Source organism: Chroicocephalus ridibundus, chromosome 10, assembly GCF_963924245.1.
Source record: "Chroicocephalus ridibundus chromosome 10, bChrRid1.1, whole genome shotgun sequence".
NCBI lineage: Eukaryota > Metazoa > Chordata > Aves > Charadriiformes > Laridae > Chroicocephalus > Chroicocephalus ridibundus.
Window position 1 is genome coordinate 14,468,643 of NC_086293.1, and position 144,179 is coordinate 14,612,821.

At 43.6% G+C, this 144,179-nt stretch overlaps 2 protein-coding genes across 8 annotated transcripts in view; one reads left to right on the plus strand and one right to left on the minus strand.

Annotated features, from left to right (window-relative positions):
• LOC134521588 (2-epi-5-epi-valiolone synthase-like) overlaps nt 1–1,773 on the plus strand; it is a 7,370-nt gene extending 5,597 nt beyond the window's left edge. The window contains exons 3-5 of the mRNA XM_063348186.1: nt 203–436; nt 1,127–1,379; nt 1,673–1,773. Coding sequence (XP_063204256.1) covers nt 203–436; nt 1,127–1,379; nt 1,673–1,773 — 588 coding nt within the window. The remainder of the gene's footprint in view (nt 1–202; nt 437–1,126; nt 1,380–1,672) is intronic.
• Nucleotides 1,774–8,152: 6,379 nt separating this feature from the next.
• Nucleotides 8,153–118,676, minus strand: MITF (melanocyte inducing transcription factor). Of its 7 annotated transcripts, none has more exons than XM_063347771.1 (10): nt 118,276–118,676; nt 57,504–57,750; nt 29,902–30,129; nt 28,686–28,769; nt 27,223–27,318; nt 21,206–21,323; nt 17,937–17,993; nt 16,867–16,942; nt 15,047–15,194; nt 8,153–12,266 (listed from the first exon to the last, which is right to left on the minus strand). In XM_063347771.1, the coding sequence occupies exons 1-10, from the start codon at nt 118,377–118,379 to the stop codon at nt 11,865–11,867; spliced, it is 1,560 nt and encodes a 519-aa protein (XP_063203841.1). In that variant the 5' UTR covers nt 118,380–118,676; the 3' UTR covers nt 8,153–11,864. The 7 variants fall into 7 exon arrangements, with proteins under 7 accessions (XP_063203841.1, XP_063203840.1, XP_063203845.1 ...); XM_063347770.1 differs by having other exon boundaries at nt 17,937–18,011; XM_063347775.1 differs by lacking the exon at nt 118,276–118,676 and adding an exon at nt 117,759–117,782 and having other exon boundaries at nt 17,937–18,011.
• Between the last annotated feature and the right edge of the window lie 25,503 nt (nt 118,677–144,179).

A 144,179-nucleotide genomic window follows, 5' to 3' on the forward strand; every position in this document is an offset into this window, starting at 1 on the left:
TAACCAGGAACTGTGTCTACAGAAATACTTTTTCAGGTTGCAGAGGTAGAACTTGCCCATATACCAAGTGTGCAGGTATTTCTTTGTTCGCGTATAACATGATATTAATTATAGTCCAGTCTATTGAAGAACTAAAGTTTTCAACTACACGTGCAAAGATCACGTAATTATCTTTGATTACCTCTTCTGCTCTTTGTCCTAGATGGCACTCATGAAACACAAAGGGCTGTTTGACCTGCTCAAGACACATGGGAAACACCTGCTGGACACCAAGTTCCAGTCCTACAGCGGCTCTACCAACCACGGGGACGCTGCACTGCAGACTACCAGGATTGCCATTGAAACCATGTTGGAAGAGCTGGCTCCCAACCTCTGGGAGGATGACCTGGACAGGCTGGTTGATTTTGGTCACCTCATAAGCCCAGAGCTGGAAATGGTGAGTGACAGGCTTTATTTTTCAACATCTATTTAAAAAGAGGGAAAAAAAAAAAATGTTTTCAATCAGCAGCACGAAAACTCAGTGCAAAAGGAGCTGAGCCAAACTCCAGATTTGCACGTTACCTCAGATCATCCAACACACCCAGCCTGGTCCTGCTGGATAAAGAGACCCCTTTCCCTGCCCCATTTCCCCCCCCTACACCTCCACCCGTGTTTCCTATTCAGACCACAGGCCAGTTATTGCTTCTTACCAGGCATTTACCACAGCACAAAGATAACCAGATTTCAGTGAAGCCATTAGGAATCACCAAGGTGAGCTACAACAGTGCAAAGGCACAGAGCCCATAGCCTGCATTACTGGGGAGAATTTGCCACTGAGGAATAAGGAGGGAGGATTAGACCTCATGCAAAATTCAGAGCTCTGCTCTCCATCCCATGGTGCTCTTCATCAGTGATTTGAATGGGAGGAAATTAGATCCTGGATCCCTATGGGAGATTTTACATGCAATTAATCACCTCTAAAAGAGATCATCCTCTGCAATCCATAAATCGCAGGATGCTAACATCCAGCAAATCTCTACTTCTACTGCTGTGAGTCGAATCTTCACAAGCACTTTTAGAGAAAGCCTTCATATTTACTATTTGTCAACCCAAACCTTTTCCCCCACCTGCCTTCGCTCTGTTTCAGAGGGTTTTGCCATTGCTGATGCATGGAGAAGCCGTGAACATCGACATGGCGTTCATGACGTACGTTGCCTACATGCGGGGGCTCATCACGGCTGAGGAGAAGGAGCAGATCATCCAGTGCATGAGGGGGCTGGAGCTGCCGGTCTGGCACGGCGGCTGCAGCTGGCCCCTCATCAAGAGGGCCCTGATGGAGCGCCTGAAACACAGCGGGGGACAGCCCCGGATGCCTCTCCCCACCGGGCTCGGCGTGGCAGGTACTGAGGGGGGAGACACCAGGGACCCCCCCGGAGCAGGCGCTGGGGGATCCCGGCACAATGACGTGCTGAGGGCCCTTAAAGATCACCTAGTTCCAACCCCCCTGCCCTGGGCAGGGACACCTCCCACTAGGCCAGGCTGCTCAAAGCCCCATCCAGACTGGCCTTGAAAGAAAACTCATAAGAAAACAGACTCTCATAAACTGGAGGGGCTAGTCTCCCCCCTAGTGAGTTGGCGTAGGCAAGCAGGAAAAGTTCTGGATGTCCAATTAACTACGAGTCTTATTTCACAGAGATATTCAACGACACGAGTGAGGAGACCCTGGAAAGAGCGTACAAGCTGTGGGTCAGGGACTGCAAGACGGTGCTGGAAGAAGAACCACCTGCCTTCTGAGAGCTGCGAGCGCGAGCTGACGGTCCTGCCCCACATTCGACATCGTAAGTTAGAGGGCAGGACTGAATTTTAAATAAGATAAATAACAGCAGCCCCTGTAAAACCACGTACACCCCAGAGCTGCATGGAACAAGAAAAATATTGGCATCTGACCTGACTTACCTCTTTCAACTGCTCTGTTTGAAAGGGAATTCATTAGACTTGTGTAGTGCTCGAGAAGTGATCACTCAGAAGTGAAACCACCGAGTGCCCATAGCGTAGTTGATAGCAGGCTGTCTCCTTTTGGGGGAAAGCGAGTGGCATTTATTCTTTCTTTCGGTTAATCCAACCCGGGGGCTGCCGTGGCCTTGCACAGCGCTCTCCCACCTTGGCTTGTTGCGGGACCCCTGAAGTCAGTAGGTGTATCTGGCTCACAGACCGTGCAAGAGAAGTGGGGCATCTTCACGGCACCACACAGAATCTCTGTGCTATATAAAAATCTTTGAAAAGGGGTACCTCTTTCACCGGTTTTGGCATTCTGAGTTCTTTGTGTTTTCTCAGCTCATTCAAACTAGCCAAAAAAAGAAAGTTAGCTGCCAGCCTTTGCTCCCAGCGTAAGGGAAGGGCAAACTGTGATTACGGGCACCGTCACGTAGCTGCAGATCAGCAGATATTGCTGCTGTGAAGCACGACAGAAGCCGTAGCGAGACTGCGCGGCGGTCCTGTGTCTTGGGACTCTTAGATACTGAGGACATGCTGGCAAGGCTCCCCTTGCTGCCAAGATGTTCAGTGGTGGTTTTACTGCGTAACCCCTGCAAGCCGCTGGTGTGACAAATACAGCAGGAGCCGCATCAGTGTTGCCTGTGAACAAAGTTGAGCTCCAGGCGGTACCGCAGAACCCCCCGGGCGGCCGCACGGAGGGTCTGCCATGGGCTTCCTCCTACCTTCCCCACCGCGGGGCTTTCCGGGTAGGTAAGGTCAGCTGGGGGAAAACCAAGAGAAACCAAGCGAGTTTATCATCTCAAGCATCCTCAGTGTCACGTCGCAGGCTCCCGGCAGACACAGAGCAGGTTACATATCAGATGCTGACTGGGAAAAATGTAAAGGCAACGTCATCCTTCTCCCTGCAGGTGGAATCAAAGGGATCACAATCAACAAACAGCCTTTGAATTATTTACAGCATTATTATATCATTATTTTTTTCCTTATGTCCTACCAGTTTGTGCTGATCTGCTGGCTTCTGTTTTGCTGAAGTAATAAACGCTATTAAAACTGGAAAACTTTTAAAATAAGGACTCCATTGCTGCACACAGTGCGCGCCTGTGTACATTTGCACGTGCTCGAGAGCCAGAAAGACACCAAAGGAGTGAGGAACAGAGGTGACATAATATATCCCTTTTCCTCTGGAGCTCGGAGAACGCGTGCCTAGAAATACACAAAAGACTTCCCCAGCCCTTCTGCAGAGCCGTGCGTTTCTCCAGCTTCAGGACGGGGTTTCACACAGACGGTGCCCCCCTACCCAGGGACACCTCTCACAGGGCTCCTGCAGCAATCAGCATAAAAGCACACCCTCACGGCCACATCCTCCCATAAAAATCATCCCCTAAAGCCCTGCGTTAAATAAGCCTCTGGCTGAGGATATTGACGAAATTTTGTCCTTTTTCCAGACCACCAAACACAGGTTCATTCAGCCAGTTCCTGACAGCAGCCGCCAAGCGGGGAAAGCATCTCTCCTGCTTGTGGGGAAGCCATCTGCACCATCGGCCTTTGGCTAGAACAGAAAGGGACGGTGCAACACAAGACTAGATGAGGATCTGAACTTTTTAGGAGCGTGAGAGAGCCCCAAGGACAGCAGTGCCAAGAGCCTGCAGGAGGGAAGGGTGGTGGTGTCTCTGCCCCATCTGCTGGCCACCTCTCGGAGATGATCTGGGATGGGAGACCTGCAGCTCTGGTACTCCTCTCCCAGAGGTTAGGGTGATCACCTGGGTACGCTCACAAGTGGTTTAACCTCCTCTCCAGCAGCTGGATGGGCCATTTTTCACCTCAGATAATCTAGAAATGAATGAAGCGCAGGATTATCGGCTGCCCAACAGTCTGCGTCCCTCAGTGGAGGACTCCTACTCCCATCTACCTGTGTGGAGGAGGTACCAGACAGACATCAACTTGCGCTCCTTATATTAAATGTCCAGGGAGAGACCCCCAGGAGCCCAAAGGCTTGTAGCATCCCAGTCCCACGGAAAACCAAGCAGCAGCTCAGCAGGGCCCAGCCAAACTGAACCCAGAAGACTCACAAAACCACACGTACCCACTAAAAGCCCAACACCTCAGGCCGATGTGCCGTTGGTGACAGTGACATGGCTGCGGGTCACCTGCCAGCCGTTCCCACATGATGGCTTTGCCTCTGTCTTCAGGAGCCGGCGTTTGTGTGTGTAACAACATATCAAAGGAGCCGGAGCACAATTAAGACTGAAAAGTGAACACATGATTATTATTTTTTTTACCCTCCCTTCTGCCGTGGGTGACAGAATACAATCAACCCCTGACACGCTTGGTTGCTTAGTAGCAGACAGCCACATTTTTAATTATATACTAAAATATGCTAAAGAACATAAAACGGCTGTGTGACTAATACCTGTATATCAAGAAAGGCACATGACAGCAGCTAAATTGCTTCAGTGTCTGATAGAGTGCCTCTGCCAGGCTTGTCATCCAAAGATCAAGGGAAGGAGGTGGAAAGTATTATTAATAAAACAGCGACTTTTTAAAATACACCTCATTGTTTGCAGTGCTTTTTTTTTTCTTTTATGTCTAGCATGAATTTAATTCTTTTCCATTTATTCAGCTTTGGTTTAATTCCTGCTTTTTCAAATGGAACTATTGTCATTGGACCTAAAAATCTCTGCTTATTTTCTCATTGCTTTCAATGATGTACTGCTCCAAAGAGAAAAGTGGAAAGCCGTACGGGACCCAGCTGGGTTCTCCGTAGCACAAGTTCTTCATGGGTTTGTTTGAACAAAATTACTGTAGTGGTCAGAGAACAAGAAATCGTTTTATTATTTACATGTTCTGAAGTAATTTCTTTTGCAAGAACCTGCTCTAGAAACTGTTTTTCAGCAGGGACAAAAAGAGAATGATTATGAGCTCTGATATTTTTAATAAAGGCTTAACTACGTAGTTGTTACTCATGTCCAGTAAAAAGTGGCATTAAATGTACCCTATGTACAATGAGAGTCAGGTCAGAGGTCTTGAAGACACGGAAAGATTTTGACTGAATGTATTTAAAATTGGCTAAACAAAGAACGCTGAACATAACACCACCCGCCCTGTTCCTCGTACAACAACGTGTGCCCAACGGGGCTGTGCTGGCCTGCCCGGAGCCATCACCCATTACAGGCTGCATTCAGAGAAAACACCTTGTGAATGAGAGTATTAAATCATACCTCACCTTAGAGCAAGCCAAGTTCACCGGCCTGGAGGTAACATGGTGCCACCCAGGGATGCTGCCAAAATCACCACCGTGGCAGGGTCTGTGCCCAGCGATGGAAGCTGCCGTCGTTAAAGCTTCGCAGCCAGCGAGAAAGGATGCAGCTCCACGAGAACATGCTGTTCCCGGCTTTTTTTAATAAACGTCTGTCCTCAAAGGCAAGGAGGAGGCCAGCGGCAGCGGGGAGCTCTGGAGAGGCACAGCAGGAGAGCAGGAGCCCTCGAGCGAGATGGGAGCCCCCCGAGCTGTGTCCCGTCCATCCAGCCCTGCTGGGAACCCAGCGCCCCCCTGCCAGCGCCCGGGCAGCTCCCGCAGGACCAGCACCATGCTGGGATGCCGGCATCGCCCTCCCTCCCAAATCCCTGTGGCTGCCCTACCCACGGCTGCAGCGAGGTGACCCCTGCCAGGCTCTGCCCAGCTCCCAAAGCACCCATCGATGTCCTGCAGCCGCCCCAGACACCCCACGGAACTCCCCTGCCCACAGCAGACGCATCAGGGCATTAAGGATGCCTCCCATAGCTCCTTTGAGACAATATCCACAATATGCAACTGCGTACATCATTTTTATAAATACATTAAGGAGAGCCATCACTATTCAGATGCGTTGCATGCCCTCCTGACTGCAGCAGCCTTCTCATTGCCTCGCACAGCTCTTGGACAGCATTTAATATCAAGGTGCGTTGCAGGAAGGATCGTTTCCCATTAACCGTAGAGCACAGCGGTGCCTCAGCCCGGCAACCCCAGCCCTGGGGAGCTCGGGGATGGGGTGCAAACGGCAGCACAAGGGGCTGGGAGCTGCCTCCCCTCCAGGGAACTGCAAATGAGAGCATCCCTCCACGCTCAGCACTGCCAGACTGCGACAGAAGCCTCCTCGCTCCTTTGCGATCCAGGTGAGGAAGTTGTAAAAAGGAAGAAACTGCAGCTTCAGGCCTCAGTGGAGACATAAGCCTTGACACGCGTCCATCAAGGGTGTTGCTCTCAAAAACTGTAGTTAAAAATGGAGCAGTTTCAGGTAAGGGTGCACTTCAGATCACAGGCAAAGACAACGGCGACGGTCAGAGCGCACACATTTAACCCACGAGCCAGCATCCTAGTAAGCCTTATCGATCTTAATTTTTTCAAGCCGTTCCCCTGCAATTTTAAGCAAGCGCATTTCAAAGGAGCTGGAGAAACGGGGAGTACAACCACCAGTCGGTGCCAGGACCGACCCCAGATGCAACAGCAAAAGGAGCAGCAGCCGCTGAACCCGCGGAGGTGGCTCAATCACCATCTCCTTCCCGGCACCGGGAGCTGCCGAGCTCCCAGGTGCGTCTCCATAGAAGGAAAACAGGATGCGGTGACATGGTGGCAGCATCCTGCCGTGCCACCACACCACGTAGGCAAGCCCCACAGCATCCCACAGCCCGGCCACGGGGATTTCCAGCAAACCAGACCCCACCAGCCAGTGGCAGCCTTATTTTTAACATCCACTTTCTTACCCTGCAGAGAATTTTTCAGGCTTGCCCAAAGGAACTACAAGGCTTCTAAGCAGACCTGCCACCACCTCTTTGGTGACACACATTGATCAACTGCCTACAGCCATTACCCCCATGATGGGTTTTCTTCCTGCTCCTCCCAGGTTCCGCAATCCAGCCAAAACTTGGAGCCGTTCCCACCAACAGCAAGAAATTCACCCCCAAAACCCAACGCTAGCACAACTGACCACCAACAGGAAAACCAAAATACACCTAAAAACTCAAATTAGAAATTATATCCTAGGCTGCTGATAATAGATTTCCTGTTGCAGTACTACAACGCCACATTCTAATACTGTGCTGAATTTCTAAGAAATAGCATCACAAAGCCTGCTGGAAACACTCACCAGCTTCAACTCTGGTAACTTCCACAAAGAGGGAGCAGGGATTTGCTACTGTTGTCCTAGTGGAGCCAGGTAGCTTTGCCCAGCATTCTTATTTGGTTGGTTTTTAAATTGAATGATGCAGGACAGCTAGTAATTTTTAATTGCAACTGAATTAAGTACTTTCTACTCCTAATAGGTACCAAATTTTCAAGACAGGCCAAATTCAAAACTTGTTGTTTGTATTCAGGGTTTAAAACCCATGAGATAACAGGCATTAACCTCCACTGCTGCTGCAGCGACGACCACAGGGATGGGGAGGACTCCATGCTGTGAGCACAGTAAGCGACAGCCTGTGGAAGAACAAGACCAGGAGGGATGAAAGCAACAGAGAGACAAGCAAAAACAACAAAGATGGGAAGACAAAACCAAACCCCAACCGGTTCCCATGCAGCACTGGCTGCAGCTCCCAGCACAGCCCGGGAGCGTGTCGGGAGCGGAGGGTTCAGGAGTGCCTCAGGGGTGGGCAGAGCAAGGACCGGGACCTCTCTGCGCGCAGGTCAGCTGGAGAAGGCAGTGAGGGGCTTCTGTGTAGGACTGCTGGGGGCAGGTGACCTTGCAGGAGTGACAGCAGGGCAAGGAGGTGCAGGTACCCCAAAGGCTCACCTGCCTTGACACAGGGCAGTGGGTGGGAGGCGATGGCAATGCAGCCAGGGGGGGTTGTCAGAGACCCCTTTGAGAAGGAAGGGAGGTGGAAGGGCAAGAGCCCACAGGAAGGGAGAAGGGGAACGACATTTTTCCATGTTCACCTGGTTTGTTCCTCACGCTGGACCATAAGCTTCAGGTCTAATCGCTTTGCAAAACCCAAGCGGGGCCTAATCCGTAGCGCCGTCCCCCCGGTGCTACCGCAATACAAACACAACCAGAGAGCCCTGGTGCCACCAGGGTTGCGGATGGCACCAGGTCAGGAACATGGACACATCCACCACCAAGGCACAGACACAGAGCACTGCTGGGACTTCAAATGCACAGAAAAAACAAGACCCACTTAAACGGAAAACGAGTGGCTTACACAGACGTATGTGAAAAACCAAATGCTTTAATCCATCTATCAAGAACAACAGTTCAAATTATTTCATTGGATACATTAATATTGATCCATAATTTACAGTGCTATGGACCATACACAAATTATTGCTGCAGTCAACAGCAGATGAATATCAACATTACAGTACCAAGCATCATAGCAAGAGGCAGTAATTAATGTCACTTTTTCAAGAAATATAGGTATTTATACTATTATCAACATCAGCTTCCCCCCCAGTGCATTTTATGTCAAACAACATAAATGTAAGTGCATTATTTTGTGCTTTGTGCTTTCCTTAGGTACCTTCTTTTTGCTTTTACAGGTTGCAAGAGTTAAATATTGCTTTATAGGCCAAAAGCAGTAAGGAAGAACTTCATGGTACTCTGCATGATCCTGTTTGTTGCATGGCTTTGGCAAAGTGAGAACCCGTAGGTATCCCGTCCACCTGCTCAGGGAAGCCACTGCCGGCCCAGTGTCACGCAGGAGACCGTCAGACTGGGCAACACCTTCTGTCCATCTCACTCCACCTAGTTCATGCCAAACCCTGCCTCCAATTGCTGTCTCTGTCCTCTGCCATCGATCCCCTGTAAAACATCATGGCCACACGTTCCACGATGGGCAAACAGGCAAAGACATCTCCAGCCCATGCCCGCCTGGGGGTCCGTGTCTCCTAGAGATGTCCCCACTTCAGCGTCAACGTGCCTCCACTCAAAGGGTGGGCAACCTCAGAGGAGAGCTGGAGCCTCAGGAAACACAGGGTGAGGAGCGAGCAGGGCACAGCCGAGTCGTGTGTTACCCTACAGCCACACAACGCACGGGGAACACACAACGCAGCTGCTGGGGCCACAGCGACTTTTATCAAGAAATCCTGCTCTTGATACAACCAACTCACCTCCACACAGCATGTAGCCAAAAAGCAGAAGGCATGTCTGTCAGCGAGTACCAGTGTTTCACATAAGTTTGAAAAATATTTATATACCACAGTCTAGACTTCCAATTTCGGAATGCCCAGCATGGGCATCAACCCAAAAGCTTTATTCGATATATTCAGTGGTTTTCAGTTACTACACTCAAGCGTGCGCACCCTGATTTTGTACAATGCTGCAGAGCTGTCCCATGCTCATGGGGAAGGGCAACGCAACCCCATGTCACAGCTACAAGCACTTTACAGCCCTGATTTTCTTTACCTGTCACCATTACCAAACGGCAGCACCAGAAGCCCGTACCCACCTCCTCGACTCGGAGCTAACTACGGCACAGCTGCCCTGCAGGGAATATCCCTGCCCGGGGACCACCACGGCTGCAGCGCATCCTGCGGGAGTCTCGGGTCCTGCCCTGGGCCAGAGCGTCACTACCCTCGGAAAGACACATTCCCAAAAGCCGTCTGGGGTGTGTTGGGGGAGAGGCATCATTATAATTTAACTCCAGCTCCTCCTTCAAAAAAATAATAATTAAAAAACCAAATAAAAATAAAAACAACTTACAACCCGGTGGTTGCATCAATGCTAACACATAGCTCGCTGCTCAAGCGGGAACAGAGACGGCCAGACGCAGCCAGCAACAGCCACAGAAAGAGTGACATGAAGACAGACCCCGCAGTACGGTGACAGCAAGCCGTGTCCCCGCCGAGCCCCGTGCTCCTTACTGTCAGCGCCGGGAGGAGCGGTGCCAGGCTGGGGACGCTTCAAGAACCCTTCCGTGGGGAAGCGTTTGGGTGAAAGCTCAGCGAGCCACGCCGCAGGCTAGGGGAAGTCCCCACGTTGCCCTCAGCTGTCCCATCGCTACCCAATTCACATTTGATTTCTGAGCACTAACTGCAGCGACCAAAGTTTCCCTATAAAGCCTGCCAAACTGGCACTCAAGTCACTAACCGTCTCACTTCTCCTGTGTAATTTCCAGTGTAGCACAAAGGAGAACGGGAAGCTCTTGGTTTCTATACATAGGCACCACGCTACACTTCATCGTCCTATGAAACATCACCCCGAAGCTCTCTCCTATGCCACACTTCAGTCAGTGCTAGTCGAGGAAGACTACAACTAGAGTTTAAGGCACTTCATTCTGAACGAGACGCGCTCGCCTGCCGCTCGCGAGTCAGCTGTAGGCTGCTTTTGAGAAATCCATTCCATCCGTCCAGCTCGGAACACCACATGTCACCTCCGTGAAACACCTAGGCTTGATATAATACAAGTATAACTACCGTTATTGCATAGGACTACACTTGAGTAGATAATGCACCGAACTACTTTTACAACATTGTTGCGTGTTAAAAATTAATAACATTGTTATCAAGTAACAGTTATTTGCAGATACAGTAATTTACTCTTTTTTTTTGTTTTGTTTTGTTTTTTTTTTTCTTAAGTCAGCCCCAGTGCTGAAATAAAACACAAATTACTATAACGGGTATATTAACTATATAGTTATGTTTCCAAGCATATTACTACTTTTTTCTGTATCACTAAAAATAAATATATAAGTTCAGTTTCTCTACAGAGTTGTTTTATTACCTAATCTAAGTTTGTACTCTACCTTAAATGTGTTTAAAAACATTTTCAAAGTGAGACTGTAATATACAAAATATTCTCAAAATCTCTCTTAAAACACAGAACCCTGCATAAAAGCTTCCTTTCAAGTGTTTACAAAGAACGCAGAAAACTTCCAATGAGTTTTAAAAATGTCAAAAAATTGTTGCAATATTAAGAGGCAAAAATCTTACAAATGAAATACAAATATATTTAAAACAAAAAGTTGAGGATAACTAAAGGAATCCATGCAAATCAAAATATACTGTACAATGCAATTTTAAAAAAAATAAAGCCAATTAGATATGTACAACAGAATGTGCCCAGCTGATAAAATGTATCAATTTATATATTTTTTTTTTGCCCAAAGAGCGTATACCAACTTACAGTGCTCCTGCTTGGCTTACCGTTGGCAAGCCGGCAATGCGTGTTACAAAACGAAATAAAAATCTAAGAGAACAACTCGAACCATGATCAAAAGGAAAACCCAAATCAGCTCAGAGTAAAATTAAACGGCACTCTGAGAAAAGAGAACTCCCATCTCCCTGCAGTTTTCAGCAACAGCATTTTATATCGCAATCAACACAATCAGGATGTCTTAACACTTTTTCTTTGCGGTTTGTGTTCTGAGTGGAGTAGGGCGGGTATTTTTCCCTAAACACTTGTCTTGGAAAGACCAAGGTTTGAGGGACCCTGTATCTTTAAGGCAGCACTATTCAATTAATACAATTACAAATTGGACTCTTTTTCTTTTGTGTGTGTGTGTGTTGTTGTTTCTTTACATTCTTCAACTTTACATCTTGTCTCCAAGTAAATAGGTTGCATTTACAATTCTATGATTCCCCCCTCCCCCCCCCCCAGTAGAAACAGACTCTTCATTTGTAATTCTATTGCTTTGAGTAGATTTGACCAGTTCAAAGTTCTTGGCGAATCCAGTTCACAGATACTGTACATACGCTGTACAATATTTTGGAGGCATTGGTAGTTTTAAAATAGAATATACAAGTTTCTTCACAAAAATTCTAAAAAAAAATCCTATATATATAATATATACACACACGCACACTCACTGGGCTACTGAAGAAGCACAAGGGGAAAAAAAATCAAAAAATTCTACAAAAGGTGTATTATTGAATCTACTGATCAAGAAACAAAGCAGTTTATGAAAGGGGTGCCAAGTGTATGCTAACAAGCATGATCGGTGTCCTCCATGCTCACGCTGCTCCGCCTGCTACTTGTCTTTGACGCTCCCGGAGACACAGAGGAAAGTAGTGGGTCAGTTACTCCGACGGGGGAGAGGGTATCGTCCATCAAGATATCTTCCAGTTTGGATCCCATTTTCGCAGGAACGCTGTAAGTGCCGGTTGGTTCAGTCACATTTCCAAGGTTGTCACTGAAGGTGATGGTACCGTCGGTGAGATCGAGGGTGGTAGTGCAAGACAGGTCTGTGTGGTGCGGCATGATGTCTTGGTTGCAGTTGTCCAGCACAGGCTCTTGTTTGATGACCCTGTTGACCATATCAGGGGAGCAAAGGCCTGTAGATGGAACAAGGGACAGTCCGTGTGCCCGAGCCTGCATCTCAAGTTCCTGTAAAGGAGGACAAGGAACAAATTAAAAAAACCTGAAAGCAGAAATCTGTCATTTTACACTCATGTGAACTGTGACTTACAGTTTCCTTCTGTTGGACACAAACCGTTTCCTCCCTTTCCAATAGCGACAAGTGCTCGCACCTTGTACGCTTCTGCCCTGCAGATTTTCACCTGAACACTAGTCTCCTGAAGAGGTGAGTAACCATCACCACACACAGGTCCTTCACATTCCTTCTCAGAACCTACACCGGAGCCAAAAGCCAGTGCCCTGCAGAACAGACACGTTCCCCTCGGGCTCCTTCTCAAACCAGTGCCACGGCAGGCAAGTTTGGCATCAGGTCAGGTGAGGAAAGCATTTAAAATTTGGAAAAAAGAAAAGTGAAATAGCAGAAGCGTATGCTTAGTACTTTTTAAAAAGTCGTATGTGAAGGCGTAGTTTGTCTATATGACGCTTGTCATTTCCTGCTGACACACTGGAAGGGACTTCTCTCATTCTACAAGTCTGGTAAAGCTGGAAGTAAAGAGGTCAGCCAAAACTAATCAACATTATTCCTGCACAGAAAAATTATAGGCAAGTCATAGGAAGGCTTTAGACTTCGCACACAGCCAGGATTCTTCAAGTCTTCACAAAAAGTTTAAAACCCACCTTCACATTTAATCATATAAGATGCACTTGACTGAAGACAGATAATGGAAGAATTCGCTTAAATGCCCTTTTTCAAATGCAGCAGTAAGAGAGATGTTTTGCTTCTACTTATGCATTATATCAGGCAATCACAATCACTGTTGTGATTGCACTGTTTCTGGATATTCCTATGACTGAGGCTGATTAATAGCCTTTTTTCCATTTTCAAGCTAAGACAACAAGCTTGTAATGGGCACGCTACAGAATCAACAGAGAAGGTGGAAGAAGGAAGTACATCTTCCATCAGCTAACGTGCCAAAATCAGGAGTTCCTTATTCTGTGCTTAATCAGAATCAACACAAAGAGGGAAAATACAGGCTTTAGGTTATTTGCTGACAGATGTATTGCCCATTATTCAAGGGTCTGGTTTTTGTATTTATTTGATTGAAGAAGGAGCTAGAGCAGGCAGATAATGCATAGGAAGATGAAAGATGCTTAAAAAGTGATCTGACTTAGCTTTGAAATACCCCTGCTTGATGTTGCTCTGCAGAAGGGTTGCGCTTATTTATCGTCTCACTCTAGCAAAGGGATTGGTCAACAAACTACAAAAACTGCGCTGAAGTTCATCTCAGTCTGTTCTATTTTAAAGCTGTTTACTGCCACACTTGACTCTCAGGTATTTCTAGCTTCATTATCTACTTTGTGGATTAGCCGTGCTGTGGGTCAGGGGTCTCCTGGCCCAACGGCCAGGCTGGCACGCTACAGCCTGCTCGCAGAGCTCAGCTGTTCGCACTGCAGGTGAGCAGCAACATGAGAGTCTCTGGGACACCACTGTCTCCATGTTATGTGCTCTTCCACCCAACTCTCGATAGGCTTCTTTAATTACCCCTTTATGGAGGGAGGTGGATATCCAGCTACCTTTGCCCACCCGGAGAACAGAACTGACAATAAAAGCTGTGTAGGCTGCGAGGCTAAGGCTGCCTATCCAGCTTGCGGTGAAGGCAAAGGAATTAATTAGAGAAACAGAGTTCTCAACCCTAAATCTCTACGTAATGCAGGCTATTGGGAACCTGGGTGAATCTAACAAGGCAACAACCCATGGAGAAAACATACTCATGCCACGTACTGCTTTTCAGTGTTGAGGAGAACTGATTTACAGTCCTCCAGACTCCAAGGAACAAGGATGATAATTAACCACAGCTCCTTGGACAAAAAAGACAAAAAAAAAAAAAACAACAAAAAAGGCAGCTCAACATCCACAGCTCTTGGCTGTCTTGTTGCAAAAACTCCTGGAGCCCTCACATTACCCTCACATTAGGTGTGCTTCTCTGCAACTGCTCTCAGACAAGCCAGGGCAGCCTCAACATTAAATACAGCTGCCAGTCCCCACGATATCTATGGGGAACTCAGGATACAGTGCTGCAGTGTCTGACACCAGCACCGCCCTCCCCACACATTTTGTCCTGTGAGTGGCGTTTACCCTCCACTGGAAAGCAGATGACAGATTCCTGCAGAGCATCAGGGAGAGGCTGATCGAGAGAAGAAATAAGAGATCAGATGTAAAAGACTGCAATCTGCTGAGCTTCTCTGACAGATAGGGCCTAGATTGGTCCCCACACAACCTAGAAAACCCACAAGCAACACAAAAAGATTTCATTCATTGCCATTCGTCCAAAACCACCTCATAAGAAAAGAAAACAAGTACTAAAGCTACAGGTCAAAAAAACCTCTCCAAACAAGACAGCTAAAGTGAACATATTCCTGAACAGGTGAACTGAATTTCATCACTGTCAGCCGACAGATGATATATGGAGTCCCAATTTCTTCGGTCTGGCACCCAGAAAAACCATATAAACCATGTAAATCTTTTTTATAGTATGGTTTGCAACTTATGTTGGCCACGGTAGAACAAAAATAGACCAGCCATAAGTGCTTTACTAGAGTGTTGGGATTTTATTTTTTTAAACTAACATATCCTGTTTTTTTCTGGAAAAATCTCCGCAGACATCTCAGCATTGGTCACCATTAATTAAAATGGGGGTTCCTTCTAACCCACATTCCTACAAACAAGCTTCATTGTTTGTAAGCTTTACCGTTATTTGCAGTCACACACTGCAACATCAAGAGCATTTGCAGCTTATTTATCAGCAAACCTGTATTCTGAGCAGCAGATGCCTGTTGGCGTGTTCCAACTTCTTCTGTCTGTTCTCAAGCTCCTTTGTGCGTTGCTGTTCTCTTTGCAGCTTACGGATGTAGTCCACTGACGCTTTTAGAATAGTCCCCTTATTCCAGCGCATATCCCTTTGAAATCAACAAAAAAGGAAGAGTTCAGGCTCTCAGGGAGGCTTTATTTCGTAATCATTACCTTCCCATTGGTAGCTATGATTACACCTCATACATACATAACACCTGGCTAATACTTCTTCCAAGTTTATGAATGCAGAAGGCATTTGAAATGCACTAGAGGGGGCCAGAGCACAGCTATTAGGAAGCGCACTGCAGCCAGCCCCATCCAAAGGGTGCAGAGCCCAGGCTGCCCCCACAGCCCCCCGGAGACAAACCCCTGCGCCTTCTACACAGTTTGGGACCGGCACCGAAGACCAAGGGCTCCATTCGTTGCTTTATGGCAAGGCTGCAAAAAACCCAAAACAACAACAAAACAAAAAAACCACAAGACATTTCTCAAACCAGGCTTGCTGTCTGGGAGATGCCCAGTTCCAGTTGGGGAACTAAAAGGACCACATATACGGACCATATATGACCTGGTGCTTCTGTGGGAGAAAGACCTGAAGTGCTTTAGCCCCCAAGAAGCAGCAGGCAATAGTCCTCCTGGTGGCACTGCATCACAGCTGTGTTACTGTCGGAAGAGAAGAGCCCAATACTGCAGCATATTCAGGTGCTTTAAACTTAAACTCTGCCTAAAATACAAATGCCCCATTTCAGCCGAGGGGTGATGGTTCTCCAGGCAGGGGGGATGTGGTTCCCATATTACCTCTCCCACGTTATTCCTCTCACACTTGATTTAGAGACAGAGGCTGCCTGCATCGTCTTCTCCCCCACATCATCTTACTTGGTTTAAATTAAAAAAAAAAAAGTTTACTGCAGACTATCAGACCAAAGATCCACCTGCCCGTAGGTTGATGCTGTGCAATACTGTCTTGCTTGCCTTAGAGGAAAGTAAAGAGCCTCTCTGAAGAGGAGCTAGGAGTTGCTGTTGGGGAGAATGGAAACTCTCCCCAAAAGCATCATGGCACATTGATTCGGATTTAAGCGAGACTTTCAGGTTCCAGAGCAATTGCTCCTTGCTATTGAATCAGTGTTGGGTAAAGTTAAGCTAAGTTCGTAACAGTAAAATTATCTAAAAGAACTCCTGGGAAACTACCACAAACACCGGCAAATTATCAGTGAAGAGATACACAGATACACTCTTTATTTTTCTTTTTTTCTTGGAGGGAAGGGGAATATGATGGCTCACAGAGGAACTGCCCTCTGTTTTCACGCAAAGAGGGATTGGTTCTGTCTTGCTGAGCTATGTCATCTAATGAATTAAAAGAATCACTTAGGAAGACAAGCGGCCAGGAAGCCAGCTAAGGAGCAAGAAGAGACTAAGGTTTCACATCCTGACAGCTCCACCTCTGGTACGGCTGTCATTCCTAGCACTAACCCCAGCCCTGCCAAAGCACAGGATCCTGACAGACGCTTAGCTGCCACACAACAGTACGCTGACTGTTTTGTGACAAAAAAATAATCAAATTAATATAAACTTAAACAAGTTCCAAAAGGGAAAAAAATAAACCCCAAAACAATCTTCAAAAAATAGAATGGAACCTTCAAGCATTTCTACAGTCATGGAGTGCCAAGATCATACAAGAAAAATCAGGATTTATATTTTTTTTAAATTCTTTTTCTCCCTTAATATTTTTTTTTCCTTTTAACACCTCCCTCCCACAGTCTCTGGGCATGTAATACTTACGGGTCATTTGACTTGGGTATCAAAGTGCCTAGTTCTTTTATACGATCATTAATATTAAATCTTCTTCTTCGTTCAACTTTAGGAAAAACAGGACAAATGTTACAAGTAATATTCACACTTAATTACAACATAGAAAGTTTCATCAAAGATTTCTTTAAGGGCCTTGGAAATGTTCAAGTGAAACTTAAAATCCAGTGATTTATTTTGCTCTCCTACCCATGGGACACACTAGGACAGGACTTCTGTCTATACTGTAAAAATGTGGGACTGCTGAAGCGGCAGAGCTAAACACACTCTAAAAACCAGGATGGCTGCGTTAGCATAGGACTCAACCGAGAAGCATCACAGCCAAATTCAGAGACAAAAATTTAGACACTCAAGGGAATCCCAAAGCAGGAAAAGGGACAGAAAGTATAGTCTCTTTTTTAAAGTACTCTTCCAGATGTAGCATTTTGAGGATTCAAAAGTCAAACTTAAATACCAATTTTCCTGCATTAGCTTTTCATGCTATGGAATAGGCTTCTGAATAGCTCAAGGCATGAAACATTTCCTTTTTTCTAGTAGTACAAAGTATAAAAGGACAACTTAAGGATCTTTTAAGTCATAAGATGGTCATTATTTTAAAGTGGTTTTTTTCCAACTTGGAAATATGTATACCCTTCAAAAATGGAATTTTTTTAAAATTGCCACACTGAGGATGTGCCCTGATGTTTAAAGTCACAAACTGATCACATATCTAAGATTTTAGATTAATTAAAAAAAAAAAAACTGTGCAAGGTGGATTTTTCAAAAGCAACTGGATCAAATGTTGTTCCCAGTAATCCTATTGATAACAACCACCTGTTCACTTGACTTATTGAAAACAAATAAGAAGAGTCTAAAATTCAATAGCAGATTTAAGCACACGTTTCACAAGAATTCGAGATATTTGATCTATGGGCATAACATAATGAATTGGTACCATATACTACATGCAGCGTCCCATTCAGATTTAAAGCACCAGTATTCAAACACTTCATGTCTGAAATCATAACTAGGATTCATGCAAAGTGTGAAGAACCCAAACTTACTCAAGTTGTGATTGTCTTTCTTTTGCCTCTCCTTAGCCAACGCTCTCGCTTCTGACTCTGTAGGAAAAATACATGCTGTGCATGTGAATGAAGTCATTAGAATTGAAGTAATTCAAACACAACGTTTCAGTCGGTGAAACATTTGCGCAGGAAGCCTGATGGATATTTGTCAAAGCAATTATTACACCCATTCCAAGGGGTGAGAAGGGCCTGCACAGTCAGCTGTGATTGCCAAAACACAACGCTGGTGTTGAACTTCACCCCTGCACCTGCGGAGCGACTCTTCCCACACTTCCCATCCCGACTTCCGTGAGGGGAACTTTTCCCACAGAGGCCCTGACTCAGCAAGGTATTTGAGGACAACAAGCTGCTGAAATCCAACATACCTTCTCCTACGTTTACATCCAGGCAGCACGCTTACGTACCACAGAAGCTGAACCAGAGGAACAGCATGCTTATTGCATTGCTCCCTGCGCAGGATGTGAAGCAGTCAGGAGTCAGAGGTTCTACTCACTGGAATGAAGGCTACGTCCTTTTGTGGCACGTGCACGCACATCACCACAAGATTCAAGGTATAACTTAAGCCATCTATTAAAAATACTGTATTTTCCAGCTATACTAACTGTTCTCATTATATGAAAAAAAAAAAAAGAGATGGAAAATTCAACCCCTTTATTAGCAATATTGTTACGAGACAATGGTCCTTGCTTCAGGAAAAGCAAAAAGAAGAAGAATGACAACCATGCTGCACATCAAGTTACTTGTCTCCTCAACTCAGAACTGTTCTTAACCCTGGCTCTACACATTTGTTATGGGGCTCCAGCATGCAATAGTTCAGGCAAAAGCATAACTAAATTTGTTATTTTCAGTTCTCATTTATCTTACATTTCTCAAGCAATTTTAGGTTTGTTTTTTTGTTTGTTTGCTCTATCCCTTTTAGTTTTTAAGAAGGATGAGGTCATTAATCCTGCCCTGTTGCATTTAAATCTGAAAAAACAGGAAGCATTATTTAGTTTCGCAGTGAGGACAAGTGAACATGTGATCTATTATCCCAGTCCATTATGGAAACAGATTCCCTCACTCATTCCAACAAGTTTCTTCCCTGTATTCCTTTATTTTTATGGAATATGGATGATGTCCCACCCAATTCAAAATAACAGGTGATAAGGGTTTCCCTTGGAGTACAGGAAGATGACTACTTCACTACTTAGAATACATAGCTACCCCAATATTACATGCACTATAACAAGACATCATCTTCTACGCTAGGCTCCCAAAGGATCCCCCAAAACACTTGAAGGAACGTTGCATGTCTCAATGAAATTTGCCTTATGAAACAGGTATGAGGTTTGTAAGGCTAAAACCGAAGGAAACTGCACTCCTAGGTGAGGAGGATTCCTACTGAACACTTCAGTAACTACAGCTGAGAATTCACAACCATCATCAACATCAGCCGCCTGGATAACAGATTGGACTTTTCTTGGTTCTTCATAATTTTGATATTTATACATTAGGATGGATAAAGGTTTCTGACAAATGCTAGACTTACATATTGCAAGCTATCTCCAGCCTAGTTCCAACCGCAAAATCAGGAAATGGAGAACCAAAAGACTCCTGCCTGTGATAACATGCTGATTTTAAAATCACTGGCTGTCAGAAAGCACCAGCAATAGCGCCTTCTGCACAAAGGCATGGCCAGATCAATGTCAAAGCAGCTGCTTTTAAATCTGAGTTTAATTCCTAAATCTCTCCTAAATCAAATGCAATCTGCTAGCATGTATTCTGAACAGAAAAAGTACTGATTTTAATTGTTTCTGTGTACAGGTGAACGTAGCATACAGACATTTAACTTAGTTCAGGTCTACTTTGATGTACTGAGGACTTCCATAAGACCACTTCTCACTCACTAATTTCCCCTCTCTTTCCACCTTCTTTGCCTGATCTTACACAAGTGTCTGCAGTGAATCCACCAGCCTGGACATCTGACAGGTTGGTTGTTTTGTTTGCAGTCTACAGCCACCTTTAACTTTCTATAACTGGGGCAACGAAATTGTGCGTAATGCAGGATTTTGAGTAGTTCTCATCCCCTCCCACCCTCCTCTTAGCATAGTTCCGTCGCCGTACAAGCTTTTCTTTTTCTAGCAGCCACAAGTCATTGAGCAGTTTTGTGTGTCTTCATTTGGTGCTGCACTCAAATTTTGTGCAGTCATATAAATGCAAATATCCGCCAGCTCAGAGACGTGGCATTTCCTCCTGAGAAGCTGACTCCTGGGCTATTAAAACTGCTCTACTTAAACTAATTCCTGCCCAGAACCTGCTTTGCAACTGAGTCAGCCTGTGAGTTTTCACAACAGAAACCCAGAAAGATGACAGACAAGAAAGAAACTATGCCCCTACCCTAGTGCATACAGTATGACTCCCTGTTGGGCTTAAGAACAGCCATTGCTGGGTATTAAGATGATTTTGTCATCGGTTCTAGAACGGATCGACATTTGTTCCTCCTGCGGTCATAGCTTGCCTTGCATACTGTACCCTACATGTGGTTATATCCTTTCAAGTAAAGCAGAACAGCAAAAATAACGCATGCTTGAGAATAGGAAATTAAGTATTTCTTCCTTCAAACTAGCTTCTGTGCTCATGTGCTTAAGAGAAAGAGGCTTTTAATGTCCCCCTTCCCTCTCCTGGCTTTGAATATTCAGAGCGCTGCTAGAAGAACTGACATGACAAGAAATTTACAGGATACTTCATTTTCATCGCAAATTAAGAGATGCGTATTCTCTCTCTTGTGTCTAATTTTACCTTTTTTAGGATCTAGGTGTCCAGATTTCATATTACAACAGGCTATTTGTCCATTACTGCCGTCCTCTACTAGAGTAAAGCCTCAACATGTAGCATTCCTCAGCACAAATCCCACAGATACTCCAGATGTGAAGCCATTAAAAGTCTAGTGTTGATAGAGCAAATAATAAGCCCAAACTATAAAACAGCTCTGCAAGAGATGCATGGAAGCTTCCTGTGACACAATGTTTTCAATGTGCAGATTTCACTATAACAACTCGGGACTTTATCTTAAATTTGTCACAGTGAACACACACGTGCCCACACACAAACACAACTGCATTGCAGGCTAATAACGTCTGCTAAAAAAACGGTCTGCAAAGCAAAAAGTCACCCGTATATTCTTTCTCATAACAGAAATTATGTCCAATATCACCTGAATTCAAAACAATTATATTATTGCTCCTAGGTGGTATTATAGACATATTTACCTGTGAGCTCCCTTTTTATATTAGGAAGATTGGCTGGACATGAGTTGCTGATGTTTAGTCCTGGAGGAGGCATGCTTTGGTTGCCATAAAGGTCAATCAAATTGCCAGACACAGGCAACTGGAAAAGATAAACAAGGAAAAGGATCATTTGTTTTGCCCCTATGAAAGGCTTGGTACAGAAGAACAGAGGTAGGATCTGCTAAGAAATCTGTGCTCTTTCCCACGTGCAAAGAGAGCGTGCAGTAAGGTCGGCAACAGTCACAGATATGCAGGGGCATGAGGAATAAAACACCTACTTCGGGAAAAATTTGTCTTCTCAAGAATACGCAGAGGAGGTAACATGCTGACAATATTGTTCTATTGTTGCTCCTTATTTTTCTGTGAAACTCTTACGTCTGTACCCCCATCACTTCTCTTACTCAAAATATCGGAAAGAGCCTACAAACACTCCTGTAGGAAGCCCTCGTTTTTCCAGGAATAAGTGAGTGAAAGTACTTAGCAAGTTGTCACATGCTCGAGGAAGAACACTGTATTAATCAATCACATTTCTCATGTGATTTGAAAGCTACCTACACAGAAAACATTTAAGTTTACTTTAACTTACGTAACAAGAACACGCACCAGTAGGAGGAAGATTATTTTGACATTAAGTTTCCTCAGTAGCTTGTTCATTCTGCTGTTCTTATTTAGGCATGTTTAAGCAAGGACATTAATACAGAAATAGGATAGTATTCCAACAAGACTTATCAAAGCCACCCCTTTAAATGGAAAGGTATTTAAAGAAGTTTTTCCTGAGTGGATTATTTTACCCATCTCTTTTGTTTTCCAACTAGGTTTTGAAAAGACAGGTGTAAAGCACTTTGATGTCTTATCTGAGTAGCAATACTTCTTATCATCGCTGCTGCAAAGAAAACCAACCCCTCCAAGACACTGATCCTGCAGAGATTAGAGTATTAACTTCACACCCATGTAAATAAAGCCGTTGAATACAATGGAGTGAGTCACAGCCTGGACTATTAAAACTCCTACTGATGGTCCTTGCCAGACTGAGACCGATGAAAATTTCTCTGCCACCTGGAGCTACCATAAGAAACAAAGTCAACATGCATCCCTTAAAGTACCACCAGCTAGAAGCCATGCTGATACTCGTCCTGAACAGACACTGGCCGACAACAAAAGTTAAGTCCCCTGACTCAATCTTTAAGCGACAGAGGAAAAACGTAACTGAATTCTCACCAAGATCCAGCCTCACCCTCCCCTTAGCTCTTGAACGCAATTAAAAAAAAAAAAACAAAAAGAAAAAAAAAGAAACACCTACAATAAATGTAAGGTCACAGCTGCCCATCACAGACTATGGTCCAAGTTGCAATATTAATGGCATTAATGTCAGAGTGACCGCTCCCTCTCTCACTGCTCTACAAGGCCGACCCTTGTATCTTTTGGCCCCTCAAACGCATCCATGACACAGACACAGCAATAACGTCATACACCCTTCTGACTTGGATGCGCTTTTTCTATTCATGCTCCTAAGCACGGGGAGAGCACAAAGAACTTGTTTGTAGCCCAGGGACTTGAAGTTCAGAACCAGACATGTGAAACCTAATCAGGAATTTTGAGGGCGGGGAGGGGGGGGACGGGGCAGAAATAAAATACATATTTTATTTTTTCCCCAGAAATCTAGAATCTAGCATCTCGAAGCTTGTGTAAAACAGATAGGTTATAATTAAACATGGAGAACAGTCAAGGTCATCAAGCTGCTTTACTTAGTGCAAGATGGACACTGCTTGTTACAACAGGTTTGTGATATTTATTTTTATTTCTCTAAAGTGTCAACACTGTGCCTGATTTCCTGTGCCAGCAATCACCACGAAAGGGAATGTAGCGCAGGCAGCAGCTGCTGATGAGCGTGCTGAAGTCCTGCAGGGATTGCAAGTACCAGAGGGACCAGACCAAGAGCTGTGCAACAACCAAAGCACAAGCACTGCTGATGCGGCATTAGCTAAATAAAGGCGGATGAAGGGAGAAATTTGCACAGCTGAAAAACGTTGCAGGTTTGCATGTACACATGAATGCCTATCAAGGAAATTCACATTAGATAGAGGTAGACACCAACAATCTCAGTTTAAATCAGTGATCCATAAGCAAAGAGACTGATCGGCTTCTTTCTTTGACTACTTTTCTCAGCAAGCTGAACTCCACAGGGCAAAGCTGAAGTTCTAACTGTGTGACTATGTATATGGTCCACGCTCAGTAAGAGCCTCTGAGAGGCCTCTTCTCCAGGATGGCTGCAAGTCACATCTTTGAAACTAACTCCATACAAACCCTTTCATCTGAAAAATATAAAGTGCAACACGTCAGCTCATCTCACATGGCTAAAATACCTGCAGTTAAGCCAAAATTGAGGCACATCCTCTGCTGCCAATTCTACTCCAGGTCCCAGAGGAATCAAAATTAGTTGACTTGTAAGGTAAGGTCAATAGTTATTAGTGCAGAGTTCAGGGAACTGCAGAGGAGAGAGGACTCCTATGCTGGGGGCACTGGTTTGAGATGGACAAGTTGCCAGCGCTGTGAGCACACAGAAGCAGTCACTAGGTTGAAATGGGGCAAAAAACCAACAAAAACAAAACAAAAAAAAAACCCAGACCAAACACAGTGCTTATAGTGGACACAATGCATCAACTCCTGGTATTTATTTCAAATGCTTACTATTGGAATAAACTGGAAAAAATTAAACATTATTTGCAAACGTTTCAGCTCTAATCTACTAAGGCAGTCACAGAATCGTAGAATCGTTACGGTTGGAAGAGACTTTTAAAATCATCAAATCCAACTGTTAACCCAGCACTGCCAAGCTGCCACTAAATCATGTCCCTCAGCACTACATCTACACGTCTTTTAAATACCTCCAGGGATGGCAACTCAACCACTTCCCTGTTCATCCCCTTCCACAAGTACAAAGTAACGGGAAAATGTTCAAAATTCCCACAGCTATTTCATTGGGAAGACGCGAGTCTCAAAACCATGAAAGACATGGAGTTTGATGTCTTTTTTCTGGTGTTAAGGAGGCTCCTTCCCTGCCTTCACCAAACTCTAGGATCTTTCCAACTTAAATGCTTCCCTTAAGGCTTTGTTAGCCACTTCTGGCTAACAAGAAATTTAAATAAAGCATCATTCGACTATCCAATCTTTACTCTCCCAAAAAGTATATGAAGGAAGAGTGGCTTATGCCAGGCTTAGCTTGTTATCTTCATTGAAACAGCATGGTTTAAAAAGCCCTTATTTGTGGGATTTCGTATTTCTAGGCCTTGGTTTCACAAGGTGCACAAATGAATTACTGCTTTTATATAACAGAAATTTTAAACACAGTAATTATTACTGCAGACTCATCACAGTATACGTACAGGGAAGTCTGAGGCTTTCCTTTCTCCTCCACTACTCCAACAAAACAAGCACCCACATTCAGGTCATTCGGACTTTATATAAATCATCGAGACATCAGCTGTGTGATCAACAGGGCTGTTTCTGAGGTATCAGTACACACTGGAGGGATTCTGTTCCCCGGCCCATGCAGCCTACAAGTATTGCGTTGTTCCTTTACCTACAAGCACATGCTCAGTGACAGCCCCTGAAATAAGACTCCCCTCTACTTCTGGAGTTTTAAACCACAGGAAAGTCACATTTAGAAGGGGAGCTGCATGTACTCACAGGGCTTTCCATGTCAGAGTCCTGCTAGAAATTGTTTAATTGGGTGAATTAGTTGTCATCTCAACTTGCCACACAGGAGTACTTTACACAGTACCCAGCAATTCAATTACTAGGTCATACCTACGCATATCGCCAGTACATCTCTCAGCAAACGAGTGACCATTTTGTGAGACCTTTCACCACAGGAGCAAAGCCAGTTAACTTGTGACCCAATACCAAAGTTTACAAACATTTCCAAAAGCAGTTGATTGCAATGAGCCCTTTTCAATTAAGAGGTACTTGGAAGCTTCCCTTAGCTCGCTCTACACAGAAATCTCTGATTTTGCTTATCAATTAAGTACTGTTACCAAATGTAACAAACTGGTCCTTTTGTTCTTTGTTGGTTATGGAACAATAGCAGCCTTTGTCATAGTTTCAGCCCAGCTATTTATAGGTTGTGTCTCTTTAGAGACCATTTCCTCTCTTAATTTCTTCCACCTCTACTTAGCTCAGTCTACAGACATTAATTCCTTATTAGTAAAATGTTGGGTGTTTTAAGAGCTAAATCCTGTTCCAAAAGTAAAGTGTCTGCTACATCAGGCTCATTTTTTCCCCCAAAACCAATTGTTGGGAAAGATGGTTCAATTTCCATCTCTTCAGGATTGGTACTAGGTTAATTCAGAGACTGAAATATGCTTTTTGTCTCCAGCAACTTAAATGTATCAGTAAAGAATTTTTAATTCTGATATTTCAGATCCTTGTTTTACAGACTTCACCACATACAGTCAGCAATTTCTGAAATTTCACAGCAAATGTGGTCCAGGCAGTTTTTACAAGGCTTGTGAGGGGATGCAGACTACCCTAAATATTGATTACATGGACTCCTTGCACCAAAAGAAGGCAGAGTATCATTATGTGCTTGTGTGGAAGCAAAGAGCCACTGCTGGGGTCCCTATGAAACAAGAAAGGAAGAGAAGCACAAAGAAATCCAAATCCCCCCTAATTTAACAGGTCCCAATCCAATGGAACTTCAGAGAAAGGACTCCAGAAGAACCTGAATCCTCAATTTAAAAAAAAAAAAATAAAAAAAATGAGAGCGCAACTATCTTGAAGACTATCTTTTCACAGGTTTTTAATTTTTCCTCCCAAACTCCAGGATAGATGCATTTTGCAGGTCATCTTAGATGAAAGGAAAATTCATTCTTTCCAGTAGGACTCTGCAATTACTTCTCTGTTTGCTCAAAGGGCACTATTTAGCAAGGGATGGTGGTGGGCCGTTTCCTGGGGCATGTACCACGTCTCCGAGAGGGCTGTGGGAATCCGTGGGAGCGCAGGACTAGGTTAACATGAAATCAGACGAGTTCTGTCAGCAAATGTAAACCTATGCTACAAAATTGATGCTATGCGGTAAGCTGTACATTTTGGCACTAGATAAAAAAGAAACAGACGCCAGCCCTGGCAGACATCTACTCAGCCAGATCTAACAGCACTTAAGCCTAAGGCAAAAAATTCACTGGAGCTACCCTCCACAAAAGATCAAAATAAGATTATGCCAGAAGTACGATTACATTAATGCCCGCAGCAATGTGAACCAGCAAACGGAAACAGCAACTCCAAAGTAGCCTGCACCTTCCCTCGTTCACCGACTTTTGCACCTCTGTATTCTTGTCTTTTCTCATGAGCTTCCTACATCCCCTTCCCCTGTTCAGTTTTTAAGCTTCTTTATTCCTTCCCCTTTTGTTTGTTTTGAAGGTTGGTTTTTTAATTATTTTTTTTTCTCCCTCTAAATTTTGTAACATCTTTGCTGTCATCTAGCTAGGGACTTCTCTCCATTTGAAATCAGGTTAAGCTAAAGCTATGGTGTTAGAGCTAACAAACTGGAGTGTCTCTGGACAGGGATGGTAACACATGCTCAGGTGTGGTGCACAATTTCTTACGTGAACATGACAAGACAGAGGAACCTGGGGTGCTGGAGGTTCCTCCTAGGCTTTCTAAAGCCATGTATAATGTCCGTGTCGATTTTTAATATCAATGGGTATAAGCTCACTTCTGTTAGTTCAGTTCACTCCTTACGGACTAACCTGCCTTTGAAATAAGAAAAGTGAAATTGTCCTTTGTATTCCCTCAACCTGACTCCAGCTTGCATTTTTAAAGTCATGTTTTTCATTGCAACTGTATACCTTAAGTTCCTCAAAGAAAAACCAATTACACTCTATGGGACAATACGATAACTACTTAATTGCTTGGAAAAAAAGTCATGCTACAGTTTTGCATTCTCTCAAGGGAAGACAATTAGACTTAACAGGGAAACCAGAAGGAAAGGGTCATTGTACCGTATTCGCCATTTGCAGGGCTGGGTCCATCAAGCCAAGGATTTCTTCATTGTAACTTGACTCCAGACTAATTATGTCATCGATCACATCATCCATCTGCAGCAGAAAAGGTGGACAAAGAAAAAAGAAAACAGTTATCCAAGCCATTAGGATACAGAGGCTCGACAAAGCACTTCAGCCACACGCTGGCTCTCGGCAGCATGGCCCAAGCAGAGGTGCCTGTGCAGTTTTGCCACGCTCCAGATCCAACCCCTCGGCCATGACTCCCGCTATTCAGCCAGGACAGTCATCATGTCATGACAAAGCTTCATGGTCTAACCCACTCCTCCCACCAGCAGCTACCCTGCACCCTCTGCCCACGGACACGCTGCTCCTCCCAGAACAGCAGAGCAAACAGCTCCCTATAGAACAAGCTACACTAAGGCTGTGAGTCTCTCCGCCATGCAGCACTGCCCGCCTACCCGCCACCTCTTTCCTACAGTTTTAGGGTCAAAACCTGCATGCAGACAGCGATGCCCGAGCCCCCGACACCTGCAGGGGAAGGAGGGGGAACAAAGGCTTGCTGCTGGGTGAGAGGCTGCCCACCTTCAACAACAGAAACCATTGGATTCATGTCCCTCATGCACCCTCCTCCCAGGAAACACCACCCAAGACCAGCTCAGAGATGATTTTAGGTGGTACAAGCCATCTTCTGTCTGGGGCTGGGCTGGAAGGTGCCTCCATAAGCTCCTGCAAGGTCAGGAGAAACAGAGCCCTCCAAAACACCCGTGCAGGTGCTTCAAACTGTTCTGCGGGATTGAGTATTTCCTTTTTGCTCACTATAAAAAAGGAGCTTAAATGACAGTCATCTACAAAATCAATGCATAAAGTTGATGGTAGAAATGGTAGCATATGGGGTTTTTGTGTCAGATCAAGAAAGTGTGATCAGAAAGAATTATGTTGACTAAGTGAGGGCAAGAAAGGAACCAACAGTTACAGCACATAGCTGAAGTCTTGCTACTAGAAATAAAAAACCCTTAGCTAAAAAGTAAAATAAAATAAAATAATAATAAAAAGGGATCACTAATGAGGACAAAATACCATGAATGGATTAAAGCCATCTCATATCATTCGTATCATTTTTTTAAATGCAAATCTGATCCACACAGAAATGCAGCCGACATACACGCAATCTTGGGAAAACCTACATTAGAAAAGACTTCCTGAAGTGAGACCTTAGAGCACAGCTGATATGTTCTTCTGCTGCAGCATTACAGTGCTCGAAAAGCATTAGCCCTCTTGGGGTGTTTTAATGCACTTTTGACATCAATGCTAATAAACAATGTTGTTGTTTTCTTTCTTAAATACATCTTATATTCAACTTCTTAAAGATAATGTGGGGCAAGTTTATTTTCAACATTAATTCAAAGAAACATGCTCATTAGAAAGGGGACCTGTGCTCCAACTCCTGTGTCATCCAGTACCTGCATGCATGATGCTCGTGAGTGTGTATTCAGAGCCGGGCACTCACTCTCAACCCTGCTTTGCTCTTCAAATTTATAAAATCCCTGCAGAAATAAAAAGGAAAAAAAGAAGAAAAAAAACAAAAAAAAAAAAAAAGAAAAAGCAAAGCATGGATCTGAGTTCATGGCACAGTCTCAGTCCCAAAAAGAGCATGATTTAAACAGTGTCATGCACACATGTGCCTGATGACACAGCAAAGTGAAGCTGTAAATATCTAGAGGGAAAAAAAAAAAAAGATTTGTGTACAACTGGGACAATAGCATGAAACTGTATGATTTTCATTTCTTTTGAAGTTATGGAGCACAAATAATTTCTCCTGCATGTTCCGTAATAACTGTTTCTCAAAGTTGCATAAAGTGTTCCTCACAGAGTGCATCTGTATTATCTGTCACAAAGGCTTGAGGGAAGAGGATGGGGGGGACATGAGGAGCTCTACAATTGTCTCTCATTTGTCATGTTACAAAAACACTGACATGATTCTTACACTTGTTAACATCTTTCAAATTATCTTCCTTCAGCACCTGAGCAGACATGTAACATCCAACTAGGTTCTTGCCAGCTAAGATTAAGACAAGGTTGTGAAGGACTTCCAGGCATAGGCTAGTGAAGTCTTACATTTGCAGCACTGAGCTCATCACAAAACAGCAATCAGTAATATTTTAGGATATATTTGGTGGGATAATCTGGCCTTCCAGCCAAGCAAGAGACTTGCTCAAATTTTACTGTGGAAGTATCTAAAATATCTCAAAAAGCTTTGTGTTTTTCAGTTATTTTTGCTATGCTCTTTGCTCTTTCTACACTGAATGAGCCATAAATAACATTATTCCAGAAAGCTATGGCTTACAAAACTGCTTTGTATTCTCCAAAGGTCAATTATTCACTGCATGCACCACGCAAGAGGAAGAAAAAAAAAAAAGTCGTTTTCATAAGCATGAACTAGATAAATAGTTCAAAAAAAGAGGAAGAGAGAGGGACAATTTTTTTTTGCCAAAATGTTCTATGCAAATATATATTCATCAGGCAGACACAGAGGCAGTAGTTGCATTTTCAAAGTTAATAGTTCAGGAAACAAGGTAAACACAACATCTTAAGAATGAACAAATACAGTTTAAAACAGAAAGAAAGCAGATGGCAATTCCATTTTAGTGAAGAACATGCACAGTGAGAGCATATTACCTCTTTTTCACAGTTGGAGTTAAGGGTAAGCATAGCCATCGGGCTGTTGGGTGCGCTGCTTCCAGTTCCAGGCGGCATGACATGATCACCGGGCTGGTTTGGACATGGCAAGCTCAGGGCTTGGTTGGCATGTTTGTTTGCTAGAGTGGTAGAGAGGTACTGCTTTACCTGCTGCCGCTGGGCTTGCTGAATATGGTACTTGGTTGGATTCTCAAGGTGAGTCTGCACCTGCATGACACAATTTAAAGAGTGCTTTATTGTTTTACAGCGTCATTACATGTGCTATCAATTTGGGACATAAATACCAGCTAAGCATTTGACTTAAAGTACAAACCTGGGCAGCTCCAAGGAAGTCAAGAGCAGTTCGCTAATTCACATTTAGTGGCAAGAAATCAGTTTATGAGCTAGTGGTTTCTATAACCAACTTATTGATGGTAAACCAAGAAGTTCCACTTATTTTTCTACAACATGAGATTCCCCACTTAAGAGCAATGCTCAGGTTTCCCAGTTTAGACAGACACCCCAGAACCGACAGTTCTGCATTCAGACCTTCAGCTACGCGACATTTAGTTTTCACTAAAATATGGAGAAACAAGTTGCACTGCAGGACTCATTTTACTTGTTAGTAGCTACCAATTAAAAACCAAGTAGTATGATTGCTATCCTTTATCAGATGTCAAGTAATAGAGAGATCAAAAGGTTTGCTGTTGGTTTTTTAGGGTTTGGTTGTGTTTTTTTGTTTGTTTGTTTTAAAGTAGCACATTCGTTAAAAAAAATACACCATTTTTTGCCTACCAATTATTTCTCTCTCAGATATATGGCCTAAATCATATACAAATAAGACAGCCTGTTTATAAACACATTATGCAAATAAGATGCAAGAAAAGAAGTGTTTCAGTTCAGATCAATCACTGTCCTCAGCAACAGTTATTTTTGTATTTAAGACAAGCTTTTCAGTAAGAATTTTTTTTATATACAAAATATGAAAAAACTCATACTGAACTAATCTTGCGCACCCTAAATAAGCAAAAGAAGAAAGGCAATATTTTCCATGCAGAATGTTCACCATATCCTGGAAACTCCTTAACAGCCTTCTTTGATCATTAATGTTTTTATCAGAAGGTAGAAAACAAACCACAATATAATAATACTCTGAGAAGTCTTTTTGTTTTGTAACAACAAAAGTCACTTAAATGGAACTGTTTCAAGCGACCACATATGTCCCCGTGTGCTTTTGTGGAGAAATTAAATAATATGTACTCGATACCTGAGGAAAAGGATTTCTTGTATACCATAAGCCTTCTTAGCAACAGGTTTTAAAATAAGTCTGCAATAACAACTCACCTGATAATGATTATACTCAAGCATTTCCAGCATACTACTTATAAGTTCCGAGAGAAGCGACTGCAATATCCTTTGCTCTATGCTACTCCAGTTTGAGGGATTCACACACAGAAGCACCATAAACAGGCTACCCCAAAACAGCAGAAGAAACTTGAATGCCACTGGTCGGACTTAAAGTAACCTACGCTAATTAGCCACGCATGTAGAGAAACAAACAGTTCACACAGGGGCTCTTCTTGGAAGCTGTGCAAGTTTAGCCCTAAGTATTGGTATTATTTTTTTCTCCTGGCTTTGACGTCATGCTTTTTCATAAACATAAAAGGACCTTTTAAGTGATGGGCTATCAAAGTCAGATTGACAGTTGGCTCAAGGCTAATTCGCTATTCATCTTTCGTTCCAGTCATACTAATAGACAATGGTATTTTTCTTCAGCAGTAAGGTTAAAAGTTTTTAAGTACAGAATAAGAAATAACTGAACAAATGCCCTCGAGCCTAACGCATATCCCCTGGCAGTGGGGTGCACTGGATAAACCCACAGGGCTACGCGGTCCTATCTTCAGCTTCCACGCTCAGCCATCCACTGCCCTGCCCATGCAGCCACCAATCCACCCAGGACATGCAGATACACCAAGGATTTGAAAAAGCTCCACCATGTCCTCAGCCTCCCTGGTGCTTCAGAGCCCATCAGTTCTGTCCCAGCCTATAGCTGGGAGAGGCTTTCCAGCTCAGGAATGGCTGACAATGGGCTAAAGCATGTCCCAAATGCAGGTACCTGCACTTGTACACAGGCACTGTACTGTGCACAGTCCCCACACCTTCCAGAACTTGCTTTTCCTTTCTATCCAACTCCTTAACAAAAGCCTGTAGTCAAGCAGAGGCCATCAAAAGCTGCTCAACTTGCATTACTTGCCAAAGCGTCTGCTGCACAGGGAAGCACACTTCAGATAGCGTTTCTAGAGAGATTAATCTGATTTGTTGCACTAAATCGCAAGACAACACAATACAGAAGTCCGCTGTGATAAGTACAGCACTTGCTTTGTCAGTCCCAAACTGCGTTATCAATTTTCATATCATCAGTGGTAAGAGTTACAGTACCCAGACAAGTCTATTTTCCACTTAAATTTTCATCTTCCGAGTAGATAAAGTTATCAGTAAACGAGTTATCTTTGAATATGTTATTTTAAAAAACAAGCCCTAGTGCCTGACAGAATTTGCACGTTCCTTATCCTCCAGAGCCGTAAGATACCGCGGCGCTTCCCCCTCGACCCTGCCAGGGCGATGGGACGCAGCAAAGCCTCTCCTCGCTGCACCCATCTCCTCTCCACGCTCCCGGGAGAGGGACCAGCAAAATCTCAAGATCCGCATCTCCACTGTGCATCATCAAATAGTACATTATTTATAATATATATATTAATACACTGAACTAACACCACCACATGCCAACCTTTGAAACACACACTAATTCACATTGGATTTTTGTTGGCAAAACACATACTTATTTCACAAGAATATACATTCCCTAAGATTTTGTTGTAGTATTCCACATTAGAATAGTTTGTTATTTTGCTACTCCATAATTTTTTTTTTCTTTTTTTTATTTTTAATGGGCTGCGCTGTCTTCGGTATGCCAGGCAAGGCAAGAGAAAAAAAAAAAGTTATGAACTTTAAACAAAGGAGCTGCGTTCTTTCTCAAACTTTTAAGTTGCAGGTTTCTACTGAATACAGAAGTGTAACTATTCTCTGAGAATCTTCATCTTGCTGAGAAGTGGATCCTTTTTGGTACAGGGCAACCCATTTCAGCTGCAGTTCAGAAGCTATTGTCTCTTCCCACCCTTCCCCCCCTTTTTTTTTTTTTAATTATTTTTGGGGGGGGGGGGGGAGGAGGAGGGAATCTTTCTTCCTCTGCCCACCCTTAAAGTGAATTTAACAGCTAGATACACATTGCTGCATATTTCTGTGCAGCATAACTGCGAAGGCAAATTATAATCTAGTCAATTTAATTCTTGATATGCCACGCAGTCACTTTGGCTCACAGAAAAAGGTGCATCCTTCTGAAAGCATTCTGAACAGTTACCCCGTAGACCACATTTTCACGTAGAGTCAACCCTTGCTACACGTGGGCAATGAGTGACTCAGGAAATTCATCTACTGTCAGGTGTCTGGGCTTCAAATCAGTGGCAGCAGAGAAGACGCTCTACTGCCTTTACAGAAAGAACCTACCAGAAGAACCATAATCACTATACACTAGATATGCACAGTTCTCCAAGGACGTGTCACGTTCTCACACAAATACAATAGTGAACTGAAGAACACAGAGAACTGCCTTTTCTGTCATTAAATTGCTCCAAAATGATGCAAAGGAGAGATTCAGGGACAGAACATTTCCTTTTAATCCACAGCTGGCCAATCATACTTTTACATTTGAATACAAGAACATAAAATTATTCTCCGAATGGAGGAGAATGCGACATAACTACTCCCACCCTGCATGTCAGTGCAACAGGGGCAGAAAAAGCTTCACACACGGTCCGTTTTGGACAGACGTACCAGTTTCAACTACCCGGGCTCTGTCCAAGTGCGAGGCCCAACAAGCTACACAGAAGGCATCTGAGAAACTTCAGTTTGATTCTTTGTTGTGTCACCTGCGGCCCTCTTCAGTTGCCTTTGGAGCTCCATCGTTGAAATCTGGTGGGGACCACCTTCATGAAGTCAGTGCTTTTTGTTGAGACTAACTCTGTCTTTTGCCTAGAGTATCCTTTTCTGCAGTCTCTACATCAAAGAGAGCCCAAATGTGCCTAACTTGGGCAATTATTCCAAGATGTACCAGTCACGGTCAGCCTGTAGATAAGCTATAAAGCAATCTTATTTATTGACAAAATATCTCACAAGAAAAAAAGCTGCAAAACAAATCCTAAAATGAAATTCCACTACCCCAAATCTGAAACCATGAATAAAAGCTTTGACTTAATTGAGATCTAATCTTGATCCTCAGCCCCTTCTTGCCTTTGGGGTGAAGAATAGTTCCTGATGTTCTTCCAAATTCATGACACAAAGTGCAGGAAGATGACAATAGATCCAGTTCAAGTATATGAATAGGGGAAAAACAGTTCCTGAGAAACTGCTTATTTTTTTCCACATCACGGAAACAATAGTAATAAACCATATACGCAGAGCAGATTTTTCCCAGCCCTTGGGTCTAGAGTCAATCAAGCAAACATTTTATCAATGGTTTTCACTAGCTTTAAGCATACACACCATATCAACAGGAATTTTAGGTGTACTTCAGACTACATTCTTCAAAATACTTGTATTATATTACACATCAGTGACAGCACTCCTGAGTAGACCCACTTACCTCCTTCAGTTTGAAAAACTAAAAATATTTCCCATTAAGGTGATCAGGGGCTCAGGAATTTAAACACAAAGCATTGCTGCATGCTTAAGCACGAAGCATTTGGCTCAAATAGTTCCTCTGTATGAAGCCAACACAAGCAACTGAAGCAACGCTTCTGATACTTGCTCCTCCTGTCAAGCCTTGCTGGGAATCACTCAGAGACTTAATTTACTAATAACTTGCTAATGATAGCAACCACTTTGAAGAGTTCTACGTGGCAACAGAGCAATGGACCCCCACTCCCAGTGGTTATGTACGAACCAAATCCCTTTTGTAGAGGCACAGAGGAGAGCTCACACTTGGGCAGGCGCAGGGCAGCGAAGCCTATTGGCTTGGCCAATGCGTTTTGCACAGCGTAATCCAGAAACTAAATGCCTAATGATTAAAATAACAGGGAACTTATAGCAGAATAAAAATTAGTAATTAGCTGTGGCTTGACTACCAATCATCCTCTAGGAAAACTTCGAGTTCATTAATTATTGCAGGATCAAGCTTTGACCCACCAGTACTTCTGGATGAAGATAACTAGTCTAAGATAGTCAGCCTGTGGTATTTATATACTTGTGAATTTGTCCACGTAAGGATTTGTTTTGTTTGAAATGGGAAACTGCAGGAAGCAAGCACAAATACAGCGTATCTTGTGTTAAGAGTACCTCCTCAAGGTGGAACACTGCTTATTGGCTTTGCCATCTCAGTTACTACTTAAAATCACGTCTTACTTGTCACATCTCCAAGTAGAACTGCTTTCAAACTTCTCTTGCCATCCAGGGAGAAATAAGAAAAAAAATTATCTGTTTCAGTCTGATCACAGAATAGTTTTGTATGAACAGCCTTAGGTGCTGCATTATAAAAAGGTAATACTGAAGTTATACAACTGAAGCACTTAATAGTTGTTTTACTCACTTGTGCTCTTTCCCGTAACTATTGAGGAATTTAACATGCAATTTCATCACGAAAACTTTTGCAGATACCCACACGACTACTGGATTTCTCATGTTCACACAGCATTCACACGAAGTAAAGAAAAGGCAACAAGGCCGAGTAGAAAAACGGCCAGGAACAAAACAGTAAGTGAATTTGAGGACAACAAAGCCAGTTATTAACTAGCCACACTTGAAACCCAGATATCAGAGCAAGAATTGTCCACCCTGAGGACAGTGATCATGTCCCACCTCATGGAGCCCAGCGTGCATAGGTCTCCTCACCCCCAGGGCCAGACACCTCCTGGCCCCAGGACTTCCTCTGTCACCCTCTTGGTCTTCCCCACTTCTCATCTACCCCTTTTTTTCATGGGGAATATCTCACCTCCATCTCTCTCACCCCCTCTGGCAATGGCCACCACCACTCCAGAGCCCCTGGCCATCTCCGGTGCCATGCTCAGCCTCCGCCATGTTCAGGCCTAGTTTCTCAGAGGGCAGCCATTTGTGCAGCCAAAACAGCTTTCCCTGCTTTCCTCCTCCCATTTGAGCTTACAGGACACAACACCTGTTTCCGAGCAAAAAGCAGATTGCTAACAACAAGGACGTGGAGTTAAGCGATGGAGACCTCACACCTGAGCACACAAAGCTGAAGATGCGTCAAACCCTCCACTGGTGCGACGCAAGTGACAAAAGGCCATCACAATGCCAGCAGCTCGGGGCCGTCCCGCTCCTCTGGCCCCCACGAGCTGGGAAGGAGCAGATTCCCATTCCCCAAACCACACAGAAGGAGATTCTTCTCACTAAAACCATCACTGAACCTTCCCGTGAAAGTAAAGCCAAACCACTGAATGCTTTATTTAAGCAGAGATAGGCTGGGGCACAGGGACATACCAGAGACTTAGAGGACAGCTAACCAAGGGGGAGGAAGACTTTTCCCCCCTACCCTCACTTTTTTTTTTTTCCACCCCTAATTAAAAAGACCATTTGTTTCAAGTAAATTGCCTTAGGACTTACAGTTTATGATTACAAATAAAATACTTTTTGGTCAGTTTTCTCAGTTCAATAGAACTTTTTGTTGCTTAGACAGCTAAATGTCATGGGATTTTTAATAAAGGTTAAAATTCTGTGTTATTTGACAATTAATGGCACCCAAAGAACAACTACACAAAACCACATCCACTGAAGTGTTTTGCAAGGGCTACAGGCTTCAGCTGGGTCCCCTGCACCAGAAAGCCTGTTCAACATCCTAGTCCAGGGCTTCAAAGCTGCTTTTTAAAGCTACTTTGACCCTTCACTTTCAAGGATAAAAACCCGACAGCAGCAGCAACAAATTGTTTTCTAGGACTTTGAATAAAACCAGAAAGCTGCATAAATAGGTGTCTATAATAATCTGAAGAGAATGACATATGAGAAAGATAAACAATTAGTGCTTCTTGCATTAAGAGCGATTTATTCTCCTGAAGTTTTCTAACCCAGGTTCAAGATTCTGCAAGTCATATTGACCACAGATTGATCCACTAAGCCTGAAAATCCTAAAGACCATAAAGAACTTCAATTATTTCATTAAAATATTGATCATGGGTTTCACTGCAATGCCAAGAAGAACTCTCCTACCACCCAACCCGGAGCAATCCAAATAACCAGCCAGACAATGGTTTAACTCATTCTCAAAGACGTTTTCCCACATGCATTAAGCAACGGCATCACATTTTTCCCCCTAAGGACGTCAGTGGCCTAAAGTAGCTTCACATGAGAATTTCAGTCCTCTTGCTTGCTGAAACCTTTCCAGTCCTCCAAGATGCAACAGCTGCCTCATTTGAAATGTAATCAAAATTCAGTTGATTGGGTTGTGATATATCATTCCCCACAGGTGCACTGTGAATTTAGTAATAGATAAAACTATTCAGTTTCTGTTCTCCCCTTCCCTCCATCTTTTCTAGAGCATATTTGCTCCCCTTTCTTTTAGTCCGTAACTCAAGAAAAGCATCCAGAAGACCACTGACTAGAACGCCCAAGAACAGGAAAAAAAAGGTGAAGTCACTTGTATTGACTGGGGAATCCAGGCACGATGAGTTGATTCCAGCATTTTACCTTAGGACATAGCCAACACAAGGAAACGACATCAGTTAGCGCAATAGAACTCCCTGGTTACTTAATTCACCCAAAAAACCCTCTGAACTTGAAAACCAAGGCAGGTACAAGTAAGTTGTTTAAGATCTGGCATCATGATTGCAGTCTAAGTGGATCCAACAGTCATCTTCAAGCACAAATAATTATGAAGAAGAAAAGGCACATTGTACAGAATGAACATCACTTATACAACTCGGGGTTGTTTTGCCCATCACCGAAAATTCCTCTGTGTAACGTGACTTTTTTATCCAAGGGAAAGACATGCAGCAGACGAAAAGAACAAAGTTCTTGTGGATTAGTATTTAAAAACTGTGCTTTAGCTATAGAAGCACATGACAACAGTACCTAAGGAAATTAAAGAGAGGTTAGCCAAATTTGCTTAAGGCAACAGGAATTGATGTAATTTGCAGGTTAGTGGCGTGCTAGCTGCCATTCCACAAGTATGGCTTTCAGTCAGGATTCAGTCCTTTGAACTGCTGCATTTTTTTTTGTTAGGAAACCAGTATTTCAGCTGTTTACTTCCCAACACACATGCCATAAATTTTTATTTTATACAGTTACTGAGAGGATACCAAAAAGCATTGCAACATTTTAGGACAGACAAGGAATTGACTCCATAAAATGTCAGACACAAATCTTTTGCTATGTTTTCACCTACCTTCAGAGCATAAATATTTTATGACTAACAGGCAACAAGATCAGCCACACAACTGCACCTGACAGGCAAGTCTGAATTATGGTACTGCCACAGCAAAAAGCTTAATTCATGCACCTCATATCTACATCTACTTCTGCCATCCTCCTCTCTCATAAGGAAGCTGGGAAGCACTTTCATCAGCACTTTTGAGATTGCTCGCAGTAGGACACGAATGACTCCTCCTCACAGGAACTGTCAAAGATAGACATAAAGTTGCTTCCAAAAAGCTCTCTTGCAAGACCTGGCGTAGAGATGCGAACTCAAGAGGCAGCAGAGTCATAGGACCACAGATATTTCAGCTGCTCGAAAGCCCAAAGCCAGTGCAGATGGTCAGAAGCCATCTCTGCTCCCAACTTCCCCTTGCAAAGCATTCCACAGCCCAAGCACAATCATCTGCCCTTCCTACAGCTCAAGCAACACCAACACAAAGTTTACCAGATCACTCTAGCACAGTTCACTCACCAAGAGTCACATTAGAGAGGTAAGAGTATTTGTCCAACCTTATCTTCCTCCTAAGGCTGCCAAGCATGGTGCTAGCCTGTGCCAGCTTTGACTTGCAGTCACATATTTAGAGCCTGAGCAAGACTATCAGTTACATTTCATAGGGGTTACTAATCCAGCCACCATTCCAGCCCTCAGTAACCCCTGCTAGACCTGCACAACACAGTATTTCACTTCCAGGTCTCTGGTTCGCTACAAGCCTGCTGGAAAAACCTGTGTCTTTAATGACTTCACCCTACTGCATTTCCCACGGCAGGGAAGAGGTGCAGAACATCGACCCTTCTCCCCAGCAGGGCCTTGACAGGTCAGACTGCTACTTAATTCACACCAACCTTCACCTGCGTAAAGGATTTAGAGATTCTGGGTTTATTTCTAGAGCCCACACCCGAGACAGCAGGCACTTCGCTATACAAAAGGAGGAATATGAGTTTTTCCTCAAGTCCTGTGATGCCCCCAGGGAGACGTTTCCACAGGTGAGAAGCAGCATCCTTCTCCACAGCGGGTTTTGCTCAGGTTGCTCATCATTGCTCATTTGTCACATGCGAAGAATGCAAACAGGACTGGGTAAAAATCATGGCATCTTTCACGCAAAACAAACAAATGAGAAAACAGAAACAGTGTCATACAAGATGTTGAGTAAACTGTAATCAGAGCCAAGCTTAAAGCAGAAGAGACAGCACACACTGACTCTAAAATAAAAATCCTTATTATCAACTTCCTAGAGACATGGACTTACCCCCACACAGAATGGGACAGGGTGTTTGTTTATCCAGACTTTAATAAATAAAATTCAAGAAGTTTCAAGTCTCCATGCCAAAAGCAGATTTAATGCAGTAAATCTACTTTGCCCCTGCATGGGCTTGTCTTCATGTGTGTCATGCAACACTGACTTGTCACAGGTAAAATTTAAGCTAAAATAGGCTATTTTGCCAAACTGTCAATTAAAAAAAAAAAAAAATCTAAGAAAGGGAAAAAACCCAACCTGCTACTTTCACAAATTTTAAAACCCCATACCCGCTACACTGGTCTCATTTGTCACTATGAGGTTTGGGAAAGGTTGCTCAATTTTATAGCATGAGACACAGTTTTGAGCCAAGATAACTTCAAATGCTGAGGAATGTAATCTTCAGCACTCTGGGGCTAAGCAAGAAATGAGTTTGATTTAGAACTCTTTCAAATCCACAACGCTAGCTTGTGAGAAAGAATTGGTACTCAGAGTATTGCCTGTGGGCTACTGAAGTATTTATTTACAAAATTTCAACATTCAGCACTGGAACAGAAGATAGGGAGAGAGATGCAAAGATGGCACTTGATCAAAATATATCAAACACCCAAAACCCACAAACAGAAACAGGTGAATCCTTCTCTTTTTCTTAATAAAAGCTATTTGTAAACTCAAATGCAACTCTTGGGTTATCATATTCAAGGGGAAAAAACCTCTCTACTTTGAAGGCACAGTGCACATCAGAAGGACATCTACACTTGTTGCATACTTGTCTAAAAATGACCTAGGTGAAAGACTGCTACACTCATTGTTCACATAATTACATGGGGACTGTGAGGCTGGCAGCGTGCTCTTAAGGTCACTTACAAAGCACATTTCAAGAACACGCCACTAATCACGACCCAAACATGAAAACAGAAAACAAATACACCAAAATCCCACCAGTGCCACGCAGGGTGTGCTGGAAGAGTTTGGCCTGTGCATCTACTGAAAAGCCTTCCCACCGAAACTTTTAAAGCAGCCTCCAAAAATAAGAGTGAGAATCATTTCAAAAGGACCACTTATTTTAACAAACCACTTGGCAACAAACTGGCTACAGCACAAAGAACACTTGTTCTGGAACACGCCAGTTTGGAGGCTATCTGCTTTATGACAAATACACAGCGCCACAAGAAAAAGTTCGCAAGAGAATGAAGATTTTGTTAATTCAAAACAGTTTCACGCTGTTAACATGCCCTGAGCTTCTACATGCCACAGTTAATAAAGAATTAGAAAGACTTAGTCGGGCTCTATACCACTTCGCCTACAGCCGATGATGTCTCATGTCAGCCCCAATATGGAAGACTTGAATAAGCAGAAGAATAAAGCAGCCTGAGATACATCCATTTTATTCACACTCCTACTATGATCATTAGACACAGCCTAAAATAATAATAAATCGCTGACTTCATTTAAGTGAAGGAAATGCATGCTGGCTTACCACCGAACTGCTTGATTTTTATCCTTCTGCTCAACGAGCTGTGATGTTATTTATGACAGTATTAAAACCTACTGAATTGTAATAAAACAGTTTCAGTACCTCAGAGTGCTTGATCATCACATTCTCTAATGTAAGATAATCCAAGTCACCTTCATGCAAACTCAACCGGCTATGATCTGAAGCATTCTGCTAAATACCAGAATTGGGATTTTTGGGGGGGACTTTGGCAGGCCACAAAGGCGGGGACGTTCCTTCTACAGGGTGACAAGCCACCGCTCTGGAGGAGAATTAACCCAGGGGGCCAAACGGATGCCACAGAGCATGGAAACTGAAAGCCAACGCTGCCAGGGTTACTTTTGAATGGTGGTGGCTCTTCCTGGGGAGCAGAGTGCTAATGTCCAACACCTCCATTAAGCAACATTGCATCTTTTATTTCCTGACATCTCACTCACAAAGTAGGTGCTACAGCAGACATCACAGTAGCCACAAGAGATTACAGGTAACAACAGTAAGAAATAAAGTATGTTTATTCCACTCTAATTTTAAACCCAGAAACCACAATGAAACTTAGTGTTTCAGTTATTTCTTAGCTAAAGGAATGCTGCCGTAATACTTTTGTAACACAAAGACGTATTTAAGGCAAATAGCCATTAGGTTGCATGACCTCACCTCTACACCCCATGATCGTATTCCCACAACAGACAGTAGCTATCGTCTGGCTCCCAGAAAAAAACCAGACTGCCATGGGCTTATTTATTAAACAAGGATGCCAACATTTCCGCCCTTTTAAGATCTCAGGCCTTACATACATAGAGACATAGCATCATGATCTATTTTATACTTCCAAAAACAACATCCAGCCACTCGGCCATTTTTGTAACCTTCCCCACACCTGCCCCTCCATGTCTTCCAGAGATGAGCTGTTGAAAACTCTTCTCCTCATGTTATTTCACATATGGTAGGCAAATGATTAGTTATGCTGTGTAATGGGAATTGATCAGGCCAGAGGATGGGGCACTTGCAGGACCATCACAGGTGAAATCTTTGACAAAACCTGAGTTAGCTGTCAGTAACCGTGTTCGTGCTGCAGTTGTAAAAAAAAAAAAAAAAAACAACTGCCGTCAGGATCATTACTTCAACAGATACTGCACAAGTATGTTTCTTACCACGAAAACTTAAAGACTGTGAAAAACAGGTTACATGAAAAGATGGTCTAAACTTCTGCCGTGATGCTCTTCCAGCATTTACACATACCCTGGCACAGCAGCATTTTCAGCATGTGAGCACATAAAAGACCTCCAGCCCGCAAGGGACTACAAGCTCTTGATTCTCTACTGCTTGGAGTCCTCCCAAAGTAAGGGTTAGGGCTCTTCTGCAGGAGTGAAATCACATTTTATTACACGACACCAGACAAATTCCACCTTCCCAAAAAACTTATAGAAAACTCTTTGCAATGGTTTCATCTGAACTTCAAAAAAAGCACAAGCCAACAGCTCGCCAGGAGAGGCACATTCATAAAACACAAAGAGAGTGTGTTATCATTCCAGTTCTCCAAAGGTTAGTTGCAAATACGAATTGCCAAGAAATTCAGAAGTAATAGTTTTGTCAGAAGATCAAAACGCCTTTTGAGAAAGAAATTCAGGGCCTCCAGGCTTGGTCTCAGAAGAATCCTATTTTAAACCGCACTTGACCCACACTAATGTAACCCTTCAAATGCTATTACGAGAGCAGAACTATGTTCATAAGGGCAAACAGGCACAGTATCTTCCACTAAAGCCATATTTATTTATGTAAAAAAATCATGCATCTCCTTTTAACACTGAAAAAATACAAACAACATGACATGTATTTCACAAGGTAGCTCTCATCACTGATTGGTAACATACACAAAGTTTTAGTACATTGTGTATGTTTCTTCTTTACCTGAGAAATAGTATGGGAATATAACACAATTCAAGGCAAGCAGATGCTAGAGTCAGGAGATAACTGCAGATTAGATGTGAATTAACTGGATCCTAACTCAATCTTCCCCACCTTCCTCACCCTTTTTAAACCTCAAGTATAAACCCATTTTAGCACATCACTACTTTACAGGATGGAATAAATATTTTTAGAGCTCTTAATGCTCTAAAAAATGCGGACAAATTCACACTGAACAGAGTTTATTTCAAATGAAATAAAGTTTGGACAGAAGAAAAGTAAAAGCAGTAAAAGTTTGGAGCTTTTTTAAGATCTACTAGGAGACAGAGGAGATGCTGGTACATCCCTGGTAGCAAACAGTTGGGTTTGACAATGGCAGGTGTAGTTGCAGCTGGTCTCGAGGACACCACAGCGAGCTGTGCATCCTCATGCAGCGGGGTGCAAGACGTGGGACCCCGTAGGGGAATGGTTCAGAACACAAAATGCATTTCAAACCATTTATGTCAGACCTGCTCTAGCCTGAACTCCCAGGAGCGGCTGGGTAACACGAGGTCTTCTCATTTAGTTTCCTCCAACAAGAATCTAACTAGTACCCAGCAACAGCACTGGCCAAAAATAACATGTAGTAAAGTGGCGTCAATTGGGAATGCACCTCAAAACGGCATTGCTGCTCTGCACTAAAGGCAGAGCTGGTCTGAGAAGGTGTCGGTGGTGATCTCCAGTGCCTTGTTCTTGCCCTACCACATCAGCTCGCTGCGCTTACCCCTCAGTTAAGCAGGTAGAGCAGTTTGCAGCGCTACATTGACCCAGGCAATCAAAACCACTAGGCTGATTAAAAGTCACCTTTCCAAAACCAGGCCTTTTTTTAAATCTCAAACTGCCTCAGTAATCCCACGTGATTTTTAGTGTGGCCCCACAAATGGTGCAACCACAGGTGCAGTAACTACCAGGGCTGCAAGGGACATCAGCTGCCACAGTCAATGTATCACAGAACTGTACCCAAAAAATAAAAGTGGGCATAAATAAGGAATTACGAGTAACAGCCAAAGCTGCTTCCGCTTTACCCCATCTGGTGGCCTACTGCTTATATACAGCTGGTAGCAATAGCTATTTTGGTATGTTATCTGGAATTGCAGCTACTAGAGAAGAAAATGCAAAGTTGGATTAACTGTGTTCCTGGAATAGTTATCTGTCATTATTCCCCGGGTCCCACAGGAGTCAGCACATTCCTCACTCCGCATCCGAAGTGGCATATCTAGACACTGTGTGCTCACATCACGCAGAGCCATTAAGACTTGACTCAGTCCTCACAGGTACTGCCTTTAGCCAAAGCAGATAAATGGAATTAATAAGCTTTCTTGGGGAAGGTGCAAGTTCAGACAGAAGGGTTTTCTAAGGATAGGTCCTGCAAACAGGCGGAAGCCCTGGCTGGGAGCTTCTTCCTTGTTACTTACATTAAACACCGTAGGCAAAGGCAGGAGGCAGCAAATCTGAACAGTGATCCACGGCGATGCGGCGCTTATTGAATAAGCGGCACTCTAGAGCAGACGGCACCACTTTTCTTCCCTCAAAAAGGCAACGTACATTAGAAAAGGATAAACTCTTTTGAAAAGCCACAGTAGCATGATTCAATACTATTTTTCCTTTTACACAGCAAACCATACAGGGCTGAACCCTTAAGGAATATATGAACTTTGATGTGAATGAAGTCCATTAACTACCGCGCAATGAATGGTGCCTGTGGTCCAGAATTCATATCCTTTTAGAAAGCAAAGAGGACAGAAAGCTTACGATTGCTACGCACAAGTGCTGACTCATTCAAGGTCATTTTACTCCTTCCCTGAACAAATTGTTTCTTCGAGACCCGGGCTATCGTGGTACTTCAGAGGATTATAGTTTTGGTGGGAGTCAGGAAGCAGAATTTTAAGAGAGCGAAGTAAATAGCATAGTAAAATAGTATTAGACTGCTCAAAGGAACTTTTCAATTAGTAAGTTACAACAATACTTTTAAGTAAATTATGAAAATACTGATTGCTGTATTTTTTTTTAAACATAAGTCTCACTTCTGAGAATTTTCTGTTAAACAAGACAAGAATTAACTTTAAAGCACTGTTTAACAAGGCAGGAATTAACTTTAGAGCAGCTCCTGAAATGCACCACATTGCTTTAACACAACAGCCCTACTCCACAGGAGACGGCAGCAGCACTAAGAGCAGCTCTGCCCCCCAGCAAGAACAGGCTGCCTCGCCAAAACTGGGTGTATCGGTCAAGCTGCTCTTAGGACACTGATGCTGGTTAAGGGCAACGGCTCTCTGGATAATCGATATAGGTAAACTGGAGTAAGCCTGTCCTGAAACAGGACTCCCAAAACCCTGAAGAAACAAAAACCCCCACACGCCTAAAGATAAAACACAAGCAGAGAGAGAAGTTACGGCCTTAGATAGCTACTAGAAATCTTCTTAAAGACAAGGTTTAGTCTGCTGCCTGAAGGTCCTCGGCAGGACCTTTATAAAGGCCTGGGTTAGGCAGATAAACTGTTTTCTACACCTCAATGTTGAAATAGGTTCCTTTCAAGGAAGGCAGTATCTTTTAAAAAGAGAATTTCCATTAGTTGCCTGGTTTTATTTTCATCTGAAACTCATTCTCAGGATTTTCTGGAGCTTGCAGCAATGAACCCTTAGACCTTTTAAAGATGCTTAGGTGCCTGACTGCTGCTGACACTCCAAGCTCAGCTCCAGCGACAGCTCCCAACACTCCCATACCCTCAGCATCCATAGCACTCGTGGCCTGTGATGCTTTTTCGCAAGCGGCTCTGCTGCTCCCCATGATCAAAAGGAGGGGATGGATAGATAGATACAAGGACTACACTGCTCCAAGACAGAAAACCAGCTCTTTGAAACACTGGTTTCTTTAAGCACCCAAGCCACGTTCCTGCTGATGTCAATGTGTTCATTTGGAGATAAGGCAGATTCCAGCCAAGTCAGTAACAAAAATGCTGTTGGCAGATGCCAGGGCTTCAAGTAGGTGGGTTGCCTGAAAACAGCTGATGGTTTCTGGGTTGTGTAAGCCACATTAGTTTAGAAATACAGTAATATTTACTACTTTTTTCTAGAAAGCCATCACTTCTTCAAATGATTTTTCTTTTGCTACCTCACATTGTCTACGAAAACCAGGATTTGTAGCACAAAGCAGGAAGGGGGGGGTATAATTTAACACAATATAGTTGTGTCCTACATAGCTTTGAGAATCAGGAACGTTCAATGGAAAACACACTCTGGTTTCATCACTTAAGCTTTTTTTTGCACTCTACTCTTACTTACTGAACAAGTTTATTACTTCTACTGGATGCTAGGTGTATTTACAAGAGGCAGCCTGTCTTTCACAGACTTTCTAACAGTAATTGGGTTTTGCATGTAATAACAATTACATACAACATTTAACTGACTAATGGCTTAAAGGAACCTCTGGGACATTAGTTGGTGAAAATAAAATACAATAACACAAGTGAAAAACACGATTAGAATAATGTGTCAAAACAGTTTTTAACACCTGAGTATTAGCTTTCATCAGAGAAAGGAATAGTCTAGAAAGATGACTTATCAGCTGAGAGATTTCCCAAGAAATACACGCGCTCTTGGAAACCGTAATGCCATCTGCTGAGAGATTATGAAAATGCAGGGCAGTGAATGATTTACCTGAATGAGTTCTCAGTGCTTCCCAGCATTTTGTCTATTGTTTAATTACTGTAATAGCGATGTTGAAATGCGTGCTGCTCAGGAGCCAGTTCAAAAGAAAAATAAATCTGCTTGCATTGTGTAAGGTACCCAAGAATTTTCAAAGAACTAGCTGGAACTTCAACTACTGATACTCATCAAGTTGAGGACACTAAGTCACAGAGGTCTGTAACAAAATATTGTTCCAGTATGTTCAAAAGATAATATGATGTGGGAAACCAAAACTATTATTCCAGCATGGTCTTTCTAACTTTGCAAAGACACTGGTATTAAATAGAGTTCTTTGTTGTGGGGGTGGGGGGGGCCTCCTCTCTTCCCCCCCCCCCCCCCCCCCCCTTAAAAAAGATACTTGATTTTCTGCTCCACATCATTACAAGCTGGAAAAAATATATCTAATTCTCAGTCAATTTAAACTAGAAAAGGTTATTACGAAGTGTCTAAATAATAAACATGTGTAACTGGCATCCAGCAGAAGTTTCTCTAGTGAGCCTGCAGGGTTGAGCTGTTACCCCAGCGCCCTCTCTGCAAGCATTTGGAGGCAGCAAGGTATTTTCCTGGTTGGTAACAAAAGAATTGCTGACAACTAAAGATTGGCAGAGTAATATTTCCTCAAAGGCCAACACATTGATTTTTTTTTGATTATTATTATTTTAAAATTTACCAATCTGCCAAGCATACAAAAGCAGACTTGCGGTTTTGCTGGGTCACAGTGGCAAGTAACAACCACAAGCTCCATCAGAATCAAGCATCTTCCCAAGGCGTGTATGAAAGACAAGGGATAAGGATATTTTTTCTTATTTGCATTGAAACACTATGTCCAATTCTACCCCACACGATGCTGATGAGTTAGGAAAGGTTCACAAGAAGTCTTCCAAGGGATTCAAGATCTGTCAAGCCAGATCTTTAGCAGAAGGCCAGCACAGCCTGCTTTTCCTCCAGCCCACAACAGTTTCAGAAGTGTTGCAATCCAAGTCTGACATTAATTATTAAAAGGAAGATTTACAGTAATAGTAACTTAATTCTTAAAGTCAGACAGACCCAACCAGATCTGCTGACCAGCAACTGTTGATGTAACAAATTCAAACGGGACGCTGCCATACAGAGGTATTCTCCCAGAAAAGTGCCAAGGCAGCAGTGTATCGATCCAGTTCTAGCCTGATCCTCTCATTTAATTTCTGAGTAATGCTATTCCTATCTACAAAGAAAAAGAAAGAACATCGCATGAATATTTTCCTAAGCAAATACAAACCAGGTGAGTTCTGTCCTCAATTCAGGGACAATTTCCACTGCTAACACTAAAGAGATGTGTTACTAAAATGGATCATTTTGCTCAAAGAACAAGATATGAAGCTGGCACTCATTTCCGAGAGATAAAGGGTTAAAGCAGTTACCCATTTCCTCAACTGGACGACTATTACTATTGTAAAGTCCGTATTCAGTTAAATTCCATCAGGCCATGCTTTCTTAACACGATCTGACATGTACCTCTTCAAGATCTTGGATTTTTTTTCCTCCTCTCTGCCTCTGAGTAGCAGACACTAGAAATAAATACACCCAAAAAGCCAAATGTTAATCCAAACAAAGTAATATTTAATTATCAAGTTGAAGAGACTGATGACGGGACTGAATAATTTCTTCTTTTAAAAAACAAAACAAAACACACTTGCCAGGTCCTTTACAGACAACACAATACTAGTTTTTGTTTCAAGTTCATAACTTGGCTCTTAAAGTAGTTGATAATGAACCAGCAGGCATTATTTTAAATCAACCAGTTTTATTAAATGAGCCAGAAAGGAAAGAGGCAGGGCTAATTACCAACATTCCTTGATGAATTACCTAGCGGTGTGTGGTAAATCTCCAGGCGTCTTTGTCTTTATCCCCAAATTTATCCCTTACTTATTTCTCAAGAGGTTAAAGGACATGGGGCTAATTAAGGAACCAATCCAGTGACAGACAGAATCATTCAAGGTAAGGCTGGTTTTTACTCTTTCAAGCTTTTGCATCTCTGCCTGGTACTTCTTAATCTAATTTTTTTTTTTTAAAAAATATCACTGCTGGGGAGGGGAGGAAAAGTGCTAATCTCGTCACGGTCAGGCAGGTTGAAACTGCCATGCAGTGCTGGGCAAAATGCTACATATTTGTAATTTAGCCAATAAGAAATTCCTTAAGCCTCTCTTGAATGGCAGGAATGTCTCCAGCTTGTCACTTTGAATTCATTCACTACACAGGTTCAGCATCTCGGAGAATAATGCTGCCAAACTAGCTGAAGAACTGAAATATTTGCAAGCATACATAATACCGAAAGATTACTTTAAGCAGATCTAAATTTTCACATTTAAAATTTAACATCTATCGAAGGTGTCAGCAGAGGCCTCCCTAGACCCCCACCCAACTCCCCCGCTCTCCAGCGCTGCGTGTGGCTCCGGGAACTATTTTCTGACGAATTAAGCCATGGACTCGACAAACTACTGCAATGACCAGCACTCACCCTCTTCATACGTCCTTGGCTCAACCAGGAGAGTGGAATAAGGGTTTTTTAAATTAACATTGACCAAAAAAAGGACTTAATAGTAGAAGATCTTAAAACCTGTTTACTGGTGGGCTATGGACCCTCATCAATGCTTTTAATTCCCACAACTATGGGCATCTACAAATCTTTAGGAAGATTAACTCATCTTCTGCAGGTCCGAAACAGCCACTGACACGTGGTGAACCACCATTTTCCCAGGGTCTGGTAACTCAGCCATCAGATAATACGTCTAGACCATGGCGGGTGGGGGGAAAGAAAAAAAAAACACAGCACTTTGAAGCCATCAGAGAACAAACTTAGCAAGCTCTCATTAACTTTGTGGATGTTACCATGCCTGCGGAAAGACAGCAAATTCTCAAGACCACCAACTAGGGTATAAACCGCCGAGAACCTTCTACAAGGCCATCAAAGCTTGGACCCAGATGTCTCTCTCATTTTATGAAAATATATCCCTATTTCCTCCATGTCAAAAACATTATTTCAAACTACCAGGTAACTACCGTGAACTTGCAGGCAAGAGCTCTGTTACAAGGAGCAGTTTCTCAGCTGCCTTCCCACTCTGCTCAGTTACCTGTGTGCTCTGCTCCCAGCGCGGTTTGCCCAGGAAATATCCCAGCAGCCCAATTTACGCTTTGTCCCATAACTTTGGGAGCTGTATTTTGTGCCACAGTGACCACAACTGAAGAGCTAAGATGAAACATCAGACATCTTCATCCGCAACAGCATTTCTCTCAAGAGCTAAGCAACACACCAATTTGCATCCGTAGGAAAAGGACATTTGGGACGAAGGGTGAAAGCAGCGTTTTGCACCAGCAGCCAAGCAGTCAGGTACTCGTACACAGAAGTATGTTGCCCCCTTGAATTCCATGCATTTTTAATGTCTAATAACTTAGGTGTTAAGCAAGAGTTTACATTTTACCTCTATTACTAACCACAGACATCAAGCACCAGTGCTTGTTTTGGAATAGCTTTCAACCCACTAGCAAGCAAAAGTTTAAGGTCTGAGAGATACTTTTACTTACGCAAAGGCCTAGGAAACAAGGCAGGCTTTAATGGTTCAGCTGTTTAAGGCACATTTTTCTTTATGAAGAATTTGCTGTAGGCTTAAGTTACATATATATACACCAGAGTCCCTGAGTGTAAGTAACCTGAGTTTAAATGGTCTGTCTGTAGCTCACCAAGACTCAGCCTGGCAAATCACTTGTCTAAGTTCTCAATTGCAAATACACACCACGCTTATTTAACATACCGGCACACACTACTATCTACCATTGTCAGGCCAGATTAAATTAGCTTTTAATCAGATAAGTGTGGCCACAAACACACATTTGCTGTAGCAGATACTACCACACGTTTATCTTGACGGCCCATTGTTCCTGTTCTTCAGAACCGTGAGATAAGTCCCCTATACAATGAAGTTTTATGGTAATTATTACACCAAGAACACTATTGCGAACTGCACAGCCCCCCCTGCTACGCAGGGCTTGCATTACCACCACAGGTCTCTCCCTAATAAGCACACTGAAAAAGGGCTAGGATGGGGTATTTTCTTCATATACGTCCATAGTCATTAACATCACTCAGAAGGCATGCTTGGCATTTTAAAAACGAAGAAATACAGTGTATCCGACGCAAAGAGCTTATCGTGGTGGCGCATTTCAAATCTGAATTAACAATGAGACACGGGTGAAGGCAAGAGGCCAGCCTGGTCGCCTGCACCCACCAATGTCAACACGGAAAAAGTGGCTGGAAGGGGAAAGATGAGCACAAACTACAGCAACGGGACCAGACCATAAGTGATCAGACCACAATACTGCCATGAGATGGGCAAAAGCTCTTAGAATGCTAAAGCAGAAATCCAGTAAACAGTATCAGATTCTAGGCTTTGAAAATAAGAGTTTTCAGCTTGTTTAGGACCCCAGGTGAGAGAAGAAAAGCCACAATGACAAGAGCAGCAGTAAAGAGCTGTAACTCTAGCACCAAAAGAGCAGGTAGCATCTACCATGAATACACCAACCTAGGCAGTACGGCAGGGGGAATTTAAGTGGGGTCCTTACCGGCAGACAAATTTTTAAATATCCAGCTTATTAGAAATATTATTGTATGCAAATACACTATTAACAATCTGTTAATAACAAATATTAAAAATGTTTTTGGAGTGTATATTTCCATTCATATGTTTTTATCTACATGTCACATTTTGAGGTGAACTGCCCCATAAGCAAGGGCAGGTGCTGTGCGGGAGCACAGACCCCACAGCTAGAGAAGAGAGATCTCAAACTTCAGATCACCAAAGCAGGACCTGCCTTGTCTAGATCTCCTGGAGCAAGGGAACTGTTTGCTCACTCTCCAGAAACAAGGATAAAGGGGATGTTAGCATCCTGAAAGGGACCTGTTATATCATCTGCTGGTCAGGAGACCTGCTTTTATCTTATTACCCACAAAGCATTTATGCAGCATCCAAAAGACATCTGCACCACTGCAGGAACACACCAGTTCATGGAGCAAACACCCGCTGGGGTTCTCACCCCAGCCCTGGAGGCTGTACTTTGCGGCAGCATCTGATGCGGCTCTCTCAGGCATCTCCCATCTCAGTGCCTGTGCCAAACAGAAGCTGCATTCTTACATACCCAATGGCAGACAAAGAGGGAGGAAGAGACATGAGAAGCCCAGCAGATTTCTTATTGTGCTATTCATTTGATGTGACAACACTCAGGAGGAAGGGGATGGAAACCAAGCACATCCTCAGGAGCATTAGCATGCAGCAGCAGGAACAGACTGGGACAGGACCATGCCATTTCAACCACAACATGTCCAATTCGGGCTTCCATCAATGACCTGGTGCATCACATTAAAAACACGACAGCACAAGTCTCACATCCATGCACCAACTGAGGAACCCCAACAAATAACATGGGAGGACAGAGAGAAGTGCTCACCCTTGATTTTCCACCTTCCATCTGCCTAGTGAGACGTGCAGGGGGCTGGATGTCAGCTGCCCGCCGGTACTGTTTTGACTCCTGCAAGAACTGGTAATGTTTTCAAGGGAACTGATTTGCAATTCTGTGGGCTGATACTGGCCCTGAGCCTCCTTTCCTGACTCCTGAGGATGCTCTAGCACTTCCACTCCCATGGAGGACATGAGCCTGCTCATACCAGTCGCAGTTTCTGCAATGCCACATCGTGTTTTGGGCAGGCAGGTCCACAGAACTTAGGGGACTGTGTTATGCTTGTTCTGAACAGGAGACTTCATCCAAAAATCAGGCAAAGCAACACAAACCACACAGCATAACTACGATTCAGTTTTCGTAACGTCTCTCAATGAACAAACAGGAGAGTCCTCATTCCTCCCCTAGCCCACTTCTCTGAATTCCTGCAATAAGTTTACTTTCTGGACCATTGCAAATTCTGTAAATAAGGCTACTTTGAGACAACTGGACTTAAAAAAAAAAAAAAAAAAAAAAGAGAGCGCTATCTTCAAAGGCAAGCCCCAATCAACACCTCAGGTCTGACTACTTCTATCAGCAGAACTTCTCAAAGACATACCCAAAAATCAAGTAGAGGATCTTGCAAGCCTTGCTTGTGGGAATAACGCACAATGGTTGGTAATTTCAGCCTTTGGAGTCATTCCTTGTTTTTTTCCCCTGGATCTTTTAGATGAAGAAAAACCCTTTTCCTTCTCTGTCTCTTAAAAGCACGTAAAGGATGGTGAGCCCCAGACCCGTACTGCTATAGCGCAGCTTTGGCGAAGATACCAGAGGGACATGAGGTAAAACTCTGGTTATACAAGTCAGCGTTTCGGCCTGCTGAATAAAAAAAATAATCCTAAAATCAGCAGCCTGGAGTGACATAGAAGATCGAAACCCATCCTATAAACATGGCTAAGTAGGGTATCACTGCCTGTCAGAAAGGTGGGGAGTTGTCCTGCTGCTGCCAGTAACTCGGCAGGCGGGAGATCGCTCGCTTTACAAGAATCCTGCAAGTTTCTTGGTAGGAAAGGAGGCTGTGAGCAGGTGAGGGGGGGCCACAAAAGACACAAAAAGCAAAACCCAGCAACTATATCACATCCACCGGAAATGCTCCCTAAATAATAGCTGTTAGAACTACAGGATAAAAGCTAATTCCGTGGTATCAAGCAGGAAGACAATAACAGATGAAGTCCAAGACAGCTATGGAGAAGCTGATTAACAGACCAGCATCACTACAAACCAAGAGTGTATTCTCTCGATTTCTAATAGCCAAGGATTTCATCACCTTTAATAAATTTGACTCTACAAGGTATGGGATTAATAGCAGTATTGTTCTGCAAATGGATGACGGAGGACTAAAAGGACTAACCTATCATCAGGTCTCAGTGACTACAGGCAGGGACCTGACGCACGACCTCCTCAAGTCCTGGGCTAACCCTGCTTACAGAAATGCAGCAACCAGTTCCCAGAGATCGCCTCTGGAATACTGAAGTTGAGATCTGCAGCACTGCTTCTGCTCCAACAGATAAGACAACCGAGTAACTGCAATCAACAACAACAAAAATAACAGCTTCTTAACACCAGTTAAGTATACAGAACTTAAAACACACCTGTATGGAAGAAGATACTGCATATAACAGCCCACTGAAGACATCTAAAGACAAACTCTTTGCAAAGAAGTTAACGCTTAAATAAAAATATAAACTTACTTCGTGCCTCAGGAACGAATCCTGATCCAACATTGATTGGGCTTGGAACTACTCCAATGATCAACGTTATTTGCTCCTATTTCCAAGGCAGAGCAGGAAGTTGAATGGCAGCAGGAGCAAAGAAACTCTTGCAACATCTCTCCGCAGCATTAGTCCTCAGCTACCAACAGGAGATGGATGAGAAGGTGCTTAATGATAAATCAGCCTGTACGGCTGTGAAGCTCTGCAGAAGGGTAACTGAAAGCCATAACAAATCTTCCTTTTGCTATTAGATTCAGAGAGATACTGTTTCAAGTGCATTAGACCCACTCCTCGTCCATCTCTTAATGAGGCTGCACAAAGCAACACAAAATTTGAATTCCAACAGGTCATTTCCTACCTTGCCAAGCTACATTACTTGGCAGAGAAGTGATGCAATAAGTCGTCATTACTCAAGAAAATGAAATTCTATTTATTCATATGCCCTTGAGCATATCACATTATGTAATTTGGAGATTCCTATGCAATGTGACATAGATTTGTATGTATTTCTCTTTCCATCTGTATTGTTTCTAAATGAGCATCTTCAACGTCTTGAAAACAAATATAAAATCCAAGCTCATTAACACCTTTAGCTTCTTTTTAAACTTGTCATTCCAAACTGCCATCCTCAGACATGCAAGCATTATTCTCGTCACATTGTGAGATATGGGAGAAAAGGCAAGTCACACAACGTAACTAAAAACATGAAATGATGACAAATTCAACAGGATTGGAGTGGGGTTTTCTGATACTAAGTTCCAAACCAAAGAAAAACAACAACAAAACCAGCTACTACATTTGGTCTTATTTGTTTGTGAATTAATACACAAAAATATCTCTTTTAAAGAAGGTTGCCTTGCAGATTAACATTTCTGAAAGCATAAAAAAAAATTAAAAATCCCCTTTTTGTCTATCACATTCTTTAAGGTCACTAAATCCAGACCATCTGGATAATAAAGTTACCAACTTAGTTCCCTATTTATCTAATTAAAACTTCTGTACAGCTCATATGGAAAATTTGTCTACAGCTAAAAAACAGCTGAAGTGTAAAAAGCAGCTGCAGGGAAATGATGTCACTCGCACAGTGCTACCACGGGCAGAGCTGACTGACAACGTATCGGCACCAGGAAGATCCTGATTTATTGTTAATCTCCTCTTTTGAGCCAAATAATCTATTTAAAAGAAAAAACAACACACAACCAAAATCACATGGACCTTTTAGCGAAATCCTACTCCCACTGAAACATCGGTGGTGAATTTTCAGCAAGATCATGACGTCAAGCCTGGTATTTTGTACTATTTTTTTTTTTATACAGAACTGGTTCACTTTTATTAGTAAGGACAAAAGGATGAATCTTTAGCTGCTTTCACCCACCAAAACCACAAGCAGAACAACTATGTAAAGCAGTTTCTTTTCTCTCATGCACATAGAGCTACCAAGAGGACCTGGTTTTGCTAATTTTGACTGTTACATATGTAAATGCGGGTGATGAGAGACAGGCACCGTTCTGTTCCAGCAGGTAGCTCACATACACACAGCTGTCACCTTCAATGCACAATTCTGTCGCCAAAAGGCACTTGTTGCAAGGTATTACTTTTAATTCACAAGCCAGTTAAGCATACGTTCTCTTAATTTTTTGCTCTACAGGGTCACGCATGCTGCCGTTTGGGCTGCAGGTGACTACAGAGGAGGTGTCCTCCCTCTTTGCAGGATGCGCTCCTCCAGGAGGGAGCAAGGGACAGACACTTCTTTTGCATCAGAGGATGAGGATTCAGGTTCAAGTCCTTCACGTGAAGTTCCCCAGCAACGCTCCAGCAGGTTACAGAGCCACACGCAAGTCCTACGACAAGCCAGCTCATCATCTGTAACAACTGAGCATCACCTCCCGGCCACACCGTCTTCTGTACTTTGTCCCTCAGAAATAAAGGGCTGTCTCCCCTCCTCTCTCATATAAAGAGGCAATTGTAAAATGAACAATGCAGACAACTGCTAATGCTTCTTCAAGGCATTACACTCCTTCCTTAATGGTAAAAACCTTCAGAAAATAAACACTTCCCTACAAGTTTTCAGAGAAGTTTAAAAAAAACAAAACAAAACACTAAAATTCACATCACAACATTTTAGGATGAAAGGATGTAAAAATCTAATATATGCTTAGTTAACTAAGTGCATTACAAACAAAAAAACCCTATTTCATAGCATCTACACATCTGCTGGATCTGAATTATAACCACAGAGTCATAACCTGGAAACAAGTTTAACAAATTGTTATACACAAACTTTTGTGCATTGCACACGTTAGACAAAATAGCTCTCCCCGGTCAATTTCGGATTCCTTATTATATGCACATATGCTTAAAGTAGATCATATTTAACTTTTAATAGAAAAAAAAATAAATATATAGAATTCAGTATTCAACTGTTGTCTTTTTGCTCCTAGATCGTAGGCCACACTTGAGTACGACTCTGCTGTCCCAATTAAGCATTAGTTCTGGCACTGTCAACGCTATCCCACAATGCAGATTCAATACATAAAAGCCCCCTACATTTCCTCCGTACACCCGTCACACACACTGCCTTGAAATCCTGAGCCTGCAAGTCTATTTTAAAACTAAATCTTTGAATACGTATCCTTGATATATAACAGCGATGAGCAAGCTACAAGCGTTCTGTAACTCAAATTAACTTATCTGGTAAGAATACGTGTCCCAGCTGAGGCGGTTACTAAACGTAAGACCGTAATAAAAATATTTAGCAATACTGCAGAGCAAATAGATAACTCTTCAAAACTAATGAAAATCTTATTTTCATGAAATATGCCAACAAACTTCTCCAGAACGTTTTGCAGTCTTTTACTCACACATTTCACATCGCTTTACTCTACTTGGACTTACTCAGTGCATGAAGTTATCTCTTTCCTTATAACTGTTCACATTTTTCCTCCAAGTAATTAGCAAGCTACATCCCCTTTGACAGAGGGATACTAACAAGCTCCTACGGTTTCCAGTAGGACAAGGAATCCAAAGCTGCTAATAGCAAACAAGTCATTTAAGCAAAAAAGGATTATGGAGACTCATTGCAAGAGGCTGGAAACTCACCCGTATTTCAAATTAAGACTTTGTGAGGAGCTCTTTTGTAATGAGTTTTGACTCCATTTTACAAAAATATTTCATTTTCTTTTAAAAACGAAAATGTTGATTTGAATATATATTAGAATTCCTTCTTTTTGAAAACAACGAAGTACTAGAAAGACGGAGAAGCATTTTCCAAAGGGAAAATGACGGAAACATTCGTTTTGTAACAAAACCTCAAAAGTTTAAAGAGAACAAAAGTCACACAAACTTTCTTTAAAAAAGGTTTTCCATTCTTTGCTACCAGGACACCAAAATAAGCTGCAAATCAAGCCAGAGCACAGCTTCTTTGTGAAATTTAATTGCTGAAAATCCCTATAACCCCATTCGTATTCAATAAGGTAAGTTTAGATGAGCGAGAGCTCCTCAGCAGAAAGGCAGAGAGAGACGGGCGTACCTTGAGGACCTCCATGGGTACCTGGGTGGCAGGGGGCAGGCTGGTGGGGACGCTGACGTTGATGGCAGGTGTCTGGCTGACAGGTACTCGCTGCTGCATGAACTGGGCTGCTTGCTGCTTCTGCTGCTGCTCCCGACGCTCCTGCTCCTGCATCTGCTCACGCATGAGCTGCTGGCGTAGCAGGATTCGTGAGGTCATGCTGGAGGAGCTTAAGGGAGGCTTGGAAGCGCCAGGATGCTCGGAATTGCTGTGGGAAGACCAGAGAGAGACAGCTCAGCTTCCAGAAGCGGGATGGCAGCTCCAGCGGTCGGAGCTTGTGGAATTACACCGGAACGTGGGGCAGGATGGATGAGGATATGCTGCACCGCGCGAGGGGGAATTTGGAGCCGACCTACTTCAGGTACTTAACAGCCACATTAGGCTGCCTTAACTTGACTGCCGCCAACCATTTCCAAACGCCAATATCCAGCTGTAAAGACCTATTTGCCATTCCAATTTTTGCTGTAAAGACCTATTTGCCATTCCAATTTTTACCGCAATCATCCACGAGAAAAACAAATGCTTTTATAGATGCAGCAGGTACTCATATGCCTTTTTTAAAAAAAGTAACAAAGGGCTGTATCAAGTCTAATGATAAGTATAGACAGTACTCCAGGTCTAATGATCTACCTCAAAAATAAACAAAAGTAAATCTACCTATCCCGTGAAAGCATAACATAACAAAGTTCAGTTATTTGCTGCAAAATACTACCTTGGGGTTGGATTTGATGGTGTCAACACTCTTCATAGCTAGAAACCAGACTCCCCTCCCCAAAAAGACCCCAACTCCCACTTTAGGCCCACCAGCATCTTCCGAGAGCAGCGAGACACAAGAACAGGCAGAATAAACAACAATAACGGCTTTATTTCAGCCACACTTTGTAAAGCGTGTCAGGCTGGCCTGAGCCAGCACCCCGCACTGCTTCACCACCAAAGAGCTATTTCTAAGCCCTTGGCCAGCAGAGCTTCCTACCAGACAGCACAGGACAAACCACGGGACTTTGCCATGGAATGCAGGGACACCTTCTGAAGCAACCCATCGTTTTGCTAGCCCTCAGAAGTAAAATCCATTTATAGGACATTTCAGTAGCACAAGGCAGAACAGTTAGGGTATATAAGTACCTTCAAGGGAAGGATGTTGGAAGTGGCTAAGAATACAGGAGTCCACGTAAGCAAGAGCTACAGTGCGCATAATTCAGGATATTTAGTTTGTGATTCTGACTGCTGCAGCTAATTGCTGTCAGCCCATGGAAGGAAAGGGCTGTTAGTCTATAGTGATGCAGGGCCATGCTTGTGGAAGCCAGCAGTAACCCCTCCTGCTCCAGGAGGAGACTGAAAAGCCCACCTCTGGCTCCAGTGCTACTTTCAGGATGCGGATGGGACAAAGGAGTGCAGGAGCCAGCATCCCTTCCAGGTCTCCCCTGGAGGCTGCGGGCACCGAGAGCTTCTTGTGCTTGGGACACTGCGCTGCTGGAAGTTTTCCAGCTTTGTTTAGGACCGATGTTGAAAACAGTTCAGAGTAGAAACGAAGAAGGAAAACCCACACTTACTCCCCCAAGAGATCAAACTCTGCTCTTCCAGAGACACATTTTGGGGGCAGGGAGGGAGGCAGGGAGGGAGGGGACCATCTTGCTATTTAAGACCTGTCAGGTTGAAGCATTCACAGAGACACTGATCCTTTTGATAAAACAAGAGAAAACCTTTGTGGTGAAACTAATGCAGCTGTGGAATAATCGCACTAATTAGCTGCTCAAGACAAGTCATTGACTGTGATACTTGTAAAAAACACCACCCTTTCAATTAAGGGCGAAGCATTCTCACATCTAAACCCAGCCGCCTGCTTCCTGGCTGCCCATCTGAACCGCTTGCACATTTCCAAACTGAGGAGACGCTTTATTTCCGTCACCAGGACGGTTATAGATCAGCGGTCTCCCAATTTGTTTTGATCAAACACTGCTACCAGGGAAAAAAAAAAAAAAAAAAAAGTGTTTGCACATGCACCCCCCAATATATGTCTATTTATGAATTGTATACATGTATTACTGAAGTGATAATATTTTCTTCCTGCCCATCAAAAATATTGCGCGCCCTAGAGACTGCTGTAATAGATGAGCAAAAAAAGGCACTCAAATGCTGCTTTTAAGGAAGGATTCATTCTTCTCATTTGTTAAAAAGCTTATTTTGTATCCCATAAACAGGAATCTCATTTGCATGCTATTGGCATTTTTTAATAGATACCTAATGCTGCAAAATTGGTAACCCAGCAGTTGCTCACACCTTTCATTTTGAACTGTTTCTCCACTTCCCAGAGCCAAGTGTGCTGAAAACCGTCTCAGAAACACCTTCCTCTACACTAAAATTTTGGGGATTACAAGGGGAAGGAAGGTGAAATTATTTCCACAGCATTTCAAACAGCCCCTGCCAAGAACATCATCTCAGTCACGCGATTTCTGTACCTGCTCACACCTACAACTCAACAACTGTCCTTACGGCCTCCTGCAGACGAATCAGGGGTCTACTGCTGATAGAAAATTCTCAACAAAAGCTTCAAATATTGTGTCCTTTTAAAGAAATAATAATCCCAGAAAATGCTGTTCTGACAAATTCTTCCCCAAAGGGCAGAGACTCTTCCAGTTTTATTTCTTTTGTAATTCTTCTCAATATTATAGTTATTCACTGGAAGAAAATAGCTTAGATGTAATTAAGGAGGTACTCCAAGGTTGGACAATGTACTTTTTAACGAAGCATTAAAGAAGAGCAGACCCAGCAAGGGGAAGAAGAGTCTGATCTTATTCACATCCAGAACACCAGATTTTGGTGGCCAGATGATGGGAAAGAAAAAGCTTAAGAGGAGTTCACTGAATGTCTCGCTCATTCTGATTTCAAAGGAGAAGCGGGAAACCAGTACAGCTGCAACAGAGCCATGGGCTCAGCAGACACATCACTCTCATAATTCTCTTTTTTGGGCACGTTATGGTATTATGCAGCACAGAGGCGCAAAAGCCCTGAACGCAGGCAGCGCTGGCAGCAATGTGCTGCCAGACCGCAGCTACTGCTCTCAGCGCATCTGAATTCAAATAATGCTTTTATCTGGCATAAAAGCTGCTGCCCAACATCTGCTTGCCTGACCAGATGCTCCTGTCACAAGCCAGGTGAAGGAAACTGGGCAAACAGAAGACAGCTCCTGCCATGCAAGATCTATGTTATTTATTCCCCCAGGGGCTGTAAAGCTCCTCCCGTGGGCAGGGTGGTCTCACCACACCACCACTCCGTCCACTCGCAGCACTCAAACGTGGAAAACTCTTTGAAACTTTGGTATCTCAGCCTCTAAGCTTGTCACATGCCCAACATGGACCATCTTCCCGCCCAGCTTCCCCTTCCCCACCTCAACTGCTCCTCTTCTCAACCGCAGGACACTCCGCGCAAAGCTCCAAGATGGAATGGAAGATGGTTTGGGTTTCATCACCACGTACCCTCCGGAGAGCAAACAGGACAAACTTTGTCAGAAATTCAGTTTTCCAATCAAAAAGCAATTAAAAACTTGTTATGTCAAAGGCTTCATCAAGAGAGTTTTGAAAATTTGTATTTTTAAAGCTTCTTGACCTTTACGTGCTGCTGCACAAGCAGACCTTCTCCCATGACTGAGCACGGTGCCATGTACCACGGTACGATCCAGTACCCCGACACGCGGATTCAAAGCTCTCATACGTGAACTGATTCACCCCCGGATTACGTAGAGTTGGTAACAGAGCCCACACATACAACTGATACATGATGTGATTTAGATACTTCCTGCAAACACAGTTTATGGATACCATTTGATTGCAATAAATGAAACCGACTCATCCTTTTAATTGACATATGATTAAACTGGTTATCCATTAGCAGTCTAATAAGCATAGTGTAATACAGACTGAGAGTTATTAGTTATGAGTGCCATGTGCCAATCCAATTAATCATGAAGTGACAACATTTTATTAAATAAGTTTAAATTATATATCCTTTGCATAGATGGCTGGGAAATGTTACTTACTGCATACATAAGTTATAATGCAGATAGCTGTTGCATAATAAAAAGCAACTGATCAGATTAAAACCAAGTTTAATTTTGCTGCCCTCAACTGAAGAGATTACAGAGACCAGACCTGTTAGAGCCTCATCTACCTTCCCAGATGTGTACTGATTATTTTATCTCTGTCTCCTTGGGCAAAAAGACAAACTTGTCTTTTGTTGGTTCGTTTTGTTTTCAGATTCTTATAATTTGATCAAACAAATTCTCTGGTTCCCATGCATTACTTACCCGAGTTGTCTGGTTTACAAACATTATTTTGTATTCTTCTCTGGAGATACTGAACTGGAAAAAATTATTTAACTCAGTTTTGCTTTTTAACTACTGATAGAGAACGTTATTTGGTTTTTTTTAAAGAAAAAATAAAAGCCACCAATATAAAGCTTCTTAGACAAATTATAATAATTAAAGACACAGAGCAACTCCTCAAGCCCAAAGCTTCCTCAGAGATGAACAAGAATTGGATAAAATGCATTAAAAAAAAAAAAAAAAAAGAAGAAAGAGGTTTCAACACCACTTGCTCTGCAGGATTGACTGCCCTGCTATACGCAGAAAAATGGCACACAAGGGAGGCTGTCGCTCTCCTGCATTCATGCCAACCGTTTGTTAATAGGTTAGTCCACAGAGAAATCAGCCAAGAAAAGCAGATTTAGCACCTCAAGAAATCCACTGAGCTGCACCAGCTCTCAGAGGTCAGAGGTAAGAAATAGCACGGGATTTAAATGCTTGTGTTTCATGTTTTACCCTTATCCCATTCATAATTATTTATAGAGAAAAGAAAGCATCCACATTAAGAATCTGACATTAGCATAAAACTATCTTGATCTTTAAAGCAAGCAGATGAGGGGTTGCCAATGTTACAGCTCAAATACTTGGCTTCACCTCCAGAAGACACTATCAGAAGAGACCACAGCTCCCCTTCCAACACCCCTCCTTCTTCAGTGACCTCTGGAGTTTCCTCAAAACTAAGTTTATTTGTCCAGATCCTGTTCTCAGCCTCTCTACCAGGCAGTAAAACCTCAATAAACTTTTTGTTGCCAGTATTCTATATGTGGCAGAAACACCACTTCTAGGAGCATCTAACCTGCCAGCCAGCATCACTCTTTGCCACAGAGGGATGACAGAAAAGGGAAGGATACCAAAAGAACAAAGATAAATGCAAGAGGGAGACAGATTACCCCCCAAAAAACCCCCAAACTCCAAAACAAAAACCACAAACAACAAACAAGCCCGCTATACAAACTCTTCTCCCCTATCTTCAGCTAAAGCAAAGGATTCTAAATACAACAAAACTACTAAGGCATTTTCCCTAGAGCACTTTGGACTTCATTCCTAAAATTTAATAATTGATTGTGGGTTACAGCGATGCTCCGCTCACCACGCCAACTGGCTGGTGCTACTTAAAGTATCAATGTTAAAAAAAACCAAACCAACAGTTGGCGCCTTCCTATGTCCTTTCTTGCCAAGGACAGAGCAATTACATAAACGGTGTGGAGACTTTATCAGCCTTTATAATAAAGCAACGACTGTGTTTCAGGCCTCTGTATGAAAGAAGGTTTCCGCATTTGAAGGTTATGCGTTTAAAGAGCCACACTGGCTGCTGTTGCATCTGCTCCATCATCAAGGTTAACATTTTTCTCTCCCTCCAGTGCCTTCTTATCCCCACCAGAACCTGCTCAGAGCTGCTCTCCTGCAGCAGCACTGCTTACCCTACATCATGGGCTGCACCTGTAGTACAACTTGCAGCCCAACAGGCGTCCATCCATCCATCCACCCACTTGAGCACATGGAGTGCACCTGGTTGGCAGGAGAAAGGAAGAAAAAAAAAAACAAAAAAACAAACCCTCACACATCCACCATGCAGATCTCCTACCCAGGAGCTAAGGGTTTAATTACAAATCAAATTAATTCAGTGGATACACTTGTCTTTAAAGAAAAAAAAAAAAAGCCAAAACCCACCACCAAAAACCAACCACACAAAACACTTCCTTTAATCCTTAGCTAAGAATTTTTTTAATTAGCTGTACACCATTTAGTAGTTTTCCATTTTTCTTCCTGTCTTTTAAACACACCTTCACAAGCTGCTGAACATAATGCTTTCTGAACTTAATGAAAACCTCTCTCATGACCCAGGAGCACTGAGTAAATAATTATTAAGCTTTGGAGGTGGCTCTTGCATGAGTGTTGACTTAATAAAACGCCGTAAGTTGATCTGCTTGAATGCCCATTTACTTGGGGACACAGCTTGCAGTATAGCTTGGAAAGCTTGATCACCACCAGATTAAGGAACAAGGTAAAACTAAATAGGTTCAATCTAGAAGCTGCAAAGGTCGCATTTTACAATCCTTTACTACCATTCCCGTTAGAGGTAGATGAATAATTGCAAACCTAGGATACCCTCAAAGACCTCTATATAATAATCACCATAACATACCAAGTCTTTTTATAACTAAACTGAACCTCTGTTAGCCCAAATGTGTGTTTGCCGTGAAGTTGCAGAAGGATATACATATATATATGTATATATATCTATAATTTTCTTTAAACGTGGAGTATTTTATAAGTCTTCCCCTCATGAAAGTCACCATCGTTATCTCAGCCGGTCAGTCACACCTGCCGTGGCTCTGCACAAGATAGCTCCCAAGCACAGTATTTTTAGCTCCCAGAACACAACCTCCATCCCAACAAATCAATCACACAACCTGCTCACGGTGCCGTCGCTCCCGGAAAGCGCCACTTACAGACAGAAGCTGTCAAAGGGGCAGGGCATGAACATCTGAACTTTAACAGCTTCCATCTTCCCCCCCCCCTTCATGTCCAAGGGCTTTTGCTGAGAACCCTCAGGTGAAAGTCAAGCGGCGTCCTGGCTGGCCCTGTCTCTAGGGGTGGCTCCAGATAAGGACCTGGCAACTCCAATCCCCATGGAGCAGAAACACAGGCAGGTGCCTGGTGCCTGCCAGCACTGCAGACCTGTGCAATCCAGCACCTACCGAGGAGGAGAAGAGAAGGGGGGGTTGAAACAGCCATGCACAACGTCTTCAGAGATCACGAAAGTACTCCGGAACAGCCCAGAAGTTCAGACCCAGCATCTCGCTACATCTTGCCTCACCTGCGTGAGGGTATTGCACAAACTCCTGATGGAGACAGCCCGGAGCAAGGCACGGATCTGCAGCAAGCACGGACAAATGCTCGGCACTGCAGTGGGGCTGAGCGTGATCCTCAGACCCGTCCCCTGGATGAACAACCCGCTGCAGGTCTGGAGAAACGGAAAACGCGGGTTGGCATCGAGAGCACTTCTCCCATTCATTAATTAGGAGAGGTGTGATCAGACCATTAATGCCATCAGACAAGCAGATAAGGGCTGCCTGTAACGGCACAGCTATCTCATGATTTTTATCACCAAAAAGACAAAGGGGAAGGGTGGGTGCAAGACAAGTTTGTTTTCTGGGACATAACTCCTTCATATTCAAGGTTCACTTCGGTGAACTGGAGGTTCATCTCACAAGAGCACTCGGTGTGACGGTGTACACACCCTTTCCCTGTTTTCACTTCTGCTCAAACAGGCTGAATCCTGAATCCCTCAAGCAGAAGAGGAGCAGGCAGGTGAAGACACCTACACACACAAATACCCCAAGCTCCCAAAAACGTTCCATGAAGGGTTAAAAGAATTTAAAACATAGCGGGCTGTGTTACTCAATATTGGTTTGGTGCTCTTCCTCAAACTTTCAAAGCCATTACAAACTTAGAGAAGCCATTACAAAAAAGTAAAGAAAAAGAGAGGTATGAGGTAGATTTGTCTTTCACTGGAAAGCCTGACCTTGTCAAAGGCTTTTTGAACCATTTTTCAGACACCACATCTATGGGTACTTCCCTCTCTAAAGGGCTCTACGCACATTTGCAAAACAAAAAGCCAGATAGCTAAAACAACCAAGAGGAGATAAAAGAAAAAGCGAGGAGATAACACTCCACTAACAAACTCTGTAGTGCTTGATTTTGTAATACAGAATTTACCTTCTTTTATCTGGGTAAATAGAGAAGATAACACTGTCGCCAGAGAGGGAAGATGACGTATGATCACCGCACTTTTTTATACTTTGCAACCATGTAGTGCTCAGATCTGACTCCACATCACCTTTCCACCATATCTTGGTTTAGAAGTTATCTATTGCTTACACGGTGGGATAGCAAGTTTATTCCCAGAGGCAGCCCTGCAGAATACAAGACTCAACCATATTGCGTTCACAGCTTGTCATCGTCATTCGCATGCTCAGAGTCCCTCCCAGCCAAAAAGCCATCATGCTCCTTGAGGCTTACAGTGACCCAGCAATTCCCAGCCTAAACTGTTCCGCTCATCCGAGTTTTCTGCTTACTGACTCCATGGTTACAGCGCTATTCAATGCCTTCCAAAGACAAGGAGGCAGCTCGAAGCTTCATCTTGCGCGGATGACATCCTCGCTCTGGTATGCTGAGCAAACAGGATATTAAGGAGCAAGAGGGAAAGTGTTTATGGAAGATTTGCTTTAAATGATTAAGAACCCCAAACAGTCATACTGAAAACCACAACGTGAATTTAGCGCTCGGTATGTGATAGGTCGGTGTTATCAGCGTATAGGACTGGCTGATTACAGTGAATATTACGTGCACGGGAACAGCCGACCCCCTAGGGCATTACTGCAATAACTAACATTAAAATCACCTTGGACAGATACTATGCGAACTCGCCCTTCAATCTTTAGCCATAGCACTAGCTGTTCGCTACAGGACCCGAGCAGATCAGGGGGTGTCTTCAGCAACTTTTCTTTCTAGCAAAGCAACTCTCCAGACTGCAGAAACCAATTCCTCAGCATCCACACGTATGAAACAAACTTCAATTTTAGAGTACTTAAGCATTGCCCATAGTTCTTCTACATTTTTGGCTATTTGTGGAAGAGTTATTGGGGCAAAGAAGATTGACTTACTGTGCAGGCTGAATGACTTAGGGGGAAAAAAAAGCCTTTTCAGCAACAAGTTACTTTACCATCCATTTGGATATTTACACTGCAACTGTGATTTGCAATTGCAGGACAGACGTACCAGTCTTGCTGCCTTGGGTATTCAAAGCACAGACAGGGAGGTGGGATAAGCTCCAGCTGTCCACGTAAGAAAGCATTACCGATGTTTACAAACTTGGTAATTGAGGCCAAGCAAAACGACTGTCGCTCACCAGAGGAATTGCCCAACTGCAAACAACCATAGAAGATATGACCTTCAGTTCCCTTGCTTAAACCATTCAATGTGACTGACACCATTCCTGACATGGGGCAATATCAAACCAAGGCTCCTGGAGAAAGCAAACCCCAGCAGTTCATCAGGTAGCACTGCTGAGCTACCCGGGATCCAGCAGCATCCTGAGTACAGCCACATCCAGCAATAAGGTCCATCTGTCTCTAAGTACCTATCCCAAATCCCAACCGCTCCCAGTTTGGGGATTTCCCAAGATGGATACGGTTTCTGTGTGCTTCCAACCTTCAGGGGTAGGCTGTGGGTCATGTCAGAACACCCCAGGGACTGCTCTGCAGCTGCACAGGATGGCTGTGGTAGGTCAGTGCAAGTGTTGATTAGAGGACCTCTTCACCTGCCATCCAACAGCTCTAAATTCCATTTTAAGTTCATGACACTGTATGAATGGCAGTCTTTCACAGAAATATGCAGTATTGATTTAAAGGCTGAAGTACTGAGGAACTGGCATCTCCAGGGATTGTTCTGCCAATTCCCTCTCCACCCCCGTAAAAAAAATTCTGCACCTTGTTTCTAGGCAGAAACTGTTCATTAACACCAGAAAGAGGGAAAGAGGAAAACAATTACTTAAATTTGGGATTGCATGTAAATAAAAGAAACACCAAATCAAAAAACATGATACAGAATGAAGTCTCATTCAAAATAAAAACATGCAAGCAACATTTTTACTTCCTGATTTCACAAAGTGTCAAAATATATACAAAAAGATCCTCCTTAATCTATTCATAAGTCTTTTCTTAACACCTCAAATACAGCCCTGCCAATACACAGCCTTAATTTCATTTTGCCATCACCCTTTTGTTCTCCATCTTTCTTATGTTGCATCTAAAAAGCATAAGCTCTTCTCAAAGAGGAGACATCAGGAAAAATCCTCAGAAATAACTTTATGCAACCAAATAAGGTTGCATAAGGAAGAGAAGGTTCCCAGGAGACATTATAGCAGCCTTCCAGTACCTAAAGGGGGCTACAGGAAAGATGGGGGGAACTCTTTATCAGGGAGTGTAGCGATAGGACGAGGGGTAACGGTTTCCAACTGAAAGATTTAGATTAGATATCAGGAAGAAATTTTTCACTCCGAGGGTGGTGAGCCCTGGCCCAGGTTGCCCAGAGAAGCTGTGGCTGCCCCATCCCTGGAGGGGTTCAAGGCCAGGTTGGACGGGGCTTGGAGCAGCCTGGTCTGGTGGGAGGTGTCCCTGCCCAGGGCAGCGGGGTAGGGACTAGGTGATCTTTAAGGTCCCTTCTAACCTAAACCATTCAGTTTTAATGACAACGGAGACATGCTGTCCATGTAACCTGCTGCACGAATACCACTTCTCACTTTTCAAAATACATTACAGCTATTGGTTTATTTTTGAAAAAAAAAAAAAAAAGTGGCCAACTGAAAACTGTTTACAAGCTCTTTTGTTAGACTCTCTTAATCTCTTCTGCACTGCCAGAAGCATAGCACTTGAATGGCTATTTCTGTTCAAAGCTATATTTGTTGTGAACTACTGCAAACTCCTGAATCATGTAAACAGAAGCAAGAGCCAAAAAAGTGTTTCACTGGGCTTGAAGTTCACATCTGCCTTAGTTACTAGGACAAAAAAAAAAAAATAAAGGCAGGCACTTAGTTTATAACCAATAAATCCTGCAAAGACTACAGTTAATCATGAATTCTCGCAACAGGGTTTTGTTTAATCTGGTTTATTTAGCATTTGTGACCTTGGCAAAGTACCTGCGGGAGCACCCACCAATACTGTGGGGCAGCAATTCACACCTTTTGTTATTTTAGGCTCCAGCAGATGACTATACAGCACTACATTACTCAATCAGGTTTATAATCTTGCAGCAGTCACCTGGAAATGATGTGCAGTCCCAGACGTGCTGGAGCCCAGCAGCCAACAGTATTGCTGTCCCTAAAAAACCACATTATAATGGCTCTCAGACTGGGCTTAGTAGCAGCTGCACGTTTCTGCAAAACAAACGCTTGGCAAACATATTGCTGGGAGCAAAATGACCCTCCCGTTTCTTTAGTTTTTTGGTTGAGAAAGGTCAGCACTAGAAACAATCCCCTCACAGCAACTGACCACTTTGGATGCAAACTCACCTTCTATTCCTCCTGATCCTCCTCCAGCAGGAAGAATCCCCAATATTCCCAACACGCTGGAAACCATGAAAAGCCCCAAAACAACAACAAAAACCCATGCAGGTGCTTGATCCCAAATTCCCACAGATTTCAAAGAGCTGCTGTTGCAGGCAGGGACAACTTCTGCCAAGTGGTCTTTGGCACTGGACTACAGAAGAAGTACTATAGGTACAAGGACAAGCAGTATATTTTTGGACAAGAATGGGACATCATAGGTGGATTAAGGAAAAAAAAGTTTCCTTCATTATCCATGGAAAAAAAATCTGGATTAAATCTTAGTAGCTTGTTTTTGCCATAGAACCATTTGCTGAATTCAGAAATTTAGTAGCTGCCTAATATTGAGTTGCCAATATACATCTAATACACTGAAAATATTTTTCCCATACTTTTACAGACGCTGCTGCAAAGCCACATTCAGGAACTGCAATTGGTTTTCCAAGTGTTCAGGGAAAAAAAAAATAGAAAAAGCAATATCTATTTTTTTAGCAACCTCCAGAACAAACAAGAGGATTTGTTATTCTTGATTTATTTTAAAAAGCAGATAATAAAATGCCTTGTCCAGTTATACTTGCATTATCTAACACTTACTGTAGTTTAAGATTGTACACATCAGCCCAGAAGGGTCAAAAGATATTTTACCTTGAAAGTGTTAACCTTATATATTGTTATACTTCTTTGACTCTTCCCTTCACAGAGCTATAACCTGACTATACAATTCCTAATCTTAACAGAAGGATATATATTTGGTTTTGTCTAGAATTGACATTACAGACTACTTAAAACTGTATTAAAGCCGGTATTAACCTCTACATGTGCCAGGGTACAGAAAATGAGCATCAGCTGTCAGAATGCCAAAGTTATTCAATTAACACTTGCACAAGATTTGCAATCCTACTCACAAGTTATGAAAAAAAAAAAAAAGAAAAAAACCAACCATCACTAAAAACCACCACAAGCCCCATGCCTGGACTAGGCAAAGCCATCTACTGTAGGATTGCTTATTTTGCTAGCTCCCAGACATCTCCCTTTCTTTACACACTAGATGGAGCTTTGTCCCCTGGTTCCCCAGCCTGCTGGCTGGCACTCCACAGAGTTAGGGATAAAACGGGTGAAGAGGCAAAGGGTGAACCGCCAACCTCCCACCGGACAAACAGAGCGTGCACAAGCGTCAGGAACAGGAGGAGAGCGACCCAGCATCTGGGCTCTCACCGTGCCCTCCCCGGTCCTGCCCTCCTCCCGCCCCCATTAATCTCTCCTTCGAGCACTGTTTTGTCATTTACAAAGAATCAAAGATGTCAACAACTCCAAATCCCAAACACGCTACAACTTCTACCAGCCTCTGCTATGGCAAAAGAGGCACTGTCTCAAGTTCCCACCACATTAAAATTACATTGCTATTTCTCCCCCTATAAAGGGACAGCATTTAAGCTTATTAGCAGATTACATACCTAAACTGCTCACTGGCTTTTCTGTACCCCTCTTTATATTCCGATATATATTTTCTTGTACCCCTCTTTATATCCCCACATATTTTCAATCTTCTATCTCCTCTCTAGTAACCTGAAACATCTGTACCTAATGCCTCTGCTAAGGCTCCAGACTTGGATCCATTGACACTTCTGGGAAACAACTCCTTGATTAGAGCAAAATTCCCCTTTACTTGTGTCTGCTGGATTCGGTCTATATTGTTTCAGAACATAGTTCAGGAGAAAACCAGCTCATCCTTCTGGTAAGCTGCCACAAGTCCATTAGGATCTCTCAAAGCACAACAGGATATGGTCCGTCATCGGTATTTCTATGATGAATTTAAACTCCATGGGACAGAGGAGAGCCCAGGGGAATGAGTCACTCCTAATGGCACAAGTGTCCAGCATTGCAACCCAAGCATAAAAAGTAGCAGCCTCAGGCTCTATCAGACAAGGTAACACCAGAGAGGATGGAGAAGCACCAGTGTCCATAGTCCAAGACATCTGTTTAAGACCTTGCAGGCAAGGGGTCCTGCCTGGGCCCCTCTGCTGAAGAACAAGGAGCTGAGATTGAAGTGACAAAAGAAAGAAGAACCCACTTTTTAGTGGGAAGCTAAAGAAAAGTTTGGCATTTTAATTTCACAAAATGGAGGTTGACAGGGATGAGTGTTGCTGTCTATAAATACAGCAGAGAAACAAACACCCAGGAGAGAACAACCCTGGCATTTCACCAAGTGATATGAACCAGCTACGAACAAGATTAAACTGGTACCAGCAGTCTCATTCTGAGAAGTCCAGTCCTGAAACCAATTCCAACTGGAGGACTGGCAAAGGAACAACTTGCTTCTTTTCAGATAAAGAACTTGTTGCCTAATCAAAGTAGGTCACTGTGGAACGAAGCAGCGAATTACAGGCCACAGAAGATGCCCTCCAGCCAAAAGCTCCAACAGGACAGATGCAGGACAAAGCAAGCTCTTTGGCAGAGCATATATACCTGAAGTAGTGCTGGAATATAGTAATGCACACAACTGGAGCTGTTGCCTTCACATATGAATCCTTCTAGAAGGCACCATGCTAGCTTGAACAGACTTCTCAGCAGGTCCCACCAAAACAAAGATGCTCTTCTAGATCTACCAGCCTATCCAGACCCTAACGAAACATTCCTCATCATCTGGCACACTGGGAAACATTCCTCATCTGGCACACTGGGTTGGCTAGAAAGCAAGTGTCAGCAGTCACCATGCTGCAATTTCTTGGAAGTCCTCTCTTCCCCCTCGCCCCCACCTTCAAGGACACTTTTGCCCGTATCCTCTCCCACGTTAGCCCAGCTGAGTGAGCCAGAGTTCAGAAGTGTTGAATTGAAGCAGTAAATAAGACCTCAAAAATGTGACCCCTCCTTTCTAACTAATTTAGAAATAACTGGAGTGCCTATGTCACCACTTTGCAAGTAAGTGACTACAGTTTAGCTGACTCCACCTTTTGTGTCTGGCTGCTACACTATTCCCCAGATTTCTGCAATGAACCAAGCAGAGACCAGGGGGGTCCAGTGCTTCCTTAATTTGGGACAGCCACATGTTGAAATGGAGTAAGTCAATGGGCAAAACTAATTTCAGGTACTACCATTAGGAAAAGGTCTGAGAATAGGCTCCAAATAAAGATCATTTTTGAAATGCAAGGAGCTCCTCCAAGTCAATATTTCTTAAATAGGCAAAAACTCCCATCAAGCGGTACAAATAACTGACATAATAGTGCAAAAAGCAAGCTAGAGATAGAAAACTGTGGGAGCAGGTGATGAAAAGGAGAAGCTGTTACTTGTTCACATCGGAACAATCACCCTTGGTTCCTATTTTCTTTCTGTTGACCACACCACATTATTCACTTTAACTGGCCCACAGAGTCAGCATCAAGAAGTTTTGCCGAAACCAAATATTGTTCAAGTAGGTCACCAGTTTTGAGCAAAAATATTTGCTTGTTTATTCAGTCACAGAACAAAATAAAAATAGGAAAATAAATAAAAGATACATCAGTAGATGTATACTTTCTTGTCCTAGGCAGCCTCCCCTGGTTTCCAGCCTGGAGGTACCCTCTAGCAGTCCAGACTGGCCAGTCAATTTAAGTATTATTTCAGGTCAAGATGTTTATAACACGCATATAACTTACAGCAGACTTTGACAGAGGAAGAAAACTCACATTCCCTTCCAGGGAGTTTGCTTTGCAAGGAGAACAAAGCCAATTTACCTTCAAGAGTCTTAACATCACACCTCCATTTGCCCACCACTTTCTGCCATCCTGAAAAGCTGGAGCTCTCATGTTTTAACCTACCAGGCTACATAGGCTAATCTAATCTGTAGAAGCTCACCTGCCCTTCCTCTCCTGATTGACAACCGATAACCCAAAGACTAGGGGTTCACCTCAACAACAACATAAATCCAAGAAATACCTACTACAAAAAGAGAAAACTTGAAGTAGATAGAAGGCACGCAGAGAATCAGTCCAGAGCAGGTTTAAGAGGGACACCTTTCAAAGACAAAGACAGCAGCTGAAGGGTCCAACAGCCACACATCACCTAACAAAGATGCCATCACCCACAAGGACTGCAAGGATTTTGAGCAGAGCCCCTTAGGGGACTTAACTTGGGGATGCACCGCCTTTACTAGGCAGGACTTGAAACCACATCTCTAAATCCCAGTATCATCCATCCTCTGCAGCCAACAGTCATGTGTCTTTCATCATGCTACCTGGCATTGACAAGCAACACAAGACATAACTGAAGGTGAACCTGCCAGGCTCTTGCAACACCTATTCCCAAGTTTAGCAGAGAACTCTTTCAGCTGTTACATCAAACCCCTGGCATCCCATTACTGTTCAACGTCCTGGACTCGCCATCCAAAATTTCCACTGAAGTTCAAAAGTGGAGCAGAATGAAAACACCTTCACTAGCCACGTTATTCCCAGCCTGGGAACAAAGAACTTCAGCCTCCGGTGCTCTTTTAATACAGTCTAATTTATTATGAAAAAAAAGTAATAATTAAGAAGTACACAAAACCAAAGTATGCAACCTGAAAAACACCCTCCTGTCTGGCAGAGCAAGTGCTTTCTAAAGACACTTACATTAGTTCATGCTGCTAGAATTGTTGTTTTAGAAAATAACTGGGAGAAAGCTGAGACCATCTACAAAATACACAGCAGTGTTAAGGTGAAAACGCTCCATTGAAAAAAAAAACATAAAGCAGATCAAATGCATTAGATAATATGTTCTACTGATTAAGTCCATATACAAAGTTGTTTGAAACTGAAGTCTTTAATATTTGAAAGCTTATGTATTAGTTTTTAACAATCAAACAAGTGTTTAGTACTACTAAAAAGCCAGCACATTAAATCTTTCCAGACTGGGTTTCAAAAATTCCCCTGAAACAAGAGCAAAAAAGCCCTAAGCAGAAAAAAAAAAAAAATTAATAACCCATCCCACCACACACCTCCGCAGAACCAGCACCAGGTAAGTTGAGAATTGCCAAGTCAGCTAGAATAATGCCATTCCCAGGCCAAAGGGGTTTGGTTTGTAAACAGGTCCAAGACCTTGGTAGTGTAGTAGCCTGGAATAGGACTGGAAATGAAAGCACCAGCGAGTGCCAGCAAGGGAGGCACTCAAGACTCTGATATCAACAGTTTTACAAGCAATAAAACAGCCTTACAGTTATTACTTCAGGTAAGTTGTATCCTTCCATATTAAAGGAAAACCTTGATATACTGCCATAAAAAAAGTGCAATAAAAGGCTACTGAGGTTCCAGTGAATGCAGAAGATCGCAGTTTGAGAGGGTGAAAAGCCCTCTCCATGCCCACATGCAAGTAACGGACTGAAGCTGCTAGAAATGGTCCGATTCACCTCTAGGAGAGGACCATGGTACTTCCAACACAGTCTAAGGAAAATAAGTTGAGAGTAGCCTCCTCAAAACAAAACTAAGCCACGAAAATCCCCAAACCACTCACTAAACCATGGCAACTCCTCAGGTATTACTGTAAGGATTACATATTATTACAGGAATAACTCATGGCTAACACCCATTTTCCAACATCACACTCCTGTGCTGATACTCTCCATAGGAACAAAAAGGTGCACCCCCCAATCTTGCTTCCCTGCCAGAGGTACACAGACACCACGCTCCAGAAAACCTAAAGTCAATTTTGTCAGAAATTGGCCAGCATGTTCTACATTTATCTGCAGCAGCTTAAAACCCCAGTTTCTAACTAATACATTGTTTAGCACTGCATTATTCCACAGTGGCACCATTTTATCAGCTATCCGTGTACCACCCTCCAAGAAGCAATATCCAGGAGTTTTTCTGTAACAGTGTTTTCCATTATAACCAGAGCAGCAAAAGAAAAATTGATATTGGCAGAGAAGTGCTAAAATCATCTATAGCAAAGTCCATCTTCATAATTTTTCATTTGAGATTAAATGCAATTAAACTCTTTGGAACTAATAAGTCAAATAAGAAAATGCAAGATGGGACCCACCGTGCATGCATTTTTGTATTGGTTAACTTTTCACGTGCATAAAAATTTAAACAGCGAAGTTCAAGCCAGAATGGTTAAATCACATACTTCCCTCATTTCAATTAAAAGGTGCATGTAACTATTTCCAATGAGTTTGGGAACCTACAGATGCATGGGAAGAAGACAAGGAAATTAAAAAAAAAAAAAAAAAAAAAAAAACAACAAAAAAAAACACACCACACACAAAAAAGCCCCCAACAACAAAAAACGAAGATACCTACAGAAAATAGATTTAAACCTGCATTTCTGCATAGCAATGAAACAACATGCTGCTTGGAAACATCCTTCCACTCCTATTTAACATAATGGTGGTATGAATTGCTGCCAAAGTAAACTTCAAAAATTTGTTTGCCATGGAGGAAACCCAAGCAAACCGAAGTTTTATGCATAGAATCCCTTTTCAAGAGTGCGAAGGTTTCTTTGTTCCCGTTAGCACCAGGTCATTTCAAACTTTTATGTCTACGTATTTTATTGTGCTTGCAAAACCTTTGTTAAGAAGAAAAAAGAAAACTGGAAGATTAAAAATTAAAAAACTTCACTCCTGAAAATAAAAAAGCCCTGCTAAATGCCCCGTGTAACTATATCACCAAGTGCAACATTTTTCCTATTCTATCAGTCTACTCCCAAAAGCTTGGCATCTGAAAGCAAAATATTATTTCATGTAGCGAAGAGAGAAGATATGTTTTTTGAAAAAATGTTTGTACAGAATCCAGGAAAAATACGTATTTACAATTTTAATAAAAGTAAAATACAAATTACTCTTAAATGGCAGTTTCTGACCATTAACAACCGTAAATACAGATAAGACCTTTTATTCAACTATCATGCTAAACTTCAAGGTTCTGTAAGCAGCCCGATAAAGCAGCCCAATTATTCCTCCCTTGCTTATCTGTTATCTAAAAACCACAGACAATATCATTTCAGACACCAGAAAAATACTTGGAACTTTCTACACTGTGGCTTCAGCCACCCCAACACATCTCTGTACAAACATGAGTTTTCCTTCTCCATCCTTGCTTTCCATTTAGGTCTTCCATGGTTTTAAGTCCATATCTTCAGCATACAGATGTCTAAGCAAACAGCAATTTCTGAAAGTTACTTCAGAAAGTTTAACATTACTTATTCAAGATATTTCTCGTGGTATTTGTCCTAGGAGCCTTAGGATTTAACCTCAAATTGCAAGGTCAGACTCCTAACTGCAGCAGGATTGGGGAGAAAAAGAGGCTGATTTTAATGAGATTATTAGACAGCAAACTTTCACTAAGCATTTAATTACAACACTAAATTCAAGCATACATTCATGCAGCACATTTTAACCAAGTTTAGCTAGGACATGGTCCCAAACCCAAGGAAATCAATAGAAGTATTTCATTCTTCCTTCCCATGGACTAACTAACACCCTTTTGATGCAGCCGGCATTTGACTACAGCATTTCCAGGTGAAAACTTGCCTGCCCTCACTGCCTATTTGAGGAAACTGCACCAAAATGGCAATGGCACAGCAGCGTCGACCCCATAGCATCAGTTCTGCAGCCCACAGCATTTGCAACGGAGCGAACCACGGACCAGCTAGCTGAACATTAAAGCACATACAAAGGTCTTGTGCATGCCTGTTAGGCTGTTTTGTAGAAGGAAAAAGAAAGGAGCAAAGAAATATTTACCACCTTGTGTGAGTTTGGGGTTTTTTTTTGTTGTCGTTGTTGTTAAGGCTGATAATTTCTTAATTTTATTGCTATCTGGGCCAGGAGTGGAGTGGGCAGAAAAAAATTTAAATAAATCCTACAACACTGTTTGTTCTCCAACTCCTGTGAGCCAGCTGAGGAGCAGACATGCAAACGCAACCCCAGGCCGGCACCGGACGTGACAATTGCTCTGTACAACCCTGCTGCAGCAGAGAGAAGAAAAAGGACCGAGAACTTACCCAGGGGATTCATTCTTTCTCGTTTCAATCCAGCAAAGCAAGAACTCACCGGGAACCGTGCTCCTAATGGCCACAAAACCAAGACTAGACAGAAAGGACTTAGTAAGCACCGGCTTCCAGAAACTGCACTTCCAGTCCTACCATCCACCTCCTAACCCCGCTGCTGCATTTGTGGCTGCCTTTGTTAGAATACTTCTGCAAATGAAAACAGATGAGTAACTATTGCTGCTTTAGCAAACTCCCAAGCCCGTGGTCACTAATAATAGCTTTGTTCCTTTTATTACTAAACAAAACCAAAAAAAAAAAAGTTTAAATGCTTGTATAAAATGCACATTGCTGAATGTTTTCTTTCATTGATCCAGTGCCGTTTCCCATATGAGCTTAGGCCCAGGTCCCTCAAACAATTTATGTGGATCAACACGACGCGGAACAACCTCAGGCTTGTTGAAGGGGCGTCCCTCACAAAAAAATTTAAAAATAATCAGGTTTTGTGCTCCTTCACTTGAGCTATTAAGAGCTATTAAAAAAATCTGAGCAGGGATATTCCCACTTTTTTGCACAAACTTGAACCCAAATGCAGATCTGAGCTCTCTGGTATGCGACATCCTGGAGCTTATGAATTCAGAAAGGCAAAGGTGCTTTGGCAGGCTGAGCTCCCGGCTCGCCGCCAGCTCCCGCTCCACTCCGGGAACCACGGGAGGGAAAGGGCGGTGTGCGGGAAGAGAAAGGGGAGAAGGGCAACACAAGGAAGAAAATGGAGAGGGTATGAAGCCATTGCTGTGAAATGACTTTAGGGAATGATGATGAGAAAGCCTTCCCCTGCACAAACCCCAAACTGGTTCACTACTGGTAAGAAGAAAAAAAAAAAAAAAAAGAAGAAAAAAAGAAAAGAAAAACCACCACAAAAAAAAGTTTTGTTAAAAAATTCTGATTTTTCTCCCTAGAATCAAATCAATTACAGCAACTCCTAAAAGCAACGGAAATAACTGGCTTGAAAAATCACTCCTTATCAGAAAGTCTGCCATGCTTCTACCTGAGGGAGCCTCACACTGCACACCCCCTTGGGACGGGGTCTGCCACAGCCTCCCCTTCTTCCCCAGGGCCGGGCTCTCAGCTGCTCTGCTCTGGCACGCAGGTTTTCACCCTGACCGTGGGTTCAACCATAGCACCGCCAAGCCCAGGGCCTCCGTTAGCATGCACGATGTCCCTGGGAAATGGCTCAGAGCAGCTGGGCTTTGGCCGCCCATGCTGGAAGGCAAGTAGACATCAAGAAAAAAAAAAAAAAAGATATTGAATATTTAAAAGTTAGGCCACAGCGTTTTCATATTGTTAACATCCTTAAGCTTCCAGTGCTTTTTAATTTATTAATTTCTATTATTGGGTTGACGTTGCTGAATAATCCCTAGCACCGCATGGCAAGTGTTGTTTTTTTAACAGGATGTAACCAAGCCAGAAGCAGCGCAAGCATCCTCTTGTTCTTGTGCGAGCCCTTTTTTTTTTTTCTAGTTTATTTGAACAATGGCACCATGAAACAGCTTACAATAATGACTGTTACAAAATAGGAAGCTGAATTATTAGGCAAGCTTCGCCTGCGTAACTCAATCAGCCCAGGGAGGATATGACAGGCACAATGAAGACAAAGGGCTGGACTCAGTGACCCCAGGCATCTCTTTCAGGACTCGGTTTCTGCAACTGAGTTATTTAAGAGTTGAAGTTTGCTTTTGCTCATTTATCAGATGCACCATTCCTGTAACTGCGGCAGCAAAGCACAGGCACTTCGCAAGAAAGCGGATCACCAAGCGAGCTCACAGAAAGCAAATACTTTGGAGAGACTGTGATGAGAACTTTACCTGAAAATAAGTTTCAAAATGGAAAACCAAAATTTAGTATTTAATCTCTTTAGCATACAAGAGGCACACACAGTGGGACAGGTACATAGTAACTTAAGCAAATAGCCAAGCCCAGCTCTTGCAAACCAACAAAAGAAAAAGCAACCCTGTTAAAAGTGGCCTTTAAGTAGCACCAACATTATTTTAGTTGCAAGATTCAAAGGCACAGAATACCTACAAAGAGTATCACCGGGACCTGCTCCGGGGTGATACACTTTGGACCAGATGATCAGTAACGGAAGGCTGACACCCGCCATCCTGACATTACAATAACCCTACTGAAACTATGAAAATCAGGATTAAGTGCTCATCTGAGCAATACTTCTGTAGATAACTGCAACACAAGTGACTGAGCAACAGCAATACAGGAACCTGTAAGTGAATCATTAACGAGCAATGATTTCTCCATTACTCACCATAGATATAGAGTTACTGCGGCCAAGATTTGTTTCTAAAAAAAGGGAACAGCCAACAACATGAGCACTAACACATTCATCAAAGCTCAACACAACGTAGGAAGGAAAGAGGAAGGCACGGCTATCGGTCAGTCTTTGTCCAAAAGAGCGGTTCATCGAGGAAGGCTCCATGGAGCAGAGCAGCAGCGCTGGAGCAGCATCGCACACCATCTCCTTCCACTGGGGTCCTGTTCAGGGGCTCAGGTCAACTGGTTATTGCTTTTGCATTACACCAAGAAATTATTAACTCAATTCTACAAAAGCCATGCATCTTAGCGATACAGATCAATAGCCAACAACCTAAATGTCCACAGTTTGACCTCTAGGCAAGGGTTTCCATACCTCTTTACCCACATTCTACAGTAAACACTCCCAATACATTTTCTCCAAGCATTTGCAGTCTATGCTACTGAAAATAAGCAACAGGAGAACCGAGCTGACATTCTCAGCCAATCTTTAGGCAAGATTAGCAGGCAATTAAAGCTGTTGTATGAGGAATTTTAAGTGCTCTACGACTTCATGCCAAACAAGAGCTAGTCAAGCACTGGAATTTATTTTTTACAATTCTGTTCTATGCAGAAACAGAAGAGAAATTTAAAGAGAAGATTTCTGAAGCAAGGATTCAACCAATTACCAAAACATCTATTATAGCTTAAATACTAATATATGCTGAAAGAAATTCTGCGTGCAAAAAGGACATGCAAAGCATTCTGATTGCTTCCTACCAAAGATGTCAAAGTCAATGTATTCTTAACAAAACATTTCAATTTCAACTGACCGGGTGGGTGGGGGTGGGTGGTTATCATTTTTTGTTGTTTTGTTGGCTAAACTTAATTAACAATTATGTTAATTGCACCCCAGCCAGTTCGGGTGCAGCACAGCCAGGGAACACTTTTGAAGCCCACTTTTGAGAACCAAATCTCAGCCCCAGAAGCAAATGACTTCTTTGCCACCAATTGCCTACAACCAGATCCACCAGGACAGGTAGCAGAGAACACAGATCTTGTCCCAAGAGTTGATCATTTAGTTCCAGCTACACCTCTTCATTAAGCTGCCACAAAAACTAGAGAGAACAACAGAGAAAGCCATGCATTTCACGGGGAGGCTGAGTTACAAGAAGAGAAGTTTGTTTTTGAAACAAGGAAATAAAGTAGATTTTGTAAACTGTCAGCCACAGCAACAATTGCCCAGCCTGCATGGGTTTGATAATATGGGTTGAAATTAATTATTTTCATAAACACACCGACTGGAGCAGAAAAAAAACCCATCACAATAAACAAAGCGAGTAAAAGAAGTTAAATAAGGGAACTGAAGCCTGAGCTACAGTTTCAGACTGATCTGCTCTTCATATAAACAACGCTCTAGTTGGAGATTAGGGGCAAGAAATAAGAACTCATTAGCTCTTCTTCAAGGTTCATGATTCAAATCTGACAAAACACACACTTCAGTGTTTCCAAGCTTAAAGAAAATTCCAGCAGGGTCATGGAAGATGCTATTTATAGCTGGCTTAATCTCTGTGCACTCAAATACAGCTTTTGTACATACACATATTTTGTTAGCACTTAAAGAAAAAAAAAAATCTCCGCTACTGAAAACTTAATCATCCACAAGTTCTGAAAATGCAAATGAGTTTTCTTCTTAATATTAGCTGCTCCTGACTAAACTGTACTGAAAACCAGCCTATAGTTTTCGCAGCCGGAACAGTGTACTGGAAAAAATGGGTCCTGGAAAATATTCAGTGGCAAAACTGAGAAAGAAGAATGTGGAAAGTTACCAGCAATTAATTTCTTCAATAGGAACCAAACTCTTCCCACCCTCAATGTACCTATCAGTACAGCTGAGATTGTTCTGAAACCTGGAACGTTCAGGCAGTGAAATGCATTGGGAAATGTCCAGCACTGACAGCTGGAAGGAGAGGCCACAGCCCCACAGCTCTGGTCTGTAAGGTCATTCTGCGAACATAAGTATTGCTAAGCCCTCTGACAAAAAGAAATACATTAGAAATCCATGGTCCTCCGCTCTGCCTTGATTCTTGAGTGGCTGCTCACTGCAAAGTTCACGTAGGTCTGGGGCTGTTAGTAAGAGGGCAAAGCAAACGGGTCAGACGTGTCCAAACTACACGGGGATCGGGGAAGGCGATGGGACAGCTCCTGCGCCAAGCAAAGGGTGCCTCACCAAAGTGACTGCCTGCTACACTGAGATGGCTGGCTCAGCAGACAGAACCAGAGAGCAGCGATCGCTGGTTACATGACTAGAAGATGCAAGGAGATCTGGACAGACTGCCCAGCTCTACAGGCAGTGGTCAGCAGGTCAGCCCACACTGGATAGGGTGGTTAACAGTAGCCGTCCTTGGTGGGGTCAACACTGGGATCGACATTGTCCAACATTTCCATTAGTGATCCTTGGAAGACAAGCAAAGCTTGACTAGATAAGGCTGCTTAGAGCCTTGCCCAACTTTAAACTTGGACATTGAGCCAAGGGTTTGGACCAGATGACCTTCAAAAGTCCCTTCCAACCCAAATTATATTTGGTCCAGAAACACTGAAGTTTAGTCTTTGTCTCTTAAATTACTTATCATATGCTTTAAAATATTTTATTCATCCAAGTTTGAAAGGTTTCAGCCGTGGCAGATGGGATCAAGAATGATGTGGCCCAGGTACCACATCACCCCTTGGAAAGATACGGAAGAACATTTATAGTGGAAACAAGACTCTTGCTACTCTTCAGTAACTGCTCTGCGCACATATTGCTACACACAAGTCATTTACTCACAGGGCCCTTGTTGTTATAGTCTTTATTAATCCTCATAAGTAAGTTTGTCTGTTGACCTACTGTAATTTCAAGAGATTCAGAAGCTGAATGTTCCTACCAGCCAAACTGTTTTAATGGAATTAGATAGAGATATCATGTAAGCTTTTAATAATGTTGACAATTACTAACATTCAGTTAGCTGAGCCAACAAGAAACCACTGAACCCTCACATACGTTCTTCTCTCCCCATCAAGCATGCCCGGCACAGAATGCCATGTAGAGATGGCAAATTTCCCTAACTGCCTTCTTAAAATACTAATGGATCAAATCTGACTGCAAGGGAACGACGAGCAGCTGAACCCCCCTCCTTCCCCTGAAGCAACGTTCTGGTGAGTCAGCCCTCAGCGTTTTTCCTGCTCAAATCCAAGACGCATGCACACACACACAGGTTGTTCAGCATACTGCTATTCTGCAACGGTGCCAGTGGCCAAGATAACCTTTTATTACCTTTAAGCAAGTTTAGGAAAAGACTGTAGGTTGGAGAAGCATGGAAGAGCATCTTCTTTACCAAACACTACTGTCAGTGACAACTCCACATCACTGACGCGCTGCATTTAAGGCTTTGAGTTAATAGCTATTCAGCATTGAAAACAGAAGTACTGTACCAATGTACATACATTGGAAAAAATAAAGCAGAATCAGTCAGAATCTTTCCTTTTTAGTTTTCTATAAGTGATAGAAATCTTCTAGCAGTCATAATTCATAACCAGACGTCATTTCTCCTAAGGTACGCCTCAAGGAAACTTGATGTACATCCAAACTTCTGCAAGCTTGCCGCTTTCTGGATGCATCTTTCATTTTCCCTAAGAGTGCAAATCATGTTCTGGAAAGCCTACAGCATGCCAGGGATACTTAAAATAGAAAGATCTGTAGCTGGTGAGACTGCAAATATAAATACAGCTATTGGTATAGCGGTGGGAGTAATCGCAGTGGCATAGACCCAGAGCAACCCTGTGGTCAAAACTCTGCTGGCAAGCTGCCCATGGCTCCCTAAAGCCCAAGCAGAAGAAAGGGAACAGCCATTTAAGAGTCTGAATGCAAATGAAACGAGTCGTGGCAAATTCACAGTCTGTTCTAACCCTTGGGCTCCAAGGTTACTAAACTGAGGAGTTTCAGTGCAGGAAGGGAGAACGACAGAAGTGCATTAGTAACAGTTAGAGCGCGAGCTGATGGGAAATCTGTGTAATTTGACCTTGCTGTGCAAAACAGTGTTTGCAGTTGGTAGCTGGGGCATCATGTCTAACAGCCACTTTCGGATGACCAGGGAAAAGCACAACCATGGCTTTCCATAGTTGCAGACTTTGGAGAAGGACACAAACACCAAACCAAGAACCTCAGAGAAAAAAGAAGGACTGAGAAAGGCTTAGCCACCAAGCTAGCAAAGCCAATGAACCTTAAAGTCTGCTTAAAAATATTAGATGTCAAAATTATCAAAGCACACCACCAGTTAGAACTGTGTCCAAGTCTAATATAATAATGTCATGTTTATTTTTGTTCCCAACTCCAGACTAGGTGCTCCAGCTGTATTTGTGCTTCTTGTAGCATTTTAAAGGAAACACACACACCGACTGAGCAGAGCAGCAGAGGGTGTATTAGACTATCTATTTCAGAGAGCAGCCTGGGTGCATCACCAAGTTAATGAGCAATTTTGGGTCAACAGAAAGACCAACGCAAATGTTGAAAAACGCTTTTCCAAACATTTTTAAAACTGTTTCTATTGGACTAAGAACAAACAATATTTCATCAGTTTTAGAATAATTCAGTGAGCTTTGTTTGGTAAACTAAAAGAAAAAAATTATTTCAAAAAACTTAATCTAAAAGGTGACTAAGCCTTTAGACACACGATGACCCCGGCAGTGGTCAGAGCCACTTGAGCATATAGTCCATCTGGCAGTGTCATTCAAGCTATGGGCACTGGAGCACATACACCTTGCCAGCAAGGCTTCCCAAAACTTCTAAAGAAAGCATTCGCGATCCCTCTGGTAATTGCTGAGCACATTGCACAGAGTGACGGTGCGCAGAGGGGTGACACCAGTGTCCCAGCACTTGCCTCTGATTTCAAGTGCATTGCCGTTGACTAGAAGGCAAGTATTAATTACTAAGTAAAATACAGAGACAAGACAGAAACACTTAGGACAGAGATAATAAATGGTGCCTAATTGTTGGGAAATAAAGAATGGATGACTTCAGTTTAGCTGCTTGTTCTCTACTTTGGGTGCGCTGTCACACAAAATACTTAACTTCCAGCATCCTTCTTGCAACCAACTCACACTTCAAAAGAAAAGGACATTCACCATGTTATTACCAAAGGTCAAATTTCAGGTACAAACAAAAGTTAAACTTCTTGCTGAAGACAGAAGAGATTGCTCCCAAAGGATGACTACTCCCATGACAAATAACACCTCCCAGTAGCAGCAGTCTGGCTTTAGGGACAATTAAAGTATGATTCTCACGCTCAGGGAAGGACTCATGCATTTCAGGGTGACACTATCTCAGGCCCACAAAGACAGACCTGGAGAAAATCTGCTCATTATTTTATAATAAATCAAAGCACCATGTTACTGAAGCTTGTTCAGTCATTTCAAATAGACCAAAAACTGGTAAAGAAATAAATCCTGTACAGGTAATTTGTTCTATTTCTTAGTCTTCCCAGGAAAAAAAAAAAAAAAAAAAAAGAGCCCAAATTCAAAGTAATCTGAAAAGAAGCCTAGATAAGGGTTTGGCACATTTCACAATCAAAAAAAAAAGTTTCACATTTGGTGATATAACATTATAGCTGGGAGATGTGAGAAAAGAGGTTTCCTCCTGGCAGGAGCCACCAGAAATTGCTGCAGGAGAGGTCTCGCTGCATATGTTTTCTAGTTTCTGTGTCCACCTTGTTCTCAAGTGTAAGGTTGAACATTTGGTCCATAGGACACCATTTCTTTCAGCTTTTTGTGAGATACCCCATGCAGGAGGTGGGACGGGATTCAGCCATTCCAGGTTCTGTACTCTGTTCGATGCTCAACCTAGAGGCCACAAACGCTTTGTGCTTCCAGAGGCTTTCAGGAAAAGGCACCACCACCACACAAAGATGGCAGGCTAGCTACATCTACAGGTTTAGCAGACAGATCTTAGTCACCATCTTCCTCAATTTCAGAAAGGTCAGTGTGACTGGTCTCTGAAAATCAGACAGAAGCCCCCACTTCTCTCACCACCTCCCTAAGTCAGGCTACAAGTTTCAAGACAGAAAGTTGCCTGCCCTTCTCTTTCCTTCCCCTTTCTTCTTCCAGCTTAGCCCTTCTTACCCCTCACCCCAAGCTTACGATGACAGGCTGCAGATAACATGAGCTGGACTCAGGCACATCCACATAGAAAAGCCATTGTTTAAAGGTCTTGGGCCAGAACTCAACAGAGACTCAAAGGAGATGGCCCAGACCACCCTTGGTCAATCTTAACAGTATTCAGCACAGCTCCTTTGCCTTCCCTAAATATAAAAGAAACCAGGACAGATGACTGCAGGATGCATCCACAAAGCACTTGCTAAGAGCAGCTGAGGAACAAATCCATTTGCCTGAAACATCAAAAGTTATATTCTGGTAGTAACAAAAAGTGATGTTCTTGCAGCCATGATGATCACAGGATATGAGCAATTCAAGAGTTTATAAGGAGACCACTTCATTAGAACAACAGAAACACTTGCAGGAGGAAAACATACGCTTTTAGCAGACAAATTCTTCATTCCAGGTGCTCACACATAGCACCGCTCAGACCACCACCAAGCTCCAAAATACACCTTTTTTTGTTTTGGTATTTCTCACAAAAGACAGAAGCAGGTCAAGACGACAGATGGGACACTGGACAAAGCCATTTCTCTCCTGTGAGGTCAGCACAGTTATATTCCAGGTCTACCAGTTTTAGCATCTACTTTCTCACACAATGAAACAAAACTACCAAATTGTAAGAAAATGGTTGCCTAATGGTTGACCAAACATAAAATGCCGTTACGTGCACTGCTGTTCTAGTAGCATGTCAACAGATGGATTATCATTAGCAACACAGAGATTTTTCACATACCATTGGTTGCATAAACCAAGAAAAATGCCACTATTGTGGAAAAACTGAGATTTCTTATGAACTAATAATTGAACCATAAAAACATTAATTGATTGCGTTTTGCTACATTTTGCAGAAGCCCAGTTCTTAGATGCAAAGCCAACTCTGCTTAAATTTGATTAGTTTTGGGGAGGAGGGGCATGGGGGACACAAGAAATAATTAATCATTTATCAGCAGAAAAGTCCTAACGCAATCAAGCCATCACTTCCAATTCAGTTGTCAAGTTTTCCTTTATTGTATGATAGGAACATGCTCAATCAAGTCACCACATCTGAATTCCTCCCCATCCATGACAGGAGAATAGCGAGACTTTAACATCACCAATGTCAGGCAGTGCAGCCTTTGATGCTAAAATCTAGTTACCCCACTACCAGCCACAGAAGCAAACAATTCTGAGTAAACAGCCACAAATAAATCACAGTGAGATGTAAGCTACAAAGCGCACATTATGGCTGGTTTGGAGCACAGACATAAGAATTAATGGATAGTCAGACAGAGGATAAAAAGCAAAAGAGAGGCAGAGAGATAAGAACAACTCCTCGCTCTCTCCTGAATGCAAAATTCTTGTCCTGCATGAGTGCATGCTCTCCCACCCTACACTGGCCTCAGGAATGTCCAGTTTGCAAAATCCTTATAGCACAAAAATTCTTACCTCGAAAGTGGGCTCTCCTTTCCCTGCAACCTGTATCTGTAACTAATATTACCATTCGTTGTTTCTGTATCTATTACTTTCTTATCCTATCCAAGCTAAGCAAGTTCACAAAACAAGAGTTATGGGTATCATCCTTAGATTTGTGCTGTACAAAAAACTATGAAGTACAGAAGTGTAGCTGGGATTTCACTGTACTGTGAAGATACTAAGAATCAAGATCTGGCTATTAAGCAGGAAGGTACACACATTTCATTTAGTCTTCAATGGTACAGGGAGAGGACAGAGGGGAGAATAAAGTAGAAGTCTTTGCATCAAAAGAAAGGAGTACAAGAGGCCTTCTCCTTTAGGTGAAGAGGGCAAAGGCAAATGCAAGAAAAGCAAGATGCAGAGCAGGTGGTGCCAGGACAACAGTCGGCATGCATGGAACAATCCCAAGGGATACGGCACAGGCGGAGACAACATGAGAAAGGTAGGAGCCAGGTATCAGGGCAGGTGAGGGAAGACAAGGAAAGACAGGGCCAGAAAAGTGTGGAGAGTGTGACTGAGTACCATCGTAGTAAGGATGGCGGAATACTCATCTGGTGTGTGTGGTAAAAAGACAGATGGAGCAAGAGATGCATATTTATGGGCCTAAGAAGAACAGCATCAGCTCTCAAAAAAAAAAAAAAAGAGAAGTTAAAAAAAAGAGACCATTGAAGAATTGAGAAAATAAGAACAAAAAACCCCAAAAGCTTTTGGTTTTGTTCTGTTTAAGGAAAAGTCAAAGCTACAAGTGTTGTGTAACAAAAACTAAACGACAACTTCAAGAAGTGAGCTGGTCAGAGTTCACTCCCAGTGTGTGGGACCATGCAGGAGAACACTTCCCAGCCCTGGCCATGAGCAGACAATGCAGAAACCTCCTTTTCCAGTAACCTGATGGATAAGAAGTAGCCTGTTGTATGTGTTATTATTGTCTGCCATGTGTCTCCAACCCTACAGCGCCAGCACTGACTATTGAGCTATTCCTATGTCAAACAATATCATGGCCAGTAGCTTAAGGCAGTGATTATCAGTAATTGCAACTAAGCTAGCTCTGTCTGCACAGAGGGGAGAGTTGTTTATGTTCTGCAATATTTTGTAATAAACTCTTATTTTCAGAAGCTCACAAGAGAGTTTTGCTTGGTGATGCTGACATCAGATGAAGTTAACTATAGGACTTGGCAAGGACGAGGGCTCTTATCCTGACTGCTGCGCATCTACACCACCTGAGGGGAAGCTGCTCCCTTTTCTGTTTCTATTTGCACATTTGCAAAGGAGGAATGATGATAAAGGCCTCTTCTATAAGGCATTTTTTGAATTAGGAAACACAGCCACTGTTGTCCAGGCACAAACAATGGTCCCTGCTCTGAAGAAAATGGAGAGATGCCAAATACTTGTATGTATATCCCAAGCAGAGCTGCACCGAGGGTATGCAGCCTGGTAGAAGGTACATGGCAGGCTTAGAGATCTCCAGCAGTGCTGGCATTACGGTGGGGGCGAGGGGGAAGCACACACCTACCTCCCTGACTTCTCTCTCCCTCCCTCCCTCCCAGCACCACCCAGAACAATATTCCATAAACTTAACATTTCACTGTACAAGCGGCTAAGCATTGGCTGCGCTTAAGTTCCAGACAACAAGAAAAATAATTATGAAAAGTATCTGGGATGCTGTAAGATTTGCTTTCTTATTCACAACGTGTTGTATTTGCCTCTGCAGTTTTTCTTTACATCTCTGCCCAGATGTGAACCAAAACTAGTTAAGTAACAGTCCAGTTCACCCTGGATGATGCAGAGTTTCTAATGAGGGACTTCCCAAGAAAATAATACTCAGACTTTGAGTAATAATTATTCATACGTCTTATAAATAAACACAGCTCCTAATATTTTTAATTAGACCGTTTCCACCAAGAAGTTATGTTCTCCTTAAATATTTACAGTGTAAAAAGAAACCATACAACATTTCTCCCAGTGATGGAAGAGCTGAAGAGTGGCTGTAGTCAAAATGGACTTAATGGAGGCATCTTATTACAGCTTTCTTCTTTCAGAGTAGATAAAAAAAAAAGATGAAGATCAAAAGCATTCATTTACTCCACTCTACACATTTGAAAAAAAATAATTGTTTAAACGGGTAAAGATTTTGCCCATCTGCATTACAAGTTACAATTACATTTGAAAGCATTAAACAAACCAGCTGTTGAAAGACTTGCTTCCGCGATTCCAACGGACAGTAACCCATACCCAGAGGCTTCTATTACGCTACATTCCATTCAACAGTATATTGCTTATTTTACCCACTGTGGGGGGGATTGCTCTGTCCCTCTACCTGAAAACAGCTTATTTATCGAAGTCACAAGCTTTTTATACATTTCCCCCCTCCATAAATTAGCATATTATGGGGTCATGCACATTCACTCATATATATGCCAAGTCTCTAAGGGCCACACATATACCACTGCCACAGCACACAGGAGCAGTCAACATTGATCGGCATCTTGTCCAAACCGCACTACATAAATAGCAAACATGACCACTCACGTCCTGAAGAACTTATTACAGAAGTCAGACACGGGAGGGCCAGACAAAAGCGTGCCAGGAGACAGCAGCAGTCCTTACAACAGATCCCAGCCAAAGGGGCCGGTTTGTCTTTTTTTAATAATGATAATAAACAAACAACCAATTCCTACCATGGATCTCTTCTTCCCTTTGAAAGAAGGACAAATACTCAGGAAGGAGAAATAATTTTTCCATACTAAAGTTAATGGTCAACTCATTTTGATACAACAAAGCCAACAGGCAGAACGTTTTACTTGAAACAGCATTGTAGCTGCTAGTCTTCCCTCTCCTTCCTCCCCAGGTGCTGCTCTGATGAAACTTCCCCTTCATTTTCCATAAGCGAAGTTGATTTTATGTAATGCTGCCATGAAGAAGTGTTGTAGCAGAAAGCATCTCAAGATCATCTTTACCTGCCAATTTACCCCCTGTGCTGGCAAGCTGAAGATCTCAGGGGAAAGAACAGAAGACGGAGACAGATGGAAAAATTGAGCTAACAAGACTGTTTCTATTAAGAGCATCTCATCAAAGACAACCCAAAGAAAATGAAGAGATGGGGCAGAAAAAGACTCACAAGAGAAAAGAAAGCAAGGTAAGCAGACTCAGTGAGACACCTGCTGTAAAAGCTTTGTGACATGACTCACCCAGTTCTCTGTTCCTCTCCAGTTTAGCTCCACACTGGATCAGAGGGAAGTGCTACACATCAGGAAAAAGGGTGGAGTCGACAGAACATTTCCTGGGCAATCACAGGAGCAATAAGCAGCCTGTTTGTCCACCCAGTGCAAATTACAGGAACATCAACGCTGCTCAAACACACACAGCACGCAAGAGCACCCTGAAAGCTGCTCCATCAGCCCTACGCTGCCAGGGTGCAAGAAGGTGGTTATAATCTGTCCCTGTGATAGCAAGCACCAGAGTGGGTGTCATCCACTGGGAACACCCCAGAGGTTCCTGTGTGCCACCAAGACAGCCCTAAAAACATGACACCAGCTCACTGCCAGTCTCTCAACTTACTTATTTATTAATAAGACCATTTTAAAAGGCTCACGAGGATAATGATCGTGAAATAGTGCTCTGTTAGAGAAGGTGGATGAGCACACAGCAAAAGCTTCCGTAAGGAGAAGCAGATGTGCTGTACCACAAGACAAATCTACAACAGTGACTTTCAGGTGGGAAGAGAGAAGGTGAAGGACACCTATGATATTACGGCAGCCAGTTAACTTTACCAACAGACAAAAACCTTTCCAGGATGGATGAGCAAGTATGGGAAACAAGGATGGGGAGCCTGGTGGAACTGCTGGGTTCTGGGGGACGGAAGATGGATGTGAAAGGATAAGGCAAGTTCTCACAGCTAAGGATATATTTGACACACTTAATTTCTAGCAAGAAAGAATGGACAAGAGACAGAGACTGAAGACTCTGAGCTCCCCGCCATGCTGCATAAGAGACCAAAGGGTCTTCTAGAGAGGTATTCCCACTTACTCTATACGAACTGCCAAAGGCACATATACAACAAGAGGGCCAGCAGATAGAACAAGAAGATTAAGCAGAAACTCACCTTGATGTCAGCTCCCAGCCAGTTCCTGCCACCTGCCCTAGAAAACCCTCCGGACAAAGCTCCTGCCAGTCTGGACTGTCTCACGGGTTCCTGCTGCCTTGTTCCCCAAGACTCCCAATACCCCATTGCCTTCCCTCACGCATCCAGCCAATACCTTCATATCCTGTGCTATTCATCTTTCTCATCTTCTTTTCATCCTCATAGCAGAGCTATTACCTACAACACTCCTAATCACATTTAATTGGTGTACACTATATTGAAGAGATCCATAATCTTCAAAGCATCTTCCAAACAAACTACAGCAGAGGAGATTTCCCCCTCTGCTCGAGGCATTTGGCAAGAGGATAGCAGCAGACATTACACCAAGTGGCCTTTTTGTTTCCACTCCCTGAGTCACAATCCCATGCATCAAAGATTGATTTCACGCCTACCTGGGATGAATGAGCTTTCCTAAATGTTTATGACATGCTAAAGAAAAAAAAGCTGTAAGGGGAATGTATGACTCACCAAGAATTTGCTAATCTATAGCTGATACTCAGAAGTTATTACATTTGTATCATGTTTCAGAAATAAACAGTCAGATTTCCAACACTTATCTCAGACCTACAGCACACAGCACTCGATCATTACAGGCTACCGCAGCTGCTGGCAGGACAAAGCCACACACAGTAGCCTCTCCAAGAGACAGAAAATATCAAGTCACCCAGATAAATCAGAAATAGAAGAAGAGGCGTCCTTAAACAATAGCATACTCATTGAGTAAAGGCTTTTTTCCTGAACTCATATTATTATCCCTACCCTCTTCTACAAGGTGTAAATGGCAGCAGAGGCTCAGCAGACTCAAAATCTACTAGTTTATTACTTTTTAACGATCTAAATTCTTCTCAGGTTTTAAGAAGGACCATGTGGTTTCTTCCCATCCTCAAAGGTATTTGGCACAAGAAGAGGCAACGCCTATACCATAAGTGAACAGATAAACCATCTCCCTTTGCTGTCTGAATCACTGTTCTAAATTAAGCAGAAGAATACGGAAAATCCCAAGCTTTCCTTTGCCTCCCAATATTCCTATACTCCCTGTTTCAAGGGGGAAGTCCTACAGAGTTTCAGGAATCAGTTTTGCCCCAGGTATGCACAAGCAAAGTATGCACCAGCGGGCTCCAGGCTCCTTGGCCCAGAGAGGTTTTCTTCTCCCAACACCACTTTTTAAAATGACTTAGGAGATGAACCTGTGCTAGAGAGGTGGATTTGCACGTTGGCAGTCGTTAGGTGGGGAAAGGGGCTGTAATTCTTAGAGCCAGACTTGGGGTGGTAGCTCCAAGTTTAGGAAATCTTGTGAATACTCCAGCACAGATTTTTTCCCCCCACCTCTTGTTTAAGAAATGCTTGCACCGCCAATGTTGTTGCAGCCTGTATAAACCGAGTAAGAGAAATGCCACCTTTGGAAAAAGTTTTAAACTGCTGAAAAAAACCCACACCAGATCTCTATGAAATCACAGGGGTGGGGAGGGGACGACACCCAGGGAGGCTGCACCTACCACAGCTGGCGATGCCAATAAACTCAACCCGGGATTAGGAAGATGAGAACTGCCACTACAGACCACCAACATCAATGCCACCCATCCTTCACAACAGCTATTATCAAGTACATTAAAAGAAATGACAAGAGCCAGTCAGCAGGGAAGCTTATTCCCTGCTATTCCCAAAGCATGGAGAGTTGCCTTCACTCCAGCAGATGCTCTCTTGCCTTAAGAGTTAGCCGAGCACATGCAGCTCTGCCAATCCCAGAGCATCAATGCAGCAGCAGTGATGTTTACAGGAGAATTATGTCACATACAAAGCATTCTCTTTCCTGAGCAAAGCAATACATCTTATTCCACATACTTTTACAGAAACTCACACTTTTTTTAAAATTATCCAAATATTTAGGACTGTGTTGTCCCATGCACAAGAAACAATGCAATCTAACAACATAACCTAAAATATGCACAAAAATACAAAGACACAAAACCGCAACACCAACATTTATTTAAAACTATATCCATTGATAAGTTACTGGACATCAAAGCAGAGAGAAGACAAGTAATTCCACAGCGGTCACACCTAATGCAGAACCTCCACGTTCCACTGCCACCTGCCAGACGTAACGGGACCCAGAAAGGACAGCAGGGCAAACCAAGTTAGCTCCTCTACTCTTCACTAAAATCAGTTATTTATTTATTTTATTATTATTCGCTTTTTGGCTTTACTTTAGCAGACCCAAAGTCTTTTTGCTAGTTTTCACCCTTTCTTTTCTCCAGGCCGTATTTTTATTGTATGTGGGCACTTAACTTCTGTTTGATAACAAAAGGAACTAAGCACTCAACTACCTTACAAACTGCGTATGTTTCAGTATGTTGCTCCTATTGTATTTCTTTTATGTTCACCTTCAATGACTACTAATATACCAAGCCCAGGTCTTTTTTTTTTAAATGAAGCAAATCTCCTGACATCACTGTCAACACAAGCGTCGCTTGAACAGAGAGTAACCAACAGTTACTCTTAACAGCGTATGGTAATGAATGAGACAATCTCCATTAACTATGGTTAATAACCACAGTTTCACACCCTATAAAAGTTCTGCTGCCCAGCAAATGAGGAACAGGCAACCTTCAATTAACTTTCTTTCTTGTTTACACCCAATTTTGTGTGCTAACTGGGGACCAAATTCTGTTTCCCTAACTCACGACAGCACTTTGTTTCTTTTGGTGGGAAAACTCTGAGAATTCAGGTTTCATTCAAATGAATAAAATCCAGATTTGACTTCAGGTGCTCTTATGGCCTTAATGTTATTAGGAAGGAGTCTGCATCTTATGCCAAGACATTATATATCTTCCTCCCCACCAAGTAAATTCTCCACTGGGTAACAGCTGGAAAAGAGATGGATGACTAACAAACATGAATCCAACAATTGAAAATAAGCAGATAGATCTGTTATTCCCATTCTTGCCAGCAAGTGTTGCTGTTTACCAAGGGAAAGCAAGAATAAAGAAAAAAAAGAATATAAAAGATATTGCTAAATTTCCTTATTGTGTTTGTACCCAAATCCTTCCATGCAGAATTCTGATTCATCAGTTGAAACTCAGCGTGGCTTCAGAAGAGCATGTTTTCAATAGCTTCTGAAAGCAGAAAGCTTGGAGCCTATTTTCTGCAAAAAAACTGAACATGTATATGATCTTCTGCAGTGTTGATAAGCACATTGCAAATGCCCAAGGAGAAAATTTGTGTGGGGAGATAACTGCAGAAACTATTCTTAGTAACAGAGTTCTGCATCTGTTAAACTAACTCTGCTGGCACTGCGCTGAAAAATTTATATTCACAAACACGTGCTCCAAATGTTGTGAAAAAGATACTATTTTAAATTCTGTTTTATGTAACCTGAAACATCTCTGAGAGCTCATGGAGGTATTTTCACTGTGTACTGAGATGAAGCAGAGCCTGGAGCAGTGGTCCCCAGCTCAGACAATAGCCAGTGGTGTGTTGGGCATCAGAAGCCCACAAGTTAGAAGCACAGCAAAAGGCAAAGCAAAGCCCAGTCTCCCACAGAAACGGGTTACACAGAGCCACAGGCCTAAACGTGGCTGAAAACCATGGCTTTAAAACTGGGTTCCTGCTGGCTAAACCCCTGTCACTCAGCATGGGGAACCCATCTTAAGCGAAACATGTAACATTTTTAAGCGAAACATTGCCCAGAGAAGCTGTAGCTGCCCCATCCCTGGAGGGGTTCGAGGCCAGGCTGGACGGGCTTGGAGCAGCCTGGTCTGGTGGGAGGTGTCCCTGCCCAGGGCAGCGGGGTTGGAACTAGGTGATCTTTAAGGTCCCTTCCAACCCAAACCATTCTAGGATTCAAGCAAATCCTTAATGTTCAGTGTACCACGAAGTTCCATTTTCTGCTCCCCTCACGCAGGCAACGTAAGACTCACAGACAAGCAGTAAAAGCCTTAAGAAACCTGCAGACGAAAATAATATGGCACAAGCCTCGTGTGTGTGGCAGTGAATGAGATGGGAAACTTGGTCTGAAGACAGAATGACACATCGGAGCCCCAGTTTCTCATTTTAAAAGACAATTGCACTGATCAAACTTCAATACTTCTTTTAACTGTCTTATTCAATCTGAAAACTAACTTTCAGTAAGAGAACTGTTGCTTTCAAGCATACGGTATTATACTTTTTTCAAGTTCTCCCATAGGATTTTATTTTTGGGCACTACAAGAAGCAGGCAGAAGCTGCCTCTCTCCCCCTCTCCCTCTTCAGTTTCTCCAAAGTTAGACCAAGCAGAAATCATGGCAAAGTACACTCCTTCTAATGTACTTCTTTATGGTTATGCCTCTATGTACCAAACAGAACTGGACCCCTGGATGCACCTATAAATAATTGCTACAAATAAAGTACTGTCAAAGGCAGTAAGACCATTCACATACTATGCTGAGTCCTAGTGAAAAAAAATTAAATAGCAAGCAGGGAAAACTACCTCTAAATCCATAGCTGAAACCTCACCAAATGGCTGAGAGTAGCCTCTGTGTTTGACATCACCTGCAGACCACTACACCACCTTCCTGCAACACTTACTTTATAAGCAACCACATTAAAAAGTCATTATCCCACCTTGGAATAACTGGGACCTTTACTTGCAGAGTAGCTGTAGAGAGGTCAAGGCCTAAAAGGATTTTGGAGAAAGAAAAACAAAATAAGTGAAAAGAAAAAAACAACACCACCACACAAGAAAATCCTGCAAGTTGCAAGAACTCCAGCAAAACAGTTTTCTAATCGGTTGAACAGCCAAAAACAGTATTAGTCTGTACCACTTACAACAGACTTACTCATAGTCTCGTCCTCCTGACTCTCAGGGGCCATATTCTGGTACGTGTTTTGAAAGACCTCTTTAATCACCTTTTATTAACAAGCTCTTTTTAAAAGCTGACGGTACAGACAGGGCCCTACAGTAGTCGCAAAGAAAGTATTTTTTTTCCTGCTAACCCATCCTCATGGCAACAGCCAGAAATACCCTTCAGTAACCCGTACGTGTCAACAAGCTCCATTACAGCCCAGGATGTTTGGTATAGCAGTTATTTCACAAGCCTCTGGTGGGACTGTAAATTCTGGCAGTGTCAAATACATTTCCTTTTATTACAAAACCCATTTTGAAGCCACCAGAAAGATTTCTCATTTGTAAACTAGCACTTCTATATTTAGAATATTACTTGGATTACAGATTTATTTTTTCTTCCTGATGCTGCAGAAATGGAGAAAAAGGAAGAGGCAGGAGTGCTAGCATGGGCAACCAGGCAACTTTTCAAATACTGGAAAAGGTTTTAAGTTCTTGGAGAAGGGGACTGTTGCTCTGGATTTGAAGGAAAGGCCTGATTCACGACTTCCAGATAAAAGACTGTCCCTGACTTCACGTCTCCGTAAAATGGAAACTCTTCCTCTGGCCAGGCTCACCTGCAATGTGACTTGTGGTCTGCTTCAGACAGCAAAGGGCCGAGGTGGGGGTGAGAAACTGAAGGTCCATCAAGTACCTGGTCAGGAGATTCACCTTCATAACTCTCCATTTCTTCACTACTGAAAGCACAAATACTACGCAATGACCCCTCAGGCAAATGGAGGGGAGCAGGTCCCCCTCACAAGACCTCTGCTCCCCCAAAGCCAGGCAGCCTTTTTACAAGTATTGCACTAAGTTGTTTTAACACATACACTGAAGAACATCATGATGTGGACTTTGTGAGTCAAATGAAATATGACAAATAGTTGATGGAAGTACAGATTTCAGCTAATCTAACTGAACTAATACATCAGGAAAATAAACAACCCTCCTGTACACACGAAGATGAACACAGCTTGGCATGAGACACCTCTAAATCAACACTAAATCAAACTAATAAATATGATTGACAGGATAATGACTAATAACCCATTTAAAGCAAAGCATCATGTAGCTCTTGCTTATGGACTCAGGAGATTTTGACGTCTTTAACTGAGTTCTCCCAACTCAGATGAACTTTTTTCATCAATTCTGGATTAACTGGCTCATTTATCTACTCAGAGTAAATGATATCCAAGCTTTTGATTTCCTGACTAAAACCTGCTCTGCAGCTAGAACTAGCATGAAGGCCTACCCAAACAGCTTGGTACAAATAAACTGGGGGAGGGTTGCATATATTAGTTCCCAGATCTTTGGATATACTTTTTTTTTTGGGGGGTGGGGGGAGGGCACTGTTCCAATAGTTTCTTAAAATTATGGCAGCAGAACAGAGTGTGAAGCTGGGTGGCATGTAGCTGCCAACACATCGAGCATTTGCAATGATTCATTAGCCCAGGCTTTGATGAGTTGTTCCTGGTTTTGAAATAACTAGAGAAAGAAGGAGTTAGACATCCAACCTGCCAGAGCTCAGCCAACTGGTACCCAAATTCCAGGTGCAGACCTCTATCATTGCACTGCATGTATTTAGTTTTATTTTAACACAGGTTAATCATGTCAAACGATAGCAAGGTGATCTGCATCTTGAAGTTATATACATCACCTGGTAGGGGACAGAATAAACCAAGAGAACAGCCACTGGCTAGGTACCACTTAAATGTTTCAGCATTTGCATTCAATCATAATCAAAATTCTCTGAATGAAAACATTACCATAATTTTGTATTTTTTGAACTCAATCTCTTTGCCTGTTCTTCCTATTAAATCTTTTTTCCAGGCCTCCATCCCCCCTCTCCCTAGAGAAAGGGTCTTTGTAAAGTTTTTATCAGATACATGTATAATTTAGCCTGCTCTAGCCATTTCCAGATGGCCTCCAAAGCGACAAGTTTATTCACTCGCCATGAATTTTCCAATAACGAAGAAAAAAATGGAAGTGAGATGGGATTCCTAAAGCAAGAACCTCACTAGTACCTCAGGAATTACGATACTTCATTTCTTCTAATAAAATCACACGCAATTGGATCCAACTCACAGAGATACCCGAACACTCCCAGTGACTTCACCCTTGTCTCTAACCCAAATAGCTTTTTCATGGAAAGAGGGACACAGCAGAGGCAGGTATTCAGACTGCTGGCACACCTTACTGGAATCTCTTGCCTGAAAATCCAGCCATTAACATATGGAGGAGTTGGAGCAAGCACTTCTATTTTTATTGTACGCCATCTTCTCTGAATTGTTTTCCCTGCATTACAAGGCATTTGGCAAAACGGACAGAAAATCATGAATTAGGATCAAGAATTACAGATCAAACCTTAGCCTTCCCATCAGTGTGACGGTTGTGTGTTGCACTGTACAAATAATTCATGTGATTACATTTGAGCCTATTCTCTTCTTTGGAAAAAGGAGCTCCCGTATAGCACTCTCAGGCAGCTCTTATATGATGGTATTCTGGAAGATCAAGAAACAGATCTCCAGGTTTCCGTTTAAGACCAGAAGCATCAGTCGAGCCAGTATTTTTCTGTTTTCATTACAATAGGTTTTGCCACTTCTCCACAGATGCCACTTCCTTGGCATATCACATCTTAACCGAGACCCTACATCCATCCAAGTCTCTGCTACTGTGAACCTCTGGGCCTTAGTGAATGGTCATCAACTACTTAAGGAGACAGGGCTGGGATGCAGAACCACCAGCTCCAGAAGCTAGATTAGAAATGCTGCAACTTGATCACCAGTGGTGCCACATTTCTGGAACAGCATCCACTCAGCGCTTTGTCCTCTTTACAAATGAATGTCCTCAGAGGTACCTCCGAGTGCACCTGCCCTGCCATCCTCCACCAAGTCTGTCTCAGGAGCTCTTTCCTGGGCAGGACGCCGACCAGGGTTTTGACAGCAGCAAGGCAGTGGGTGCGCTAGGACTCCTTCCCATCATGCTGACAGCTCTGCCTCATTGTTTCCCCCTGTAGCCATCTGCTTCTCATGTCTTATTCTCAGATTGCAGATCTGCTGTGAAGCATCCCACCGCCTTCCTTCATCCTCACACAGCACCTACCAGCAGCACGGGATGCTGGGTCCTGAGCAGGGATCTTAAGCGTTATAGTAGAGTAAGTCATAACATGCAGAACAAAAGCTGTTTACAGAGGTCTTTGTTGTTGGAGCTCCTCAGATAAACTGCTGGAAAAATAATGTCACGTTTCATAATATTTTCCCTGACACGTGCCAACTTCAGAGGAGCCCTCTTGAACCACTACAGCTCCAAAGTACCTTGTATCAAAGTCTAGGTCTACATACAATGCTGCCAAGAAGAAACAAGGTTTATATTCTGATTAATTGTTCAGGATGAAAATATGGGCTCTGACATAATGTAATAGCTATTTTGGCACAACTTTTGAGGAGCATGAGTAAGCAGCCTCTCCTAATTGATGTGCAGATCCTGGAGTGGGTAGTAACTGCATAATAGCTTCATGTTGTCTTCTGAAACTTAACACAGATGTGAAGCCCGTCAAACTAGTGGCTACACACTGGAAGAATTTAATCCTGTTTCATCCATTATCTACATTTTCTGTCTCCCACGGAAAACTAATTAACACAGGACATCTTGGATGTTACAGCTGCAGTCGACACAACCGATTCCAGGTCTCAATGGTGGCAGGACTCAAGCAGCCGATGAAAATACCTTGGCTTAACAAGTTACCACTCAGCAGCTGAGCAGCGAGAGCAGCCACGTGTGCTGTTAGACCATAGCCAATGTGTACTAAGACAGCTTAGCTTAGTCAATGGTCAAAGAGGTTAGCGTTAACCTGCATTACATCATATTTGCTGTGGACCAGGACTTTGCACACAGATAACTACTGCACTATAGCTGACATCAGTAAATTATTACACAGAATTAACTAAACTATGCTTGAGCTGTAAGACAATTACCTCAGCAAGACAGTATATTTGGGATGTGGTTCTTATGGAGTAAGCATAAAGCTCAAGATAAGAGTCCTAGCCGATTACCAGACTGCTGCGTTACTGCTCATTCATTTAAGAGATTCAGTATGTTAAGAATCAGTCAGATACCGTCATCAAACTGGACTCGTTGGTAAAGATATCACTAACTGTAAGCATGGTACTTGTCACTTTCTACTGGAATGCTGTTTTTAAAACAGCAAAATTCAGCTGCATACAGGAAGCCAACCACACACCAGCCAAACAACTTGCACATCACTTTTACCATGTTTTTGTAAGGTCAGCAGTAAGATTTTATGTTGCATCTAACCCAACATAACTGCAAGCTGCTACGGAAGGAGGAGTCCTGCCTTTCCACAGTCCTGGTTCCCAGTCCTCCCCTGGGCTGGGTCTTGTAACTGTGTGGCCATGGCACAAGTCAATTCTGTAAGATGATGGAAAACTTTTTAATTATTTCTCTTTTTAGCATGTGTGGTCCTTTTCCACTGAATCAGCAAGATAAACCAACTCTCCCTGCAGCCATTTAGCAGCCAGCTCCTTCACGAGGTGCAGGACTGAGACTCAAGGCAGAGATGGGCACGGCCATACCTTCCAGCAGCAGCCTGCAGCCAGAGGAGATCAGGTGTAGCACAAAACCACACCCCGCATAGTGCATAGTCCTCCTGCCAGTATTCATAAGGCGAACTTTTACCCCACAATACTGCCTGAGAAATAAAGTAGCTAGGCAAGTGATAAGAGGTTATTTTTTCCCTTAAATCTCTCAAATGATAGAAAAGACAAAGTCTGTGATTCCACATATCTAAGCTACAGAGGAGATGGCTGGGTGACCACTGAGCCTCCTGCATCTTTGTCTAGGAAATCTACTGGAGTAGACAATATCAAAGAATTGGCAGAAGTGCACTTTGACATGAGAATGCATCTCACAGGGCAAAAGCATGATAGACAGTATTGCTTTGCAAATGCCTTTGGTTCATGTTCTGAATTGGCGCTCTTACGTAGTCCCTGATACCCAGACCAAAAGAGATGCGCAAACAACATTCTGTGCACGTGACGTTCAGAAGAAAAGGGGAAAGCTACCCTTTACCCCTGTAGTCACCCAAAACCTCTGGGCCACAGAAACTGGTGCAGTTTTCTGGGCTGTCTAAAGGCCTGTACCTTCTATCCAAAGGCAAGTCAGACCATATGAATTGATCTGATGCTAGCAGTCCAGTCCTGAAAAGCATGGGACTTGCCAGTTGGCACATACTCCACGTATGTGCCACACACACGTGCAATAAGCCTGGCAATTTCTGGGGAAAATCAAACCTGTTTCTCCTTGCATAGCAGCCCTGCTCTTGCGGAGGGAAGCAGCAGCACACAGTTACACTCCAATGCTGACAGCAGTTAAACAGTCCTCTTGCCAGAAAAGCTGGGGACCGCTTTTCTTTGTAACAGTAACAGCTGTGGCAAGATGTAAAATACAGGCACAGCAGCAAGAAGAACACTATCAGATAAAATGCAAAGGCCAGGAGAATTCTTGTGAAGTGACTGCTGCCTGCAGGTGTAATTGTCCTCCCACGTACCATCCTTCTGCGCCTCTCTCCAACAGTAAACCCAGCAGAATACATTGGAGTTTGGGTTCAACCTTCAATTACAGCAGAGACTGGTATCTTGGTTATTAGTCCATATCGCCCAGCTGAATGAGGGGTCCCTCCATCTTTATACACTTTTCTCCCAGCCTCTGTGAATGCCTCACACCTTCCGGCAGTTGTACTGTCACAGCCATCCAACGTCCAGATTTCAGATGCAAGTGCAATAAAAAGTCAGCATGCAAGAACAGAAATCCCAAGTCTATTACTAATTCCCAATTTAATTCAGAACATTCCTTAACCATGCAAATGCGGAGGTAAGGCAGTGCCTTCAAAATGCTTTTCATTAAGAACTCAGCATCTAGCACAGCTCCCTGTAAACTGCATATAATCTAATTTCTGCACTACCCTGTTTCAGTTTCTCATTACTGAACATCTTTCATGTTTTAATTCACATGACATTAGATTTGCTGCACTAAACGAGCACCTTCTGAACTCCAGAATAAAATGGAGGTTAATTACTAAACCAGATTTTTAAGTGAGAGTAATACTCTATTAATGCCTAAAGCAATGCTAAACTTGACAACTTAATTGAAGTTAAGCATTGCAGACTTAAACTGCCCCAACAGCTTTATTCAAGCAGCAGCTCACACAGTGTGAATAAGACCTCCCAGGATCCCACGTTTTACCCAGATAACAAAGGACAGGACGACCCCTGCTACCAAATCTTGCATTTGCAATGAGACACTCAAGTGGCATTTGGAGATGGCCTTGCAAGCAGATGTCCAGACCTCTCCCCACACCTCACTTCCCTTGTACCATTGAGCCTTAGAATAAAGAGGGGAGACAAACAGAAGCAATGGGGTAAAAAGAGCCCTCACTGCAGGCACAGGTAGAGGCAAAAACTACCGTCAAGATCAGGCAACATCCAGCATTCACAGGATATTAACTTTGTCACAGAGGCACCTAACAGCTAACTAAGCCTTACAGCACCCCGAGAGTGCAGATACTGCTGCACGCTTGTTACCATCCAAAGTCAGCCATTTGCATGAGAAAAGCCCAAAAGGACTGCATAAATGTAGACATCATCCTCATCTATAAAGCAAGAGGGACCATTGATACTATTGGTTCTCAAGTTTGCTTGAAGCTTCTAGATGTCTCTTCCCCAAAAAGTGCTGCTCTGGGAAAGCACCCTTAACTTTCTGCTTATTTCTCAATAGCTACTGGAAACGCAAAAGGAACAAAGTCTGGAGCAGTAAGCATGGTTTACTTTCTGTACTTCATGTTTAGCTATTGCCAGTCAACTCCAGCTACCTAAACATGTCAGAGCTTGACAGTACAGAGAAATTAATGCAGCCTCAGAAAACACAAAACTGGAGGCATGTAGTCAGCACACGTTCGTTTCTGTGTCCGACAGCAAGCGAATCAAGACTGCTATGGCATGGCATAGCACTGGACTCTTACTTGCTATTGGCAGTGTCATCAAAAATTTACATTTAACTGCTACCCTTATTTTACCCTGGAAGGCATCTCTGAAGTAAACTTTTCCAGTAATTCCAGTAAGCCTTTTTTATGCTAAAGAACATATTCTCTAAGATCTCCAAGTTGTTGGTCCTTGAAGCTACCAAAAGCAATCTGCAGAAAACTGTAGTCCCAGATGACTGCATGACGCAGGACACCAAAGGCAAGATCTGTCCCAACTGAATCTTAGATACTCAATTCCATGTGATATTTATTTAATATAGCTTAGTGTATTGTACATTGTCCCGATGAACACAGACACAGTTGCAGGTTACAAAAAGGCACTTTGTGCACAGCGCACTGAGGAACCGATTCTAGAACTATCCCATAACATGAAATGGCCAAAGTTCATGTTTACTATTTTAGAAGTAATTTCAACTTTACTGTATGAATTCATAGCAGACAAGTTAGCACTGGTGCATCAAAGAACTGGAATATGTCAGACAACAACCTTGTGGAACTATTATATACATTAGACAGTCCAGATAACATCACAAGCGGTGAGCATCTGTCAAATGCTCTGCACAAACAACACCAAGGTACAGTTTTGCAGCACCAGACAACCTCTGCACTGAAGCCGAGGTACTTATTCAATAAAATGTTATATTGTAGGGTGCTTTGAATCCATCCGCAATGGGGAATGACAGAGCAAAAAAAACTAGTTTGTGTCAAACAAGATTGAATCAAGATGAGGAAGAAAACCTGGCAGCTTTTGAGCCAAGACTGAATAGGATGCAGAAGCCTTGCCCACCAGGTCTTTTAACTATGCCTGTACAATCAATTGCTTTTAGGACAAATTGCAACAGTCTAGACAAGCAATAACTCCCCTTCTCTTACTTAGAAAAGCAAAGCTGAAGAAGTGCAACTTGGGGAGGAGGCGTGCTGCCTCCCACACACTTCATCTTGTGCATACTGTGCTACATAAGTCAAAAAACAGTTCATGTGTCAGTTATGTATAACTCAAAAAAAAAAAAAAAACACAACAAACCCCCAAACAAAAATCCCACCCTTTTATACTGTGAGGGTCATTAGTGCTGGAATAGGTACCCAGAGGAGTTGTGGAGTCTCTGTCTTTGGAGATACTCAAAACCCAACAAGACATGGCGCTGAGCAACCTACTCAACATGACAAGCAACGGAGATGGACGAGATGATCTCCAGAGGTGTCACCTCAATGATTCTGTGATTCTGGATAGCCACTGGGAAAAACTTAAAAGACTGTTGAAAATAACCCTGTTCCAAATATTCAGAACCCGTCCACATGACACCTGATATTAGACTAACAATGCTGTGGTTGGTTTTGAGAACAACCTAGTTTGGATTCAGAAAGCTGCAGTCATATACAGCTCTTTTATCAGAGGAGCCACACAAGCACTCGCTATCACGGTAGGCACACAAACACACACACACGAGTACTCGCTCAAGGAACTGTTCTTCATGATTTAAGCACCTGCAAATCTAAATACTCATCTCTCAAATGCCTAGAACTTCGAACCCCGAGAACTTTATCACCTTCCTTCACCTCTCGAAGAAACCAACGAACCAAACAAACAAAAACAACTAAGAAACCCAAAACAAAACACAGGACCCAAAAAAAAACCAAACAAACCCATAAGCCAATGCTATCATCAGGACAGCAGAAACTAAATGGGCAGTTAAGTCTTCTGGGGGTGGGCGGGTGGGAGAAAGAAAAATCTGACTGCTAGTTCTGTTACTCTGTTAGACTATACTGAAATTCAGTTAATCCTGCATCTCATCTTGAAAGGATTATGCATTTATCTTTTTCCAGGTTTTTCTTTTTTTTTTTACTTTTCCAAGTAGTATTTCAACAAAAGTGAAATACATTAAAATAACAGTGTCAGGCTCAAAAGTACATCAGATTTAACAGCCTGCCATATGCTGAACACTCCTCCCAATCCAGCAACATATTCAAACCACGAGCTGAAACTTAAGCACATGTAATCTTGAGCAGCGTAGTTCACGTGCTTAAGGTTTGCTGGATCGGAGTAGAGCACTCCCATGTTTCTTACAGCCCCAGGGCTGTTTAAACCTATGAGTACAACAAGTTTAAACCTATGAGTACAAAACCAATTGAATTACTTAGGATTCTGAAATAAAGAATACATGGAAGTGTGTTGCTGAACAGAGGTTTCATCAAGGGAAGTCTTTAAAAATACGCTTAACTTTAGCTGGCATTTAAGTCTGATCTCTTTCAAAGAAGCCTCAGCATGAATGCTGTATGCTTTCTGTAGCTTGCAGCTCCCACTATACTAAGGATTCCAAGTACACTGGGGGGCGGGGGGATCACGAAGCCTACGGCAGGCACTTGCTCAGGGAGAATGTCTTTGGGAGAGACTGTATACCATCTTAATATTTCACTTACTTTTACAACTTCAAACAAGCCCAAGTTGTTTCTAAGATTCCAGGTCATAAGCCAGCACATTGTTACCTCCTTGAATTTTAACTTGAATTCTCATCTTCATCTAACAAGATGCCAGGAAACAGAAAAGAGCCTGTTACCAAAACTTTGATAAAATTCAGTTAAATTATCCAGATGGTTTTCATTCTACAGAAAATACTAAACCAGCAGTTTGCAGAGCATAGCATTTTCTAAATACACAAAATAAAGAGAAAACAATACACAAGTAGAAAGTACAAACGCTGAGCCTGTTATATTTTTGTTCTACCAGAAATGCAACACAATCAATACAATCTTGCAGTTCTAGAGCACCCGTCTTTCTGCTGCCAGGGGTGCTCTGCAACTGTAAATGCCACCAAATAAAGTGCACACAGTTCCTAGTTCTACCACTTATTTCTTCCCATGCTACATGCAGAAAGGAGGAACTGCATTTCCACCATGTAGCCCCTAAAGCCCAGCATTCCCCATAGCACTGCAAGAAACCAAACAGCACATACTGAACAACCTATGTACTGTGGATGACTCTGCAAACAGCCAAATTTAGCACTTCTACGGAATCAGGCTATGCTTTGGAGATCTTAAATACACAGAAAACTGTCTTAGTAAACAGAGATTACAGAATTGGAATTTCAAGAGCTGTGAAAGTCCTTGCCACAAAAAATAAACCCACTGAAAAGAGACAACAAGGACAGATACTGCAATTTTCTGCACTGTGTTATTTAATAAACCTCAATGCAAAGGTATTAAATTACAGATGGGAAACACACATCAGATAACTGTATGACAGCACCAGAAAGCATTTAAATCCACCAACAGCAGAATTAGAAAACTGATCAGAAAATTCAGCAAGTGATGAGCCACGGAAAAATATCTCTGCAGTTACAGATGGATATTCATCCCTTTTACACAGCATCTCACTAAAACGTTTCATAGCAACAGGGCAGGAGTTACCAGATAGCAGGGGATGAGACTGGTAACCATACAAACCAGTACCATCCTCCAGCTGATAGCACATCTCAAAAGCCATAGGAGAAAGCAGATGAGTGAGGAAACCCAGTACTTAAACAAGGGGGAAGCAGTAAGGAATCACTGAAGCATTTTTTTCTTTAGATCATTAATATGGTTTTTCCTGCAGTACCGCTGGTTTTCCATATCAGCCCGCCAAGATGGCACAGACAAGAGCATCACCATGATCTGCTGAACATTGCACCATAACGATAGCACACTGATGCCCTTGTGACCCTTTGGGAGAGCAGGACCTGTCACCTTCTGTGTGCCTCTGTCTCTGTGCCTACCTAAAATAGCTGCAATGCCCAGGCGAAGCTCTGGGTATGAAAATGCTGGGATTATCAGCTGAGACTGCAACCACCATCAGAGGTACTCCAGGTTGCAGCTCACTGCAAGAGCCACCTTTTCTCACCAGCCTCCTTTCATTGAGCTGGTATGCAGCACGACACTTGGCACAGCAGAATGGCATTCGGGAACACGAGATCATTGGACCTGTTCCTCCGCAGGTTTATTTATAGTCTCAAGTAGTGCTGCAAGGCAAAAGGCCAAACAGTCAACAGTTTCAAAGAGCAAGTCCCTAAAGATCCCACCTGAGACCCAAGAACACACACTCCTCTCCCCAGATCAGTGCAAGAGATCACCACGCACACTGCAGACCCAGAGGAGCGAAATCTTGTGCTACGGAGATTGTGGTACCCCAGCAAAACTCTTACAAGCGCCTTCATTAGAAAGGCTAAGTGAGGGATAATTAACAGTCTCCTCCACAGCCAAGGACTCCTTTGGAAATACAGTAATTACTGCCTACTCAGAGGGATCTCTCCCAGAAAGCAGGAGGCTGCTGTAAAGGCAGGGTGGCCAATTCCTTTGGGAAATACCAAAAAGGCTCCAAGAAATACTCTCCCCAGCTTTGCAAACATGCAGCAGCAGCAGCCTCTTCCAGCCAGCCCTGTTTTCTTTGCAGGCAGCTCCATCACCTCTGAGATCGTCCTAACAGGCAGATCTGTTTCATGCCTTTTTTACATCACTCGACACACTTGAAAAACAGAAAGTCTTTGCCGGCCCACATCATCTTCAGGGCAAGCAGCTCCTACAGCACAGCTCTGTACAGTAAATATCAAAAGCTGTATTAGCTGGGAACCAAATTATCACTTGCAGAATAGTTTTGCAATTAGACTGAAACTGTAAATTGTGCAACAAGCTAAATCAAAAAAACAAGTTCGTGATAGAGACATAATCCTATTTCATCTCCTGCCTTACTCACCTTACTCCTTTGAAATAACCCACCTCTACATAGATTTAAGCTTCTCTTGCTACACCACAAATAATTTCACCTTCCTAAAAAATTAAGCACTCTCAAGAATTGACGTCTACTTGTCTTCCCTGTTAACATCCACCTTTGCGTGACAACTTCCTCACCAACACATGCCACTCGGAGAGGCCCTTTGCCCATCAGAGAATTCATACCACCCTTCAACTTCCTTGTCCTCCTGCAGTAATTCAGGAACCAATTGGTTCCCATAAACCTAAAGATATTTTCCCTTTATCCAGCTACCTGTGCCTCAAATATCACCACTCGTATTTCAAGCAGATCCCCATATTTCATGTTGTGACCCCAACAACAGAGATTTGGACAACTGCCTTTTAGAAACAGATGGAGCTGAAAATGATCTAATTTCTGAACACATCTTCCTTGCTTCCTGGCAGAGCTGTTCCACTTTGAACTATTTTCTGGAGCAGGGTGAGAACCATCCCAGGCAAATGCTCACTCCCCTGTGTTACACCGAGCCACTCCTGCTCCTAGCAGTTCAATTGATACTATACAAGGCAAAAGGGACTAGCTCCTGCAAAAGAGACACCTTAAAAAGCCCATGGTTTATTGGTTTGGGCACTGCAAAGAGTGGTGATGTTCAATCCCATGTTTTGAGTCACAGACAGGACTGCAACTCAAAACTTCTGTGTCCCGAGTGGATAAAGCTGGGGTAGGGGGATGTTGTACTACCTGCTCTTCCTCATCTCTGTAAGAGCAGACCTGTCTTTGTCACGTCACTCTGAGAAAGGTTTAGCAACAGCTCACCTAGACCAGACAACCACATCTTCAAGGGACAGTGTTCAACACCAACACCAGCCTCTTATACCCTTCGCTGGCTGACTCAGGCAATCCTCCACTCCGCATGCTGGTTTTCACAAGCCTTCTTTGAAGCCACCTTTCCCTCATGAGTTCTGTAGGGAACTTAGACACCTACCTCATGGTTTTTTTTTAATTCCACTAGGCAGCAGAACACATAAAAATGAGATGATGCAATGCTAAACCAAGGTTCCCTTATGAATATAGCCCTAGGTGCCCAACAGGATGTGACAGGTGGACAGGCAGGCGAGCCAAGCAGGAGGATGAGGTCACAAAATGAGCAGTTGCACAGTATACTACTAATCTTAAATTCCAAACTCATTATGCACAAGCCTAACAAACAAAGGAGCAGCTTAACAGATTTACAATGTGCCTTCTCCAAGGGTGGAATAATTATTTATCAGATAGCAACCTTCGTGTTACAACAGCAATAAATAAATAAATGATCCCAGCAACTCTTCTGAACTGTGCCACTAGACAGACTGACATCTGGGATGTACCTTTAGCTTGGTTGAGCTTGGGTAGAACTGTAAATATTTGGAACAAATAAAATAAAGTTTGCTAGACTGAACAGAAACCCAAACAGAGGAGTTAATGGCATCCCAGGGGACCCACTGCAAGAGACCCACGCCTCCCTGAACTCCTTCCAGCTTCCGGTGAACAGCTCAAAAGAGTTTTTTCCCTTTGTTTTTCTGTAAGATCATCCCCTCTTGTATGTCTACACATCTCAATATCATTCTGATTTCATTCTCTCAGGTTGCAACTGTTATTTATTCAGGCTGAAGTCCACAAACATAACAATAAGGGCTTGGTTTGTTCTCTCTACCTATGTATTCCTAGTTTGGCTTTACAGCTGCATATTAACATGCAGGGACAAATCCAGAAAAAGCGTTTCCAAAGTCAGTCATATTTTACGCAAACTCTCTCCTTCTTTATTTAGATAAAACCGAAAGAATTCTGAGAGGAAATAGTAAACGTGCACAAAACATGCTCAGCCAGGCTCTCCCACTCAGATAACTCAATGATCCTTTTCCATCTCTGCGGTACTATTCCAGCTTCCTAGTTTGAAGCTCCAGGACCACAATTCCCCCTTGCCCATATTCTTCATCTCTTGCCATCTGACAGCTTCCAAAGCCTGCTCCCATCTTCTCACCCTGAAACAGTTCCCAGCTGATTTAGCTCCATCCCAAGTTTTCTAGCTGGCTGCTTCTCCTCCAGAAGGAATCACAGTAATTCCTATTTTCTCTATGTGTTTACATGTTACAACAAGATGGCTAGGAATAAGATTGGTAACGATCATTCATCACTTCTGTCTCCATTCTCTGAAGTATCAGTACCCAGTTGTTCCCACTTCTTCTCGTTACTTTTCTCCGGCCTCCACATCCCAACACCCCTGCTCTACTAGGTTTCTACAATTCATACAGCCATTTGTGTCGTCACGTACACGTAGATAAGAAACACTGTCTCAGCATCTCAGGGCTACAGGCAAGCTTTGACAATACAGTATCTGTTATTGGCGTGATGCTTTGAACACATTAAACTTGTCAAGCTTCCAGCACCTAAATATCTCAAAGCTGATCAACATCTTTCCAGGTAACTAAAACACTAATTTCCACCATGTAAAGTCTGTTTCTTGCAGAATTCATCATAACTAAATCCTTTAATGTAACAGTTGGCCAAACCAGGCATGTAACCCTCGCACACAAAGGAAGCTTGCCAAGGAACAGATACAAACCTTCTTCCTACTCCCTGCAGTTTCACAGGTCTCTTCACAAGCAGTCTCACAAGATGGTCTCAGAAGATCAGACACCCCAGCATGCTCCACCCAGCCACTCCAGCCTAAGCAGCAGGTTCAGCGGGGCTTATGCCCATTTTGTGTCAAAAGAACAGCACAAACAGAGGCAAAACGTACCTGTGAAACTAGATCACCGTTTTTTGTGGAGCGTTTAAGGATGAATCCAGTTCTTCCAAGAGATGGGAACTGCCACATCATCTCAGATGTGACTGTTTCCCTTAGCAGAAATGTCCCTATGATATACACACAGCAGGACTGATCTCCAGCCACCTGACACCGTACCTGTGGTATTCTAGAATAAGAGAAAAAGGGTCTGAAAAAGAGGTATTCGTTTGTTCTTGATGCTCATTTCGCCAAGCAATACAGAATTCATAAACTCCACATCTGCAAATGTATGTCTGCCTACATTGTAAAGGAATAATCTTCATGGGAACTGATTTAAAAAAAAAACCAACTTGTTTACTGTTAGAGGCTGTTAATTACAACATTAAAATACTAGCCCGAACCCTGCATTAAACTTGCATTCTGTTTTACATAGCAGTATACGTAACAATCATCACAGCAAGCAGCTCTGTTGGCTCATGCTGGAAGAAGTAATTATATATCACAGCAACACATTTTTGCCCTTCAACCTGCCAGTCCAGTCCACGCAGCAGCTGTGAGCAGCAGGTCAGGGCGGGGGGAGCCTGCAGACGGTTTCTACATAATCACTTACCACTGAAGAAGAAAAAAAAAAAAGCTATAAACCACCAGACCCTGGCTTGCATGCTTGGCAGAAAGCTGCTAACGCAAACATTACAGCAGCCCTTACAGCAGAGATGTTACCAGAAAAAATGAGCTTGATCCAAAGGCATTATTAGTGGTTAAAGTATTAGCTAGCAGTTGTATTGCAAGACTTCCGTATTAATTTTCACAATTTTTGTACTTGTACCTGTGGTACCCACACCACCCTCTTTCACTTGGACACTCCTACATCCTCTTTGAAACATGTATTTGCAGGTGAAGCCCACAGACACTGATGACCAGGGCTTATGCAGGCCGCAAGCTGAAATTCTGACCAAAGATACTGGGACAGACCCTTTCCAAAGGCATGCCAAAATTGCTAGTGCATATCCACAGCAAGCAGACCCTTGGCGTGTCCAACACAGGAAAACACACATAATTTCTACCTCGATGGGCTGGAGCACAGGTGATCTGTCTCAGACCGTATTACAATCTTTGGTTCCAGTGAACCTAAATATTTCAATCTTGACACTCAAAGCAGCATCAGCTTTTTTTTTTTTTTTTTTTACAGCTGTTGCAGATAAAGTAGTAGCATTGTCATATTATGAATATGCAACAATATTCCTTTTCCTGTGCTGTTTTTCCCCAGTATGAAATGAAGTGTAAAACTACATGCAAGCCAATAATTGTCCTGTTACTGTTTAGCTGCTGGGATTATAAAAAAAATAATAATAATCACAGTTCTAGTAAAATATGATAGTGATGCAACAGTTAACTGTCCAGCAAAATCTGCCATACCATACTGCTTAATCACATTGCCTTTGTTCCAGAAAAAACTATATTAAAAGACAGTGAATTTTACCAAACAAAAATGCTACAAACCAACATGTTTCAAGAACTTCTTGAATCCAAAATAGAACGAGACAGACAATAATGGCCAAGAGCCTGATCAGCTTAATGGATGTTGAACTCTCATTATGTTCTTGACACTGAAACAGCAGATCATTCTCAGAAGACAATTAACAGCCAACAGGCAATTTCAATTTTTAGCAGAAAAGTAAACAGAAAGTTACTCCTTCCGTTTCATTTTCAAAGTCTTAAAAGCACGTTGCTTTGGAAAGCAAACCCAGAAATAGGAGGACAGCATAGTAAGTGTTGGAACAGGTTTCTCCTGTACCCTCATTTTTAAGCAGCTATACAGACTTCTTCCCATTAAACTTTTAATCACAGAATATGGCAAGAGGCTACATTTGGTTATAAAATAACACATCTGCAAGTCTCTTCTGCTCTTGTTTCCCAGTCTTCTAGATCCTGACCAAACCATACAGCAGGAATTAGTCATGCTGCCTACCACCGTGCTGGAATGGGCCTCCGATACATCACCCTAAGTGCCAAATAAAAACATACATAGGGCAGAATAAGCTCTGCAATGACTTGTTAATGACAACTGGTAGGTTCAGAGCAGCCCAAATAATTCTGGTCCAGAGGTTTGTGAAATTCCCTCCACCACAAGCAAGGAAACGAGCAGCACCAGGGGCACCATCAGCAGGGCTGCATCGGTGTATTTTCAGCCACTTAAAAAGCAGAATACACTGATTCAAATTATCACCTGGGTTCTGTAAATTGATAGCAGCCAGCTAGAGAAGCTTCCTGCTCTCCAGAAAAGTACAGATTTATTTCATGCAGAGTGCATATGTACTTACACACGACCAATACAACCAGCAGTCCGATAAATAAAAAGAAAATAGGTGCACAGTCAGCGCAGTCAGCTCAGCCTCAAAATATCTGTGCACTCTCTGACCGGCTTGGCAGCTAAACAAAATCCTCCCGAGGAAAGCAGGCGAGGCAAGCAAAAAGGTGACGTTCAATAGTTCGTATCAAAGCAAATGCTGAACTGAATTTCATGGGCTATTTCTGTTTCCTTGCTAAATAGCAAAGGCCTACTGCAAATAACACAGAGAGAGTTTCACAGAAGAGAAAAGGTCAACCAGGATCTCTCACCATGGAAAATGCTCTGCCACAGACAGGGAGCAGCACCGGCTCCCGGTATAAGGAAATACAAAGAAATACCGCTTATTGTATCCACATGTTTATACAATAGACACTCCAATTGCAGCCTTTCCTTTTAAGACTGTTTTCAAAAATAAAAGAGTACAAAAAGATGTGGCGAGGGTTTCCTTCCCAGTGAAGCGAATTTGAGGTGCAGAATAAACATGGGATTATTGACTCACTCACAAAAATGTTACCGGAGAGATTTCAAAGAGAAGTACTTTTGGCTTAGCTTTACTCCCACTGACGTCGGTTAAGACTTTTACCATTGACTTCAGTCAGTGCTAGCCTACGTATCACTTTAAACTCGGCTATTATTACCTTTTAGTTTAAAAAATGTAATGTTCCTCTGTAACAGACGGAAAAATATTTCAGGAACTTTTTAAATCTGTTCCTCCAAGATACATTTTTTTTTTTTTTTTTTTAAACACACTGAGACGTGGTTCCTGGATGCAAGCACATGTGACCTGTTCTAAATAAAGGATATTTTCCACTTCTTGCACAACTGGAACAGATATAAGCAGTAGCTTGAACAAACTGCATTGCAGAACCCAACCAGAATATAAAACACTTGAATAAGATCCATAAATAGCAGTAATATGAAAAGACTACCTCCAATAAGGCACAAACTCAATGTTGAGAAGCCTAACGTAATCAAGTTCAAATTTAATCATGCTGCAAAGTTCATTTACAAAATTAAATTTGATCATCTCCAGACTACGGCACTTTGGAAAAGTCCTCTTTGGCTCCAGCGTAAATACAGTTTAAAAATGCGTGCCTCTTTGGTGAAATTAATATTTCCTCAACAAACACTGTGTATTAAAAGGAAAAGTTCTTACTAAGTCAAGACTTTAAAGTTTAGCACAGCAAGAGAAGAAAGAAAAAAGAGGGAGTGTTTTACAGAGGACCCTAACTGGATAGAGACTAGTTGATATAAATAAAATATTGCAAGTTTACATTTAAAAAAAAAAAAAAAAGGCATTTGGACACCTGGAACGATGAGACTTCTATAAAACCATCACTGCTTTAGTAATGACAAACTACATCTCAACGTTGTTGCTCATAAAGTAAGAATAAGCTCCCTAAAAAATTACTGTGCAACTTAATAGCATTTCCTAATATTTTTTTTTCCACTAAAAATACTTTAGTAACCGGATCATTCAGGTGCTTTCTGACCAGTCCAAAAATAAATACGCTGGGAAAGGGCAACAGAAAATAGCACAAATAGCAGTAATTTACCTGCAGGTACATGGTTTTATTAAGAGCAAGGCAGTAAATTACAACAACTGTCAATAATTTCCTGGCACTTGCTAGGTCACACATACCATCCAAACGGACACACGTTACAGAGAACCAAAAAACAGAGAAAAGCAATTGAATATAGATTTTTTTTTTTTTTTTTTGCTGCATTTGGCACATCTGGGTTAGTTCTGCAAAGGCAGACTGTAAAGTCTTTACTTCCAGATACCAGTCTGATATCCAAAACATCACTTTAATAAGTCAAATGATTTACAGAACCCATATTAGCTGTAGGACAGATGTAACTTAAGCCTACAGCACCTTGATGACTGCATGCAGACACATCAGGATCTGTGTTTACTTTTGGTAATAACTGATTATTTTCTTCAACTGATTGCCTGAAAATAAAACTCCATCAATTTCACTGTGCACTGCTTCTACCAGAAGAGAAACCTTATTTACTTGTTCATTACACAAACACATACGTATTTAAGTACATATACTTCTAAATTAAAACTATTATCTTTTGGGAATATGGCAGGAGAGGAATAAAGTATGAATGTGAGGGGAAAAAAGAAAAAATAAATCCCATCATCTTACTGGCTAATCATACAGCCCAGTTTCCTCCCACGGTGAAAAGTGACTCTAGAGAAACCAAAGCAACTGAAACATCTCAGTTTTCAAAGACATTCAACCACAGCAAATTCCAGAGAACCCTTAAATGTATCTAGCACTTAGCACAAGAAGCTAACTTCTCATGAGTCTGAGGGGTTTAGGAAATACAGTTGGGACTGACATTATTTCAACCCCATGTATTCTCTCCACCCCCGGTGATTAAAGCTTTTTGCTGGGCTTACATTTTTCCTTGGCCTCTAGCATTCAACTGTGGCTTGGCCTAAGTTAGTACAGTATTTACTGCAAAAAGCTTTTATTATTGGACCCCTTGCGGCTTTGGATTGCAGGCTTGAATTATGAAATATGGATGGAGTAACTGCAAGCACACATTGAAGAGGAGAAATCTTTTAATTGGATGTCATATATTGGAAAACAAGCAACCTGGGAGGAAGCAAATAGGAGAGTTTTACTGCGTGAAAGACCACAATATCGGCAGGGATGAGTTAAACTGGGCAACAAAAAAATTTTCTTCTTGGTTCAGAGGACTGGCATTTTCACATACTGCTGAGCTTGATGGCTTTTTCTAAGTACTCAAAAAATTCAGCTGCTATGAGTAAGCCAAGGATGCTTCTCACCTCTTTATGGTTAGAAAAGATCAGAGAAAGCCCTGAATGTTGCTAGGAAATCAGCAGTTCTCACCAGGGAAAAGAGAACATTGCTATTTAGACTCATCTCCTAACATCAGTTATTGCCTCTGGTTTGCCTGCTCCCCGGAGCAATGCTCAGGAGAAGATGGTAAGAAAACAATTCCCATGGCCACAGTCCCATCGCTACACCACGCTGACCTGGTGCTACTCCACTGGCTGCTGCGCAATTACTCCTGATTTACATCCACAAGAGAAAGCAGCAGAGTGATGTCAGATACCCTTGATGATCATCAGTCAGACTGGTTTCAGGCCTGAGCAAAGCTGAAGGACTACAGAAGTCCTCTTAGATTATGATCTGCACATCATGAAGCAAACAGGTTTGTGAGCAACTTTTGCCTCCTGTTATCATCAAGTTTTATCAACCTGGCTCCAGGGACAGGTTTATACGGACCTGGCAGGGGCCCCTGGCTCCTTTATGTCTTCATCTCCCACAAGACCAGGAAGACAACTGAGACTCTACCTCGAGGTAAGAGCTGTACGTGAGCTCGGCAGACTCCACACTGAGGTTAGCACGACAGTTCGCTATCTGCCAAAAAAACCATGGGTTGTTATTCCACCCTCGGGCCTCCCTCTTCTTATATGCATGGGTACGTGTGGAGGGACAGGGAGGCAGATCGGGTCAAGCTGGTCACTTCCCCTACCCAACGAGCCCTCCTGGAAACATCAGGTGTTGGCCTGAGGCATGACCAGAATGTCTGGATAACTCGCACGGGGGTCCCTTTAAACTCAAAGGGTGGGCAGTGCTGGCTCTGCAGGAGTACCAGGTAAGAATGTACTGGAGCAGTTCAGTCTAGGGAGGTTTGAAGTGACAACGTTTAGCAGACGGCCAGATACTCCAGTGCTTCATTACGGAGTATCCTTATGCACTTCCTCCTGAGAAAAGTGAACAACGCAGGGATGCATTCATGTCCCAAAGCATCAAGTCACGGGAATTAAAAGCAGTTGGAACATCTGTGCAAGGTCAAATGCAGACCTACTATCTAAGCTCCAATCCAGACCTGCTATCTATGCTCCATGCCTACACCATCTGAAGGCACAGAAAAGCTGCTGACTACAAAGTGGACAACCGTAACAAGACAACTCCTGCACACCAGTTAGAACCCACAGCTGGTGCAAACAGAGCTATTTGGCAACATTGTGGTTGTCATGATCTACCCTGCGATTGCTGCATTCCACTGGTGACGTGGGCACTGAAGCCAAAGCCTTGTGGGTCTCCCAGCTGCCTCCATCACAGCTGGAACCCACCCTCTTTGCACTGTCCTTTCTCTGCACATTAGCCTGGCCCCCAGCTAATTACCTGGGTAATGGCAACTTCCCTGCTCAACCTTGGAGGGCAGAGGAGTTCTGGCAGCTTGGCTGGTCTGTCAGGCTGCGAAAGGCTGCACATCACCACCACACGCACCATTTCTCAGCAATACCAAAGGCTCAGTGTGAGACAGGGCTGCCATGAAGATAGGCTGGAGGAGGTGGCCCCAGGTTTGCCAGCCGTGCAACAGTGACAGAATTTTTAACATCTTTTACTACAAGACCGTCAATGTTTCTTAAACATTCAGAGCATGATCACAAATACGTTTGTTTACTTTGAAATCTGTCTGACAGGCAGTACAACCTAAGCGCATTCTAACGTGCTTCTTTTTTATTTAAATATTTACCTTCCCATTCACTTTTCAAACACATGCACAGACCTACAAAGCGCATTGTTCAAAACTAAAACCCATGAACAGACTAACAACAGACCTGATTACAAATAAGATACACTCGCAGCAATGACCTTATATTCGACCGAGTACAGCTGAGGAGAGGGTTGTGATGAAATGGAGGGTTCTTTTACCGCCGGAGAACTTTGAATGAAAGAGCAGAGGAGGGAGCAGCACGCCACTGCTGACAAGGAAGATGCTCAAGGAGCAGGAGAGCTTCCTTCCTCCAGCGCTAGGACAGAAAGCGGGTACCCAACACCCCGCAAGAGACAGAAACACACACCGCCTTATTTCCCTCCACAGACCATATCTAGGCGACACAGACGCTTCAGATAAGAATAAAGAGTATATATCTCGGGGAGGGGGGGGATGTGGAAAAAACCACTTTAGGAAGAAAGTGACGTACCTAGGCAAAAGTTTCCAGTCCCCAAGCAACTGCAAGTAACAAACCTGCTCTCAAAGTCAGGAAAAAAAAAAAAAAAAAGCCACCAGAACAACCTTACACGCCACAAGACCTTGCAACACCTTTGCGCGGACACCCCCGGGTGCCACCGCACCTGACGGGGGGGAACGGGGACGGTCGTGGGCGGCGGCGGCGCCCACCGGGGGCAGGTCCCGCCGGTGCCTTGTCCCCGTCCCCTCCCCTCCCCACAGGAACCCAGGGGCGGCGGGGGCCGCCCCGGCATGACAGCGAGAGGCCCCCGCAGGGCCAACAATGCCCTTTACATAAGGCCGGCCCGCCCTCCCGCCCGACAACGCCGCTATTATGGCAGGCAGCGCTAAATGGCCGCCCCGCTGCGCAGGATGCCTCCCCTCAGCGCGGCCGGCCGGGGGTGGCGGGCACGACACACAGGGGACATTTTAGCCTTGACACACGGCCTGACTCAGCGCGGGGGCACCGCGTCCTCCTCCGCCCGTCCCACCTGCTCTTGAGGGGCTGGCTCTTCAGCTCGTAGTAGGTCTTGGGCTCCTCGTGGAACTCCTCGCCCACCTCGAAGTCCGGCACGATCCCCGACTCCGCCTGCATCGTCGCCGCCGCTGTGAGAGGGAGAGACGGGAGGTGACCGCCGCGCCGCGCTGAGCCGAGCCCGGCCGAGCCCAGCCCCGCCGCGCCGCCCGCTCCCTCGCACACGCAGCGCCGCCACCCGCCCCGCCTGGGACTTGTAGTCCGCCCCGGGGCCGGCCCGCCCGCCTCCGCCCGCCGCGCACTACAACTCCCGCCGGGCCGCGCCGGGCCCGCCGCTGTCAGCCGGGGGCGGGGGCACTGCGCCGGGCCCAGCCGAGCCCTGCCCGACACCTGCCGCCCCCTCCCTGCCCTCGGCCCGGGAGGGTGTGACGTCACACCGCTCTGACGTCATGCAAGGTGACGCGCGTGACGTCACGCCTGCCCGCAGCGGGAGACGGTTGCTCCGAGCGCAGACAGCGGCGGGTTTCCCCGGGGGGCCCTGCCGGGCCCGGCCCCGGCTTGGGGAGATGCAAAGGTGCCCTGGTTTGAGCGACACAGCACTAATTTCTCTTATAATGCTCGGGAAAACTGCACTTTTAGAAGACTAGTGTCTGAATTCATGAACATACTGACTTTATATACAAACCTTATGAAGAACGACTGAGGGAGCTGGGGTTGTTTAGCCTGGAAAAGAGGAGGCTGAGGGGAGACCTTATCACCCTCTACAACTACCTGAAAGGAGGTTGTAGAGAGATGGGGGCTGACCTCTTCTCCCTGGTGACAAGTGATAGGACGAGGGGAAACGGGTTCAAGTTACGTCAGGGGAGGTTTAGATTGGATATTAGGAGACATTTTTTCACTGAAAGGGTTATTAAACATTGGAATAGGCTGCCCAGGGAGGTGGTGGATTCACCATCTCTGGAGGTGTTTAAAAAAAGGGTAGATGGGGCACTGAGGGACATGGTTTAGAAGTGGCTCTTTTCAGGGTAGGCTAAAGGTTGGACTCGATGATCTTAAAGGTCCCTTCCAACCTCAACAATTCTATGATTCTATGATTCTATGATTTATAGCCAGCGATGGGGTGTGGGATTCAAGGTCTGGGTGTTTCCCAGCTCGCCAGGTGCAGGGATGAGGAGGAGCCGGACCCGGGCGCTTGACCCAAGCTGCCGACAGCGTTATTTCATACCATGAACGGCACATTCACTATAAATTAGAAAGTTTGCTGTGTAGTGCTTGCTACCCCTTGACGGCAGTGATCCAGAGAAACTCCTTGCCCCGGTGCTGGAGCCCTGAGTCCGTCCCTTCCTCCCGAAGCCGCAGCGCTCACGGTGTCCCACGCTTGCTGTCCCCTGTGCTTCCTGCCCCACAGCTTCCTGTGATGGAATGGACTGGGCATAATCCTTGTATATTTTATATTGGTATCAAGATCAATACTGATTCTTTAGTATTATTGTTAATTATTTAGTCTTATCCTATTAAATCTATATTTCGACCCTTGTGTTTCCTTGCTTTTCCCTGATTCCCCTTCCTGGGTGGAGAGGGGTCATCGGGTGATAGAATAATTGTCTAAATGACAATCAATTGTTATGGGTTTCTCAAACCATAACAAAAGGCAAAGGGGGTTTTATCACACCCTGGAAAATGTCCGTGAAAGGGTCTGGTCAAACCTAGTGTCGGGTGTCCAGCAGCACAGCAGCATTCCTGGCAGCTCCAGGCTCAGGAATTGGCCTTGTGAGGATTCGGATAGAGATGGAGGCAGGGGGTACATTAGGCAGAGGAGGATGCGAAGGGTTTGAGTGCCAACAACAAAGATGTAGAGGTGACAGAGAGGAGGACATTGATGGTAATTTATTTTGCTGGGTACAGAAGTGATGGGCATTCGCATCCCGGGACTGTTGGCACTTTCAGAGTTCTCAGCATGAGAATTTATATCTCTAAGAGGCTTCCTTCAGACTTTTTGTGGCTTTATAAATAGGAAAAAGCTCATAAACATTGTGAAGAAAGGTGCAATAAAATCAAACATTTGAGAGCCAGCTGCGTTTCCATTATTTGCAGCAGCAAATGTTTAATGCCGCCTTGTTTTCCAGATTGGCTCCTGCAGGATTGGGAAACTAAGAGCCGATAATCTTGAAACACAGAGTTAAGTCTCTGCCACGCTCCATCGTAGCCGCAGCAAGCGCCGGGTTCCCAAGGGAACAGAAGCAGGAGGGATGGGATGGGATGGGATGGGATGGGATGGGATGGGATGGGATGGGATGGGATGGGATGGGATGGGATGGGATGGGATGGGATGGTGGGCGAGGAGATCTCAGCACAGGGGGATTCCGTGGTGTCAGGGAGCAGACATGTCCTGTGCCTGCCTGGCTCCTGTGAGTGAGGGGGTTGGTCCCTCCTCAGTTTCAAAGACCCTGGGGGTGGAGTCCCGTTCTGGACTTGGTAAATGGTCCTGTTTGGCCTTGCTTGTTTTCTTCAGATTGGGGTTTTGGTGCCACAGGGAGCTGGATTTTGGGAGCTGTGCTCACGAGGGACTGTCTGTCAGCACTGATCATCAGGACGCTCCCCTTCATAATCCATAGGGTGAGAAATCTTCCTCAGCTCTGTCCTACCTCCTTACCTGCTTTGATGTTAGGGTGACAGGGACCTTCCAGTTCAGAAATGCCATAGGAAATGTCATTCATGGCATTTCCCCAGAGCTTTGACCTCACTAAATGAAGTCACAGCACAACTCAAAGTCCCGGGACACTTGAGGATACTGTTGGTAACTGATGCCAAATAATTCTGGTGCCATCACACTGCTCGCAGCTAAAATCACACCACTCCTGTTGTATCAGTGCGGCACCACTAACTCCAGCTGACAAGATAAGCCAGAAAAGAGGTTTTTCCACATGTCCTTTTTCTTGGTCACAGCTGCCAGAGCTGGTCGGTGCCGCGCCAGGGACTGCTTGCACCCAGGACTCATTTCAGGCGATGTGAGATTTGAGAAAATAAAATCAAGCAAGATTTTAGCTCGGTTTAGAAATTTAGGTCCCAGATTATTATCTAGCTGCCAAACTCCAAGCAATGACTTAATAGCAAGAGTAATTACTTTAATGAATCAGATACAACAAATTGGATAAGGCCCCGAAGAATGTTCTTTTGAGCCCACATTGGCAGATGGCTGGGATAGCTCGACAGAGGAGTAGGCTTGCTAACAGTGCTTTGGGCAAAAAAAAAAGCAACCAACAAACAAACAATTAAAAACAGCTTAGAGAAAAACCCCACTGCTAAGCTACATTTGCATCCTGAGCCTGGGTGGGTTAGGGGGTGTTTCTGGTGAACTGCCTTTGCACGAGCGAGGAAATAGTGCCCGATTTGGTGCAAGGGGGTAAGCAGCAGGACTCATCTCTCTGTAATGCCTTTGCTTCCGTTTCTCCAGGTGTAAAAATGTGATATTCTCCACTGCTGTTCAAAACGTACAGCTTGTGAGCTTTCAGCTCTGTTTTAATTATAGCGCTAGTTCTCAAGAGCTGAGACTGAGATCTGGTATGCAAATGCACGTCCTAGGCAAATGCTGCTTCACTTGAGATACCGCAGCTTCAGTAGGGCCGGTGCGTACAGCTCACGGGGAGAGAGAAAGCTGCTTTTCTTCTCATCAGACCATGAAGCTTTTATTTCTGTCTTTCATCCCTCCTCCGCGCAATGCAAAGTTTGGTTTTGGTGCTCAAATGGGGGCAATTTCTCGTTGCACCTGGGCTAATTGGGACCTGCACACTGTTTTGCTGAGTCATACAAAGCTTTCTATTCATAATAGGTGTCATTTGTGCTTATAATTTTTTTTTTTTTTTTTTTTAGAGTTTATCTTTCAGGGTGAAGGAACAATACTTCCCCGGTGCCCAAGCAGGATACTAATACGTAAGCATGCCCCAAAACAAACATGATGCTTAAAGGTGAATCCTATTATACCAATATCACAGTTTGATCGCCATAAAGAAAATTAAATTAAACCCAAAATGCAGAATAGGTGAAATTAGAGATGAAGTGACTACTGCGGTCATGCAGGATTTTGATTTCTGTATTCCATATAGCTAGATTTCTGTATAGCTCTGTTGAGTATTTTCCAGTCTTGGCTGTCAAACCGCTTTAGGGAGGAGAGCAAGAACGATTATCCCATTTAGCAAAGTGAAAAACAAGACACAGAAAGGCCGTTTGTCAGACATCAAATCGGTGACAGAACATGAACTTTAATCTAGTGTTTGCATTGATGGGCATAACCCTACTGCGACTCTCACCAGGTAGGATTTCTCTAGCACTGTCACTCCGCCATGGGCGATGGCCTGTGAGCAAGTCCCAAACACGCTCTAGGGGGTAAAGTCAGGTTTCACTGCGGGTACAGCCACAAAATCAGATTTAGGGATCACCGGGAACATACAGCTTGGTTTTCTATTGCCTGAAACTGGCCTTGCTTTCAAGAATCATTTAATGCAAATTATAACCAGAATAAAGCAAACAACTGCATCCATATCGATAACTACATGTTAGTTTGTTCCCTTGAAGATAATATTCCATTTACCAACTTGTTTTTTGTTGTTGTTCTCCTTTTTTTCCAAACAGAATGAAATTTTCATGCCTTGTTAACTGCTTCCTAGAGACGCAGATTAACATCTAGTGATATCGGCAGTCTTAATCCCTATATGACACGTCTGCCTTGTTCTTCGCCCAAACTAACATAACCCGCTCCCAAAGCCATGAGCTACTTTGGGCTTCCCGGCTCTGGGGAGCTCCCCAGTACCCTGCAGACGTCCTCTCGCTGGTCAGCATCGTTCAGTCATTTTCAACTGATGGGTCTGATATTGCTAAAGCTGCTAAAATATGCGTTCAGTTTATTAGGGAAATTCTCCTTTTCAGACTGGATTCTCATCAAGTCTGAGAAAGGTTCAGGAGACTGAAGGGCTTTGGCCACGAAGCTCCCAAGGAGATGGGTTTATCAGGAGACACAGCTCTTCCTCATTCTGAACCAACATTTCCTGTGATTTCGGCAACGATTTTAAAGATACTGCGGGGCGCACAATGTAACGTGCAGCAAGCGCATTGGGCAGAGCTGCTGTTTCCCCCCCCCCCGCTTTGATTACTCTCTGCAATTCCCTCATTTGTGGTATCTTCACTTGTAATTCTCATAATTTGTACTTTTCTTCTTCTGGCCTACAAATGCTATGTAAAACGGTTCTCCCATCAGTAATGTTACTCAAACCACAGTCTGGAGATCTGTAGTTGAGAGCAGGGAGCAGCAGTATAGATTGATATCTCTATAAGTAGGCAAAAAATTGGGGCTCGACCCATCAGAGTTCCCAGTTTGGAAAAATTCCCCCACACCAACAATTTGTGCATTCATTTGAAGGGGAAAGGAAGCAGTCAATGCTGCTATTCAAAAAAATACAGACATGTGACTTAATTTTGAAGAAAGTTCCCAGACCTTTACATTCATACTCTGTATGGTACACTGTGAAATCTGGGAAGAGAATGGAATTTACCCCTGCAGACTAAAAGACAAGAAGTCTTTCTCATTCTTTATCTCCCTACAAAGCAGAAGACTTGTTTAAAAGCTTTCAGCATTCAACATGGAAAGAAAGATGGCATGTACGTGAGAGTAGAATCTCATAGGAACATCCCTGTCCTGTTTCTTTGCCCCACCAGCAGCATATATTGCCAGTTAAAAATCCCCCATCCCCAAGATCTCATCAAAATTGTTTCCCAGGTCAGATGTAGCCGAGAACCCCACTCTGCCCACACTCCCTGTCATTCTGCCTCATTTCTCATCCCGGTTTCTTTTTTCCAGCTGCACCATTTCTTTGCAGACCCCCAATCTGTCACCCGTTCTCCTTCCCTCCCCAGCCGCCATCCTATCTCTTTGCCCACCCAAGACGGCTTCCCCCTATTTCAGACCTCATCTCCTTCTACCTCCCAGCGATACCCTCATGCCATTTATTCAGGATTTAATCACGGTTCCTGCCTCCCCTGAGTGCCATTTGAGCTTTGTCTCCCATAAGGTGCAGTTCTCATCCTTTCTGATACGAAATCAAGGGGCTTCCTTCTCCCCACTCCCTGCACTCAGGAAAATAAACCAAACAAGCATCTTTCAGCATAAGCTCCCTACACACAGCAGCTCAGAAATCCTGCTCCCATTTAGGGTGGAAAACATCCGAGAGGGATGAAACCCATGGAAATTTAACTGCTGCTCTGCTGTGCGTATACCAGTTAATGGTTTTTCAGAGAATTACTGTTTAGCCTGATTGTCACAGGAACGGCACATGGCATATCTCCGAGATACATGAAAAACAGCAGCCACATACAGCGAGATAATTCCTTCAAGCTTTGCCTGTTCGCATGCAGGGCTTTGAGAGACAGCCAGAAGCAACCAGATGTTTTGAGGGGGAATCCAAAAATTATTTTATGAGGGAAAACAACAGGCCAGCCACCCCACATCTCAGCAGGACAGCCTTGCTCTCCCCACACAACATGTTGTTGCCAGCTCTAATAATTTCACTGCAAGGTTTGCATTTGCTTCTCTTAGAAAAAGTTTTGAGTTCTCAGACTGAAAATGCGCCCCCCCCCCCGCCATTACATGAATACCCCAGGAGAAATAAGCAGAATTCATGTTTTAAAATATAGTTTCTAAGACTGTGTCATCGGTTTGGAACAAAGTCTGAAACCCTGTCAGTCCCAGGGTGGTTTTATCAGCAGAATTGACGGTGATTAATTCTGCAGCTGGGGCTCCTGAATGAACTGTTACTCTAATGAATCATCCACTAATTCCTAGTCCTCCTTTTCTTCATCTCAGCCATATTTGGATAGGTAACAGAAGAATTCAAAGGGGGACTGGACAATCTCTGTTGTTCAACATCCTTGTTTTGATTTTCACATGTTCCTCTTTCCAGACACTAACTCATGACACTGGTTAGCAACAGCAGCAGTGGCGCAAACAGAAGCTGCAAGAGCAATGTCATTCTGACTTGGCTTTAGGGGAAAAAAAAAAAAAGCCTAAACTGGGGATTAAGTCATTCCCTCTGGTTCCTCATCAAAAGAATAGCCTTCATGATTTCCATGCTAGAGACTGAGCTTGGTGGTCAAGGCAGATGTTCCTAGGTCCAAGCAGAGGGTGTCAGGGGGTCACAACTGCCTCTGTAGGGGCAAACAGTCAATCTTCCCTCATCTGGGGAGGTGTTCAGTGAAGGAATTTGCAGGATAGGGAAGAGATGCCTGAGGACTCTCCCCTTCAGTCCATGGCCTGGAGAGGAGGATCTGACAGGCTCCAAGCTGGGCTCCCGGCCAATAACGCCTAGTCACTCTCGGATATGGGGGTGTGTTGCAAGCTGGGGGGTAGGCAGTTGGCCTTTTCTTTAAGTGAAAGCTGAGGTTCTCCTGAGCTAACAGAACTCTAAGAACTACCACCTTGAGAAAGACACATCCAAGGTCAAGAACAGGTCAGAAGAGCTGGCAGTGGGGTATGTGTGACCGGCTCCTCCCCAGGACCTGAAGGTTATTCTCCCCGTGGGAAATAGTTTGGGTCTTGCTTCTCAAAGACCACTGCAGGAAGGCATGGAAACTCCTGCTGCTGAGCTCTGCCGGGCTTTTGCAGGCTCTCTGGGAGAGGGAAAGGCAGCAGCAGAAGCAGCTGGAGCTGGACCCCAGCACGTGTCACCAACTGGCACTCGGACACAGCCATAGACAGGCTGGGAACAACCGCTTGAAACTCAGTAAAAGTCCACGGAATAAAGTTTGTGAGGGCAACCTTATTTGGCTAGCGTGGCATTACAACTCCTGTTAATTAAACTGGTGCAAAGGCCAAAGCAGACGTAGATAAACCAGGTTAAACTCTCACTTATGCTGATTTAATGTAATTTGGTACAGTATCTATGCTCATTAAACTGATTATAGAGTTAACTGGTTTAAGTACATTTTCCCTAAGTACTGGCGCGCTGGTTGAACTGGGCTGATTTAAAATCAAAAGCAAGCTGTACACCTCTGCCAATTTTTCCCTGTTGTATTTAAACCAGTACAACCTGTAGAGACATGTAAGAAACTGCTTTTAACGAGGAGCAAAGTGCATAGAGAAAAGAGGACTTGGCCCAGCAGCACTGGTCTCCAGCGCCTTATTCTCAGCTTTCCTGAGAAACTGTGTCATCTTCACGTCAACAACACTTGGGTCTAAATTTGTTTCCTGAAAATCCTATTATAAAAGGTGAGACCAAAAATCACAGCCCATTTTTCAAAAGACACATAATCTCATCAGTTTAGGGGGAAGGTGTTTGTTTCTTGCCCCACCGTCCAATAATAGTTTTGAATGGAAAACGCACGGATTTTTTTTTTCCTGTGAAAACTTTCTCAAGCTTTCTGTTTTGATACAGTCCGATGAACACTTCCTGTGCTTTGTCTGTCTTTTGAGAGGGATTTCATTATAAGCGCTACTTGAAGAGAACAAGACCTTTTTTTTTAATATAGATTATATAGTAGACGTGAACATTTATAGTTAGTCACAACAAGCTCAAATACCAAGACCCTAACGGTTCGCCTTTACATCAGGCCTTTACACACGCATCATGAAACACCAATCCTCCCCTAATGTTTTAAAATACTCACTCACCTGAAATCAAAATAAGATATTTAATATTTTATTCTGTTAAATATTAAAATATTCCCCACCTGAAGTCAGAATCCCTTTGGTTTTTCTCATCTGCAGTATGTCTGCTGCAATTCATTTCTATGTCACCACCTGAAGAGTTTGTCTTCAAATAAAAAGTAAGCAGTGAGAGAATCAAGAAATCTTTCGTACATAAAGCCTGCTGAGACTTGTGGGGTTTTTAAAGCAGAGGAATAGGATAAGGGCCAATTTGTTGAATTTTTGTGTTACCTTTTACACTTTTGGACGTGCAAAAAGGATGCCCTCAGCTAGCAAAACAGCGTGGCAAGTATTTTAAATCCATATTATACAGAGATAATTGGTAGCATCAAGAGTCAAAACTATGTATAGTTGAAATCAAAACTGTCCATACAAAAAAAAAGATTTCCGTAACTCTTCTTGAGTGATCATTAAATGCTTTACTCATAATGTGTGCCTACTTCAGGAACCCCATAGGGATTTAATACTTTTTTTTTTTCTCTTTTCTCTCAGCAGGCTGCCATTTGATCTGAACAGGCAATGTAAGTCTGTGTCATTGCCTCCATCTACCTGGCAAGGATAATTTGCCAGAGGATTCTTTTTCTTTAAAGGCAAGAGGCTTTGTTAAAAAAAAAAAAAAGGGGGGAAGTTAAAGACCTGATAACTCAGCCCAACACACGAAACGTGGGTCTGTCGGACCCATTGCCTATTTGTGAAGGAAGGCGCCTGATTCATCAGCCATGAAGAAAGGATGCCCCTTCCCTCAGCAAAAATTCAGGGATGAGTTTGAATGTTTACTTCAAAGATGTGCGCACAAGAAGCAGAAAATGAGGCAACTTGCCCAGTAATATGCCTCTGTTTTCATCCCTCCATCAGCTCTTCCCCCGCACTTCTTTCTGTGTTCATCCAGCACTTGTTCCTACCAGTTTAGGCCTCTGAAGAGGCAGGACACAATGTTCACATCAGCCCTCACTTAGATTTTGTCTGGTCACCCAACTAACACCAGGTCACCCAAATGTGGGAGCAGTGTTTAACCACTCGGTCGCCCTGGCTGCTGCTCCTCTGGCAAGGGTCCCTCTGACTGTGAGACCATGAAGCTGATGACTGGCATTGGCTTTGAAACCTTGAGGGAACATCAGTCTAGACAAAACACGTAGCCACGGCCCATGGGTCAGCCATGCACAGTGCAAGGACCCTGACAATATAGCTTGAACCACTACTCCTCGTTTTGGAGGGTTCGTTTTGGCAGTCCTTTGGGAAGCACCAATACCAACACTGCTTTCTGTGTTAGGAGACTTGATAAAGACTAGCACAGCCTGGACCAAGTTGGACACAGCTAAGTGACTCGAGTACATGAGCAGACACATGGCTTAACCTTCCACACCCTGCTAGATGATGTAGTCCATGAGAACAGGGTATTCAAACTGCTGCAGATGGCCTCAATTATTTGGCACAGCAGATTTCATGGATATGGCTAAAGTGAGCTGTCTTCTCTCCAAGGAGCTAGTCCATAAGAAAGCCAGACCTAGAGCTCATGTTGTCTGCTTTCCCAGAAGTTAATGCCATTACTGTGGCAAAATGGAATAAAAAGTACACTCTGTACCGTTGTGGGAAAATGGAGAAAATACCCTCTAGTGATTTCCATGAAAAGCCATTGCACAGCAGGCCTTAACTCAAAGTTATTTGCAACACAAAGGCCTTACTCAGCAGCAAAGTCTAGAGCAGACAAAGTTACCTGATTGCGTTACCTGCCCATGCTCACCTGGGCTGTCCTTGACAGAAATGGAGGACATTTCTGTCAAGCTACGGACCTCTGTTTGCCTATGGATGTCCAAGCAGTGCAGAGCAGCCACCGCTTCTCTGGTCAAAAACCACAAATGAGTATCAAGGAACCCAGTACTTGCCTCACACCCATGACTGCATCTAGCTAATTAGCCCTGATGATTGCCAGAACCTCCATAAGTGTTAAAAATTTCAATAAAGCCCACAGAGATGTTCAGATACATACGTCAGGGGTTCCTGCATCAGTTATACTTGATCCTTATGAGGTGAGAGCTATTTCTGAAGTAGATTGATCTTTCAGGAACTGATAAAACCTATCACCTCACTTAATTTTCCCTGACAGTGGTGGGATTTACTGGCACAAGGGATGTATCGGGGGCTACGAGTACTGTAGGATCTGAGCTCAAGATGTGTGGAGGGCCTGAAGAAGGTGCTATCCAAGCCAAGGAAACCAAGTCTCACTTATAAAGAGCTAAATCCTGCCCCATTCATGTCACCTTAATGCCTTTCTAGACAAGACATCTTAATACCTTTGTAGCCTTTCATGGAAAATCATCTTCCTCCCCATGTAGCAGGGTTATTAACCAAATTATTATTTGACTCCTGCCAAACTGTTAAGCAAGAAGCACAGGGTCACTGTCCCTGCTCTGGTGTATGCATCAGAGATGTCAGGACTGCTGGATGCTGCTCTGGAAGGCCAAGGAAGGGCCACCAATAAGTTGTCTCAGATAGACAGAAAATAAAAATACTTTATAATTTCTACATATTATTAGCAGAAGCAGCACAAGGTGCAGTCACTGGCACTTCCCTGTATCCTAAGTGTTCATAAAGCTTTCCTTGATGTTAGCAAGTCTATTAATAAAGTGTTGCAAGCAATCAGAACTGCTCCACCAGCCTGGAAGGGGGAGTGTTGGTGACATCGTGTTCCAGCTGAAAGTCATGTAAAATCCTCTATACCTTCTTCTGAAAGACATCGGCATCATCAGCAAATGTAAATATGCAATCACAGCACCTTGTAATTTATGGGAAGTCGCAGGCCCAGTTGGCACTGCAGATCCTCTTCCACTAGCACTGAGCAAACAGGAGCCTTGTCCGGCTCAGGCATTATCAATAAAATTCAGCAGCACTTCCAAAAGCAAAGAAAAAGACTTAACCATATGCTGACCTCCATGGGTCTGCTGTATCCTCTTGGTTTCAGCTGTGTGGCTGAGCATGGTCTGATGCTACCGTGGCCATCGGTTGCCTTTGCAAGTGGAGAGGGCTTTGCCCTGGGTTTCAGCAGTAGGGTTGTGGCTTTGCTGACTGTAGACACATTTGAAACCCCACATCAGCACTCTGGGGAGATGCTGTCTGAGCTTATTGCAGAGCATTAATACTGGAAAGATCATGTAGGCCTCATTAAGAAATAGTTTTGTTCTTGAGTCTCTGCCTTACTGTTTTAAAGCACTCGGGAGACACCAGAACCACCACATTTCCTCTTTACACTCAATTTGCTGATCGGGGGCCTGAAGTGCTCGCTGCCAGATGTTGCCCTGTTTTCATACAATCCATGTGACACAGGCATCGATGCCAGCAGCTACGTTTGCCTATGATGTCAACGCACACAGCAGCCAGGAAAAAGTTCCACGGGTAGCTAACCGGGGCATACATGCAAGATCATGTATTTTAGACAGTGTTTTGGTGGGCTTTCTAAACATCTCGAGCCACATGTCTTGCTTAAGCCACCGAACAGCAAGCTGCCCCTGCTCAGCATCACACCACCCCCATGCTTATTCTTTGTCATCGTTCTTGCACATGCATCATGCTATTGGTGATACTTAGATATATTACTTTAAGTGAAGAAATAAGTGTGATAAAAAAACCAAACAGCTATTTATTTTATCCAAATTCTGGCCTGGATTTCTATAAAATTCTCTAGAAGATTGCATTATTACGGTGAAGCAAGAAGCATGTTAAAACCGTGCCAGTGCATATATTTACGATTTCTCCTACACTCAACATTAAGAAATAATTCGCCGCAAAGAATAGCATTCTGTTCCCATTCCAGCGTTGCCCACTTCCTCAGATCCCCGTGCAGCTGCAGCACGAGTTCAGAAACAAGAGACATCCAGACCAGAGGAGGGCAGGGCACGCTTGCCACAAGACGTGGAGGTTTTGCATCTGCCAAGGGGTGCCACGCGCTCTGCCCACCCACAGCCCAGCCCATGCTGGCCCCTAACAGTGTTCCTGACCTGTTGGATTTTCCCTTCCTTTGGTATTTAAGTAAAGCTGAGTGAAAAACCCACCTGCAAAACACCCAGTCCGGCAGCACTACCAGCTGCTGTCAGGTTTTAGACCCACCAAAGGCTTTGAGGGGAGCCCTCCAGTACCAAACCAGAAGAGACCAGCTGAAGAAATATGAGGAGTCTTCAAAGACTCTCATCCGTGAGACTGAAGGACACCCTGGTGTGCTGTAAATGGATCAAAGATGCCAAGCAAGAAGGCGGTCCTAGGACCTCACTACATGTTTCCTTGGTCAGAGAAAACTCGGGACCTGTTCTCCTCTGCTGGAAAGGGAACATAAAAAATGAGAAAGCAACAAAGGGGAATTCCAGAGAACTGAGCTGGAAAGCAGAGAAAAAACTGTGTTTATTGCATGTCTGGCATGCACCTGACTGACATTTCACTCTTAAAAATGCTCCCAGTAGATAAATTCAGATAAAGGGGTAGAAGTCTTATGATTCAAACACGTGTTGAATAAGAAACCACATAAATGAAAATATCAAGGATACACTGACTGATGAGGCAATGAGCTCTATTCTGTAAACATTCTTTCAAAGGAAAATCATGTGCCTTGTATAAAAAAAGTTGCTTTCTTTTGGCAAAACTCTGTTCAAATCCTGTAAGCCACTTCCAGCTACTCACAGTGGGATCTGAAGCTTGCATTAGGCTGCTTTATATCCTAAGGACCTATTTCTTTTAGCAACGTTGTCATGTTCTGTCCATTGTCACCTTGTCTGCGGACACCAGGTCCTAGACAGGGGTCATGGGGCTGGTGAACCACAGGCCACCAGGGAAGCTCTGAACCTGGGCTCCCATTCCTGCTGGCTCCGAGCTACAGTCGGAAAGTCAGGCAGGAAAGTCCTTCCAAACGGTTGCTCACTCACCAAAATTAGGTCACTAAGGGGGAAGAAGTGTCCCTGCAGACTGTAACGGTGAGAAACTTCCTACACGAATTACGTGGGACTGGCAGCCTCTATGAATGCCACTCAAAGCACCCTCCCGCCTCCAGGCTCCCTTGGAGAAGGCACAGGCAATGGGATTTTTCCATTCTCTTAACAAGGTTTTTCCTTTCACCCATTCTCAGCTTCTCTGGAACACCTCAGAGTGGCATTTATTGAAGTATCTGTGAACTGGGTGCCAGAGAAGTCCAAAATCCGTGGTGTGGGGGTGTGCCTGCAGTTGAGAGTTGCCATACTTGTCTGCCCAACATCTCTGCCCTAGAGCCCACTGGGGTACATGGAGCTTTCTGCTGAATCGGCCCAGGGTGTCAAGCAGCTCTTTTGTGATGGCTTTCACTACACAGTCAACACAGGAAGCCACAAATATACTTACTAGAATAATCCCCAAAATGGCAAAACTAATTATACCAATATGCTTGACAATTGTTCCAGTCCTCATGCACTGCAGGCAAATCTCTTTTGTTCAGTATTACTTTGTTTCTCATTTCTCCCATCTAATATACATTGTCTTTTTAGATTATCTAAACAGTCTTGCTCTGATTTGCCCTCTGTATTTTATTTTCCCTGTTATTTTTAAGGTATTTGTGCAACTGTCACTATCAAAGGGCCTTATTTTCAGCCATCCTAAAGTTAGCTGCCCGGTGCTGTCGTGGAGATTTCCACCAGTGATGCCACCAGTCTCTCACCAACTACACAAGGAACGTTCAGGACTCATTTTAGCTCAACACCTAACTTGCAGAGCGGCTAAGACTGAGATGAACTTTACTGTATGTCTTCAAAGCATCATTGTTAAGTTTACATCAGATGCTTGACACCAGACCAGCATGAAGCTCACTCTATGCTGCCAAGGTGCTGCTTGCCATGCTCAGAGCTGCAAGTATGGGTACTTCCTAGTCTGAATTCGAGTACCACGAGATATATAGAACTATTTTTTGCACACGTTGCTTCTACTTCTAACTTTCTAAGCTCATCGAACGCAACCCAGACAACAATGAGAAGGAAAAAAGTTCAGAACAGAGGAAAAGAAATCTTTCCAACTACAATTGCTGAAATATCTTCATGTTTAGCTCTGGGGAAATGTCAACACAACCTTGAGGACATTTGTCTGGAATTTTGCACTAGTATGCATGTAACCCTAGCATTGCCCACAGACTTGCAAACCACAGGACTCTGAACAACTTTGTACACCCCATCACACACGTATAGCTGTTTACTCATGTTGAATATTAGCGTCTGCCGTGACTAGTCCTACTGTAACCAGGGGGACTATTTCCTCTGAGAGGTACTACTCAACGTGAGTAAGAACATTACAGCTTGAGAGAGGACGAAGATGTGCAATGAGACCAAACACCAGTGTATCTCTCCAAAATGCCTCTCCAATGCTCTTGAAATCTGGTTGACATCACTGTGTCAGCAGCTCCCTGGGTGTGGGGCCAGATGGGATGCCCAGTCATTCTCAGGACACAGTTTTATTCTTTTTCAAGAAGTCCCTCGTCCCATTTCCAGACACCTCCCTCCCACCGCCCTCCTTGAAGGGCCTCGGACAGAAAGCTGTCTCTCACCAAAACAGCAGCTCATTAAAGCCAGTGGAAGGCTTCCTGCAGCAAGGTGCCATTACTCCCCAGTCTGCATCCACAGCCATTTTAAGCCTCTTTTCCCTACAGGTGTACTCCCAAAACACAGAGGCACCAAAGCACAGCAGCTGACTGAAATCAAAAGTGATATCTCAACCATCTGTTTAAAAAATGTGAGACCATTGACTCATTAGTTTCATCTAACTCTACCAGCACAATAAAAAACCACACGCCTTCTGGAAAACAATATCAACATGTGTGGGAGAATAATCTCTCTGCAAGATGGGGTGGGATGTTGCAGTTAAGAGCAAACTCTCTCGGATTTACACTGAGCTCTCTCAGGACAAAGCTTCTGTAGACTGGCTCTTGCCATGGCTGGATCGGGGTCTGGGCTGTTCCCTTCCCTGGAAATGGGCAGCTTTGTTTAGGTCCTCTCCTTTGACTGAGGTTTTGGTGATGTGAAGCCAGGTGGGAGTTTGTCTGCTTTTACCAGACTTTTAGAGCACTTTTTAAGCAACTAGTTTTTGAGCTGAAGTTGCGCAAAATGACCAAAAAGAAAATGTAAGCAGCAACCTCTGCCACCCACCCTTTCTGCCATCCCAGCCCTATCTGATGAGTCCCGATTATCTGGCACTGTAGTAATTCTGGGGGATTACTGACAGGCCGACCAGAGCTGCTCACAACAACTTTTCCAGACAAGGAGGCATGAAAGCTGGTGAAGATTAGTTTAACAGAGCATGCCTCAGTTCATGGAAGCTGCTGAAGAAAACATAAATAAAGAGGGAAATCAGACCTCGGCCGAGTTCAACATTTGAAAGTTGAAGTCTCCTGCTTATGAGCTCACCATGCTCTGCTGAGCAAGTGGAAGGAGAACATTTTCTCTCTACAGCGTGACTTCAAGAAAGGAAGTTGTGTGGGCAGAAGCACCGGGGTGACTCTAAATACAGTGATGTCTGCTTCCCCAGTGCACAGGCTTGGGAGCACTTGCTTTCTTCCAGTTGGGGAAGTTTCAATGGCAAGATGTAGGGAGGAAAATATTCAATATCTCCTGCTTTAGAGACATTTATTTCTACAGCCAATTATGACTCCAGTCATAAACTTTTTATTGCTACCTCTCATGCAGTTTATTTATTGTAACTTCCTTTTTTGAGTGGGCTGTTTATTTTTAAGCAAGTGTTGTTACATTTTTCACTAGATTACTAATAGCCACGTGCTCTGGCTGCTGAAGCTGAAAAAGCTGATGTAACTGGAGGTCAGGATCTTAGCTCCTTCCTTAGCCTGTCCCCAAAGTAAATATATAGAAGATGAACTCAGGTTTTTCTCTAAGAGCCCTATGTACTTTCCACTTGGAGGATAAGGCAGAGTCACACTTCCAGCCTGGCCACCCGGTGTGTCACAGGTGGGATTAAGACTTAAATCAAGTGACATCTCTACCTACCATCAAGAGGGCTTTGCAAAGTGCAGGGTTAAGGCAGAATTTAAAATTTCTTGTGCAACAGCCCCTTATTTATGATGCAGCTTTTTCAGCTAACAGTAATTTAGGAACTTCTCATCTCAACAGCTTTGGGGACTGCTTTCCAAAGCCCCAGTAGAAGGTTTACTGCACTCTCTGGCTCAGCCACCAGCATGATATTGCAGCATACACCCCAACACTCTCCTGGCACTAGCGTTTGGGGTGCTTTGGGGCTTCCTTGGTCCAGCAAGCCCTTACCCATATGACACAGGCCATCTCAAAGCCCCTCTTCCCCAATATCCTCTGTCCATTGGGTATTTTATCCTGCTGAGAGTTTCTGACAAAGTTTGGGGTTTTGTTTGTTGTTTTTTTTTTCTTGGTGTGCAGAAATGAGGAAATAAAATTGCTCTAGGTTTTCTAAACATGCCTTCCTCTCATGAGGGGAGCTTACTGGAAGCACGCGTTCCTGGATAGGCCAAACAGCCCTGGGCTGTCCTTGCTGGATGCAGAGCAAGCCTTGGTTGAAAAACAGTTGCGACAAGCCGGCTGCTTTGGGTGTCTCCTTACCCTCGTCTGGGCTTTGCTCACAGGCATTGTGTAAGATGGCACGGGTCCAAGGCCCTCCGAGCATCACTGGCTTCAGAGACAGACCATTTCTCCGTGCCCAGGGGAACTCACGGAAAATACTTCGTCACCTCATCAGGGTGCTGAGGGACCTGGGTGTTAAACACCTTCGCTCTTCCCAGAAAAAAAAATATTTTTAAGGAGACAATACACACCTACTAGCAATTTTTAGGTTATTTGTGTTTACAGGTCTCATTGAGGTAAAATTCCCCTGTCCCACAAAGAACACCATTTCCATGGGGTTTTCAGTTGCTGAGATTAGTCCAAGAAGCAGTACCCAAATCTTCAGGCGATTGGTTTATCTGTCTGGCACCTCCTATATGTTTACTGAAAAAATAATTTGTTTTCTGTTGGTCAAAGTGAAGATTATTGGGATGAGCATACTCCAAATTCCTCTGAAGCTGAAGTTTTGGGATGGGCTTTGAAGCCAATATGCTTTGGATCAAGCCTTCAGCGCATTGCTCAATTTTCCATTCTTTTGCAGGAAAACAGTTTACCAGTTACAGGGTGGAAAAGGGCAGCAGAGAGGTTTCCAAACAGCCCTCAGCACAGCAGTGTCAGTCCTCTCATTTAACAACCTCACTAAGTGCCATTACAGCCACCATCCAGAAACTGGTCTGTCCTATAGCTCTCAGATGCGGAGATCACATCTGAACTTCCTGCTTTTATAAGAGCAAATCAGAGGTTTTGACCAACTTCTATAATTAAGGCAGATGTATTTCCCTTTACCACTTTCCACTTGAAATGCCACAAAGGCTCTGTGGAAACTTGACATTTCCTATTTTAGCAAGGCAGATTAATATTCAAGTTTGCATTTCACTTGGAGCACCAGCTTAGTCCACTGCTGTTCTCTAAGAAGCACACGAGCTGTTCCACCAAACAACTTGTCTTTAATATTTGTGTGATTTATAGCTCAGCCTGTAGTCAGTGTCTAAGCCCTGAAGTCCATATTTAACTCCAAATCTTAGCGGGAGCTGAGATGGAGCCTTTAAAGCAAATTTTTTTGCTGCATTCAGTTGCAAGAAAATAATCCACATCTAAGAGTTAACAAAGCTTCCTTTCCAAACGAGGGGTGAAACCCGTTTCTCAGCTCCTCTGTCACTAGCTGTGGACACATGTCCCTATTCCTCATGACCCGGGGAGCCTGTGGAAGCCCAACACTCCCCGTCCCCCAGCGGGGATGGGGATATGACGGCAGCCGAAGGCCATCGCTGCCGTTCGGCGCCGGCTGCAGCAGATGGTGCTGCCGACTCGCCGGGAGCCCGCCGCGCTTCCCACCCTGCCTGCACGTCACCCGCGCCCGCTGCAAGGGGCTGTGGCGAGGAGAGGTCCCAGAGCACCATGCCTCCCACTCGGTTTTCTATTTGTCACCCACCAAAGGGCCTGCCGGCCGCAAGCTGCATCCCTGCAAGTCTCCAGCTAGACTCCAGAGCTGGCTGGGCATGGGAAGATTTTCAGATGAGTCCAAGAAAGCGTGTGCAGGCCATTTATTTGCCAATATGTATAGGATCAGTTTTGGGAGCAAAAACAAAAAAAAAAAAGGATTTTCTTATATAGCTGTAAAAACACTCAGGATCCCATCCTAAAAAAAAAAATAATTACTTTTGGCCTGATATTTTCCAATTTTCAACCAGAGATGCTGCCGTGTGTTCATTTCTAATTTAAATAGACCATCACCTTTTTGCCCAGTGAAAACAGGTATTTAGGTCTTTTAGAAATGCTAGAAGAGAAGTTCATTTTCTGAACTTCTACTCCTTGCTCCTCGGACGGCTCCATCACCCTCGCTCAGACCATGTCCCAGGGCAGCTGCAGCCTCCATACAGCTGACCGTGGCTTATTTTTCCAAGCTCGAGTGGAAAATGTCAAAATGACCCTATGAGTTTCACCAAATCAATATCTGAGAGCACAAATTCCTCACCACATAAAGCAGCATTTCAGTTCTAAATAATAAATGAGGCAGAAATGTACGGCTGGTTTAGAGAGACCAAGGAGGCAGAACATTACAACATGTACTTCAGATTACTGGCTGTCGCTGAATTCATAAAAAGCCTTACCTTAGGATCAATCAGCAAATCCCACTTTTCTGTAGCATAACTCCAAACCCAGGATGGCCGCCTCCTGTCCTCACCTCAGAGGGACCTGCAGTAACCGGTTGATATATGGTTCTTTAAATTAGCCACCTTCAATACCACAACACCAAGTCCCACCCTAGGCTGGTCCCCTCTACCAAGCTATCTGGCTCAAAGTTAATTCGGGCAAGTCTCTGTCTGCAATGAGATATATATATATGTATGTATTTTCACCATCACATATGACATCGGCTGGTGATGTAGCAGAGTCTCACAGAGGTATTGCTGCCACTCCACTGCATCTTCCAGCCCCGGGAGAAAAGGACTGACTTACGTGTGGCTTTAGGCAAAGGCAAAGTCCCCCGCTGCCAGGGCAGCAGCTTGGGTCCACTGAATTATTTTGCCTTCAGCTTTTTCTGGGAGGCTGCCGGGAAGCCCCACTGAAGGGCTGGCAGGTCTGGCTCAGCCTGTATAAGCTGGACAAGGCACAGGCTTCCTACCACCCGCTGCCCATCCTATCCAGCTCATTTGGGATAATACAGCCCAAGCAGAGAGGCAGGATTGTAGGAATAAGGTTCCTAAGTCATCTAGATTTCTAAGGGGCAGACGTAGCATTTAAAACACAGTTTGAATCTCCCAGGGAGCAAATGCACACCACGGAGCAGTGACTGAATGTGCCCAGCCTTGCCCCTTGGACTGCTCCATCACCCTTGTTGACTAAGCAAATGATTTCTGCATCACTTTCTGGATGGTTTTAAAGCTGGCAGGTGCAGAGTCAAATTGGTATTTAGTCTTATCATAAGCATCTTTCCCTGCATGGACTCTAAAACAGACCAGTCTACGTTTGCAGAACAATGACAGAAAACCCCAGAGCATGAAAATTCTCATTTGGGGTGAAGACTTGCTGAATTCCATTCCAGCCCAGCAAACCCATCTGTGATCTGATCTGTGCACCGAAGCAGGGCCCCGCTGAAGCGCAGCGAGCCTTTTGGCCTCTGCAAAGCACCTTCCAGCACAGGGCATTGTCAGCAGTGATTGATGAACAGGTAGTTGCCGGCCCATAACAGGATTTAGGAAGAATATTTTCCATGCCTGGTATTATTTTGATCTATGTTACTAAATCAAATTCACCTCTCGCCCTCTCTGATCAAATTACAAACCCTGGCACAATACCAGGGTGCACAAAGCAGACGACGCGGCACTTTTGCTCATGATTGTGAGATTCCCTTTGCAGATAAGTGACTATTCTAGATTTACAGCCGTGCCCTCTCCTTCCCTAAGCAGGCAAGAGAGAGGATTTGCTACTTCATCAAAACATGCCCATGCTCTCCTGCATAATTCCTTGTGGCTTAGAGGGTTAAGGGTAAATGATTAGCCCTGTCTTTCACTGATACATGTCATTGCTCATTCCACATTAGCACAATCCTTATCCTGGAGGCTGGTGATGGCAGAGAGAGGGAGGTACGGCTGCAGGGGCTGAGCTCCAGTTTTTACCCAGTTAGATAGATTTGGGGTCTGGAGAGATCAAACCAGCTCCAGCAATGGATACATCAGCTCTGCCAGGGACAGCCAAGCACAGCAGGGAAGGTCTTTGACTCCCCAGCAGAGACATTGGCTGGAAGCGTTTGGACATATCCATTCTGAAATTCAGAGCAGCCACACACAGGGAAGATAAATCTGATCTCCATGCAAGCGTTATTTGAGGATGGTGACTTTAAAGCGTCCCTGGCTGCAGGTGCAGCACATTGAAGTTATCAACATTTAATGTGGTACACAGCAAGCTGATGTTGACCCTAAGGCTTAATTTAGTAACAAGATTACTCAGAGAAAAATAATGTACTGAAAACCTTTATGGGACGAGGAAATATGCCAAAAGTAAACTTGGCCAGTGTACTTAACAGATAGAAACCCATTTGTTTCTTTTTGAGAACTTAATTAAATTTCCCATTAATTCATTTGTAATAACAGTAATAAGCACCATATATGGAAATCTTCAATGAGCTGTTAGCAAGGTAATTTCCTGAATTTGGCTTATATCTTAATAATGTCTAAAGCCAGCTAGATTTTAAAATACAGCTGGTATGTATTATTCCATTCCAAGTCTGAGGGTGTGTATGGACTTATTTGCGAGCCTGGGTGTGTAAAATAAATGACTTTGGTGCTGCTTGACACCGAGTTTTATTGCCTGTAGAGCGATGCTTTATCACATTCTGAAAGGCTCTAAGGAGAGAGTTAACATGATTTCTTCTGTTTAACAAAGAAGCCTCCAGGAGGGCAGTGCACATACCTTACACACACTGACACGCTCCTTGGATCGCTGTCAGTAAGCAGGAGGGGGAGGCTTTGAACGGAGCCACCTGGAGTGAAAGAAGGCGAGCTGTAAGCGCTCCCCTGCTCCATGGCCTTCCTGGGGAAATGCTGAAGAGAAGGAACTTCAAGGGGGAAGCAGCCACCTCTTCTCATCAAGAGGAGATGCGGAGATGCACACACCCAGTTTGCAGCCCCACCTGCTCCTCAGGCTTTTGTCCACACCTCACATACACGGTAAAAAATAAGTAGCTAACAGCAAAGAAACAGTCCTTGCTGCCTAAGGGTGATGACTGTATGGAGGAAGGAGACTTGCTCTCAGAGAGCACGAGCTCCATCCGTGGATGGAAGGAGCTTTCTCCAGCAGCTGGATGTTGTGTGCTCTCAGAGCCCAAATGCTAATATGGGAGCTGAAATTAAAACATGGCCAAGACTTCTAAAACCTTAACCTCCCTGCCGTTAATTTGGGATGGTATTAAATAAGTATTCCAGTCCTGGCAGGAGTAAGGAAAGTCACAGTTCAAGCAGACATCAGCTATTATCTTGGTGCACAAAGCTGAAATGAAGTGGGTGACAACAGTTGTGGCATACAAAGTATGCAGTTGCTCTTTGGAAGTGCCACAGGAATGCTGGGGAAGAGCTAGAGGAGAGCCCGGTGAAGAAAAACACAGAACAGACACCTGCTGCAGAGGGGGCTGATGTTTCCCCTCATGCCCCAGGCAGGAGAGCACTATCTAAATAGCACAGAAGCAGAGCTCCTGCTCAGAGAGTGCAGCAGCCCAGGGGTAAACTAAAGCCCATTTAAATCACTAGACACATCCTCATAGATTTCAGTGAGATCCAGACCCAAGCAGGAAGGGTGTCAAGAAATCCCCCAGGGGATTAATCCTGTGCTCAGCAATGCCAGCTACCAAAGAGTTCACATGCCTCAGAAGGAAGCGATAGTACATTTTTTCATCATGACTATACGATAACAAACCTTCAGCTTGCTGGAAAGCATCCTAAGCTCACACAGTGACTTGGTTCAAGAGCTGAAGACCTGGCAGTATAGCCACCTCATCCATAACCTCCTTTTTACAGTTAAGCCAACAGTCCTCATGTGGTAACAAAGCTGCCTCAGGGGTTAGCTCGCAGGTCAGAGCCTCCTTAGAAGTAGAGGTGGGGATCCCAGCTGGATATTTTCTCTTCTTCCGGACTCATCTGCTCCTTCTGAGACAATGCAGGATGCTGAGGCATCCAGTGGTGCCCATGCTAGGGGGAAACTACTGCTCTGCAGCACTCCTCTCCCAGACACTTCCAACACCACACCACCAGGCAGCCCAGCCAGAGCCCTGCCCTGCTCCTGCTGCTAAAATACCCTGTGCCCAGCAAGAGCCAACAAGCAGGCACAGCTTGTTCTCATTAGCTATATAATCACCCCATTAGATTCCATGTGTATCCAGCTTTCCAGGGACGCTGTGACCTTGATTATCCCACCTGCCCCAAGCAGTATTATTCTGCTATGACAAGCCCAGGGAGAACCCTGCTGCTGATGGGGCTGGGTCTGCTACACCCCAAAATCATTCTCACCTCACTGGGGGTCTTGCTGTTGGTATGAGGTTTGTTATTGTTTTAGAAGTTTTATAGCTGCCCCACTCTTTAGTGGACATTTACTCGAGGGTCTTTAAAGCTTCCTTTACCTAAAGGCGACATGCCCACAGTGGTAACCTCTGATTTGTCCGTACTTCTGTACCGAGGTCAGAGCAATCAGCTTTCTTACCAGTGACAGCTTCAAAGCAGTGCGAGGCCTGGGATTCAACGAGGATCTCTACCGCATGTTAATGACTTGCAAAATTAATACAAAGAATTCCCTAACGAGGTGGGAAGCTGGAGCCTGCACTTATGCTTAGGGAAAAGCCCCATGGGTACTTGCTCCATCCTTCTCCACAGCTGCCCACCGCCCTGCCAGTCCCTGTCCCGCTGCCCTCGCCACACCGCGAGGACGTGCTGTGGGAGCGAGCATGGCTCAGATGTCCAGTGTCTCCTCTGGGCAACCTCCTGACTCTCAGCGGTGGGGGGAGCTGAGCTGGTGGTGCGGGGTCACTGCCAGTCCCCAACTTTCTGTCGTTCAGCTGAGCTCCCCACCCATCAGATTCCCCAGATGGCTTCAACAAGCCCTTCTCATAACACAAACTTCATCTCAAGGCCTCCTTGCTGGAGCATTACCCTGTATTTCTTGTTTCTTAGATCACCTAGGTGAAACTGGGAGAGATTTTCTACCCTGGGAAGCTCTACTTTGGATTGGTTTCCTTCACCCATCCCTCCGGGTTGTCCTCCCTGTCCGTTCCCAGGGAGCAGCGGCTGCAAAAGGCTGGCCTTGGGTGAGCTGCCCTCGCGCCAGGGGCAATAGTCCCTTACGCTGAGTACCTCCAGGCTCTGAAGAGAAATAATTAATGGATTATCGCTTTTCTTTTATGAACAAGAAACAGCCAATAAACCTACGGTATTTAATCACAAGAAAATGATCTAAATAAAATTGCCACAGGGTATCACAAAAAGCCGGAGCTGCTCCTGTTAATTTGTTCTTAGAAAGCAGCACACGAAAAAGATACAACCGCAAAACGAACAGGAGCTTAGCGAAGACTTTGTGCAAGGGGGACCCTCTGCATTTGACATGCTCTGTCACATTGAATTTTAATTACAGCTCCCCTCTGGCGCTGGTGCGGGAGGGGAATGCTAATGAGGGGCGGGAGAGGCGGCAGCATCGGGAAGGGAGCAGCCATGGCGATCTCCAGCACAAAGGGCAAGGTCCCCAGCCTGCCGGCGAGGAGCAGCTCACGGAGGGGTAGTCAAAGTACAAATCTTGCTGGCTTAAGTCCCCCTTTAGCTCTGTCCTGGGTTGAGTGACACAGGACTAATTTCTCTTCGAATGCAGGGGAAAACTCCACTTTTGGAAGACTCTAGTGTCTGAATTCGGGAAAATATTTACTTTATAGCCAGCTAGGCTATGTGGGATTCAAGGTCTCAGTGTTTTCAAGCCTTGCCAGGTGCAGGGATGAGGAGGAGCAAGGCCTGGGCACTTGACCCAAGCTGACAACGGGATTATTTCATACCATGAATGTCACATTCACTATAAATTAGAAAGTTTGCTGCGTAGTTTCTCTGTCCCTTGATGGCAGTGATCCAAAGAAACTCCTTGCCCCGGTGCCGGACCCCAAGCCCTTCCCTTCCTCCCGAAGCCACAGCTCTCGCAGGGTCCCATGTTTGCTGTCCCCTGCTGGGAGCGCACGGCTTCCTGCTGATAGAATTGGCTGAGCATAATCCTTGTATATCTTATATTAGTATCAGGATTAATAATGGTTCTTTAGTGTTATTGTGAATTATTTAGTCTTATCCTATTAAATCTATTTATATTTCAACCCTCGTGTTTCCCTGCTTTCCCTGATTCCCCTTTCTGGGTGGGGAGGGGTCATCGGGTGGTAGAATAATTGTCTAAACGACAATAAATTGTTATGGGTTTTCTGAAACCAAAACAAGCTCCTACTACGTCACTCCAAGTGGTGGGCTACTGGTTGGATTAAAACACATTTAAGTGAATTTAATGTATTGAACCACTTGCGAGGAACAGCCCACTGTGACAAGAAACCCACTGAAGAAATCAGGGTTTAGTTGAACAAACATCACCACAGATCACTTCTCTAATAAATAGCAAGCGGTGGCTTTGATTTATTACAATGTAATGATGCTGCTTGTTCAGTTTTATCTCCATCGGGATCCTGTTTGTTGAGTTTTATAAAAACACCTTTGGGAAGCACCGGACACAAAATGTTGTGTCATCACGGTGGGCCCAGAGCTCAAGTAATTCTGGCAGTGGTCCTCTGTAGGCTCCTTGCACGGAATAAGCGTTATACACACACTTAACGCTCTAAAACAATTACAGGCACCGTCAGTAACATCCCTGCTGTTCTCTACCTAGAAAGAGAGAAAATGTCTTAATCAGGTGGTGCTCATTAAATATGTGCCAAGCGTTAGTGCAGCAAAAGCTTCCAAATCTCAACAAAGGGTAATCAGGACATTAGGGGTCCATGTAAAGATTCAAGATAGGACAGAGTGAATTTGGAGTACGAAACCCACTTTCAAAACCTGTATAGATATTTAGAGGCTTCCCAGAATATTGCATCTTCTCGAGGTCTAGCTGAAGTCGATCGGAGACATTCACAGTGTTCAGCTGGGCATCCTG

Coding starts and splice junctions, on each gene's coding strand:
- MITF (XM_063347770.1), bottom strand. CDS start 118,379: ATGCAGGCGGAGTCGGGGATCGTGCCGGACTTCGAGGTGGGCGAGGAG. Junction 27,319..28,685: donor CACGAGCATCATGCATGCAG/GTACTGGATGAC, acceptor TTTCTGCTGCAG/ATGGATGATGTGATCGATGA. Junction 18,012..21,205: donor TATAAAAAGGGAGCTCACAG/GTAAATATGTCT, acceptor TCACATGCACAG/CATGTATTTTTCCTACAGAG.